A 131,056-nucleotide genomic window follows, 5' to 3' on the forward strand; every position below is an offset into this window, starting at 1 on the left:
GAGATGTTAATGCAGCATCGTCAGCAAAGAGGAGTTCCCTGATGAGGACTTTCCGTACTTTGGTCTTCGCTCTAAGATGGGCAAGGTTGAACAACCTGCCACCTGATCTTGTGTGGAGGAAAATTCCTTCTTCTGAAGACTTGAACGCATGTGAGAGCAGCAGGGAGAAGAAAATGCCAAACAGTGCAGGTGCGAGTTTCACGCCACTCACGATAGGAAAGGGGTCTGATGAGGCACCGCTATGCTGAATTGTGCCTTTCATATTGTCATGGAATTAGGTGATGATACTTAGGAGCTTTGGTGGACATCCGATCTTTTCCAGTAGTCTGAAGAGACCACGTCTGCTGACGAGGTCAAACGCTTTGGTGAGATCAATGAAAGCAACGTAGAGGGGCATCTGTTGTTCGCGGCATTTCTCCTGTAGCTGACGAAGGGAGAACAGCATGTCAATGGTCGATCTCTCTGCTTGAAAGCCACACTGTGCCTCAGGGTAGACATGCTCGGCCAGCTTCTGGAGCCTGTTTAAAGCGATTCGAGCGAAGACATTCCCCACTATGCTGAGCAGGGAGATTCCACGGTAGTTGTTGCAGTCACCGCGGTCACCTTTGTTTTAATAGAGGGTGATGATATTGGCATCGCGCATGTCCTGTTGTACTGCTCCCTCGTCCCAGCACAGGCAAAGCAGTTCATAGAGTGCTGAGAGTATAGCAGGCTTGGCACTCTTGATTATTTCAGGGGTAATTCCGTCCTTCCCAGGGGCTTTTCCGCTGGCTAGAGAATCAATGGCATCACTGAGTTCTGATTTTGTTGGCTGTACGTCCAGCTCATCCATGACTGGTAGAAGCTGGGCTGCATTGAGGGCGGTCTCAGTGACGACATTTTCCCTGGAGTTCAGTTCTAGATAATGCTCAATGCAGCGGTCCATTTGCTTGCATTGGTCAACCCCTTATAACATCTCAAAAGGATGAATGATCACTGCTCAGCGCAGTTCACAAATCATCACGAGAAACGTGTCATTCTTCAAAGCACTGAAAACACCACTTGCAAGCATCGAATTCAATTCCAACATTGACACCTCTGATGAAGAATATGAGTCAAATGATACTACACCTGATGTCAGATGATATCCTACTCGTGAGAGAAAACGTTCAGCATACTTAAGCAACTATGTTACGAAATGAACTATTTATGTTTAAGTTTATTGTTTACACTTTTGGAAACAGACCATTGAAACATGTTATGCCTCTCATTTACTAAGAGGGGGAGGGATATAGTGTTTTGGGAATTGCATTGTGCCTTTTGTCTGCTTAAGGCTACCATATACACAGTTACCTGCAGAGGGAGTTGGAAAAGAAAGTATAATAAAGGAATTCATGTTTTTAACAGGATGCAGCCGTTCTGTGTTTCTTACTAGCTCTGGCTGAATCTTAGTCCCAAAAACTTCACAACGCTATCTACAGGGGATCTGAGACCAGTGTGAACAGGGCAAAACAACAGCCTGTCTCTTCAACAAATCAGATTGAGGTATGCAGAGTCTAAACCAGTAAGTGTACTTTAGAATATTTAATTCATTGTAAAATCAGTCACAGAAAGCAAAATAAAGAGAGGGAAAAAAGATGGGATTAAGAAAGAGATATAAGAAAGACAGAACAAAGAAATTTTATAAGTTTTTCTTTTAATTTTTAAAAAATCTCCAGCAAGAATTAAAATCTGAATGAATGAGACTCTACAATTGTAAAATTAAACTTTCAGTTTATTGAAATTGAAGTGACACATTACCGCGAGGTCCTTTTTATAGTAGTCTTATTTTAAATCAAATTCTGAGAGCTCAGCATCATGTGAGTCAGCTACCATTATTTATGCTGATAAATCTGCTTTCTGTCATCTGGCAGAAAACTCATGGACCTGGGTAAAATTGTTTTCATTGCAAATGATAGAATTCAAGTCAGTACTAGCTTCTATATTTAACATTATAAGATTTGTCATCACTTCCTGTTTGGCACATGTCTTACACTTTAGGCATTGTACATTGACCAATGCAACGTTCTCTCTCAACACTTTTCAAATGTCTGCATTCATCTAAATTTTAACATATCGATAAACTTTCTATGCACAAAAAGTTACCAGAACCAAACTGGCTGAAGGCTATTTCAACCAACAAAGCAAGGGTTGTAATCTCTCGCCTCACTGTCAACAAACTATTCAATAAACTCCCCCGGTGGTGACATATTATATCAGTTGAACTTTGTAGCCATAAAAGGGCACACAGCTAATCTGTAGCAGCAGCGTAATGCATGATGTTTCACATGCTAAATGATCTCCTATTCTCATGAAACAATGCATTGTTTCCCTTAACATGAGCAGCAGCCTGGGAAATTCACAAGTATTTTTTGCAACAGCTGGGCAACAGGCTGGATGGTTGTGAGAATTTGTTACTGATCTGAAAACTGCATAGAACAATCCATATAGCACCAATCACAGAGCATTATAAACACACTGGTAGCCTGAAAAATGTAACTTGATACCGTTTTTTTTTCAACCTATGTACATATAGGTTGGGGTGGCACAGTGGCGCAGTGGTTAGCACCGCAGCCTCACAACTCCAGGGACCCAGGTTCTATTCTGGGTACTGCCTGTGTGGAGTTTGCAAGTTCTCCCTGTGACCGCATGGGTTTTCGCCGGGTGCTCCGGTTTCCTCCCACAGCCAAAGACTTGCAATTGTAAATTGCTCCTAGTGTAGGTAGGTGGTAGGGAATATGGGATTACTGTAGGGTTAGTATAAATGGGTGGTTGTTGGTCGGCATGGACTCGGTGGGCCGAAGGGCCTGTTTCAGTGCTGTATCTCTAAATAAAATAAATAAATATCAATTTTTCCAGTGGCTCAAGGATCCTGCACTGCAACAGAAGAGGAGGATGCTATGTGGAGACATTATTTGTTTTCTTTTCATTACCCTCTTGGCCAGTTTGTCGGGCTGGCTGTGTGTCCAAGGAACAGTTGACCATTTTTACTTCAGTAGCAGTTGGACTTCTTATCCTTTTAGCTGTCCTAATTACAATTTACCTACTCTGGACCACTGTGAGTATCTTTTATAAATGCATGTGCAATTCATTTAGAAGTATATTTCTATACATATAGTAAATTCATTCTAGTGCTTAATGTTTTGAGAGCCACAGTCACAGGTTTATAGAAGATGCACAAATATCAAATTGCTAAGTAGGAGATAACAGGACACAACTTGGATTTACAAAAATCTACTAAACTGATAAAGTGCAAAACTGATTTAAAATCTAATATACCTTTCTTACTTTCGGCTACAGGCTTCTTTTCGATACCACATTCGACGGCTCAAAGAATGGAGACGGACCAACCAGAATTTTAAATTGCTTATTCCAAAATTACAAGGGCTACTTAGCAACCAACCCAATCTTCTGGCTCGAAACTCAAGCATAATTGTTTCTAAAGAGACTATTGTCTAACTTTTTAAAGAACTGCCTTGAATGTTGAAGTGTACTATGCCTGAAAGAGGGAGCAATCTTCTGGATTGTTATAGAAAATAATATGGATGTATTTTTGTCAATGTGAAGATGGGTGAAGAATGTAGATGAAGCAGTTGTACTGTGACTTTTCAATGAACCCTGCTAGTTTTAACCAGCCTTTCCTCTGCTGTATTTGTATTGATTTGTATTGGGGATTGTTTGCTATTACCATTTAATGGTAACAAAGACAAAGATGGATGTTAGAATTGGTGGGAAACCATCAGTTCCTTTTTTCTTTAGTGCACCAGTCCATGTTTTCCACCTACCAAAAATGGAAGTGAAATTCTTCATGATTTTTTGAGAATACTTATGTTATTTGATCAAGCTTATTTCAAGAGTTCACCTACCTAGGCTCAACTATCACCAGTAACCTGTCTCTAGATGCAGAAATCAACAAGCGCATGGGTAAGGCTTCCACTGCTATGTCCAGACTGGCCAAGAGAGTGTGGGAAAATGGCGCACTGACACGGAACACAAAAGTCCGAGTGTATCAGGCCTGTGTCCTCAGTACCTTGCTCTACGGCAGCGAGGCCTGGACAACGTATGCCAGCCAAGAGCGACGTCTCAATTCATTCCATCTTCGCTGCCTTCGGAGAATACTTGGCATCAGGTGGCAGGACTATATCTCCAACACAGAAGTCCTTGAAGCGGCCAACACCCCCAGCTTATACACACTACTGAGTCAGCGGCGCTTGAGATGGCTTGGCCATGTGAGCCGCATGGAAGATGGCAGGATCCCCAAAGACACATTGTACAGCGAGCTCGCCACTGGTATCAGACCCACCGGCCGTCCATGTCTCCGTTATAAAGACGTCTGCAAACGCGACATGAAATCGTGTGACATTGATCACAAGTCGTGGGAGTCAGTTGCCAGCATTCGCCAGAGCTGGCGGGCAGCCATAAAGACAGGGCTAAATTGTGGCGAGTCGAAGAGACTTAGTAGTTGGCAGGAAAAAAGACAGAGGCGCAAGGGGAGAGCCAACTGTGCAACAGCCCCAACAAACAAATTTCTCTGCAGCACCTGTGGAAGAGCCTGTCACTCCAGAATTGGCCTTTATAGCCACTCCAGGCGCTGCTTCACAAACCACTGACCACCTCCAGGCGCGTATCCATTGTCTCTCGAGATAAGGAGGCCCAAAAGAAAGACAAAAGATTAAGGTGCGGTGAATTAGTTTTCCGAGTAAAGTAATTTTCTCATGGGGGTAGTTAAAATGACCAGGTAGGAAGTAGCTTTCCACTGGTGTTAATTTAAATATGGAGCCATTAAATTCTGACAATACATGGATTTTGCTGCAACTGGTATGTTGTCTGGCATAGGCTTAGCAATGGTGGGAGGAGCTGTCAGGGACTGCAATGCTCCATTAGACACTAACCACCCATCCACAATTACCTTTGAGGCTTTTAAACAGTTTATTGAATGCTACACACTGGCACTTTAAACAAATGAGCAAAAAGCTGTTTATAAGTCCAATGCACTTCTCAGCTGTGTATTTCCCTTCAAAATGAAAATGTCAACGTTTGCTTGTTTGGATGAATCATAAGCACAGAGGAGGCCAAGTCAAATAAGTTAAATATATAATTTTTAACGTGAACCATACAAGCAACTGATATACAATTGTTAATATTTCATTTTAATCCTGGTTTCAGTTTTCCAAGCTCAATAGTTTGGTGATAACAAAAGAAGAGCTATTTTAGTTTCAATGCCTGTCGTTCTATAAAAGATACTTTCAAAGTCTGGAAATGGTTCACGCTGCTTAATTTCCTAAATTCTTCAGCTAGATTCTAGATGATGGATTAATGACCTTGTCTGCTTTTTGTCCACTTAAGTGATTGCGAAGCCAATGAGGCAAATGAAGTCACATCAAATGAGCACACAGCACTGGACATTAAATAATTAGCATCTCTTTGCTGTTAAAATTAAATATTGAGAATGGTATCCTGGTTTAAGAATAAAAAAAGTAATGTGATATGTGGAATTTTTTTTTGTATGTTTGAATAATGTTAACTGGAATGTAAATGTACTAGCTATAAGGACAAGGAACAACCCAGAGTAAAAAATACTTAATTGGGGCAGGGCCAATTTCAGTGGAGTGAAAACAGATCTGTCCCAGGTAAATTGGTAAGATTGGCAGGCAAAACGGAACAATGGAGGAGGAGATGGTTCAGGTACAGTTGAGGTACATTCCAAGAGGGGGAAAGGTAGGGCAAACAAAGCCAGAGCTCCCTGGATAATGAAAGAGATAGAGAGTAAGATGAAGCAGAAAATGTGGGTGTATGACAGATGTTAGGTTGATAATATAAGTGAGAACCAGGCTGAATATAGAAAGTTCAGAGGGGAAGTGAAAAAGAAAATATTAGAGGCAAAGAAAGAGTACACAAGAGACTGGCACCGAACATAAAAAGGAATCCAAAGTCTTCTCTGGGCATATAAATAATAAAAAGGTAGTAAGAGGATGGGAGGGGCCAATTAGGGATCAAAAACGATCTATGCATGGAGGCAGAGGGCATGGCTGAGGTACCAGATGAATACTTTTGCATCTGTCTTTATCAACGAAGAAAATGCTGCCTAAGTCATAATGAAAGAGGAGATAGTTGAGATACTGAATGGGCGACAAATTGATAGAGAAGGTATTAGAAAGTTTGACAGTGTTTAAATTTGATAAATCACCAAGACCGGATTAGATGCATCAAGGCTACTGAGGGAAGTAAGGGTGGAATTTAAGGAGGCACTGGCTATAATCTTCCAATTCTCCTTAGTGGTGCCAGAGGACTGGAGAGTTGCAAATGTTACCATTGTTTAAAAAAGGGTGCAAGTATAAACCCAGCAACTGTAGACCAGTCAGTTTAACTTCAGTGGTGGGAAAGCTTTTAGGAACGATAATCCAGGACAAAATGAACACTCTCTTGGACAAGTATGGATTAATTAAGGAAATCCAGCACTGATTTCTTAAAGGCAAATCATGCTTAACTAACTTGATAGAGTTTTTTGATGAGGTAACAGAGAGGGTTGATGAGGGTAATGCAGTTGATAGAATGTATATGGATTTCCAAAATGTGTTTGATGAAGTGACACATAAAAGACTTGCCAGAAAACTTGAAGCCCATGGAATAAAAGGGAAAGTGGCAGCATGGATACAAAGTTGGCTGAGTCACTGGAAACAGAGAGTAATGGTGAAGATAAAAGCAAAATACTACAGATGCTGGGAATCTGAAATAAAAACAAAGTGCTGGAAATACACAGCAGGTCTGGAAGCATCTGTGGAGAGAGAGAAACGGTTACCATTTCAGGTCTGTGATCTTTCATCAAAATGGTAATAATGGTGAAGAATTGTTTTTTGAAACTGAAAGACTGAAAGTGTGTGTTCCCTAGAGGTAGGTATGAGGATCATTACTTTAAAAAAAAATAAAATAAAGGGTCCAATTCTAAAGTGGGTGCAGGAACAGAGAGCTGGGGGTATATGTATGCAAATCATTGAAGGTGGCAGGGCAGGTTGAAAAAGTGGTTAAAAAGGTTTATGGGATCCTGTGCTTTATAGATAAAGGCACAGAGTACAAAAGTAAGGAAGTTATGATGAACTTTTATAAAACTCTGGTTTGGTCTCAACTGGAATATTGTGTCCAATTCTGGGCACTGTATTTTAGGAAGAATGTGAAGGCTTTGAAAAGCTGCAGAAAGGTTTTATGAGAATGGTTCCAATGATGAGAGATTTCAGTTACGTGCATAGATTAGAGAAGTTGGTGTGATTCTCCTTACAGAAGAAAAGATTGAGTGTAAATTTGAAGTGCTCAAAATCATGAACAGTCCAGACAGTCGATAAAGAGAAACTGTTTACATTGGTGGAAGGGTCAAAAACCAGAGGACACCGTTTTCAAGCTTTTGGCAAAGAAGCTGTGGTGAAATGACAAACCTTTTTACACAGCGACTGTTTAGGATCTGGAATGCACTACATCAGAGTGTGGTGGAGGCAAATTTCAATCATGACTTTCAGAAAGGAATTGGATAAGCACCTGAAGAGAAAAAGTTTGCAAGGCTACGGGGAAAGGTGAGGGAGTGAGGCTGGCTGAGTTGCTCCTATAGAGAGCCAGGGCGGGCACAATGGGCTGAATGACCTTCTGTGCTGTAATCGTTCTATGATGCTATGTGTTTATTTTCAGTGGGCCATGAATTTAAAATTATGGAAAACTTAAAAACAGTAAATCAGATTTTATTGCAGAAGGCCAGGCTATACTTCACCTAATCTGCAGTTCATTCCAAGCAATTTCAAAGCAACCATTCAAGACACTTCTCCTCTGCATCATCTCACTATCCAAGGGGGTCGCTCCACATACATTATGTGCTTTTATATCTATGGGTTCCTGGATGACTGATTCAACAGGGCTGAAACAACTTGAAGCTAAAGCCTGCTACCCATTTATCGACTAGGCCAAATCCTTTTAAGTCAATCACAAATGGGGAAGAGAGCTTTTGGGGAACTTCAAATCTTTTGGGTAGTTGAGCACTGCTGCAAAGATGATGTAATACCGCCTTTAGGGGTGGCACAGTGGCAAATGTTAGCGCCGCAGCCTCACAGCTCCAGCGACCTGGGTTCAGTTCTGGGTACTGCCTGTGTGGACTTTGCAAGCTCTCCCTGTGAGTGTGCGGGTTTCCTCCGGGCGCTCCGGTTTCCTCCCACAAGCCAAAGACTTGCAGGTTGATAGATAAATTGGCCATTGTAAATTGCCCCTAGTGTAGGAAGGTGGTAGGAGAATTGAGGGAAGGTGGGGATGGGAGAGGGAAATGGATTAATGTAGGATTAGTATAAATGGGTGGTTGATGGTTGGCGTGGGCCAAAGGGCCTGTTTCAGTGCTGTTTGACTCTATCCTGAGGCTGATGACCATTTGGGATACATTCATCTGAAAAGGTAAATAATGACACACAAATGATCCCAAGTTTTTTTTATTGCTTAAAAGTCTTTTATCATTCATAATTGATGAGGTTGTTTACGACTAGTGGGAGTCCAGTTCTTTACAACAAACTCACAAGAGTACTCTTAAGGGTAGAAGAAAATATTATGCCAAGTTGGCATGACACAACACCCTGTAGCAAGAAACATCTGCATAAAGGTTGGAAGGTGATGTCTTGCCAAACTACTGGTGAGGTAGCAGGCATGGATGCTGCTGAAGTCAAATTCCTTAAAATCTGATGCAGCAAGATGAACAGTAATGGTCCAATGAATTATACCAGGAAACATTGAGTCACTGTACGGCTGACCTCCTGAGGCTAGAAAATAAAGTTCTGCTTGAGGCACGTACAGCCTGTGTGCTCCAAAGTACAAGAAGGGTCCTGTTACAATCCCAAAATACACCACAGAAGCTCAGAAATGAGTAGTCCACAAAGTAACTATTTGGGTTGTCATGGCAGGAATATCTGATGTTTGAGAGGCAGACAGTAACCAGAATTCAACCAATTGGATTCCATTCATATGGAATGTGTAGTGGCTTTATTTGCAGAGCACAGAATGACTCTTGGGAAACCCACTTAAAATCCTTTCTTTCATTTTCCCAAGACTTTCAACTCAGCCCTGGAATCTATGTGAGTACACAGGGAGATCTTTGGTTTATCTGAACACCAAGGCCTGTGTAAAGGTGGATGGGAGGCTCACTAAACTTAGCTTTCCTGAAAAAGGGGAGAGGTAAGTTGTTCAATGTTGCCCAACCTATTCAATAAATTCACCAACAATGTATCAGATGGTATCATCCAGGAACAGCTTACAGTGTCTCCTCCAGACATTTCTGAAAGTTATGTAAGCACTTTTGCTCATTGCTGAAAATGTTATGGACCCACCTGGGGCTCCTGTACACTCTACCTGCCATCTTGAACAGGTTAACTAGTAGGATATGGTGGTAGGCATTCCACTTGTGGTGAGTACCTCAAAGGGTTTTCTTTAAAGGATACAGGGTTCTTTCATTTCAGCACACAGGTCCAGGCGGATGCCAACTTCAGCCAGGAATTGCACTAAATTTTTTAAAATTCATTCATGGGATGTGGGCGTCACTGGCTCGGACAGCATTTATTTCCCATCCCTAATTGCCCTTGAGAAGCTGGTGGTGAGCTGCCTTCTTGAACCACTGCAGTCCATGTGTGGCAGGTACACCCACAGTGCTGTTAGGAAGGGAGTTTCACGATTTTGACCCAGTGACAGTGAAGGAATGGTGATATAGTTCCAAGTCAGGATGGTGTGCGGCTTGGAGGGGAACTTGCAGGTGGTGGTGTTCCCATGCATCTGCTGCCCTTGTCCTTCTAAGTGGTAGTGGTTGCGGGTTTGGAAGGTGCTGTCTAGGGAGCCTTGGTGCGTTGCTGCAGTGGATCATGTTGATGGTGTACACTGCTGCCACGATGCATCGGTGGTGGAAGGGGTGAAGGTTTGTGGAAGGGGTGCCAATCAAGTGAGTTGCTTTGTCCTGGATGGTGTCAAGCTTCTTGAGTGTTGTTGGAGCTGCACCCATCCAGTCAAGTGCACAGTATTCCATCATACTCCTGACTTGTGCCTTGTAGATGGTGGACAGGCATTGGGGAGTCAGGTGGTGAGTTACTCGCCACCTAGCTTCTGACCTGCTCTTGTAGCCACAGTATTTTTATATGGCTACTCCAGTTCAGTTTCTGGTCAATGGTTAACCACACCCCAGGATGTTGATAGTGGGGGATTCAGCAATCATAATGCCATTGAATGTCAAGGGGTGATGGTTAGCTTCTCCCATTATAAGCATGCAATTAAAGACCTTCCTGAGGTCTATTGGCCAGAATTCTACACCCACCCGCAGGACCGGGCTGGTGGGGGGTATTGTAAAATTGAGTTGAGGGGGCAGCCGACAGCTGGCAGAGGTATCCCAGGAGGCCACCAGGTAAAACCTGCCGGCTTCCTTGTGGGCTGGGGGGAGGGGGGGGGGTGGTGCGGGCCCGCCTGATTAGGCACCCTGTGCCCCCACAGAGGGCTTTCCCCCTCAACAGATGAACTGCCCCCATTACACAACACGCCTCCCACCCTCCTTTGCCTTGCCCGTCCAGCCCTGGCTGATTGTCACCAGCGAGGCCACCAAAACCATTCCCTCAGCCCGGGGCCAGTGCCCCTCTTGCTGCTGAGGCTGGGTGCAGTCACAGAAATGGCCACCGTCCCCAGAGACGCTGCTGGGACTGAGAGCAGCTCTTGGAGGCAGGACTTTTTGCCTCAGAGGGTGGAAGCCCCATCCAAGGCCAATTAAGAGCCTGGGAGGCATAAAATCCTGGTGTGCCTCCTGGGACCAGCAGAGGTGGGCTTGCCCTTGACTTTTTTGGCCAGTGGAATGGGCCTCCCACCCAATGTAAAATTTGGGCTACAGTGATTCAGACCAGGAAAAACACATAGAAAATAGGAGCAGGAGTAGGCCATTTGGTCCTTCGAGCCTGCTCCGCCATTCATTATGATCATGGCTGATCATCCAACTCAGTAGCCTGTTCCTGCTTTCGCCCCATACCCTTTAGACCCAAGAGCTATATCTAACTCCTTCTTGAAAACATACAATGTTTTGGCCTCAACTGCTTTCTGTGGTAGTGAATTCCACAGGCTCACCACTCACTGGATGAAGAAATTTCTCCTCATCTCAGTCTCAGAATATGGGGTAGACCTTTCAGGACTATGACCACTGGTTCTGGACTGCCCCACCATCGGGAACATCCTTCCTGCATCTACCCTGTCAAGTCCTGTTAGAATTTTATAGGTTTCTATGAGATCCTCCCTCACTCTTCTGAACTCCAGCGAATATAATCCGAACCGACTCAATCTCTCCTTATATGTCAGTCCCACCATCCCATGAATTCGCTGCACTCCCTCTATAGCAAGAACATCTTTCCTCAGATAAGGAAACCAAGACCCTGTATAATTGCAGCAAGGCATCCCTACTCCTGCACTTGAATCCTCTTGCTATGAAGGCCAACATACCATTTGCCTTTTTTACCACCTGTTGCACCTGCATGCGTACCTTCAGCGACTGGTGTACGAGAACACCCAGGTCTCGTTGCATATTCCCCTCTCTCAGTTTACAGCCGTTCAGATAATAATCTGCTTTCCTGTTTTTGCTACCACAGTGGATAACCTCACATTTATCCACATTATGCTGCATCTGCCATGCATTAACCCACTCACTCAACTTGTCCAAATCACCCTGAAGCCTCTCTGCATCCTCCTCACAACTCACCCTCCCACCCAGTTTTTTGTCATCTGCAAATTTGGAGATATTACATTTAGTTCCCTCATCTAAATCACTAATATATATTGTGAATAGCTGGAGTCCTGGCACCAATCCCTGCAGTAACCCACTAATCACTGCCTGCCATTCGGACAAAGACCCATTTATCCCTACTCTGTTTCCTGTCTGGAAGGGAGAACTCTGACTGACACTAACCAGTCATGAACACCCTGAAGGTAAAGTCACTCACATGCACAGCACAACTCTGCCAAAAGTCTTGCATTAACCAAGTTGATGATGAGTGAATGTAGTACAGTGCTGAACTTGGATATCCCTGAAAAGGGTTTTGGTGAAGAGGTATTCCAGCCATGACCCTGTAATGTTCATTCACATGCTGAAGGTAGATGTGATGAAACAGAGGTTGGTAGCTGCTGCTGCTGAAGCCTTGCACCTCCAATTGTAGTATGGTGTGTGTCTGTGCTGCAGTCAGCAGGATAGTGACAGTACATTTCCGTTTGATACTGAACATTCTGCTTTGTTGCTTCCGAGGTGCTGCTGGTATTGGTATTCATTAGCAAGGAATAAAACCTGCACTTGTCAGTTTAACAACCAACTGGTGACTATCCTCCTTGTGGGGTAGCAAAGCACTAGAGCATGGCAACCCGACGGGACCAGACGTATCGAGTTTGGGTCGCTCTTCTGGGTCTGGCTTTCAGGCTCGGGTCGGGCCGGGTCTGACACATTATCACCTCTCAGACACGTGGCTCCAATCTTAATGTACTTTTTAAACAACATTTCAAGTCTAGTTACAGTTTTTGTTGCTTATCTGCACAAGCTTAAAAAGTGAAAAATAGAAGCTAGATTAACTGAACATTCTGGTGGTCGGGTCGGGTCAGGCGTTGGAAAAAATGGCAGGACTCGGGCTCAGGTTGGATGTGGTTCTGTTGGGCTCAGGTCATGTTTCATTTGCAGACCCGAGCCAGCCTTTACTCAGTAGTCTCTTTAGGGTCAAATTAGATCCAGAATGACACACTTGGAAATGGGTGTTCAAAATTAAAACTTGAAAAAGGAGACGATACACAAACTGTGCCAATATAAACAAGTAAATTGAGCAAACTGTGAATCTAACCTGAAACCTACGAATAAGAACTGGTTTAATTAGACAGAACATGAACCTTGGAGTAAGGAACGTAGTCCAATTGCTGTGGGGGAAAAAAAATTGAACTGGTGCTATTGTGTAGGTCACAGGAATAAAGAACCACACCACCAGTCTGCCCTCGCCCTGCTTTCTACACATTAAAATCACAATATTTCCAAGAATTCTTTGCCGTTAAAGTGCTAACCTACAATCTTCAATTTACAGGGGCATCACAAAATATTCAGCCAGTTCTACACACTTTGCTGCCTCTTTAGAATTGCAGTCATTCTTACCATGTGTAATACTGCTGAGTTATGAATTATATGGGGCGTTACAGTGGCTAGCACCGCAGCCTCACAGCTCCAGCGACCCGGGTTTCAGTTCTGGGTACTGCCTGTGCAGAGTTTGCAAGTTCTCCCTGTGACTGCGTGGGTTTCCGCGCCGGGTGCTCCGGTTTCCTCCCACAGCCAAAGACTTGCAGGTTGATAGGTAAATTGGCCATTGTAAATTGCCCCTAGTGTGGGTAGATAGTAGGAGAACAGTGGGGATGTGGTAGGGAATATGGGATTGATGTAGGATTAGTATAAATGGGTGGTTGTTGGTCAGCACAGACTCGGTGGGCCGAAGGGCCTGTTTCAGTGCTGTATCTCTAAATAAATAAAATGTGTTCACATTGATGTTTGGCACTGTTATTTAAATTATATCCGATACAACCAGTATAGAACAATGAAAACTTGACAGGTAGCCAGTAGATAAATCCTGGGTCTCATAGGACATGTAACTGTAACCCAGGGTTGTCCAACATCCGACTCGCCAAAGGTTTCCATCCAATCCGTGGCTGCAAACTGGACACGGGGCTGTTCCTCATCCTCACCAGGGGTCGGTGACTGGAGATGAGAAATTCTGCATCGTTAGAGCGGCTTTTAAAGAAGATCGCAAATCAATTTCACAGCTGACAGATCCTGACATCAGGAACAGCAGTTTCTGAACTTCAGACAGATTTGGAGTTTTTCTTAAAAGACTGCTAGAAAACCCCAAATCTGTCCAATGTTCAGACACTGCTGTTCCTGATGTCAGAATCTGGCAGGTCGAAACTGACTTGCGATTTACAAAAACTGATCAAGCACCAGCTGAGCATTCCTGCTATCTGCAACTGTCTGAGACAGAGGGAGAGAAATTGGGATAGAGAGAGACAATAAAAGGGGGATAGAGAGAGAGAGAGAGGGAAAGGGGGACAGAGAGAGAAAGGGGGACAGAGAGAGGGGGAAAGAGGGAGAAAGAGAGGGGCGGAGAAAGAGGAAAGAGGGTAAAGAGAAAGAGAGAGGTGGAAGAGAGATAGAGTGTTGGGGGGAGGGGGGGGGTGGGGAAGACAGAGAAAGAGAAGGGCAGAGAAAGCCTGGCAGAGAGAGACATCTATCCAGAATACTCCACATTGCTACATGTGTACAGGCAAACACTGATTACTTGTGCAAGCAAAAAAATGCCAGTTATCTAAATCAGTGTCCAATAGAGTGACCAGAAAGTCAATAAATTGGTCTTCTCATTTAAAGCTTCTTCACAAAAATGCACCTTCGTTGTTGTTTTGATGAATCGGAAGATAAATGTTTAATGCCTTTATCTTTCTGAAATTTTCTCACCGGCCCCCAAAGTAAAACAAAAATTGTAATGTGGCCCCCCTTGCGCAAAAGGTTGGATAACCCTGCTGTAACCCCTACGTAAGGGAATGATGTGGATTTGAATCTCTAGATTAGTTTGAGCTTGGTATGCAAACTTAAGGGTCGATTTTGTGTTAAACTCATTTTTGTCAAGACCTTGCATGAAAAAAACTTGTCCCCTCAGACGAGCATAGAATGGGGGGCAGGTAAGAACCCACCAAATCTTGTGATCGACACTACTGCTGGAGATTGGACTCTCCAATGACAACCTGCTCGCTGGGATGTAGAACTATATTGGTGTGAGGATATTCAGTGACATAGCAAAACCAATACATAATTTTCACCAAGTTTAAGCTCCATATAAAAATAAGGAAAACAGAGGTAAAATGAAATAGCACAGTATAAAAGATATTTATTAATGTAGTAAATTTGAAACTTCAAGTTAATATTTCATAATTTGAATACATTGTAAAATCCTCAATTACATAACAATTTATTCATAGGTACAAAGAATATAGAAATAAGACACCCTAATCTTAAATCAATGACAACATATAAGCTGCACTACAAGTGGATTTGTGCATCCAAGGCTGATTTTTCATTTGTAATTCTTTTTCCTGGAAGATGAGGGTGGGAAGGCAAGGGACAAGCAAGGACAGAAGGGGGGATAAAAAAAGTAAAGTTGAGATTTTAGTAGGTAACACACAGGCGGCGCAGTGGTTCGCACCGCAGCCTCACAGCTCCAGGAACCCGGGTTCAATTCTGGGTACTGCCTGTGTGGAGTTTGCAAGTTCTCCCTGTGTCTGTGTGGGTTTTCTCCGGGTGCTCCAAAAAAGGCTTGCAGGTTGGTAGGTAAATTGGCCATTATAAGTTGCCCCTAGTATAGGTAGGTGGTAGGGAAATGTGGGGATGTGGTAGGAATGTAGGATTAGTATAAATGGGTGGTTGATGGTCGGCACAGACTCGGTGGGCCGAAGGGCCTGTTTCAGTGCTGTATCTCTAAATTAAACTAAACAAGAAAACAAATTTAAGAGCTGGCTGAAATTGAAATATCTGATTTCCAGCAAATGTTCACGAAGCAGCAATTTTTCATTAAGAACTCATTGATTATTATTGCACTTGAAGTTTACTAAAATTTGTCAGGAATTAAAGAACAAAGAATTGTGTCGCTCACATCCAAACACAACTTCTAAAAGGTGACAGCTGATAGATGGAAATTGAATGTATGTGTTGGGGAGGTGGCGGCACTAATCAAACAAAACTGACCCAAATGAAAATAAAATTACTGAGCTGAATCACTCTTAAAGGCCACTTCAGTTATATAATCAGAGTCTTCATATAATTTCTCCAGAGTTTATCACATTTGTTGGAGCAAGTAATTTTTTTTATACGTGCATCATTTTCATTTATACAGATGTCATGAATGAATAGCTAAAGCAAAAAAAAAAATAATTTTACAACTTAGCAGTATTTTGACAAAAATGTATGACGTGACACGACTTAATGGGACTCCATTAATGAGAACATCTATCTGAAGGAAAATTTACTTGGAAGGATTCATTTCTCTCGCATCTAAAATGGAAAGATTGACAGTTTCTATTAAGCAGAAACAATTTAGATTGGAGTTGCTAGCGTCGGCTCCATTTCAAGCCTGCACTGTAATTGATTCAATGTTGGATTACATTATGTGCTAAATAAAATAGTCAAAGTTTCAACTCGAGGTATCCAAAGGACTGTGCGGTTTTAGATTTACATTTTTAGATAACACTGCTTTTTCACATAGTAAACAACTACATTGATACAAATTTTTCTTGCACTTACAGAATGCTTCAGATCACCTTAAGAATGAATCTTTTTAAACATTACAGTACTCGGATATTAGAAACCTTTTGATGCCAAGATTACTTCATTTAATGAGGTGTTCCAGCAGTCACTCATTTTTTAAAAATCAAACATTTCTTCTGAAACCGACACAATTCTATGTTCCAAGTAATCATTCAAAAAAACTAAATCAGAAATACATTCATCTGCTGAAGGATTCGGCCCTGACAATCTGTGGCTTTAGCTGTTACATTATAGTACAGCTTGGGGCTTCATTCTCAGCATGACTCTGGAAACCAAATAGACAGCATTCAATCTATTGTATGCATTGAATTAAATAAAGGTTAAGATCTCTTCTAATAGTTCAGTTGGCAATGACAGCATGTGGCAGGATATTGATCATGAAACAAGAGGTTCAATTTCAGGGTTACATTGAATTAGATGATCTCAGCAGAAGTAGAATTAACAACTCAATTAGTTTCAGTAGCTTTTGATCAGTAGGGGGGGGGGGGGGGGGGAGGGGAGAAATCAGCTAAAGTTTCAGCATTTTGTGATCTCTGCTGGAAAGTGTGCAACCTACTTATACCTCCATACTTACACCCAAATTGATAAAGCAATGCAGAAAACAGAGAATGAGGATCACATCTAGTAGGAATAAATAAACAGAATGAAATAACTATGACATCAGAAAAATATGCAATCCTACAGAAACTTATACATGAACAGAATTACCAAATATAAATACAGTTCTAGGAATCAGCCCTCCCCCCTCCAAACCCCAATGTTTTAATAAAAATTTAAAAAGGGATCATTGCAATCCCGAAAAAAGATCCAAGTAGTCTCTGGACATACAATGAGACAACTGAATTTTGCCTTTTTTCACAAAGGACATTTTACCATTTTAAAAACTCTGGTACTTTTACAAGCGGTCTTAAAAATGCAATGTTTTTGGTGATCCAACATAGAAAATCAGGAAGCTTCCAGATTTTAAAATCAGGGAACATGAAAATCACCATAAAAAGCATGGTGAACAGAATTCATCAGATAGTTTCAAGCCAATAATTGATCCCTTCCAGTGACTTCTGACCATAATTTAATTTACTGCAGGCTGTGATCTCATCAAATCAAAATTATTGCTTTATAATTCACTCAGGCATTTTTATGCAGCTAGAATGTTCTAATATGAAACAAAAGTACCATATGTGCTGGACCATAAGACACACTTTTTTCTGGAAAAAGATTCACCTAAAATTGTCTTATGCTGTATTGTCCAAAGGTTACATCCAAATATTTCCTTTTAAAATCCTGGTGCATCTTATGGTCCGGCAAATATGGCTGTATCAAAATACATTTAATGCATGTAGTTGTCATACATGATGTTAAAGGCGGCGCAGTGGTCAGCACCGCAGCCTCACAGCTCCAGCGACCCAGGTTCAATTCTGGGTCCTGCTTGTGTGGAGTTTGCAAGTTCTCCCTGTGTATGCGTGGATTTTCTCCAGGTACTCTGGTTTCCTCCCACATGCCAAAGACTTGCAGGTTGATAGGTAAATTGGCCATTATAAATTGCCCCTAGTATAGGTAGGTGGTAGGGAAATATCAGGACAGGTGGGGATGTGGTAGGAATGTGGAATTAGTGTTCTTTTGGGCCTCCTTATCTCGAGAGACAATGGATACGCGCCTGGAGGTGGTCAGTGGTTTGTGAAGCAGCGCCTGGAGTGGCTATAAAGGCCAATTCTGGAGTGACAGGCTCTTCCACAGGTGCTGCAGAGAAATTTGTTTGTTGGGGCTGTTGCACAGTTGGCTCTCCCCTTGCGCCTCTGTCTTTTTTCCTGCCAACTACTAAGTCTCTTCGACTCGCCACAATTTAGCCCTGTCTTTATGGCTGCCCGCCAGCTCTGGCGAATGCTGGCAACTGACTCCCACGACTTGTGATCAATGTCACACGATTTCATGTCACGTTTGCAGACGTCTTTATAACGGAGACATGGACGGCCGGTGGGTCTGATACCAGTGGCGAGCTCGCTGTACAATGTGTCTTTGGGGATCCTGCCATCTTCCATGCGGCTCACATGGCCAAGCCATCTCAAGCGCCGCTGACTCAGTAGTGTGTATAAGCTGGGGGTGCTGGCCGCTTCAAGGACTTCTGTGTTGGAGATATGTAGGATTAGTATAAATGGGTGGTTGATGGTCGGCACAGACGTGGTGGGCCGAAGGGCCTGTTTCAGTGCTGTATCTCAAAACTAAACTAAAATAACTTGTGACCTTACTCTTCTAAGGTAGCCATATAAATTCAAAAACACAAACTATTAAACATTCACCATTTTACTAAAATCACAAATGAACAAAAAGTACACATTGTCCAGGTAAACTCAGAGGAGGAGACTGGGAATTAATAAATGGGAAACAAGGGAATGGCAGAGACTTTGAACAAGTATTTTGAATCCGTTTTCACAGAAGACACAACAAATCCCAAGAATAGTAGAAAATCAAGGGGCAAAACGGAGGGAAGAACTTAAAATAATCACTATCACTAGAGAAAAAGTACAAGGAAAACAAATGGGACTAAAGGCTGAAAAGTTCCCTGGACCTGATGTGCTGCATCCTAGGGTCTCAAACAAAGTGGCTACAGAGATAGTGGATGCATGGGTTGTAATCTTCCAAAACTCCCTAGATTCTGGAAAGATCCCAGCAGATTGGAAAACTGCAAATGTAACACTTCTGAGAGAGGAGGGAGACAGAAAGCAGGAAACTATAGGCCGGTTAGCCTAACATCTGTCATCGGGAATTGCTGGAATCTCTTAAGGCAATAGTAGCAGGGCATTTACAAAATCATAATACAATCAAGTAGAGTGAACATCGTTTTGTGGAAGGAAAATCATGTTTGACAGAGTCTTTGAGGATGTAACAAGCAGTGCAGATAAAGGGGAACCAGTAGATGTAATGTAGTTAGATTTCCAAAAGGCATTCAATAAAGGTGCCACATAAAAGGTTACTGCATAAGGGCTCAAGGTGTTGAGCATAATATATTAGAATGGATTGAGGATTGGCTAAAAGGAAACAGAGTTGGGTAAACAGGTCATTTTCAAGTTGGCAAACTAACTAGTGGGGTGCCACAGGGATCAGTGATGGGGCCTCAACTATTTACAATCTATATTAATGACTTGGACAAAGGGACCAAGTGCATTATAGCCAAATTTGCTGATGCTACGATGGTAGGTACGAAAGCAAGTTGTGAGGAGGACACAGAGTCTGCAAACGGATATAGATAGGTTAAGTAAGCGGGCATAAGTTTGGCAGATGGAGTATAAAGTGGGAAAAAGTAAGGTTGTCTGCTTTGGTGGAAAGAACAGAAAAGCAGATTATTTAAATGGAGAGAGACTGCAGAATTGCAGAATGCTGCAGTACAGAGGGATCTGGGTGTCCTCGTACGTAAATCATGAAAAGCTAGCATGCAGGTACAGCAATTAATTATGCAAACTGAATGTTGCCCTTTATTGCAAGGGGGATGGAGAATAAATATAAAGCAGTCTTGCTACAAATGTACAGGGCGTTGGTGAGATCACACCTAGAGTGCTGCATACAGTTTTGGTCTGCTTATTTAAGGAGGAATATACTTGCATTGGAGGCAGTCCAGAGAAGGTTCACAAGGTTGATACCTGGGATGAAGGGATTGTCTTCTGAGGAAACGTGGAGCAGGTTGGGCCTATACTTACTGGAGTTTAGAAGAATGAGAGGTGATCTTATGGAAATGTAAAAGAATCTGAGGGGGATTGACAGGGTAGATACTGAGAGGATGTTTCTCTTCATGGGGGAATCTAGAACTAGGGGTCACAGTTTCAAACAAGGGGTCTCCCATTTATGATGGAGATGAGGAGGAATTTCTTCTCTCAGAGGACTGTTAATCTTTGGAATTCTCTACCCCAGAGAACAGTGGAGGCTGGGTCATTGAATATATTCAAGGCTAAGCTGGTCAAATTCTTGATCTACAAGCGAGTCGAGGGTAATGAGGGGCAAGCAGGAAAGTGGGTGAAGGCAAACAATTAGATCAGCCATGATCTGACTGAATGGTACAGCAGGCTCGACGGGCCAAATGGCCTACGCTTGCTCCTATTTATTATGTTCTTATGAGGACACCCTCAGCTATTTGTGCTAAACTATAGTGCTAACTCAAGAAACTGAACAATTTTTCATCTTGCCAGCCATATTAGGAAAATAACAGGAGACAATAAGACTTCAAGATCAATGAGTTGGATCAGCTTTCCAAACAGGTTTATATTGGATCAGCTCAACTTCCTTTGCGCAGCAGATTTCTTCCCCATTTGTTCCCAACCCAAGCCCCCATGAGCTGAATCGCAGCCTCAAGAGGACAGGTACTTTGCCAGGCTCTGGAGAAAGAGTGGGGTAGTGAGATTAACTGCATAGCCCTTTCAAGCATCTTGCACATGCATGAGGGCCAAATGACTGCCTTCTGTGCTGCAGGATTCTACAATTCTAGAGCCACCTTCTTTCTGATTTCTACCATTCTAATTTTTTTTTCAATAAATGTGAAAGAGCAATCATGGTGACTCATTCTGGCCTTTCTCCCTTGAGGAGAAAATGCCTCCCCCTCCAAGTACCAACAATCTTCAGTCATGCAGCCAAGACTGTTAACTCACGTTCACAACTATAAATCTCATACAAGTCCCATTATTCTGTGGTGTAGCTTGGAGCACAGATACATGGCACCACTATCACCCTTAATTTAAATACGAACTATTAGCTGAAGGGTTTTGCATAAAATGGTTAACATTTTTTCAAACTTAATTTGATGATAAATACAGAGAGCACAAACAACTAATAAGAGTGCTTTACTGAGAATGAGTTAATTGGTTTACTGTATAATCCTTGTATTCAAAATAATGACTTCAAACATTTACTAGCTGTCTTGGGACTGAATGACCCAGACTGGCCAAGAGGATGTGGGAAAATGGCGCACTGAAACGGAACACAAAAGTCTGACTGTTTCAAGCCTGTGTACTCAGTACCTTGCTCTAAAGCAGCGAGGTCTGGACAATGTGTGTCAGCCAAGAGTGACGTCTCAACGCATTCCATCTTCGCTGTCTCCAGAGAATCCTTTGCATCAGGTGGCAGGACCGTATCTCCAACGCAGAAGTCCTTGAGGCGGCCAACATCCCCAGCATATACGCTCTACTGAGCCAGCGGCACTTGAGATGGCTTGGCCATGTGAGCCGCATGGAAGATGGCAGGATCCCCAAGGATGCATTGTCCAGAGAGCTCGCCACTGGTATCAGACCCACTGGCCGTCCATGTCGATGCTTTAAGATGTCTACAAAAGCGACATGAAGTCCTGCGACATTGACCACAAGTCGTGGGAGTCAGTTGCCAGCGATTGCCAGAGCTGGCGGACAGCTATAAAGGCGGGGCTAAAGAGAGGAGAGTCGAAGAGACTTAGCAGTTGGCAGGAAAAGAGACAGAAATGTAAGGAGAGAGCAAACTGTGTAACAGCCCCGACAACCAATTTTATCTGCAGCGCCAGTGGAAGAGTCTGACACTCTAGAATTGGCCTTTATAGCCACTCCAGGCGCTGCTCCACAAACCACTGACCACCTCTAGGCGCTTACCCATTGTCTCTCAAGACAAGGAGGTCAAAGAAAGGATAATCCTTGTCTTCAAAATAATGACTTCTTCAAAATAATGGCTGTCTTGGGACTGAATCAACAAATATAATCTTTTTATGTAGATCAGAATGAAACAAATTCATGGATATGTGGAAAGAGAAAGTGGAATATCAAATATGTTGTTTGATAGAATGACAGAAGGGTGGGAAAGGCTCATTCAAAAATATTGACTTAACAAAATTGTTACAAAGGAAGACAATTGATCAAGTTGTTACATGACTGTAACAAATCTATTAACACCCCATTTTATTCCTTCCCACCTCAATGCAATTGTGCACACTAATTAAAGCATAACCTAAGTCTTCTATCTCCCAATTCCAAAAATACACCTGCATTGTTTGCACACCTGACAGTGGAGGTTTTTTTTTAAAAAATGAAGATCCCTAGTTGCAAAAACAATACCAAGAACAAAGAGAAAAAAAAATTTTAACCCACATTTATGTGGCACATTTCAGATCTTCACGATGTTCCAAAGTGCTTTACATCCAATATCTTAAATACTTTTATAACGTGTAATGCAGGTAACTGTGGTACCCAATTTGTGCATAAAGGTTTCACAAAGAGCGATGACAAATGATCAGGTAATTGTTACAGTGATATTTGCTGATGGAGGAAAGTTGGTCAGGACACCAGGAAATCTCCCATCTCTTTTTCAAAGAATGTCAATAGATGTTTTACAGTCACTAAGCAGGTGGACAGGATCTCTGTTTAATGTCTCATCTGAAAGACAGCAACTCAGGCTGGCTTTAACCCAAAACCTTCTGGCCTAGAGGCAAGAATGCAACCACTGAACCAAGGCTAAGTGGGAATAAGCTTAGACTGTAAAGATCTATGGAAGGGGGAGGGGGGGGCGGTGAAGTAAGGAATACAAATGTTATTATTCATTCATGGGATATGGGCATCATGGACAAGGCCAGCATTTATTACCCATCCCTAATTGCCCTTGAGAAGGTGGTGGTGAGATGCCTTCTTGCAAGTATGCCCACAGTACTGTCAGGGAGGGAGTTCCAGGATTTTGACCCAGCGACAGTGAAGGAACAGCGATATAGTTCCACGACAGGATGGTGTGTGGCTTGGAGGGGAACTTGCAGGTGATGCAAGTTGCTGCGCTTGTCTTTTTAGGTGGTAGAGGTTGCGGGTTTGGAAGGTGCTGTCAAAGGATAGGTGAGATGCTGCAGTGCATCTTGTATATGGCATACACTGCTGCCACTGTGCGTCGGTGGTAAAGGGAGTGACTGTTTAAAGCGGTGAATGGGGTGCCAATAAAGCAGGTTGCTTTGTCCTGGGTGGTGTTGAGCCTCGAGTGTTTCTGGAGCTGCACTCATCCAGGCAAGTGTATTCCATCACACTCCTTATTCGTACCTTGCAGATGGTGGACAGGCATTGGGGAGACAGGAGGTGAATTAGTCGCTGCAGAATTCCCAGCCTCTGACTTGCTCCTGTGGTCACAGTATTTATGTGGCTTGTCCAGTTAACGTTCTGGTCAATGGTAACCCCCAGGTTATTGATGATGGGGGACTCAGTGATGGTAATGCCGTTGAATGTCAAGGGGAGGTGGTTAGGTTCTCCTGTTAGAGATGGTTATTGCCTGGTAGTTGTGTGGCACAAATGCTCCTTGTCACTTATCAGCCCAAGCCTGAATATTCTCCAGGTCTTACTGAAGCTCTGGAAAGAATGAGTTATAGTAACAATGCAGTGAATCTCTATTTCAACAGGATACCAACAGTCACAATTCCACTCCATGTGTCAGCTCATCATTTACAAGAAAAACAACTTATTTTCCCCTAAAGGAACTGGGCATCCTCAATATCACTTTATATCACAATATCAATATCCTCAATGACACTTAGATAATTTGAAAGACACAATTGGAACTTGCTGGAGCCCATATCCTCGAAGATCCAGCAAACATACGGAGAGTGAATAAAACTGGATGTCAGAATGGTAGATTGTTCTGTGCCAAAATCATCAGAATTAGGAAGAGAAAGGAGTCAAAAACATCATTTTTGTTTTTAGCAGGGAGAAGAAGTGAACTACGTTATATAAACTATATCACAATTGGATTTCTGAATACACGCCTCCATCTAAATAACAGTCTAAACACAAAACATGGCAAGATCTGAATAGGATATTTATACAACTAGTGAACAGGACATCATACAACACGAATCAGTCATTTGTTATTAGTTAACCTTACTCATTATGTAACCATGTCTCCTCTATATCACTCATGACATTTCCAACAGTAATAGCGTCTACGGCAGTATTGCCAGAAAAATTGCCAGAATGTTTGCATATATATCAGCTTCCTTATTCAATCACAGCTGGCATGATCCAACATTCACTGACTTTCTGACTTAAAAGGAGAGAGTGTCACTTCTAAGCCAAGGCTGATTAGCAATAAGCACACCAGGGATTGAAGCAGACTTTTCCCCCTCTTTCTTCCCCTTTCCAGAACTGTTGTTTTTACAAACATATCTAATGTTTTATTAATTTCAATTTAAACTGGACACAGCATGCACTAAACTCAACTGTTATGATCCAAAGCCATCAATGGAGTTGTTAAAATGCAGCCTATTAGTTATCTCACAAGCAGCTAAATGGTGAATTCATGCATGTAACTGAGCCACAACACACCAGAAGATTCAATTCCTGGTGTTTGAGTTTGCTCTTCTGAACTGGGTTGGCAGTAAGGACATGTGAAATTGGTCCCAGTACTCCTGGGAATAGCATTCTGCTCGAGGTTGTGCAAATCAGTATTCAGCAATCCCTGCTACCCAGTGCACGTGGATGCTGTCAGTTGAGGATAGGTTCAATTGTGATGTTCACCATGTGCAAATAATCACCACTGTTGGGATTCACACAAAGGATGCTCTGTTGAGTAAGATACAGGTGGTGAATAGACCATAGTTCAACACGAGTGAGTGCCAGAAAATTACGGTCTGGGTTTTCAATTGGGGTTAGGAACTGGAAATGGGGGCTGGTTCCGGGCCCTGATCCTGCATGGTGTACTTTAGGCACACGCAGAGGGATTTTCAAATCCTCAGCCAATTAATCGTCAGGGAGTGGACTCACTGTCCCTGAATGGGCTCCCAATGCTGGACGGACAATGGGAGGCCCTCCAGCATTCAGTGATTGGCAGCCGCACCGACTGAGGTGGGATCTGAAGACGGAGGAGGCCAGGTAAGTTTATTTGATTTTTAAAACTGCCACAGCGGTCTGGTCATAATCTTGAAGGGTCAAACCCTCCAGGGGATGCCCAGTGGCTGCAGCTGTGGCCTGGCAGCTGTAATGGGTCAGGTGGCGTGGGAATGGGGCTCTTTAATGTTAATCGGCCTCAATTGGCTGCCTGCTGGGAAGCTGCCTGATCTGATCCTGAGCCACTCTCATTCAAAATGGCTCCGGGTCAGGATCGTGGCAGCAAACTGGCATGGAGGCAGACAGCGCCAAAATGTGCATTTGCCCAACTCAGATCCCGACCCCAAATGCATTTAAAAATCCAGCCGTACAAGTTCACAATCATGAATTAAATTGGACTTCTCAATATTGATTTGAACCGCATTGGTAGCAGTTACATTAGAGCTTTTGCGGGGCTTCCACTCAATAGCCTTGCTTCTGATTGCTATCCAAAGACATAACTAGAAATAACATGGTTATGCAGCAAGGTACAGATCATGCTCAGCTCCCAACTTTGTCTCCAGAACAAAATACCAAGGACAAGAAGAAACCTAGTGTCAACAATTCAGGGAATGCTTTTCTTATAACCTTGGAATAAATAGATCAAATAACAGAAAGGAGGAGAGTAACCGAAGTCACAGCATTCAACTGATTTTTCTGGAATGACTCGAGGTCTTTTTGAGAATCACAGAATCTCGCAGAGCAGAAGTTGCCCATTTGACCAAATATATATCCAATTCCACTTTGAAAGTCACTGCTGAATCTGCTTCCATTACCTTTTTAAGCAGTGCCTTACAGATCATCACAACTCACTGCATAAAAAAAATTCTCTTCTCATTTCTGGCTCTTTTGCCAATGTCCTCTGGTTACTGACCTTTTGCCAATGGAAATTGTTTCTCTTTATTTACTCTATCAATAACCTTCATGATTTTGAACACCTCCAATCTCCCCTCAACTGTCTCTGCTTCAAGGAGAACAATCCTATCTTCTCTGGTCTCTTCACATAACTAAAGTCCCTCATCCCTGGTATTATTTTAGTAAATCTCTGCTGCACCCTCTCTAAGGCTTCACCATCCTTCCTAAAGATGTTTGCCTTGGACATCATGTCCAAAAGCTAATTTTATGCCTAGAAGACTATAAGAACAGCTTCTGGATGTGAGTCCTATTTCTGGCCCAATTTTATTGTCTAATTAGAAATACTATTTCAAATTGATCTCGTGTGTTATTTATGATCTTAGACATCATTGTGATAGGTTATTAATATGGGGGCCAATAGATCTATTCCATTTAGCCACATGTGCTAGCTTGCTCGTATTACCAAATTTGCTTTCTATTACAAACGCAAGATCATCAGCACCCTTTCGAGCTGCATTTTGTGCATCTGAAGATAAGCAGCATTCTCTTGAGTAATCATACCATTGGAGTATATTGAATCCGCCGCCGAATGGGCTCACTGGGATAGTCACCATCCTCGTCTCCAGATGGACTTCCTGGTATTTGCACAAGAGTCTGTGCAGTCATCTCCTGTGAAATCAACATTGTTAGTTGTAGTAGTGTTTTTTGGCCAAAAGGTCATGCATTCCACAGAACTATGAAAAGGCTGAAGAGGGTCCCTTAAGATGCTATTATACAGGATTATAACATCTTGTTAAATTATCCTGAAGGAATTCTTGTCTGTTTTATATTTAAAAGGGACTCTAGGCTTACCAAGCCCATAAATGGATTCCAATCCTACAATGATTCCAGTCACTGTAGATTTCCAATATAATTTTGTTTTTTTCATTTAACGTTGGCCTTGAGCAATTAATTCTCATTGCACCATTTCTCCCCCAGACATCAAATTATGTGAAACGATTACTTATTAGAGGCATCAGTTTCAAACATTTGCTTTTTATATTAGAAAGTTGCAAAACTTTACAAAGAAGTTTAAAATGGTAAATTAAACAGGCTTCTTGTACAACTCACTCAACAATTCCACATTCATCTCAAATGAATCATTTCTGCCTTAAAACCTTTTAATCAAACTTTTGGTTATCTGCCCTAATATCTCCTTATGTGGCTGAATGTAAAATTTTGTTTGATAATGCCCCTGTGAAGTGCCTAGTGACATTATACAGTGTTAAAGTCGCTATATAAAATACAAATTGTTCTAGGAGAATCAGAAAAGTTGTTCACTAATTGAAACAAACCAGGAAATTATTGGAGAAATCAAAATTCAAGTCAATAGCTGACCTCACATGCTTAACAAGTGACATAATGGAAATATTTCCATTTCAGGAGAAACATTACTGATTTACAGATTGTATTAAGCTCCCAGGATTTACATTAAATTAAAACAGTCATAGTAATGGAATATTTGCATAGGAATGTTTTGAAAATAGAACAAAATTCAGCTTTAAAAAAATGCATGCATTACTCAGTTATACCTGTGTAAATTCAGAGTTAATAACTTTCCAATTCTTTTCAAAAAAGGTTATGTAGTTTTTTTTCACACCATCTCACCACCAGCTAAGAAAACATTACAAAAATACTTTTTTTTTTGATTCAAGGCACCAAGAATCTACATTGTTACCAATTCAGCAAAGCATTCATACATTACACTTCTACTACTAGATGCATTGTGTAGAAGTTTTATTGTTCGCATACTGCCAAAACAATTTTTTCCAAAAGGTTACTAAAACTTTTGGTGGCTGAGGTGGCAAATCAGAATGGTATGAAATGAGCACTGAGCCATCTTAAATCCGCAGATTAGTAAAGTGGACATTTAAAATGGAGTGATACAACTTTTCGTATTTGAGATTGTGTTACCGCTCATATACAGTGCATTTATATCAATATATTTTGCACGTACATCTCTCTGCTGCCATTACACTTATATAACACTTATTGCACACACCTTTCCACGAGCATCGAGGAGAGCCACCTGCACATCTCCTGTTCCCCAAGATTTTAAGTTCTTCGACACCAAGTTAGCTGGAGGACTTTGGGCATCACTGCTATTCGCAGCCCAGATCTAATACAAGGAGAGAATAGTTCAATTAATGTTACTTCAAGATTCACACAAAAAAATTTTACATTAATCAGAATTATGCATTTCAGCAAACGTAAAATTAATTGTAGCAAAATCCATTGTATTCTCCCTCCCCAGCCCCGCCCCACCACAACAATTCAAGAACGTCACAAGACAAGTGAAGACGGTCAGCACTCAGACTACGCATTTCGATATTTTCTTACATAAGTTTAAAAGTATCCATTTATAGGAGATGGATGAAAAGTAGATTAACTTAAATATGCACCAGCATAGTGCATTCAGATGGGTTCTCTGGGTCAAAACAACCATTAAAGCATTAATGGAAACTGAATGTTATGTTAAACTCATTAATCTCATTTGCAAATTCCTGAAGTTAGTTATTTTTTCCATTTATCAAATTCTTTGTGGCACTTGTTCTATTCATCATCAACTTTCCTCTCCCCCCCGCCCCGCCCAACGTTCCCCATGACTGTCACAATGCAGTCCCTCTCTCTCTTCTGACTCTTTCCCTCACACTTAGATTGAAAGCAAAACATTATAAATATACAAAAGAGGGAACAGCAAGCCCAAATAACTACAGACCAGTGAGTTTAGTGGGAGAATTGGTAGAATCCATTATACCAGCAGAGTAAGTGAGCACTTGAAAAAGTATAAGCTCAGAGAGCGTGGGCATGGTTTTGGAAAGATAGCTGATGTCTAACTAACCCAATAGTCTTTATGGAGCTCAGAGTAGGATGGATTGTTGGTAGATGCAACAATTTTCAGATGATATTTGACAAGGCTGCATGTAGCAATAAATAGCTGAAATTGCAGCACGTGAAATCATGTGGTGTGGTATATAATATCTTTTGTATACTACCTCTCTGTTGGGAGGTGTAAATAAAAAATTTTTCCAACATGGTTGCTCTCAGTAAAGACCTCATGTTAGTTTTATTCTGAATACACAACAGAAACATGAGAAAAGGATGGCACTAGTTTTTTTTTGCATCTCATTCGAGTGATTACAGTTTGAAGAACATTCTGACACACTTTTTGGAATTCCCAAAGTCGATTTTCAGGAAGGACGAGCAATTTGAAAGATTGCTTAGTGTGTCTGCAATTCATGTTCAGCTACAACTCAGTGAGTACATAATTTTAAAAAGTATGGCACTGAGGACATATTTTGGGACAATGGGGCATTTCAACCCTAACAAAAAAAGGACTGGTGTAATTATGAATGAAGGTTACACATTTGGCTGCAAGCTAATAAAATCCTAAATGATGATAAACAGTATGTTTTCCTGACCATGATAAGGACAAATGCTTTTGAGGTGGTGTTTAATCAATGTTGCCCACGAGACTCCAGTACTTTGGACTCTTCTGAAATAAATGAGATTCTGGACTCATTATAGTTTGACTGTTAAGATCTGGTGAAAAAAGGAGTCCAGGTATCCCTCTCAGCCTTCACCTGGTCTTACCATAACGGGGTTTAATTTTAAACACACTGTGTTTTTAGCTCCCCTTGGTGAATCTATGTTCACCGTTTTCCAATCATAAGGCAAAGAAACCAGCACAAGCAGGCTTTCTTAGGTTGAAAGAAGAAAGGTTGAAAGAAGAAAGGTTGAAATGTATTCAACTTAAACTCTAATTCGGTTAGCGCCTATGGATATACGATGTGCTCATGCTAACGTGTACGCGATACACACATGCAAATAGAAACAGAACAGAGCAGAAGAAATAAAGTGCAACAGTTGGAGGCAATCTCTGAAGAGAGTTTTGTTACATTTCTTCGAGCTCACTGTAGAGTCCTTGATTGTAGGTAGATCTTGCTTTTCATTGGGGCCCAGCATTCTTCTTAAACCTTGTTCGCTGTAGGAGATTTTACTCTCTTGGGGTTCATGTGTCTTCAGTGGATTCAGAGGCTTGTGAGAAAAAGATGGGAGCAGACAGGAGAGATCTTCGCAATCCAGGAGCAAGCAGTCTTTCTGAGTTCAAACAGTTTGTACCATTCAGAAAACCCTAGGTTGCCAAGCAGGTTAGTCATGTGACTAAGTGGTCTGACCATTTCTTAGTTCTATGGATTGTATCATCTTAGCAGGGCCTGGAACGTGCTTCCCTGCCTTCAATGTCTAGTGCTCAAAGTCCATTGTGGGTTAAATGGATAAGGGAAGTAACCTCTCTTGCCCCTATTGGTATGTAAAATTCTTGCAATCAAGTGGTGACAGCCCTTGGAACAGGCCTTCTCTTGTTCCCAGCAACAATTTGAAATTTAATGTTCATATGGTGAATTTAATATGCCTCATTCTTGGCAGGTGGGGGTCTAGAATGATACGACTAGGAAAAAAATTGCGCTTCGAGATACATTTCGTGGAAGGATACAGTTGCCAAGTGAGTCTAATTTAAGAATATAATCTGCAATAAAGAAAATGTCTAGTCACTGTGGTTATTGTGCCAACTGAAAAGTCAACCTTAGAAACATGTTTGTTGGAACTCTAAACAGTAAAATCCAGGCCAAGCTTTTGTGTAAAGGCAATAAGCTGATGTGGAAGGAGGCCTGTGATGAGGCTACAGCCATGGAAATGGCAAGAGATAGCTTCAGATTGCAAGAAAGTTATTTTCCTGACCCAGATGGGAAGGTCCACTGGATTTCAGCAGGAACCAGGCAGCCAAGTTCACAGACTCAGTCAGAAATATAGAAGCTATCGTTGCCATGGTAGCCACCAACCAACTAAATGGTCCCATTTCTAGTCAAAGTGCTTTGGCTGTGGGAAATATCCAGACAGCATGCAGTAGAGGAAGTGGTAATGCTCCAGGTCACAGCAATGCATCAGGTCAAAGTCATGGTAGCCCGAAAGTTAGATCAGGCTCCTGGAAGTCCACAAATGTGCAAATGATAGATATGGAAACAGAAGTTGATGTTATCGAGCAGGAAGATCAAGAGTTGTACTCAGTCAGAGAGCAAGGAAAACAGAATATGGATGTTGAGAGAAAAAGGGCTGAAGACAGAATTCCAGCATCCACAGTAAAAATGAAAATCAGAGATTCACAACTTATGTTAGTCATCGATACTGCTGCAGCTGCGTCTGTTACCTTCGAAGAGTACAAGAAACCCCAAAGTCACATTTCCTTATGAAAAATTGGTGTGAAACTGACTAGTTATTCCCATAACAGTATTCCACTATTAAATGAAGTGAGTGCAAAGGTGGAATACAATGATGCATCCTATTACTTGCCATTGATAGTATTAGGATGGAACAAAGTCTCCCCGATGGGAAGCAATTGGCTTAAGAATATACGCTTAAACCAGGCAGAGTTATTTACAGTAAGGACAGTACTAAGTGGGATGAAAGGAGTGTGCTGTTTCTTGAATGATATTTTTGTAAGTACTAAGACAGAGAAAGAACACATTGTAAGGTTGAATAAAATCCTGGATGAACTTCGAGAGTATGGCATCAAAGCTAAAAAGCACAAGTGTTGCTTCATGGTGTCAAGTGTAACATACCTGTGTCACCAAATAGAGGGTGAAGGTATCCACCCAACGCAGGAGAAGGTTGAGGGGTTTTTAAAAGCAAAGAGACCACAGAACAAGGAAGAACTTAGAACATTCACAGGAATTGTTGTGTATTATTCTAATTTCATCCCCGATTTAGCGAATACGTTCAGTCCATTTTATCAACTGCTCAAATTGTAAGAAAGTTAGATTGGGAGTGGTCTGTGGAATGTCAGAATGCATTTGAAGAACTGAGGAAAGTACTGACTAGTGATGCTGTTTTGATCCACAATGATTCCAAGAAACTATTGGTTTTAGTGCACAATGTCTCACCACAGTGGTTAGGTGTGATGTTCACATAATGGAAAACAGTGCGGAAAAGCCGGTCACATAGGCTTCACGTATTTTAACAATGTCAGAGCAAAATTACTCAAGTTGAGAAAGAGGCATTAGTGATCATATATGGTGTTACAAAGTTCCAAAAATACCTGTACTTTGTTAACTGACCTTTTTGCTTCAAAAGAAGTAAGTATCATTGTTTGCACCAGCACGGCTTCAGAGATGGGCATTTATTTTGATGGCCCATCAATACGATATTAAATATCATAGGTCAGCAGATCATGCAAATTTGGATGTTCTTGTGAATTCCTGTGAAGACTGATTCATTTTTAGCCCATGAGTTACCTAGAAATTACTTTACATATGCTAACGACATGCCAGTGTCTGCCAGAGAAATTTCTGAAGAAACTTACAAGGATGTGGTGCTCAATAAAATACTCAATTACATCACGAATGGCTGGTCTAAAGAGTGTGATGATGAGAAATTGCAAGAGTATTTCACAAGCAGAAATGAGCTAAGTGTAGATCAACGCCATCTCCTATGTAGTTTAAGAGTCGTGAATCCGCCAAGGGAGAGAGATTGTTACAGGAACTTCATCAAGTGCATACAGAGATAGTCTGTATGAAAGCAGTAGCAAGAAGCTATTTTTGGTATCCAAAGGTAGATAGAGATATTGAAGAGTTGGTGAAAAGTTGTGAAGTGTGTCTCAGAATGAGAAATGAAGCACAATTCCATTTATTCCATGGCCACACACAAGAAAACCGTGGGAACGAGTACATGTTGATTTCTTTGAAGCTCAAGGTAAAGAGTATTTTGTTTTGGTCAATAGCGATAGCAAGTGAATAAATGTTGAGTTTAGGAACAATACCACAAGTGCCATAACTATTGAGGTTTTGGGAAGTTGGTTTGCAATTAATGAGTTGTCAGAAGTGTTGGTGTCAGATAATGATCCACAGTTTACATCAGAAGAGTTTGAAATATTTCTGAGCAAGAATGGAGTCAAACACACTCGAATACTATCGTATCACCCAGCATCGAATGGTGCTGCAGAAAGAAGTGCACAAATTGTGAGGAGGTCTTTGCAGAAGTATTTGCTGAATGACAAGCTTGGCAGTAATGCCCGTGTTTCTCTTTGACACAGGCTAGACAATTTTCTGTTCTGTTACAGAATAGCCCCACACAAAAGACAGGTGTTCCAAAAAAAACTGACAGCTTCACAGACTGACAAAAATTCTGATGATAGCCTTCCTTCAAATATAACTGACGAAGAGGACAATCTCCACCATAGCCTCCGAATACTATGAGGTGAGGGGTCCCTGCCTTTTTAAAAAAAACTGTAACCTTTATTGCAACATTAAAGTATCCCATACAAGGATCAGGAGTAAGGTAGAAGGACCTCTAGTTACAACCAGAACATGTATCTTCTAACCTCTGTTATACTAATGAACCTGACTTCCCTGTATATGCAGTCCCGTATGCATTGTCTACATAGCTTTGTAGCATAGTAACAATTTAGACTTTCATCACAACATTCACATGCTTCATTTCACCCTCACACACTTACCGCTGCCGCAAGCCTTACATCCACATGTCACAGCTTGAACACACTGCCAGCTATTCAACCATGACAGCCACATCAACAGATGGCACAACATTCACTGACACACTTCCCTCTATCGTGCAGGACTTGCTGGCGCACAACCTGATGTAGCAGCAGCTAACTGGAGGGGGGACAGGCGTGCCTGTATGTCCTAACCCCCACTGAGGAGGCGATGCTGGCCATTATTGAGAGACTCATTTCTGAGGCTATGGCTAGCTGAGGGGCTGAAACCAAAGATGACGGTATCCTTACCTAATTCTCCTTCTCACATCCCAATTCCCCCTTAACCCACAATCTCTGATTTGCAAGCTGCAGATGATGTAAGCATGCACCTGTTACGTCCCCTCCTGCACCACAATCTTACCCTTGTGCCTTTTTCCTTCCATAGCCCAAGTGCAACCAGGCCAGGCAGCAGAGGAACAGCAAGAGGACAGTGTTACAGACTCAGAGCTATCACTTGATTTCACACTGTCAGTCACCAAATACCGAATCTTAGAGGATAGAGCCGTGACCTGCACATGGTGAGATACTGGCATGTGTGCACTGCTGGCTGGTCAGGGACAAAGACAGCTGTAAAAGGCCATTTGGCCCTTCAAACCTGCTCTGCCATTCAACACACAGATGACTGATCATCGACTTTAACTAGGGATGAAGAACTTCAGTTATGAAGACAGACTGGAGAAGTTGGGACTGTTTTCCTTGAAGAAGAGAAGGTTAAGAGGAGATTTGATAGAGTCATAGAGAGATACAGCACTGAAACAGGCCCTTCAGCCCACCGAGTCTGTGCCGACCATCAGCCACCCATTTATACTAATCCTACATGAATCCCATATTTCCTACCACATCCCCAACTTCCCTCAATTCTCCTACCACCTACCTACACTAGGGTCAATTTACCTATCAACCTGCAAGTCTTTGGCTGTGGGAGGAAACGGGTGCACCCGGCGGAAACCCACACTATCACAGGGAAAACTTGCAAACTCCACACAGGCAGGACCCAGAACCGAACCCGGGTCGCTGGAGCTGTGAGGCTGCAGTGCGAACCACTGCGCCACGAGAGGTATTCAAAATCATGAGGGGTCTGGACAGAGTAGATAGGGAAAAACTGTCCCCATTGGTGGAAGGATCGCAAACAAAAAGGCACAGATTTAAGGTAACTGGCAAAAGAAGCAATAGTGACATGAAAGAAAAAAATTTTCATGCAGCGAGTGGCTAGAATTTGGAATGCACTCCTTGAGAGTGTGGTGGAGGCAGGTTTAATTGAGGCATTCAAGAGGGAATAGGATTGTTATCTGAAAAGGAAGAATGTGCAGGGCTCTGGGGAGAAGGCAGGGGAGTGGCATTGGGTAAATTGATCTTTCAGAGAGCCAGCACAGACATGATGGACCAAATGGACTCCTCCTGTGCTGTATCCCTTTATTCCTAAAACTCTATCGAATATACTCAATGATTGAGTGTCCACAGCTCTCTGGAGTACAGAATTACAAAGATTCACAATCCCTTGAGTGAAGAAATTTCTCCTCACCTCAGTCCTAAATACCCGACCCCTTATTCTGAGACGGTGACCCCTCACTCTAGATTCCCCAGCCAGAGGAAACATCTTCTCAGCATTTGCCCTGTCAAGCCCCTTAAGAGTTTAGTATGCTTCAATTAAATTACCTCTCTTCCTTCTTAACTCCAGGGAATATAGGCACATTTTGCACACTCCCTCTTCATAGGGCAATTCCCTCATCCCAGGAACCAGTCTGGTGAACCTTAGTTGCACTCTCTTTAGGTAAGGAGACTTTGTGGCCTCACCAATGCCCTATACAACTGTAATGACATTTCTTTACTCTTCTGTTGCAGCTTCCAATGTTTCAGTGCTGCAGTGGAAGCTCAGACTGAAGTCATGCAAGGTCAGCTTGCTGCCATCATGGCTGTAGATTACACTGTGCAAAGGGGCTTGCAGGACGTCACTGCAGGCCAGCACTCCATCCTCCAACAGATTACTAGGATTGCTGAGGCACTGCCCAGTAGCTCCATGCAGCATGAACCTGCTGCCCAATCTCAGGAAGACAGTGCTCAACCTCCCACCCCACCTGGCTGCTGCCCGTCAGCCATCCCAGACTGCTATCGCCCATACCGAGATGGTGCCATCCTTCCGGGCTCAGAGCTGCTCGGAGATGTCCATCTGAACACTCCCTCACTGAAAGTCAGCAGCATTCCACCTGCCATGCCGCAGCCACTGCGGTAGTATTGCAAAGGAGCATTAGGATAAGCAGAGGCACATGCAAGACAGGATCTAAGGGAATCCACAAGGGTGATCAATTGACTTTTCTATGCATTATTATGGCATGATTTCATTTATAAATTTGGTTTGGGATGTTTATTTTGTGGTGACTTTTATTCTGCATTGTGGCCAAGTAACAGAGGGAATGCAAGATGTGGGACTTTTGGTGAATAGAGATTGTAGTTATTGGTATCGCACTCAGGTGAGTTCTTCACGGACATCCCAGGCAGAAAGGCACTGTCTAGGTTCCCTGCTCCCTTTTCCACTAGTTTGTTGTACTCGGCATGCCCTCTGCTCATACTGGTGCACTAGCCTAGTAGTGCACCCATGTTTGGAAGCAAGTGGCTTGTGCAGAAGCTTTTAAGTCAGCAAACATTCCTTCAACATGTCACACCACTCACTGTAGATTCTTACAACTTGAAACTGCTACAGAAAGCACCAAACACTTGTAGAAATGTAGCAACAACCAGAAGAAAATCAACTACTGACCAATTTGTAAGTAGTTGATGATCCCTTTAAATAGCAATGGTGGAGTCCCACGCTGCTGCTGAAGGTGCATTGAACTGTGCGAGGTTATTAGAGGGTGTTGACTGCGGCTCCAAAATGGCACCACTGATGTTAAATTAGTGTTTGATCAAATGTCCATTCAACAAAAAGGAATCAGCATGATTCACACGCTATGTCCTTCCATGTCCCATGAACACGTTTTTCATGACAGATCTGCCTCTTGCATACACCTGGCAGACACTCACTGCACATACGCTAATGCCTAAATCAAATGTGTGCACCTGCCAGGATGCCCTTTTGGAGCACTAAGGGCACTCAGTATCCCAAAATGGGTACCAAAGAGTCCAATTTCTTGCCTTTTTTTGTAAAAGATAATGGCTTCTGATGAAATGCCAACATTCTACAACCTTTTTCCAAGCCCTATGAACATTTTTTTTTCCATGTCAGATACTTATTGAAAAAAAAGCTAGGAAATAGCTGCATGGAAATGATTACAAGATTAATTCATCTAAGTTCAGATGATGGTTGGAAACTCAGACAAATTCATTAGTTATCCTGATACCTACATTATTCACAGCACTGAGTGCAGATCTTCGATGCAGAAATGTCTCTTTCCATGTCAGACACAAGTGATTGCTTATATGTTTCTGTAAAGTACTTTGTGTAATGCTAAAGAAAAACTTATTATTCAGGAATTTAACAATATGCAACTGAAAAGGGGAAATGTGAACTTCTCAGCACAATTTTAATATGTACAAAATAATAAATCACACTCATTTTGTAGAAGAAAGCAGTATGGGTTGCTTCTGCATGGATATTATAGATGCAAAGTTCTACAGCTCTAGGTTAATACTTACAGTTACTTCTTGCTTAGCTTTAAGTGTATAACGTGTAGGAAACTTGTATCTAATCTCGGACGAATCCCCAAATCGTCTTCTTATAGTGCATCCACCTACTGGCTGATCCTACAAGGATATTAATAAAGTATTGTACTTTGAAATTCCTTGGAAAGTATTAAAAAGTAACCATTTGTATCCAATACTGATTTTTCTCACTATTTAAAAATACCTTTTATTAAAAAGTAATTTGATCTAGGTTTTTTAAAAATATATTTCAAACCTAACCATGGCTTAACTTAACTCACACCCAAAAATATTCAAACATTACGTTTCAACAAGCTGTAACAGAAAATACTGTAAATTCAGAAAGTAGCTTACAATTCTGTGTATTGTATTGGACAGCAGTGCCAAGGCACAACCTAGAGGTCACATTTAGTCTGTAAGCTTCTCGCCAAAATCCCAGTTTTGTTTCTTAACCTGTTTTAAATTTTCTGGGCCCCAAGGATTAAAAAACATACACTTGATCGATGCAGCGGTAGCTTTTTGCTGCGATCAGCAATACAGGTTATGAATTGTAAATACTTAGTCCTAGTGCTGTACCAGAAATCCTTTTTTTTTAAGAATTCTCTTTTGCTATTATCAGGAGTAAAGAAACAATAAAGCAAGCCATTCACCTACATGAGTCAGCACCTTCAGACGACGGCAGAAAACAATTTAATTTGGTGGGAAGGTAAGATGGTATGTACCAATTAGTAAATCAACAGTTGCTGCATGCAACTGCATTTTTGGTGCAGTTAAAAAAAAGGCAACAAACCCTAGATGGATCTTTACCTTATCGGAAATGTTCTTTACTTTGACAAATCTCCCTTCATTGTCAACTTCTCCAAAAATAATTTTTCCTGTAGAAAACACCCGTTCAGTTGTTTCACAATTGCAGCTGGCATGCTCAGCTGCAAACGATTTCCGTTTTCTTCCTCGAAGTGAAGTGACGAGACTTGAAGTGCGTCCCCCACTACGTGAAGATGGTCTGGGAGTCAAATCAAGTCTGTAATAATGTTGAAAATGTTAATATTTTAATCTACATGCAGGCTGAGCAATTTCACTTTCTACACAGTTTAATATTTCCACGGTGCATTGACAGGCCAAAGCTCACTAAGAAATAAACCACATTACAGCGTGAATAATCTTCCTTGCACTTGGCACACAGTAAGAATTTGTACACTCATTATTGAATACCAGAGCAATTATTACACTTTTCAGTTCTTGTTCGAACAAAAATTTTGGTACAGGCTCGGGCTATTTTACCATGCTAACTCTCCCACTGGAGTTACGTACTCACTTCCCACAGATCCTTTAATATTTTCAACTTTTTTCTTATTCCCTTTTGAATATTCTCATTGACTCAGCTTCAAAAGCCACTTGTGGTAAATCATTCTATATCTTGATTGTCATTCTTTGACGACAGCAGGCTTCCTTAACTGTAGGAATCTGGCCATCCTTGCGTAATCTGAAGAAAGATCTTCTATGCCTCTGTAATAATGCAAAGATTACCCCTTCAACTGACATTCCCTCTCGCTTCTGTTATCCTCAAAGGCTCGGGATTGTCTAACAACTCAGTTCTTCTTCATTGAAATAGCAGTATGAGTGAAGGGATAGCTGAGAGGAATCATGGTGAAGGAGGTCATTACTTGAAGATGGAAGATCCTATAAAAAAGGTATGTAATCCCCCTTTCATTGTCATTATAAATGCAGGTCTTTCATTCTTATAGGAATCCCTCACATTTATAGGAACCACACCAAAATACCAGATTTGTAGTAGTATGGGATGAGCAGAAATTTCCTTCAACTAAATATTGGGAAGACAGATGCCATTGTCTTCAGTCCCCATCACAATCTCCATTCTAATCCCTGGCAACTATATGAGGCTGAACTAAAGTATGCATAACTTTGGTGTTATATCTAAACCAGAGATAAGCTTCCTACCACATCCACACCATCACGAAGACCATCAAATTCCACCACCATAACGTTGCCCAACTCTGACCTTGCCTCAGCTTAGCTGCTGCTGAAAACTTTAACCATGCCTTTGGCACCTCTAGACTCGATTTTTCCAATACACGCCTGGCCTGAGTCCCTACTTCTACCCTCCACAAACTTGAGTCACACAAATGCTGCAGTTCAAGTCTTAACCCACACCAAGTCCCGCTCATCCATCTCCCCTGTGCTCGATGACCTACATTGGCTCCTGATTAAGCAAAGCCTTGATTTTAAAATTCTCATCCTTGTCTTCAAATCCCTCCATGGCCTTATCCCCATCTCTGATCTCCCTCAGACTTATAGCCACCACATGACCCCACAACACCCTCCAGGATCACTGCGCTCTGCCAATTCTGGCCTCTTGAGCAGTCCTGATTTTAATCACTCCATTATTGGTGGCCTCAGCAGCCAAGGTCCTAAGCTCAGGAATTCCTTCCCTGAATCTCTCGACTTCTCTTTTCCTCTTTAAGTCACCCCTTGAAACCTACCTCTTTGACCAAGCTTTTGGACATCTGGCCTAATATCTCCTTATGTGGTTCAGTGTCTAATTTTGTTTGATAATGCTTGTAAAGCACCTCGGGATGTTTTATTATGTTAAAAGCACTATATCAATACAGCTCTAGTTAGGATGCTCCAATCCCAGTTGCCAAAACAGATCCGCAAAAAACACTGTCCTGAGTATTAGCTAAATTTGGAGAAACTACGGTAGTACACTGTGCAATTGCTTTATAAGACACAGTCAATGGAAAGTGGATTTGAGAGAAGCCAGAAAAAATACCTGTGGAATGGCAAGAATAGTTTTAAACTGGGTCTCTGGGATATTTACCAGTGAAATGTTACAATGCAATATTTATCCCATGAGCTATTTCATCATCAAGTCATTCGAGGTCATCTTACCATATGAAGTAATTAACCAATGAGACTACCTATAATCTTGGGCTTATAAAAATCAAAGCTACCTTCTAGGTAAGAAACTTCAAATTACATTTGCAAGCAGTTTTAAAACACTTATAAAAGGGACTACATTCAGTTATCAATCAGGAGTTAAAGGAGTTCTATTGAATGCAACTTTCATATAGCCCACATAAAGCCAAACCACAAAAGGAGGAGAACCTCCTGGACCTGATGCCAATGGTTCCGGAAAGGCAGTCTTGTCAGCCAAATGCATAAGAATGAACTGGGTTCTCAATGCAGCTCAAAAAATCACTGCCAATATTCTGGAATATGATGTCCACAGCAGGGAGAATAAACTCGTCAAACATCATTGAGCAAACGTCTGACACTTAACATAATAAATTCAGACAGCTGAAGTTTTCCTGGAATGGAACAGGATTTCAAGCATTGACTAGGGAAGATGTTACTGGACTAGAAATCCAGAGGCTCCGACTAATATTCTAGGGACACGAATTCAAATCCCACCATGGCAGCTGCTGGAATTTAAAATCAATTAATTAATAAATCTGGAACTAAAAGCTAGTCACTGTAATGGTGACCAAAAATGACCAGATTGTTGTAAAAACCCACCTGCTTCACTCATGTCCTTTAGGGAAAGGAATCTGTCATCCTTATCCTGTCTGACCTACCTGTGACTCTTGAAATGCCCTCTGAAATGGTATACCAAACCATTCAGTTGTACAAAACTTTTATAGAAAAATCAACAAAGAACAAAACCAGATGGAACACTCAGCATTAAGATAGGAACCAGAAAACACAGCAGCTCACCCTGCTCAGTCAACTATGCAAAGTTCTGGAGATTTGTGCCAAAATTGGGAGAGCTAGCTCACAGACTAGGCAAGCAACTGCCTGACATAGTCATACTCACCAAATCATACCTTACAGCCAATGTCCCAGACACCTCCTTCACCAACCCAGGGTATATCCTGTCCCACCAGCAGGTCAGATCCACCAGAGGTGGTGGCACCATGGTGTGCAATCGGGAGGGAGTTGCCCTGGGAGTCCTCAATATTGTCTCCAGACTCCATGAAGTCTCATGGCATCAGGCCAAACACAGGCAAGGAAGCCTACTGCTGAAAACCACCTACCACCCTCCCCTCGGCTGAGGAATCAGTGCTTCTCCATGTTGACCACCACTTGGGTACCATTTTGGGTAACAAGGACACAGAATGTACTCTGGGTGGGGGACTTCAATGCAGCCGTTCAAGAAGGGAGCTCATCACCACTTTCTCAAGGGCAATTTGGGATGGGCAATAAATGCTGGCTTTGTCAGCAACACCCACACCCCATGAAAAGGATTTTTTTAAAAAATCTAGAATTTGACCCTAAAATATCACTGAACAAAATAATTTTAGCTCTGCATGCAGAATCTACACCCTTTACCCCCCATAGTAACAGCTGATGACACTGCTCTATTCAATATTTTATAACGGTTGTGTATCTGTGGCTATATTTGCTTTGTACAAAGAATCAAATGAACCTGACAAAGAAAAATCTGAAGTGCAAGTGTTTATCAGCATAGCACTTTAAATTACCAATCAGCTCTTCATTGGATTTAAATCATTTATTGTGAGGCTACCGTGTTTCAAGTTAAAAAATACTAATATTTCTAGAGAATTTGGGATAGTGGTTAAGATAAATTGATGGAAGCCGGCTGCTGGCCAAATGATCCTGGAATCTGATACTCCACATCAGGACTCAGACAGGATAGGGAATGGAGTGACTAGGAAAAACAGCATCACAGAATTACCACTATATATCCAAGACTATTTTTACAGACTGCTGATATTTTTGGGTGGGGTGGGGCAAGGGTGAGAAAGGGAGTAGGAAATAAATGGTCACGGAAGACGGAGTAGTGATGCACGAGGACTAGCGCAAATTTATTTTAAAAATTAATTCTCGGACATGGGCATCAGTGGCGAGGCTGCCAGAGATTGCCCATCTCTAGTTGCCACCAGCTAGATGGCGATGGACTACCTTCTTCAACCAATGCCATCCATGTGGTGAAGTTACTCCTGCAATACAGCTATCCAGGAAGTTCCATGAGTTTGACCAAATCAGGATGGTGTGTAACTTGGTGGGGAAACCTGAAGGTGATAGTGATCTCATGCACCTGCTGCCCTTGTGCTTCTAGGCAGTGGAGGTCACTGATTTGTGAGGCCTTGTTGAGGAAGCCATGGCGTGTTGAAGTGCGTCAGTAGACAGCACAGGACACACTGCAGCCATGGTACACCAATGGTGGAAGGCGTGATGGTTAAACCAGTGAATGGGGCAACAAGCAAGTGGGCTGCTTTGTTCTGGATCGAATGTCAAGCTTCTTGAATGTTGTTGGAACTGTAACTGCCCAGGCAAGTGGAGAGGGTTCCATCACACTCCTGACTTGTAGGTAGTAGAGGGCTTGGGGAGTCAGGAGTGGAGCAACTTGTTACAGAGTTCCTTTAGATAGAAATACAGATCAGGACAGAGGAAGTGCATAAATTAAAATAAGAAGACAGTGTGCTTTGTAGAGAATTATAGAATGTAGTCTCATGCTGTGACTGTAGCAGGAGCAATGCTCAACAGTAACATGGAAATATGTATTTCCTTCAATTAGTTTGAACTGATTAATTTTGTTTCGGATAGATCATTAAGCAATGAAACTTTGCCAAAATCAAATAAACAAGGAACTCACCTTTGTTCCTCTCCATCCAGCATTTTGCTGTAAGCGTTTATCTCCATGTCCAATGCCAGTTTCACCTCAAGTAGTTCATTATACTCATCCTGCTTTACCAACATTTGCTGGTGAATTTCAGCAATTTCTTGCTCCTTGTCTGCCATCTGCTTTTGGCTAGCTGTCTTCTCACGATCTAATATCCTGTTCAAATCCTGAACTTCAGTTTGCAGAGCAGAAATCTGAGAAAATTAGAATAATAAAAGGGAATTATAAGAGAAAGACAATAAAAAAAAAAAATCAGTTTGCTTCAATGAGAAACCTCCTCCCAAAACAAAGCTTCCATCCTGCTGGGATATTTAGATAGTAAGTGGGAAGATCCAAGTGCAAGAAGCAATGGGCAGAAAGGCTCATGACTTGACAGGGGACAATAGCAAGATCTTATGCTATTGTCACCGACATCTCAACGACAAACAAATTATGATTCCATGTTTACTTGTGGGAAGGGGGCAAGGTTCATTTCTCTGGACTTAAACAGTATTTGATAGGTGTAAAATTTCTACTTAGTCACATGTCCACTTATATTCTATGGGCCCTACATCACTTTTAAGGGTACAAATGTGGAAATCATCAGATAATTGATCATTCTGGAGGAAATTCCCTTTGGTAATTATTTACCACAACATGCTCATTAACTTTACCTGAAGAGATATCAGCATTTCTGATGAAAGGTCACAGACCTGAAACGTTAACTCTGCTTCTCTCTCCACAGATGCTGTCTGACCTGCTGAGTATTTCCAGCACTTTCTGTTTTTATTTCAGATTTACAGCATCTGCAGTATTTTGCTTTTATCTTAGGTCTTAAAAAAGCCTTCCTTACTGTGCAACATTGTACACACTTTTGTTACAGAATTAAGAGATGTTTCTCTTTACAGATACTCAGTTTGGTGGATTTCAGTGTACTGCTGTTTAGAGCCTGATTAACCTAAAGGTACCAGGCAATTCGGGAAATAATCTTGAGATAATGCATCAGTGTTGGGGTAATGAACAAATTCTATCAGTGTGAAAGAATTCCACAATGCTTGTGATATTTGGAGTTACATTTTTGAATGAGAAAAACTGCCTCTATTATATACATACAGTCGTTAAGTTTAATTATAATATAGATGATTTAAAACCAATCATATATTAACCCAACCCCTTTAAATCGATTACTGGAAATTAGACGCAGTTTGAGTGTTCCACCAACACCAATTTAGAGAAAAATTAACACAGGATATGACCTGAACCAGGCCTTAAATCCCAGCATCATTAGAAAGAGTGGGTGTAAAGAGGAGGTTGTCCTTTGGCGATTCTATTGTTACTGTTGGTTATTTATTATTCACTGGCTGCTGCTCTTTACCGAATGAATTGAGGAAATCCACAATCTTTTTAATGCTGCTGGTGATAACCTCAATGTCCACCCTGTTGGCCCAGTCCCTGCACAGGATCATTCTGCCCCACCATGTCTTAAGCATGACGATAACCCGACCCAAGCAGTAATCTTGCATTACCTGTCCAAAGTACCAATAAATTGAACAACAAGATTGGCTAGATCGAAGTCACAATTGTGAGTTACACAAAGATTAGTGGCCAGGCAGCACATTGAGACAATGGATGAAACAAGCATTTCCACTTGTTAGTTCTAGTGGCCTCCTTGAAACCTTCTCATGAACCCCGAGGTAGCTACGGCCCCCGGTTGAGAACCCCTGTACTGGATTATCCAACTTCTTATGATACATTTTTAAAAAAAGAACTCTAATATAGTAATATGTGGCAGGCAATGCTAATTAATATCCAAAGAGAATTAGAACTTCTGCTCATAGTAATCAGAAGGATTGGTAACTAGATGACACAGCTTTATGACAACTGGCAAAAGGATCAACGGCAAGTGAGGAAATAAAATTTATGCAGTGAATTATGATCTAGAACGCAGTGCCTGAAAGGGTGGCGGAAGTAGACTCACTATCAAAAAGGAATTGAACAGATACTTGGGAAACAGAAGAGAAATTTTTATGGGGAAGGAGCAGGGGTGTGAGACTAGCTCTGCGAAGAGTCAGCATAGACACAATGGATCGAATGGCCTTCTTTTCTGATGTATGATTCTACAGTTACCATTTTCATGTAAAACATTTTTCCCAAGTTGATAACTTTGAATACATTCTAGAGAATAAATTGAGGTTTTACCTGATTACGGCATTGCTGAAGTTGAGATGTTAGAGTGTCGATCTTCATTTTTGCTGTCTCCACTTCTTCCTTTGCAGCACTAGCCAAATCGCTGCTCTTTGCAGCAGCCAGCTGGGCACTTTCAAGCTGTAGTACGTGGAGAAAGAGAAGTGACCAGCACATTCTAAACAGGTCAAGGCCCTCAAGGTAGATGAGCTCATGATTTTTTTTTTTTGCTGAAGTAAACTACTAATTTTCAAATTCAAAACACTTTCCAGCAGTTCTGTTCCTGGATTTATGTAGACTCCTACAAAGACCATGGAATAAAAGATTTATTTTTTCAGGGAATGAAAGTGAATTGCTGGTTGTGAATTGTGTACAATTATAAAAGTTGCCAATTTTAAAAGTGACACAGGTCTGACAACATACAATAGTGACAACACTTCAAAAGTACATTATTGGCTGGTGAGTTCTTAGGGGCATCCTGAGGTCACGAAAGGCAAGTTTTTCTTACCTAGTGGAACCACTGCTTTAGCTGTATAAGCTGTGGCTCAGTTGGTAGCAAACTAAAACAAATTATCTGATCATTCTCTCATTGATATTTGTGGGACCTTATGTGCAAATTAGCTGCTACAATTTCTACATTACAACTGTGATTATACTACAAAGTCCTGTCATCAACCATAAAGCACAATTTGTGAAAGGTGCCAGATAGATGCAAATTCTTTCTACCTTGTCCAATGCCAATTTTAGCAGAAAGAAAGAAAGACTTGCATTTATAGAGCACTTTTCACAACCACTGGATGTCTCAAAGCACTTTATAGTCAATTGAAAATTTTTTGACGTGTAGTCACCAATGAAATATAGGAAATTTGACGGCAGCCAAATTGCACACAGCAAACTTCCACAAACAGAAATGACTAGATAATCTATGCTCGTGTTATTGATTGCAGGATAATATTGGACAGGACACAGGGGAAAACCCCCTGCTCCTTGAAATAGTGCCATGGGATCTTTTAGGTCCACTGAGGGCAGACATTGCCTTGGTTTAATGGCTCATCTGAAAAATGGCACCTCTGACAGTGCAGCACTCCCTCAGTACTGCACCGGAGTGTCAGCCTTGATTTTTGTGCTCAAGTCCTGGAGCGGGACTTCAACCCAGAACATTGTGATGCAGAGGCAAGAATGCTACCAACCTCCGTTTGCTCCATATCCTTTCCCAACAAAAAACTATTTACCTCAGCTTTGAATTTTTCAAATGATCTAGATTCAGCTTTTTGTGGGAGTGTTCGATTTCCATTACCCTTTGTGTTAAGAAGTGCTTCCTTGTATCATCCCTGAATAGGCCATCTCTAAATATTAGGGTATGCTCCCTTGTTCGCAATCTCCCCACTAAGGAAAATAGTTTCTATTTACCCTACCAAATCTTTTAATCATCTTAAAGACCTCAATGTTCTATACATAAGAGACTACAAGCCACCTTCCCTCATATATCTAATCCTTAGAGTCCAGGTATCATTCTGGTGAATTTGCACTGCATCCTCTTCAAGGCCAATACAACCTTCCTGCAGTGTGGTGCCCAGAACTGATCACTGTACTCCAGATGTGGTCTAAGCAGAGTTTTACACAATAATAGCATAACCTCCACCCCTTTGTATATCAGCCCCCTTGAGATAACAAACACACCCTTAGCGTTTTGATTATTTCTCAGTATACTATATACGGAGCACTGGTTCCACATTCATATGGTCTAAACTGTAAGCACGCTGTTTGCTGTTACTTGAGTCTCCACTGTATTATTCATTTTCTTTTCCTATAGCTATCACAAAAACTGATCAGTCAGTTGTGTGTACATATGTAGAGTTTCAAATACAAACATACGAATTAGGAGTAGGAGTAGGCCACCTGGCCTTTTGAGCCTGCTCTGCCATTCAATAAGTTCATGGCTGAACTGATTGATCCACATTTCCACTACCCCCGATAACCTTCCACCCCCTTGTCAAGAATCTATCTACCTCTGCCTTAAAAATATTCAAAGACTCTGCTTCCACCACCTTATGAGGAAGAGAATTCTAAAGACTCATGACCGTCTGAGAGAAATAAATTCTCCTCATCTCTGTCTTAAATGGGCGACCCCTTTTTTTTTTAAAACAGTGACCCCTCGTCTGAGATTCTCCCACAAGGGGAAACATCCTTTCCACATCCATCCTGTCAAGGCCTCTCAGGATCTTAAATGTTTCAAACAAGTTGCCTCTTACTCTTCTAAATTCCAGTGAATACAAGCCTAGCCTGTCCAATTTTTCCTCATAAGACAACTCGCCAATTCCAGGTATTAGTCCAGTAAATCTTCTCTGTACTGCCTCCAATGCAGTTACATCCTTCCTTAAATAAGGAGACCAGTACTGTTCACAGTATTCCAGATGTGGTCTCACCAATGACCTGTCAACTCCTCACTCGCTCCCTTTCCCATTTCTCCTCTGCTGTCTCTGGGTTCCTGCTTTTTCCATACTCTTCCATGCTCTTGTGCTGTGCTCCCACAGTGCTTTTTGCTCTCCCCTGTTCTCCGAGCTCCTGTTAAGGATAGACAGGCTCTGCAGTGAGAAGCAGGCACACCTATCTAACTGGTATCTGTCAGTAAATACTTGTTTTCATTAAAAGCATTATTAAAACACAATTCAAATGCAGCTCTTTCATATTATGATTATTTTAATTTAGATGAGGGTGTTCATGATTACGAATGCATTTGAAAGTTTCCTTTAGCCAAAAATGTTTGAGAACCACTGATCAAAATATTGGGCAGCAAAATCAACTCCTGATGCTGAGGGAATTGGTGCACTTACAGGAGTGACAGATGACGCAGGACCTGGGAGAATATCCAAGACGGATTCCAAATGTGTAGCATGTACTGATATTGATTGCTTGCAGTCAGTTCCCACCCAGCCAAGGGAAAATGGCATGTGTCATTAAACACTGATCTATTCTTTTTCCTTTACAAAAAAAGCAATAGATGCTAAGTCCACCCATGTGATTGAAATAACATTGATCGCCAAGCAGCCAACTGCTACATTTATAATCTAAGGGCTTTGTAATTATCTTATCGGGCCTCATGTGAGCACGATTGATGAAGTTCTGCTTTGTCCTGACTTTTGGAATTGTTTGTGATGATTGAGAGGTTGTTCCAAGTCCTTTTTACAATCTCTTTGATTCATTGACCTGGAATTCAGTGCAATGACAATATTGTTGACGCGTGCCATACATTAGACCATGGAGCTCACCAATCCTCCAGTAGTAAATTACACCAAAATTTGATGACGTACTCATTTGAACGTGCCGTAGTGAGGACCGTGGCAAGTTGGAAGTGGCAAAGCCGATGTCCTATACAGATCCAAGTCAGATCCTGCTCCATAATAATAGCACACACTGTCGATGCACCATTACTGTGGTGCAATTTTGAATCAAATTCACCAACATAGTGATACTCTTCTGCAGTGTGGGAGACAAACCAGCGATTCAATAAAATAAATTCCTTAACTTAGCTCATTTACAGTGGGTTCATAATTCATGCCACACCTAAATGTTTATGTTGGCCAGTTTCCTTGGGATTAAAGGTATGTGCCTGGAATTCCCTGAAGGATTCTTCTGAATGATCACTCTCATTTTGATGGAAACACCATGAAAATGGGATTTCTCCTGATCTTGTCACAAAGTTGATCAGGAGAATCTGCTGAGGAAATTGCCTGCAGTGAATGCTACCATAACTTTCCACATATAATATAAATGTTTCCCTAAAACATTTAGCTAGAAGTTGGGTTACACATTATACTTGGTAACAAATCAAAATGGGTTTTCCTTTTTGCAGCCGGTCAAAAGCATCCTTTCCAGACGCGTTGACTTATTACACATACCTACTAGAAATGTTGCAATTCCATGGTATTTCTTCTAAATTCTTCTTGTTTCTAAGGCACAAATGAGAATTGTCTCTTGCTTTTATTAATTTTTGGCATTTATAAACTTAATTTTCAAGAAGCTAAGTCTTGAGATTTTTTAAAAATTCATTTACGTGTACAGGAGCTGTGTCTGAATCACTCTCCTCAAGTAGTTTACACAGCTCCTCTACAGCTATAGCTCTGTTTACCATGGTTTTCAGCAACTTCTGTCACCTTAAGTTTGAAAGCTGTCATGTAACTTGTTCTTTTCTCTGCCATGTTAACGGAGTTAAATTTTTTTAACCGACCATTAGTACAAAGAATTCCGCCTTGCTGCCCTGAGAAATTTGTCTGCGTGTCATGTGCGACGCTCGATAGATGGATAAACACTGTTAGCTCATTTGGGCTACTTGAGTATGACGTATTTTAAGTGAGGGTGGGAGCCGGCCATTCAGCAAACTAGCATGGGAACAGACTCTTTAGTTTAGTCAGGTTTGCTCACTACGTTTTTCAATAAAGGGACAAGGTATTGCAAAAATCTATTATTCGTGGTGATAAGACAAATTTGAGTCTTCGATCATGAAAATCGGAGTGCATATTTGGGTGCATATTATACTTGGAAAATTACGCTAATACACTATTTCAATTTGTTATTTTCTTTTTAATATTAATTATTGGGATAAAGGCATCGCCAGCAAAGTCCGTGTTTATTGCCCATCCCTAGTTGCCCTTTTGAAGATGGCGGTAAGCCCCTGCCTTTATGAATTTCTGCAGTCTGTATGTAGGTTCTCCCACGATGCTGTTACAGGCAGAGTTCCAGGATTCTGACCGAGTGACGATGAGGGAACAGTGATTTTTTCCTGAGTTGGGATCATGTTGAATTGGAGGGAAATCTCAGGTGATAGTGTTCTCATGCAACTGTTGCCCTTGTCCTTTTTATTATAAGACAATCATTCCAGGCCTTGTGCTACTGCTAGTTCAAAAATATACTTGCTTCAATTGTATTTATTACTTCCAAGTGGAAAATCTAGACCCTCTATAATTCCCTAGTCTGAATCTGCCTTGCCTGACTACGGAATGTAATGTCCTTGGCTGTAATCATTTACTCAGACTTTTAATGCATAATATACTTGCATGTTACAATAATCACTAATTCCTACATTACACCAGTAACTACATTTCATTGGCTGTAAAGCGCTTTGGGACATCTGGTGGTTGTGAAAAGCACTATATAAATGCAAGTCTGCCTTTTTTATTCAACCCAGTCAAACAAACAGTGAATGTATAAATGGCTTTTTAAATAAAAGTAATGTTTACAGCTATTCTTAGTTATTAAAATATGATTCAACTGAAACCAGATTACATTTATTTGTAGGAAGTGTATTGCTTAAACATGGCAACACGGGAATTGTTAGACCAAAGAAATCAAGGTCTGTTCTATAATCCTTTATAGTCAGAAGATAGAATGACAATGGAGTTGTTGTCTAATTATGGAGTCTTCTGGGAGGAGCCAACTGACAGGCTGTCTCAGTTTTCACCATCCAATTAAGGAAGGTGGGCGGGATCCCAAGCCAGGATGCCCACTTGAATGGTCCGCAACACTGGACCAATCGCAAGCCGACTGGCGGAGGTGGGCACTGCTGAAGAAGGTAGGGGAGCCCTTGGAAGCCTTATTAATATACTAAAATGTGAAAGGCCCACAGGTTGCAGGGCCATGATTGTGGAGAGGAAACTCCTCCACATGAAGGGTTCTGGCCAATGCTGCAGCCTTCATACTTCTGTGGCCACTTCCTGGAGCCAGTGGGATAACGCCTCGATGCTCCTACTACAGTTTACCATGAGGAGGCTGCCTCCAAGCTGCCATTGGCATCTTGACTAAGCAGTGGGGGGGTGAAGTTAGTCTGTGCCGGGAGCTTCCCAGTGGTGTCCTCAACCTGCTCCCAAGTGGGCCATTAAGTGGGCTAATTGCCTGGCTGCCGCTACCGAATGGGTGGTCCTCCTCCCCAAGAAGCTGCCTCCGGAAAAATCGCGCGGAGGCGGCAAGTGAATTTACCAGCTCTTCCAACTTCTAACCTACCACCGCTTCAGTGGCAAAATCCAACCCTGTGTTTCCACTATAACCATCAGGAGTCAGTTCTATAGATTTAATACTAACTGAAATAATGTTTCTGCAAATTAGTGTTTAATTTACCCTCCTTCAAAGACAGGCCATGTCCTCTGGTTCTACTGTTCTGAACATTCTCAAGAAGTAATGTAATCTTTGTTTCTACTTTATTTCCGTTAGATTGGAAAATAGCGAATGTAACTCCTTTATTTAAAATGGGAGGGAGACAGAAAGCAGGAAACTACCGGCCAGTTAGCTTAACATCTGTCATAGGGAAAATGTTAGATGCTTGTTATTAAAGACATTCTAGCAGGGCATTTAGAAAAATTGAAGGTAATCTGGCAGAGTCAACATGGTTTTGTGAAAGGAAAATCATGTTTAACATTTATTGGAGTGCTTTTGAGGGAGTTGCATGTGCTGTGGATAAAGGGGAACCGGTGGATGTAATGTACTTAGATTTCCAGAAGGCATTTGATAAGATGCCACATCAATAAGAGCTCATGGTGCAGGGGGTAACATATTGATATGGATAAAAGATTGCCTAGCGAACAGGAAACAGAGGGTAGGCATAAATGGGTCATTTTCTGGTTGGCAAGATATAACGAGTGGTGAGCCACAGGGATCTATGCTGGGCCTCAACTTGTTACAATTTATTTTGTTACGACGGACCACTCCTGTCAAATGCCCCAATCAAAATATACGATCCTGATTGTGGTGGGACCAACGCACTGTTAATTCAATCCTGTCATTCCACAGATCGGCTAACATATCATTTAAAAAGTTTCCAAATTAAAGAAAGACCCACCAAATTGGACCATCTATTAACCCCCGAATGAGGCTACCCAAACCAGGTGTCTTTAAATCGACAAATTAACTCTTTAATTAAAAGAACTAATTTCTTGAACACTATGAACATTTAAAAATAGAACAATTAGAGTCCTTGCAAGTTTACAGTCCAATGTTGTTCGAAGTCCAGCAATTTCAACAATTAACGACTTGCAAACACTTTCAACAGAATCAATCTGACTTGAGAGTTTTTGAGGGATAAAAGATTGTCACAGTTGACAACCACTGATCTAGGTGCACAAAAACATGACCCAGGAGTGTGACGATATGCTGCAGCACTGGTGACCATATTCTCTGCTCATACCATTGTGCACTTCTCCAATCTTCAGGAAGGAAAACTGATTCACAGATTAGTAAATATATGAATTTTTAAGTTTCTTTATTTACAGACAATAAGTGCATGCACAGCGTAACATTTATAGCAATTCTCACCTTATTTCAAACTATCCCAGTTCCTCCTCCCACCCAAAAGAAAACAAAATATCTCCCAGCTTGCAGTCTATGTAACACTTTTCTTTGGCCAACTGCATCACTGAATCAGACCAAGATTTGGCCTCTCTTCTTAAAGAGGCTGGTCAAAGCCTACCTGATTCTCAGCAGATCTCAACAATTCACCCGAACATGTGGCTCTTTTAAGTGACCTCTCCCGACATGACATTTGCAGTTGGACCCAACTCAATCGTTACAGTGCAGAAGGAGGCCATTTGGCTCATCGTGTCTGCACTGGTTCTCTGAAAGAACAATTCTCTCAGTTCCATTCCCCTACCTTCTCCCCGTAACCCTGCGCATTCTTCCTTTTCATATAACTGTCTAATTCCCTTTTGAATGCTTCAATTGAATCTGCCTCCAACACGGGAAAGCCTTTCTCGTTCAGACCTTGGGCACTAGAACCACTAATTAAATTGGCTCCAAGCCCTTCCAGAGTTGAGGCTTCTTCAAACTAGCTCCTGCAGGAACTCCAGAGGGTAAAATATACCAATCCTTAATGAGTGAAAATTTACCAGAAGCTTTTGAATATGCAAATGGCTTATCCTTTAGTTTCCAGCAGATGAAGATAGCAATTTCAATGTTTGGTTCATTAGCTCTTGTGTAAACCCATTAACACACTTCACTTTGTCCCCAGCCCAGCTACCTCTATCATAGTGGGAGAAAGGGATCTGAATCTTGGTGAATTAACATTTAAAGCATAAACATGAAGTAACTCCTCTAAAAAGAAAACTCCCCTACATTATATTTATACATTATATAAGTTTACTTGATATGTTTTGCCTAATTATTTACATGCTAACTAGTTCCATGGTAACATAGTGGTTATGTTTCTGGACTAGTAATCCTGAGGTCTGGACTAATGATCTGGAGACTTGAATTCAAATCCCACTATGGCAGCTGGGAAATTTAAATTCAGTTAATTAATTAAATCAGTAATGGTGGCCATGAAACTACTAGATTGCTATAAAAACCCAACTTGTTCACTAATGCCCTTTCGGGATGGAAATCTGCTGTGCTTACCCAGTGTGGCCTATATGTGACTCCAGACCCACAGCAATGCAGTTGATTCTTAACTGGCACCTGAAATGGCCAGGCAAGTCACTCAGTTGCCAGCACCAGCTTCTCAAGGGCAATTAGGAATGGGCAATAAATGCTGGCCTTGCCAGCGATGCCCACATTCCATGAATGAATAAAAAGTTAAGACATCTTCCATTACAGGACCGTCATTTTCTCCGCATTTTATCATGGTCCTGTAGTTTTTTTTCCCCCGGGAATATGTGGTTTGCCTTTAAGACTTGCAAAGGATCAGTATTGCTTTAAGTTATAGGAAGGTGCATTTTGTTGCCTTAGAAAAGCCATTTGGAGACTGCAATTCAAAGGGTGCATTCTCGTTACCATAGATACAGCCAATGGGAGTGAGTATCAAGCGATACATTTGTTACAATTCAACTTTGAACTGGCTTTTTAGTTGAAGACAGTTCGTTCGAACAGAACACAGACACAGAGGACACAGCTGTGGTGTTTCGCACCTGAAAAAAAAAGCTCTCAACCATTTAAACTGAAGAAATAGGATTTTTGTCTGTTAATTATTATCTCTCAAAATTCTAAAAAAGTCAAGCCAAAACAGAGATCTCTGGTAATTTAAACTGAAGGAGGGAAGCTAGACTGTGACAATCTTTTATCCCTCAAAAACTCTAAAGACAGATTGATTCGATTGAAAGTGTTTGCAAGTCGTTAATTGTTGAAATTCGCTGGAGAAGGAAAGCATCACGTACTGCTGGAGTTGGACTACGGACTATTCTCCTGTGGAAGAACCTTTTTTTCCCCCCACATTGGACAGCTGTGAGGATTTCAAGCAACACTGGACTGTAAATTTGCAAGGACTCTAATTTTTTCTATTTTAAATGTTGTTTATATCTTGTGTTTAAGAATTTAGTTCTTCTAATTAAAGAGTTAATTTATTGATTTAAAGACACCTGGTTTGGTTAGCCTCATTCGGGGGTTAATAGATGGTACAATTTGGCTGGGTCTTTCTTTAATTTGGAAAGTTGTAAATGATATGCTAAACAATCTGTGGAGTGACAGGATTGAATTAACAGTGCGTTTTTCCCACCACAATCAGAATCATATATTTTGATTGGGGGCTTTGACTGGAGCGGTCGGTCGTAACAATTTCTCTAAGCAATAATTCCATATGGCCAGAACATGATGAGTATTTTGAGTGTTAGAACATTCTACAGAACTTTTGAGACCGTACAAGTTACCTTGGCATGACAGCTTCTTTCCAAGTTCTCCTTGTATTCTTCGATTTCTTCATACTGATCTCCCCTTAGCTGCTGAAGTAGCTCAGCTAGTTTGCTCTCATATTCCTGTTGACTACCAGACTCGATTTCCCGTAGTCTATTTTCATACTTCTTCTTAATTTCCATCATTTCCTGCATGAACAAACATTAACGCAAAGTTAGAGAATATTCAAACAGTTCGGTGGATTCATCATAAATATTCCAAATGTACACTTTTAATACAGGATATTAAATATAAAAATGCACTATAAAGAACCTTCAGACCTCTAAAATGTTGACCATTTTTAATTAATTGCTCGAATTTTCTACAATGAAAAAACATTTTCAGCATGATGACACTGGGTATTAAATCACCAATACCAGGCACTATGGAATGGGAGATGCAGATTAGGTTATCCACTGTACTTAATTGCCATATTGAGAAAGAAAGGAAAATTGGCAGCAGACTCAATGGATTATTGTGCTGATCTAGGAGCAGGTCACTCATCCATCATTCTGGTGTCATAACAACTTCTATGCAGGGAGTGGAGGGTCAAGTGGGGCAGAGAGAGATGGATGTTAAAAAATATAATTATATTAAAAAGTGACTTTTTTTAATCCAAAATTGAACAAAATACAATTTGTTTAAAAATGCTCGACAGATAGCTTCCTCAAAATTCAGATCTTATTCTTCCAACACACAACTCTGCTGGTTCAAATAGGAAAAAATACAATTTATCAGTAAACAAAACAAGTCCTTTTACCAACACAGTAAGCTAGGTTTGATGAAAAGAATCCAAGTCTACATCTTCTGGTCTGGGACCTTGTTGGTGTATGCTAGCAATGAGCACTTTCACCCCAGAGGTCACAGGAGCAAGAGTAGGCTCAAGGCACTGAATGGCCTGTTCTGCCATTTAATTAAACCATGCATGATCTGCACCTCAACTCCATTTACTGCCTTTACTCCATTTCCCTGGATACCCTTACTGAATAAAGATCTATTAATCACAGTCTTGAAAATTGCAATTAACCACTAGTAGCCACAGCCTTCTGGGGAACAGTTCTAGATTTACACTACCCCGTGTATAAAAGGGCTTTCTGATTTCACTCCAAAGCTCTAATTTTAAAAGAATATGACCCCTTGTTATGGATTCCCTCATCAGAAACCAGTTTATCTATCTACTGTATCAAATTACTATTTTAAAGATCTCAATTAGATCACCCCTCAGTCGTTTAAATTCAAGGAAATATAAACCAAGTTTATGTAACTGGTTCTCATATTTAATGCTTGAAGCACTACTTTCATTCTGGTGAAAATGCACTGTACTCCCTCCAAAGCCAATATATCCTTTCTGAGGGGTGATGCCCAAAATTGAATGCAGGACTCCAGATGGGGTCTGACCAAACCTCTGCAGTAGCTTTTAGGAATTTGTGTACATGGACATCCAAATCCTTTTGCTCTTTAAGTTTATCACCATTAAGAACTAAAGTGGATGACCTCATAAATCCCCACACTGAATTTTGACTTCCACAAGTTTTTCCACACTTATTTAAATTGCTCTTTGTCCCTTTGTAACCTCCTGCTCCCATCTGCACAATGTATTGTGCCTCCTAACTTAGTCACCTGTAAACCTGGATATACAACTCTTTACTTGTTCAGCCAAGTCATTAATATATGCTGAAAGCTGAGGCCCCAGCACAAAACTTCAGAAACTCCACTTGTCAGATCCTGCCAATCAGAGAATGTTCTCTGTCGTCTACCTCTCAACCAATTACAAATCCATGGCACAGGAATTTCTTGAATTCAGTGTATTTTCAATTTTTCGAACAATCTCTTGTATTTGAACCTTATATGGACTTCCAGGAGGCATTTTATAGACAACATAAAACACCAAAATAGGAGCAGAAGTAGGCCTTATGGCCCCTCGAGCCTGTTTCACCATTCAATAAGATCTTGGCCAATTCCCTACCTCAACTCCACTTTGCTGCTCTATCCCTATATCCCTCTATTCCCTTAGTGTCCAAAACTCTATCTCAGTCTTGAATATACTCAACAAATGAGCATCCACAACCCTCAGTCCTAAATGGCCGACCCTTTTTCCTGAGACGATGACCCCTCGCTCTAAACTCTCCAGACAGGGAGAAAAAACCTCTCAGCATCTATCTTGTCAAGCCCACTCAATCTTAGATGTTTCAATGAGATCAGCACTCATTCTTATAAACTCCAGAGAGTGCAGGTCCATTCTACTCAAAATCCATTGATACTTCCTTGTCCAATATGTTAGTGACCTCCTCAGAAAATGCAACTAGTCAGACATGACCTTCCTTTCCCCACAATTTGTGGTTAACTGATAAGTCTGTCATTTCCTGGTTTCCGCCTCCATCCCTTTTAAACGCAATGATATTTTCCAGCCCAAAAAGGTACAATCCCCAAATCTAACTAACATATTTGCAGTGTCCTTACCCATTTCTTTTAAGCTTTTAAGATGAAAACCATCAAGTCCTAGAGACTTGTCTACCTTAAGTCCTAATATTTTCTCCATTACCATTTTCTTAGTCCAGTAACTTCCCTCCTTGGCCTTATATTTTGGTTCCTTTGTACCAAAGGTATTTTATCCTCTTCTTCCACTGTGAGCAGGGATGTAAACTGCTCATTCAATATGTCTGGTATTTGTTTGTTGTCTATTATAGTCTCACCGCCACCTACCTTTAAACAGGTTTCCACTAGGTTTCATTGATTTTAGGTGATTGCCCAAAACCTGATAAATTTCTGTAATCCTTTGTGCTGGTTAAGTGCAAAATACATTCAGTGCAATCTAAGTTTCCACGATCTTCTGTGCTAGTTTAAAAAACATCGTGCTAGAAGCCAGCCCCGCTCACAAAACTGAGCATGAACCCTCCCCACCCGCCAAACTCAGAAGAATTAATCATCATTGTGACTTTCCTCTAATTGCGCCCATTTACAGGCCTTCGAGGCTCTAAAAATTAAATTGGTTTATTGGAGGAAAGGGCACCAATTGGCACAATTTAAAAGTTTTTGAATGTAACTTAATTAACCAATTACTGTGCCCCAACATAACGAACAAATAGTTCTGTATATTTTTCTTTAAAAAAAAATACACTCAGTAATTTAAAAGAGAGTTTCTCACGTGGTAGTGTCAATCCTGATTAAAAATGCTTAACTCTTTTGTGATAGGCCCATTTTCAGCTGTATTAGTTAACAGGATTTTATTTTGGTATTAAAATTTAGGATTTCAATGTTTTTTGAAAAAAACTGGAAAAGGGATTTCAGTGGACATTGAAACACCTGCAAATAGTTGAACTTGATGGATATTTTGAAAGGAAGTTCAACAAAAGCTGAACTGGTAAACAAGGACTGCAATGCAGGTAATTTCAAGGAAACTAGCAGGAGATTGATCTCAGAGCTACCCTCTGTTATGACAGGAGAGAATTTATAACTGGGCATATGACCTGCTTGCAAAAGGTTTTGGTTTCAGTTTGGAACTTTTAAAAGCCAGAACGTTTGGACAAAAAACAGGCATTTGAAATTTGATTTTGACCTGCCTGAAGATCAGAAAACGATGCAGAAATAGTACTACCTCTCTGTAAAGGAACCCTGCATCTCGAGAAGAAATGCTGAATTTCAAATGTGGCAGATTTCTATTGCCTCCTGTCTCTAAAGAATCCCTGCATCAAGTGTGGTTCCTGTTGCCTCCCGAGTTAAGAAATTCTGAATATTGGAAGAAACCTTTTACGGCTGTACTGCTGCTGCAAGACCTAAAAGGATCCTAATTGCTGCACACTTGGTGGAAGACCTTATGTGAAGCCATTTACCGCTGAAGCTCTTTGAACGCCTACCCATCACAGACATCAACCTTGCCTGGAAAGACATCATCTGGCATCCAACTACTCGACTTTGGGACACCTCACCAAACCAAAGAACCTCCTTCCAGATCATGACAGTCGAAGTTTCTTTGATTCCTTTCATTGCTATGGAACAGCTGTAAACCAAAATCCTTTTTTCCCAGTTAGCTGGTTTTTGGATGTATGTGCATGAGGGCTAGGAAAAAATAAGGGGGCTTTAATGTCTCAATTTGAATATAGATTTACTTCATTATTGGTTAAGACTAGGTTTTATAATAAACAGTTAATTTTGTTGGAGATTTAAGAAACCTGGTTGGTGTGCTTTATTCAGAGACACAGAGTATCTCATTGGCTGTTTCGGTAAGTGGGGAAAATTTATTGATATGCCATGACCTGTGGAGAAGTGGGACTGAATTAACAGTGCACTCCTCCTACCTTGGTCATAACATAGTCAAACTGCACCATGTTACCACTGAAATATATCAAGGCTGTTTTTTTTTTTTTTAAAAAGAACTTATGTTAAACAAAAAATAGTGTTTTAAAACCCTGCCCGATTACACTGGTTCATACCAGATTGTGAGTTCAAGGATATAAAAATGAGTTTGAGCAGATACTCGAGGAAAAGAATTTCTCAAAACCAGTGCAATTTTGGGCGCAATATATGCCTGAATCGCCAGCTGCACCCAAAGCAGAAATTCTACCCCACAGTACTTCAATCCTCCTGTAGCAACCTGCGTCTACCCTGGCTACATTCTAACAGCCACTCCATACAGTTGACAAATCACATTTGCACAAACGCGCCTCCTATGCCTTACTGTCACTGTATTTATAAAATTAAAACAAAAAATGTTGAAAATACTCAGGTCAGACAGCATCTGTGGAGACAAACAGTTAATGTTTCAAGTCGATGACTCTTCATCAGAACAGTATTATAAAAAATGTTCCTGTTAATTTTAATATCCCTTAAATTTGCATATCCCTTTTTATAGCTCATTTCTTTCTATCCCTTTGTTTTTTTTTGGAACTTGACCAGTTTGCTGGATTTCCACTTTTCCTTGTATTTGCGTGAGCCTTTTCTTTTAGCTTATTATCTCTTAGCTTATTTATTGTCCATGGTTGCTTAACTACACAAGTGGAGCTTTTGCCTTTTGGAAGTTATGTACTGGTCTTGTACAGTGAAACCTGTAAATTTGGGATACCCAAGGAGCTTATTGTCAGGTGTCTTATTTAAAGGTACCCTTATTTTCAAAAGGCTGAATTTGCTGCAAATGCAAACACTAGGTGGCGCAGTACTAGGACATGTGCAAATGCAGCCTCTTCCACTGTAACGTCATTGTCTGCAACATTCAGGCAGTTGCCAGGATTAAAGATGGCACCGCTCAATTTATCACAGAAAAAGAAATGAAACCTGAATATCCACTCAATGGCTGCCATCGCCACCTCCATCCCACCCCCAAAAGTCCCTGGCTCCCCCTGCCATTGAGCTTCTCTCTATCAGTCCCTCCTGCGCCCATCTTCTCACCACTGGCTACCCATTACCTTCCCTTAAGCACTCGCTACAGCATCACCGGTTCCCCCCTCTGTCAGCCGGTCGGTGCACACCTCGCCACTACTCCCCCCGACCTCCGCACCCCCCACCACCCCGCTCTCTGGCCACTCATTCCTCATCACCCCCCCCAGAAGCTAGCTCCAGGCCGTATCACTTCGCTCCTCTCGGCTACTCGCTACCACGTTCAATCGTTCTCTGTGCGCCACCCAAAGAAGCAGGTCGGGCCGTGTGGGGTGACAGGGCAACCAAAGGAGCGAGCAGCCGAGAGGAGGGAAGTGGTGGGGCCTATAGCTAGCAGCTGGAGTGGGGGTTGGAGAAAAAAAAAAGAGGGGAGGGAGCAGCCAGAGAGCGGGAGCGCGCGTAGTGAGGAGCGGAGAACAATTGACCGAGGGGAGTGGGGGAGCAGTGGCGAGGTCTGGAGTCTGCGGTTTGGGGGGGGGGGGTAGAAAGCGTGGAGCTCTGGGACGAGTGGCCGAGGGGTGGGGGGTTGGAAAGGAGGAGAGTGGCCAGAGGGGCGAGTAGCTGAGTTGGGGGGAGTGAGTGGCGGGGATCGAGCTCCAGCCTCAAGGTCCCCCATTCAGCCAGAAAAAACGATTGCGATCGCAACGCAACCTCTCCTCTTTCCACTTTCAGAAACCCGCACCGAAGATTGATGCATCTGTGAAGATCAAAGCAGCCAAGTTGGGGGCGGGGGTTGTTGCTGGATACCCGATGAAGTTGCAATACATGATGACACTTTACCCTGCATGCCTGAAGACCAGGCACATGCACGAAGAATGACCAGGTGTGCCTCCTTGACGAAGTTTACCCACGCAGGCGCCAACTAGTCCTGGCAAGACCTAGGCTGCGCATGCACAGCATCTCACTGACAGCAGCAGATAATTTACACATGTGTGCAGCTTGGAGCACTCTAATGACGCTGGCGGAAGTCACTGTTTTCAAAATTGTTGAATGTACAGTAAACCAGATGAGTCAAATATCCCAAGATTGGCTGTACCTCCTGCAATGTTCCTATCTTTTTGCACCCTCACTTGGATCGTGCCCATTCTGAAGCCCTGCCAGCAGGAGGTAATTTAATTTTCTGGTCATTAGGTTTCCAAGTTCAGTGCCATCCCAGGGTCCTTTTCCATTTAAGAAGGAATGTCCATCTCTCCCATCCTACCGCAATCCTCATTCCCGTCTCCATTTCTCCCAGCCCCATTCCCCTCTCCCCGTCTCATCCCCACATTTCTCAGTCTGCTCCCGAAGCCCCCATCTACCCCACCCTATTCCCTTTACCTCCCTCTCCTCAAACCCTCCCACTCACAGGATTTCAGGCCATCCCCCCACTCCAGATGATTTTAGGGCGCTGAATTCACAGTGTGCAGCCAGTTGCGACTCTCTGCAGTGACGGCTCTGAGCACCAGTTGCTGATGAACTCAGTGGAAAAGGCGAGAAATGATTCTGTTTAAAGGAAAACACTTCAACCTTGTGGCTGACTCACGATGTCATACTGACTATCATTATTTATGGTACCTCATAAATTTCTCATGTGGGCGCACTACCATGGGAAATTTATCTGCCAGGCTTTTGGAGGCAGCGTTCGGGATAGGAACCCGATTCCAGGAAACTGCGGAGTGATGTGATGTTCCTCATTGCACTTTCCAGCTTCTATGGAATGGGGAGTTCTTCACCCAGCATCCACAGCAGGGAAACTGCTCTAAACCTGGGATAGCGCCTACTAGCATTCAGTTTTAGAGATGGAGTACTTTCTCTGCTGCTATGGGTGTTGCATAAAAAGATCTCCATTTTACAAAAGCTGCTTCTGTCATCCTCTGACACCTTGCATTGACAAGTGTGTCCCATGTTTCAACTTGTAAACAGACTTGATGTATTGATGGCTGTCCATAGTTCGTAATTTGCAAGAGTCCGCAGTTTTAAGGTGCAACTTGTGTCTATTACAATGTAAATTACTTGCGATGGTCAGTAAGTGCCAATTTTTTGCCGGTGTCACTGTATGGTACCAAATATATCTTTGAAAACTTCCCACTATTTGTTGGCATATCAATTAACATTTCACCCCAGTTTATTGTGGTCGGTCTGTTTCTCAACCGATTGAAATTTGCTTTACTCAAAGTTAAAACTTTTCTTTCTGTCTTTCCCTTCTCTCTCTCCAACCCAATATTAAATTCAATCACATTATGATCACTCTTTACAAGATGTTCCTCTACAATCTGATGGTTAACTAATTCTGTTTTATGCCTCATTGGTAAATCTAGTACGACCTGTTCCATCACCTGTTCTGAAAAACACTGCTGTAGAAAACTGTCCGAAATAATGTTCTAGAAATTTGTTAACTTTATTACTTGAGCTGTTCTGCTTCTCCCAATCTATATAAAAATTAAAAGCACCCATCATAACCAAATTGCTTCTGCACCCTAATCTTCATATTTATATGCCCCCCAGTATATCACTAGGTTAGCAAGAAGATCCTAGCAGTCATGCATTTGTTGCTGTTCCTTATTTATGCTCATACTGTTTATATTGCTTCTTCACCCTTACTGAAATCCTCTCTTTCTACTGCTGTAATTGGGTCTTTTATCAATATTATTCCCCCTCCTACTTTCCAAAGATCTTATAGCTTGTAATATTTATTCTCAGATGCCAAAGCTGTTGGCCAAGTGTCTACAACGTCCAGAACATCATGCCCTTTAAACAGATTATGCTTCTAACTCATTTGTTTTATTTCTTACCCTATGTGCTGGCATATAACAAAGTATTTGTAGCTAAGAAACAAGCCATTCAGCCCAATGTTTATACTCCACTCAAGCCTCCTGCTGCCCCTCTTCATCTGACCTTACTGAGATCCTTCTATTCCTTTCTTTCTCATGTTAATACAGTTTCCCCTGGAATGCAACTATGCTATTTGTCTCAACTACTCCCTGGGGTAGCGAGTTCCATGTTCTAACCACTCTCTGTGTAAAGAAGTTTCTCCTGAATTCCCCATTGGATTTTTTAGTGACTATCTTAGAGTTATTGATTCTAGTTCTGATCTCGCCTGCAGGTGGAAATATCTTCTCTATGGCGACCCGGTCAAACCCTTTCATAATCCTGAAGGCCTCTATCAGGTCACCTCTCAGCCTTCTCAGAGAACAGAGCCTGTTCAACCTTTTCTGATAGCTCTAACCTCTGTGCAGAGCTCTACTTTGTAACAGTTCCTACTCCGCCCATGTGCCCAGATGTTCCCCCTGCCCCAACACTTCGATGAGGATGCTCTGAATATTGCTACGCAGGGAATTAAATATGTTATTTTTATTTTACCACTGCAGTTTATTTTTAAACAGGTATATTGTTATTGCTTTCAATAACATCTGTTCCAGAAATATATAGGTGTTATCACTTTTGAAACTTCAATCTTTGCTCTCTCTCATTTTTACCTTAAGATATCTGAACTATCCCTCCCCACGACTATGCCCCTTTCCTGGTTTAAATTATTTTACATGGCCTTATTATTTCTGTTCTCTTATGGAATATAAAGTTCTTTAGACACAATATTGCTCTTTCAGTCATATTTGAAATTAATACCCTTTTTAACATATAAGGTTGCACAGGAGATGAAGAATAAGGTAAATGAGCCAGGAACTTTGCCATCAGATGCATTACAGCCCTCCTCAGGAAGGTATTTCATGAGGTAGTTCGAACAGCTGGTTACCGATCACAAAGGGAAACAGATGGTGACAAAGAAAAATCATACTTGTATCAGGTCCCCCATCTCACATCTGGACACAAGTTTCCCAGACATTCACCAATGTTGCCCTGCACACGTACCCATAGGAAACATCCCATCTGATTAACAAAATTCTGTTTGCGACTTTGTATTGGTTGTGCATGCTTGAATGCCTAATATAAAAAGGACAGCAAGGAAATCTGGCTATAGCACTTCTGTAACGTAAAGGAGGTGGGCGATTGCAGCCAACTGAGCCGCTCTGGAATTTAGCACAACTTCATGATCTTTAAACACAGCCAGTGCCACTGATCAATGAGAGTTGATCCTATCAAGGGATCTCGCACAAAAACAGTTGTAACTGCTTTAAACATCAGATGCATACCTTCGCATGGAGGTTTTTCTGAAAATCTAACTCTTCCTGCAATGTTTGTAGTCTGTTTGTCAAGTCGCATCTTTGTAACCTTTCATCTTGTAGTTGTGTTTTGGCCTCATTCCCAATTGAATTAACCTAAAGTAAAATGAAACAGATAACATAAGTATCAACGTCTTTTTTGAGGAGGGGAGGGAGCAAGGTTGCTGGTACACCATGCTTACTTTTGCAATTTGAACTTGGGCTTCAGACAGCTCTTTCTCCAAGCTCCTCTTCTCACTCAGATATGTTGCCACATGAGCCTCTTTGGAATTCAGTAAAGTTTCCAGGTCTCTTACCCGGGCCAAAGAAGATTTCAACTCAGATTCCTTTTTTGTATTTCTGGAAGAATAGAACATTACATAGGATTTTCATTCCAATTATTTCTACTTGGACTGGAGTTAATTTATTTTACTAGTTCCAAAATTTGATATATTAAAATCAAAGGACATCTGCTGCTTGTGTATCGAAGCAAAGGACTTGCAAAACAAAACACACTTCCTCACATTTTTAAAAGATCTTTCTTACAATTACTTTAAAAAGCACCAGCCAGTAGATCAGTGCTGCAGTAGAATTTGCCCCTGTAAAGAACTACAGGCCCAACTAATTTGCCTTGCATAATACAATGATAGCAGAGTTGCTGACTAGTTATTGTAATTAATCTCTCTCAATTAGTTTACAACACACATGACCTGGGAAAATGCAAGTGGTGGAGAGCTTTGACAACCACAGGTTCAAAGTCACCAGCTGCTTCCAAGCATGAAATAACTCAGATATTGGGCTGGATTTTACAGCAACCCCTGCGTGCCCCCCCGACCCCCCGAGACATTGGTGGTTGTGCCGGGGCAGAGGCAGAAAATGCCTTCAGGAGAGGCCCACCACGAGCCTCGACACTGAGAGACCCCCGGCCCGATATTGCCAGTGGCGGTGAGGCCTCGTGGTGGACACCCGCCGCTTGAAGACGGGAGCAAAATCTGCATATTTTTTAAAAATGCAAATGAATGAATTACTTACTTACCTGCTCCCGTGTCTGTCCCGCTCTGATATTGGTGCCAGTGGCTGGCACTCCCACACCTCTGTCCGGAGATCCAAGGTGGAGCACTGGTGGGGGTGGGGGGGGCGGGGGGGTGGGGGTGGGGGAAAGAGAGCAGGTAAGTTTCTCTATGCAGGGTGGGGGAGCGACATCACAGTAATTTAACTAGTCTCGGGAATGGTGGGAAGAGATAAAGCTTAAGGTGTGTGAACTTGGCGGGGGTTGGGGAGAGGGGAAATCACGTGCACCAGATCAGTGTTTGTCGGGGGGGGGGAAATAAGAGGGCAGGTACTTAATTTATTGTATTGGGGGGGGGGGGCGGGAAGGGAGGGGAGGGTCAGGATCAAACATTTAACTTTTTTTTAAAATTGCAATGTAGGGTTCAAAGCCCTTTAAAAATGGTGTCGGTGTCTGCACAGTGATGCCTGACTCCGTTGCCGGGACGGACTGCCCATCCCCTCAACATCGGGGAGGGTGGTGGGCGCTCCGCCCCGGCCATTTAAATAAGTCGCTGTGTTTAATATTGCAGCAGCTCTGTGAAGTACCGCCCGTGTGTGCAGGCCCCCATTATTTATGGCCACTGCCGATTTCAGCGGCGGCAATGTAAAATCCAGCCCATTGTATCCCAAACTGTTGTTTTCTGAAAGAAACTTGTTCGATCTGCATTTGAATTAATCGGTATTAATGGCTTCCACCATCTCCCTATGGAGTTTATTGCACTGATTATTTCAGTAAGTGTGTTGTCATTGTTTTCAGAATGTTCTCAGGTTCTACTGTTCTGGGCAAGACAGAATTTCTTATCAAGGTCTTGATTATCTCGTCCCTTTCGGATCCTACCAACAGCAATCATATCAGCTCGAAACCTTCTATTTTCCAGTCAGAACATGTCCAATAACAATCAGATTTTTAAATCCTCTTTCATCATTCCGTTTCCTCTATTCTGTATCCTTTCAATTGTTGCAATATCTCTTTTTGCATTGTGACAACCAAAACTGTATTCTAAGTGCAGTCATGCCAATGATTTATAAATAGGCAGGATTACCTCAATTTCAGCTCAATATTGAACTTTTAATCCATCCCATCTGATTTGCTTTACTCACTGCTGCTTAGCATTGTTGCAATTGCATCAGTATGCTGAATGGTTTGAAGCTAACATGCTCGAGGAAAAAACAACAAAAGTAAATATAAAGTTTTGCTAAATACATATGTGATATGTAAACTAAAAAAACCTTTAAAGGAATCATATTGATATACCATTTGTACATATTTTATCTGCAAACAGGTTTCAAACAGCAGCTGGACCAGGGGATCATATAAATGTTCTACAAAAATATTTTGACTGCCTTCCCAGCAAAATGCCTGAAAAGCATCAATTCTGATGAGATAATGAGTGCCAATGGATGTTGTTATGAGTCAAACCAACTAGAGGCAGGAGGGCAAAATGCATTGCTTGGGAAGCAATTCCATACACATATCACAAGCTACTTATGTAAATATGGGTTTATAATTATAGTTATAGTTAGCATGAAACTGCAACTCATATGGATGACAAAATCCCATCAACAACAGGAATGGATGGGCTGGCTAACCTCGGACATGCTGAGATTTGTAAGCCCATGAACTCAGACACATCTATGAATAGATCAGTATGTCTACATGCATTTCCTGTCATTATTCCCCAAACCCCCCACCCATCACTATAAATTCCTCTTTCCATATTTATACTGGAAGCTGCCTATTGGAGACTTGCCACTAGTGGCATATTGCCTCTAATGTGATGCTGCAGCACCATCACAGAGAGAATGATGTAAATATAAATGTGACATGTATAATTTATGCCAAGAAATGGGGATACAAAAATTCACCTGGGGATTGCACTTGGGCTTAATTGTGTGTGTGTAAAGTCACATAACATTGACTAGCAAATGAAATCAAACCACAAAATTTAAATATGGAAATGACAGGGTGACCAGAGAATATGAAATAAGACTGGTTATATCAAAAGCTTAATAAATAGAATAGCCCATCAACTCTACGCTGCATCTTGGTAATGGGAAAACAGTAGATTAGTGTACATTTCATCATTTCAGAACCCTGGTTCTCCAAACTCTGGAAACAACTAAACAGAAAAATTTACTAAAGACTTTTGCTGTACTACAAACACCTTTGACAAATGTGTTAAAGTCATTTGCTGTTTTTAGTATGGTACAGTTGTGTTTTGAAAATGAAAATCATGGACCCATTTACATTCCACCGTCTCATTAGCAACCACTTCAGCCAACAGAATTTGCAGTTAGAATGATGAAATGAAACAGTGTCCAAATTAATCATTTCAACTGAATTGTGGTATATATGTTTTATCAGGCCATTGGGCATTTTGATTACATTTTACCAGCTGAAGAGGGTTGATAAGCTTTCTTTGGAACAGTTGTACTTCCACTAAGAGCAATGCAAGCTTAAGATTGGAACAATTACTTTGTTTTAAGTCCACGGAGTTTAGTCGGGTGTGCAACTGATGATCTAAAATTGTTCACGGCTCTAGAGACAAACCTGCAACCATCAAATGTTGAATTCAGCAATAATCCAATCGAATTTGGAAGACAAAAGCTATTGTTGCACTCCCTCGTGTTCATAAGCAGCTGTATGAAAATGTCATGAGCTAACACAGTACTTTAATGGAAAGTCAAGTGACATTAATGGAACCAATCCCTTTTAAAAAAACAATCAATGCCAGCTGTGGCTCAGTGGTGGTATTCTCACCTCTGAATCAGAAGATTGTAGTCTCACTCCAGAGACGTGAGCACATGGGATGCCCTGAAGTCATGAAATGTGCTTATATAAATGGAAGCATGTAGGATGCCAACTTTAACTCTCTGAGACAATCAATTTAGTTAGATTAGAACATCTACATTCTACACATTTGCATGGAATATTCCAACTCTGGCCTAACTAATACCTTGTTCAAATTCAATATTGTTTCCTTGTTTTTTTATATTCAAGGTTCCTTTGCCTTTTACTGTTTAGTTGGCCTCTTTCTGTGCCTTAAACTTTCTATGATTCTATGAATGTCTGCAATTCCACTCTTTATACATCTAGCAAAATAATGTACGTCACACTACTCTAAATTCAACTGAACCTGTTGCTAATCTGCCCATTCTGGAAACGTGCCTGCATCCTTCTTCATGGCAGGCCATGCCTCAAATTTAGAATCAGAAAACTTCAACACTATTCTTCCTGAACCAGCGTCCAAATTGTTTTTATAACTGGAATACAGTTATCAACTGTAATAAAAAAAAGTGGGTGATTAAACTACAGATTTCTTGACTGCACATGAAACTGATTCTTGGTGTAATTTGACCGGGTGTGGCATGAAGGAGCCCTAGCAAAAAACTGTGTCAATGGGAAATGGGGGAAAACTCTCCACTTGTTGGAGTCATACCTACAACAACAAAAGATGGTTGTGGTTGTTGGAGGCCAATCATGTTAGCCCCAGGATATTGATCCAAGAGTTCCTCAGGGTAGTGTCCTAGGTCCAACCATCCTCAGTTGCTTCATCAATGACCTTCCCTCCATCGTAAGGTCAGAATTGGGGATCTTTGTTGATGGTTGCATAGCGTTCAGTACCATTCACAACTCCTCAGATACTGAATCAGTCTGTGTCCGCAAGCAGCAAGACCCGGACAACATTCAGGTTTAGGCGGATAAGTGGCAACTAACAGTTGCACTACACAAGTGCAAAGCAATGACCGTCTCCAACAAGAGAGAATCTAGCCATCTCCCCTTGACATTCAATGATATTACCATCACTGAATCCACCACCATCTACATCCTGGGCTTACCACTGACCAGAAACTTAACCAAACTACCCATATAAGTTATGTGGCTACTAATAATTATTCTGCAGCAAGTAACTCACCTCCCAACTCCCCAGAGCCTGTCCACCGTGTACAAGGCACAAGTCAGGAGTGTGAAGGAATGCTCTTTCACTTGTCTGGATGAGTGCAACTTCAACACCACTCAATAAGCTCAACACCATCCAGGACAAAGCATTCCACTTGATCAGTACCCCATTCAACATCACAACTTGCCAAGGCTCCTTCATTAGTACTTTCCAAACTCCTGACCCCTACCACCTAGAAGAACAAGGGCAGCAGGCGCTGTGGAACACCACCACCCCCTGCAAGTTCGCTTCCAAATTATACACGGTCACTGTTGCTACGTCAAAATCCTAGAACCCCCCACCCCTCCCCAACAGCACTGGGGGTGTACCTACACCACGTGGACTGCAGAAGTTTAAGGCTGCAGCTCACCACCACCTCCTCAAGGTGGGCAATTAGGGATGGAAAATAAAGGCTGCCCTTGCCAGCAACGCTCACATCCCAAGAAAGAATAAAAAATTAATTCAGATTTTAAACTCCCCTGGTTTTTAATTGTGCTATAATCTTCATTGACAACTTGTAAATAATATACTCAGTAACCTCATATGAACAACCCTGTTGCAATATCTATGTACATTATATACTAGATATAACCATTACTCAGTACCATTTTCTAAAATTCATACCTTTGGGCTTTCAATAATTCTTACAGGTTTCTTTTGAAAAAAAACTCCTAGTCTTTGTTTCACCATCAACTTAGTTTTCAAAATAAGAGTAGTTTGCTACTCAAATGACGATGTTTCTCTAAAATACCTTCAGAGTATTTTAAATTATTCACAAAAGGTCTATAATTCTAGCCAGATGGTTCCTGTAGAAAGAATATTGTAAAATAGATTGCCTTCTCACTTGTTAAAGCACATCATGCTGTCCTCAGACAGATAAATGAGGAAATGACCACCACCCACGTTGTAGAAGTGAGCAGAAAGGCAAGGCACTATGCTTAATGGGAAATTTAGCCAAGTTAGGAATAATAGGAGCAGTTTGCTGAGCTTTGCTAGTATGACTTAATTGTTAAGAAACAGCCATAGCAGAATGCAGCTTATCTAACCAGAAACATCAGTCACAAGGTATCAGCAGAACCAAGACAGATGTAGGGAGTGAGACCAGAATGTTCGTTACTGACTTTTCTGCTTTTGCTAATTTATCTTGCTTGTCTGCTTTCTTTTATCTTGCTTGTGCAAAGCAATATAACAAGTATGTATTGAGAATGGAGTGTATTGTTAATCTCAGTAACAGATGTACTGCATGTCACGACGTGGGTGAAGTGGAATTGTACCGCAATGATTGGTTAAACAAGGAGGTGTAGTATGAATCTTAATGTATAAACAGTAGTATGTGTATCCCAAACGGTCACTTACTCTGGTGGACCCAACAGACTCCGGTGAAGTCAGTGCTGCTGTGTCAGAATAAGTCCGCCGGCTAATGCGCAAATAAAGTAATTGATTTTATCTACACATCCGACTCGGTATATTTACTGAACCAGACTGAGGGCAAAAAGAACTCAGATTTACAACGTGAATTATGACACCAGGCAGGCTACTGAAGTTTAATCAAGGGGTACAGTGACTGGGCGGGAAAGTGAAGCTGAATCCCAAGATCAGACATAATCATTTTGAATGGCAGAGCAGGTTTAATGGGCCATATGGTCTACTCCTGCTCCTATTTCTTGTGTTCATGCATGGGGCCAATCCCCAATAACACACAGCTTGTAGTGTCTCACACAAAGACATGTAGACCACAAGGACACCCAGCACTCAATTTTTACCTTTGCAAAATGCAGACATCTACATTCACAATACAATCACTTACAAACCTGCATATCCCACACCTATTCGATGAAATTACCATATCTGAATCCATCTCCCAAGTCTTGGCTTTGGTAATGTGATGGTTTCATAGCAACATCTAGCAACAGCTGTTGTCCTGCTTCGAAAGGCCACTTAAAAAGTGACAATTCCTCTTAAATACAAAACTCTCAACTTTACTTTCTGCAATTTTGAGAATTAGAATGTACATCAGCAAGTGCGTCTCTCAAATTAATTTTAAATGGTGGAGAATTAACTTTATTAAAAACTTAGTTATAAAAGAGATCAAGTGGAAGAATTTGGGACTTAATCATTTTGTACATTTAAAATAAAATATCAATATTCAAAGAAAGTTGAACATGGAAAACGTTGGGAAAAAAGGAACACTTGTCACACAGCCAGTTCATGGCCCATTGCTCAGACCCATTAATACATCATTCAAAGGTAGAGTCAAATCTAGTTTTCCACTCTACCATAACCAGCCAATAACTGCATTACCAATTATTGTCCTGAACCAGCCAATGATAGATTAAGCTCTAGGCAAGGGTAGAATCGATACATTTTACAAAATCATCACAAAGGAGTTCCTAGGAGTACTAAAAATGGCCATTTGCTCAAAAAGATATTAATCTGCCAACTGGGTGAACCTTTAGACATGCCCATGGTTCATGGAACAATTAACACTTAACCCTTTCACATCTTCAGCAAGTGCTATAGAGACAATGATTACAGATATCACCCCATAAAAGGGTACAAGGAATGTAGTAGATATCTTGAAGGGAGTAAGATGGAGGCTGGCTTTAAAAGAATTTTTTATACTAGTTCTAATGAATTTGATCGGCCTATGCAAATATATCATGATGTCATTATTTGTATGAGAATCTCCTAAAAATTATCAGTTAAAAAGTATTTCAGATCTCAATTACTATTACTAGTTTTCAGCGATAACTAATATTGCATTAAAGGTTCAGTTCTGAAGAAGGGTCACTGACCTGAAACTTTAACTCTACTTCTCTCTCCACAGATGCTGCCAGACCTGCTGATTATTTCCAGCATTTCTTGTTTTTATTTCTAAAGATATTTGTTAGTTTCTCTTTAAAATTAGTTAATAAAACCAACAAATAATTTCAGAGCATGTTGGGCCCCCCATTTTACTTTTATTTTTAGTTTTTTTTTTCTTTTTTGTCTTTATTTTATTTTAGTTTGTTCAGTTTGTTTCTACTGTACCTACCCACTGTGTTTTTTTTTCATGTTTGTGCTTGTGGCTGTTCAGTTTTCAGTCCATTAACACCCTATCTGCACTAATGCTTTGTCTTTCAGCACACATTTAAAATATTGTTTGCAATTGCTCCATGACCTTCTGGTCAGCTATTGTGACCTTGTCCTATCAATACCTTCTCGTTTGTTATCTCTTGCCCCACCCCTGCTTTACTTGCTTAAAATCCTTTACATTTCTTATATCTGCCAGTTCTGATGAATGGTCACGGACCTAAAACGTTAACTCTGATTAGATTAGAGATACAGCACTGAAACAGGCCCTTCGGCCCACCAAGTCTGTGCCGACCATCAACCACCCATTTATACTAATCCTATATTCCTACCACATCCCCACCTGTCCCTATATTTCCCTACCACCTACCTATACTAGTGACAATTTATAATGGCCAATTTACCTACTAACCTGCAAGTCTTTTGGCTTGTGGGAGGAAACCCACGCAGACACAGGGAGAACTTGCAAACTCCACACAGGCAGTACTCTGCTTCTCTCTCCATAGATGCTGCCAGACCTGTTGAGTATTTCCAGTGTTTCTTGTTTTTATGGCAAATAATTCTGCTGTGACTCTTTCTTCATCTGCTACTCTGGGGGAAAATACATATTCTCTACTTTCATTTGCAAGTTGGTAGTTTCGTGCTTTTTTTAGTTCACATAAACATCCAAGTTAAATAACCTGCCTATGTCCACTTTTGCAATGGTTCTCATCATCTTATGGAACCAAATTATATCCCCACTCAAAAACCCTCAGTGTCTATGTCTCTATAACTTTAAAGTCCCAATCTATCTATAGTGCAGGCCTCCCAAAATTTGCAAATGTGGAATGAACGGGTTGTGACCATTATTGAATACCCTTGAATGCTATTCCGTTGACATTTAGAATCTCTGAATTAAAGAATCAACTGGCTGGTGACCACTTGACAATTCTTTTGATTTTTTTAAAAAAGTCTGCTTGCATTTAAATCCTTTTGTGTTTCCTTTAGACTTTAACAGTTCCAACAAGCAAACTTTTGAGAGGTTAAGGATGAAGGCCTTTTCCCAGTGGATTAGGAATGTCGAGGTCTGACTGTTGGAGATCCCATGTCTACCGGTTGGGTGACAAGAGCAACAACTACTAACTTGGTTCTCCACATAATTTGTCAATTTATATCACTTCCTACCATTTATAATCAGAATGCAGAAAATAAATGCTAACTTCTTGTCTGAAGGAATCCACCAGCTGGGAAGCACTGATGGGTTTCAATTGGGTTGAGGTGCCTGTATTGTTCTCACCTCTCCTGTAAGTTGCGGTGCTCCTCATTGACTGAGTTCAGCTCGATCCGCAGCCGATCCCGCTCGTTGGCCGCCCTGTCCAGCGCCTTCCTGGTGTCGGCCAGCTTGGTCTCATAGCGGGAGCGGGTGATGCGGAATTCGGCGCTGTCCTCTTGCGAGTCGGCCAGTTGCTGCAGCAGCGTTTGCTTCTCGTTCTCCAGCGAGAGGTTCCGCTCGATGCAGGCGGCGAGCCGGTCATTGAGCTGCTGCAGATCCTCCTTCTCCTGGAGCCGGCTTATGCTGCCCGGGCTCTGCATCGCCCCGGAGCCCGGCCGGCGGTGCGGAGTAGAGGATCTCAGAAACATTTCCTTCACAGTTTGAGATCAGTTCTGCCACCCAACCTATAGTCCAACTGCATTAAATAGCTCAATAAAACACCGCTGTTCGTCACGGTATCGAAGAATAAAATCAGAAGTTGCACTTCGACCTAAGGCCATGTTTGTTTGTGGGAGGAAGGATAGGTTTATATTGTGTCACATAATTTTACTAAAGGATCTTCGATTCACCATTAGAATGTTTCCATAGCTGCACCGTTTTAAAGTGTTATTTCTAACATGTTAAATGTGTTTGAAACATAGTCAAGGATAATCCACGTGGTTTAAAGCCATCATTATTTAAAACAGCCAACATTGGACAGATTTTGAGTGTGCCTATTTTTGACGGACGAGTAATGGGGAGTGTCATAAACAGGGAAGCTCCACAATGCCTTGCCATCTGAGGAGGGAGCCCAGCTTCTGCATGTCTTTTCTTCTAAAACACTTTGGGTTGCCACAGTGTCATCTAACAAAGGCTCCCCCTGCTAGCGGGGTGCAGGGCTTCGGGTTTAACATCTCATTTGAAAGACTGCATCTTTGACACTGCAGCACTTCCTCAGTACTGCACTGGAGTATGAGCCTTGATTTTTGTGCCACAACCTTCTGACTCAACAGTAAGTGTGCTACCAACTGAGACACAGCTGACATTCTAAGGTTCCAAATGACTGATTTTCTTCAGTTCTTAATTGTGTCTTATGCACTTGCACTCCACAAATGGAAAGCTGAAACTGTTTCATACCAGTGCTAAACGTGAAACACAAATCAAGTGTGAAAGCTTAAACTTCCTGAAGTGAAGCAGAGAATTCCCTCTCTCAGGGAGTCTCACTCTGCTTCATTTCAGTGTTAGTCAGGCTCTGACACCAGTTTCTGGCTACATTTATAACTGCAATGTTGGTACAAAATGGAATCGCTTTAAACTGTTGTCGAAATGCATCCTTAGTCTCAGCTCCCGGTAACTGTGGGAATCTCTCACTGATCAGAAATCATAGCTTTTGAAGTTTCCCCATAGTTCACCATTCCTGTCTTAATGATTAAAAAATGTGATCTTCTGCTCAAGTATTTTTAATTGTTATGAATTCCACTAGCACAGTGTTTTGTGCATGCATTTGAATACGTGTGTATGAAACTCTGGCACCTTCTACTTCACATCAATTGAGTTGATGGGCTGAATGGCTTTTCCCAATCCATGTTCATTTACTTTTTTTTATTCGTTCATGGGATGTGGGCATTTATTGCCCATCCCTAATGGTCCTTGAGAAGGTGGTGGTGAGCCGCCTTCTTGAACCACTGCAGTCCTTGGGCTGTAGGTACACCCACAGTGTTGTTTGGAAGGGAGTTCCAGGATTTTGACCCAGCAACAGTGAGGGAATGGTGATATAATTCCAAGTCAGGATGGTGTGTGGCTTGGGGGAGAACTTGCAGGTGGTGGTGTTCCCATGCATCTGCTGCCCTTGTCCTTCTAGGTGGTAGAGGTCGCAGGTTTGGAAGGTGCTGTCGAAGGAGACTTGGTGAGATGCTGCAGTGCACCTTGTAGATGGTATACACTGCTGCCACTGTGCGTCAGTGGTGAAGGGAGTGAATGGTGAAGGTGGTGCATGGGCCTGCTTTATCCTGGATGATGTTGAGCTTCTTGAGTGCTGTTGGAGCTGCACCCATCCAAGCAAGTGGAGAGTATATCATCACACTTGTGCCTTGTAGATGGTGGACAGGCACTGGGGAGTCAGGAGGTGAGTTACTTGCCATAGAATTCCCAGCCTCTGACCTGCTCTTGTAGCCACAGTATTTATGTGGCTGGTCCAGTTTAGTTTCAGGTCAATGGTAACCCCAGGATGTTGATAGTGGGGGATTCAGTGATGGTAATGCCATGGAACATCAAGGGGAGATGGTTAAATTCTCTCTTATTTGAGATGGTCATTGCCTGGCACATTTGTGGCATGAATGTTAATTGCCACTTATCAGCCCAAGCCTGGATGTTGTCCAGGTCTTGTTGCATCTGGACACAGGCAGCTTCAGTATCTGAGGCTTCGTGAATGGTACTGAACATTGTGCAGTCATCGGTGAACATCCCCACTTCTGACCTTATGATGGGGGGAAGGTCATTGATGAAGCAGCTGAAGACGGTTGGGCCTAGGACACTACCTGCAGAACTCCTGCATTGATATCCTGGCACTAAGATGATTTTTAAGATGTCACATGAGTTATACTTTAAAAGCAATATAGAAATATATAGAGATAAAACTGATAATGATGCAGTATGTGAAGGTAGTTGGTATGATTTGACAGATACTATGGAGTTTAGTTTTGATTCTTTCTGTGGTACATTCCGTGTCTAGTCCTATTATACATCACTTGTTTTGCAATTTCATAGCACATAATGGAAGTCTATTGGGAATTTGAAATGGCAGTTCTTTCACCAGACATTTCCGTGCAGTGCTAATGTTTGTCAGCTGTGAAATTACTAAAATTCTCTATATTGTGAAGCACAGCAGTCTGTAATCTGTTATATATATATATATATATATATATATATATATATATATAAGTTATAATATGGAACGTGCACATTACAAAGTAATCTGTCAAGGGGCTGATCACAAACCTGGAGAGCAAAGTTTGTGTAGTCTATATTGTGACAAAAATGAAGCAATTTTGTATTAGACTTAGAATGTTGTTGGTTTCTTTAATTCCGTCAAGTTGTGTAAGGAAAAAAACAACTTCACTCACAACAAAGATGCTTTGGTTTAGTTTGGTTACAATAGTTGCAGTAATTCATCATTTTATTTTATCCAAATGTCTCAGGGAGGGACCAAGCCATTTTCTCCAAAGATGTACATATTGTGAGATTGGTGCAAATTATGCTTCATTGCTTTAACAGTCACTTAAAGTTGTTTGATCCTGGTACTCTTCTGGAAAATATTACTCAGCCTGACTGGATCAAATCAAGACATCTGCCTTTGGAGAATGGTATCAGGCCAGATAGCTTCTGTAGATGAGGATAAAATAAAAAGAACTGGCACATAAAAATACCTCGTTTAGCACAGCAGTTACAACTTTCAGCTATTTTCTAGTTACTCAAAGAGTTAAGTTTAATAACAATGGTAAGACTTTAGTGTGTACTCATTCTTTTTCTGTTTGATAAATTTGTTTGAAGTTTAAAGCTCATATTACAATCTGTAAGGCACCAAATATTTGAGGAGAGATTTTTTGAAGCAAATCCCTCCCCCAGAACACCAGTTGACCCACACCGTCTACCCACCTTTTGAATGTCTTCTAACAATGAGAAGGTGGGGGGACATCTGGAACCCTCTTCCACCAAAAGCTGTTGATGCTAGGTCAATTGAAAATTTCAAAGCAGAGATTGATTGATTTTTGTGATACAAGGGTATTAAGGGATATGGAGACAAGGTATGTAAATGGAGTTCCGATACAGATCAGTGATGATCTAATCAAATGATGGATCTGGCTCAAGGGGCTGAATGGCATACTCCTACTCCTATATTCCTTCCTATGTACCTAACACTACGACCTCGCTTGTCTTCCTCCTACATAACTATGAATATGAAGATGAACAGCAAGCCAAGCAAATGAAAACTCTACTTTATATCATGCACATTGTCTATTTTACAACTTTTTCTCCTCTTCATCCATGTGCAATCACTTTCTGCCTGGTAATGAGGGCCATTGACCTATTGTAGACCTCGTACAAAGTTTTCGCCCTGTTGAAAGAGTGTGGGAGCTGTGAGTGTTATATCCTGGTGTTGGCTGGGGTAGCACCTGTTTGGGACCAATAAAGGCACTGGGTCAGAAGCTGGCAGGGGAGCAGGTGTTCTGTCATCCAGAGAAAGGACAGCATGAGTCTCTGCCACAGATCCAATGCCACTGTCATGGGGCTGCATTTCTACATTGCATCTGCTTTTTGTGAGAATAGAGCAAATGAGTGTTGTGATGCTCTATCTATGCTCTCCTTGGATTGACAGATGGGGAGATGCTGGATCCCAGAGCCACGATGGCAGCCATGCAAGCACCTGATGAAGCTGTCAGAGTTGTGACCCGATACTCGTTTGTTGTGGGCCCCACTGCAGTACTCAGAGTGAACTACTCATTCCATGATTGACTGGATAGTGTCCATGTGGTGCTGTGTAATCACACACAAGCTCGAGCTGGATTCCTCCGTGCTCTGTGCCATTGCACGCAAGATTTCTGGCAGGCTGCCTATTGCAGTTAGAAGGTGCTGGTGTATAGGGATCATTATATTGAAGTGATTTATGACTTTAACCCCTTATATGGGCTAAACCAAATCAAGACTACATCCCTATGTATCTCCTTTCATTAAGTTCAAGCCAGACAAACTCTTATAGACACTTATTTGGGGTTCATAGAATTGAACAAGCTTTCCCTCAAAGAATGAAAACTAAGAGAGAATATTACCATCTTTCAGATAGCCTATTTTTAATAATTGTGGCTAAGTCATAAATATCCCAGATATTAAAAGGTCTGGGAATCTCTCTTCAATACATATCTCTCCACTTAAAGAGACATAGAGAGGGGTTCTTGTAGTTATATACAGAATGCTACATGAGATGATTTATTAACTTTTATGTAGTTATTAAAGAATTTAATATGCAATACACTTCTAAGTGGATAAATATATCACAATATCAGATATTATTAAATGATGTAACACATAATCTTATTTCTAAAATAGAATCCAAAAGTTTAACCCTGCTAATGTTACAGCAAAATATCTTAAAATATCCATCAAAATTTAAAGTAAACTTTTGCCTTAAATCCCCCGAGTAAACAATGGGGTGAGTAGATATGGGCGGCACAGTGGCGCAGTGGTTAGCACCACAGCCTCACAGCTCCAGCGACCCGGGTTCAATTCTGGGTACTGCCTGTGTGGAGTTTGCAAGTTCTCCCTGTGTCTGCGTGGGTTTTCGCTGGGTGCTCCAGTTTCCTCCCACCACCAAAAGACTTACAGTTGATAGGTAAATTGGCCATTATAAATTGCCCCGAGTAGAGGTAGGTGGGAGGGAAATATAGGGACAGGTGGGGATGTTGTAGGAATATGGGATTATGGGATTAGTGTAGGATTAGTATAAATGGGTGGTTGATGGTCGGCACAGACTCGGTGGGCCGAAGGGCCTGTTTCAGTGCTGCATCTCTAAATAAATAAAATAAAATAAAAGTATTGTTTGAGGAATTCAACACTTCTATTTTTTTTGTTTCAGAACCTCTCATGTTTATACTGTTTCTAAGGTATCATATGATCTCTTAGCATATAGGTGTTACCTTTTTGTGTGTGTTTATCTTGCTTTCAAGATCCATATTGTAGTATCATTAACTGACTCTCCACTTAATGTTTTACTGGAAATCCCCTGTCTGGTCAAAATGTTTGTAATTGTAATTGAGATTGTTATGACCGACTGCTCCTGTCAAAGCCCCAATCAAAATATACGATTCTGATTGTGGTAGGACCAACGCAATGTTAATTCAATCCCATTGGTCCACGGATCGGCTATCATATCATTTAAAAACTTTCCAAATTGAAGAAAGACCCACCAAATTGTGTCATCTATTAACCCCCGAAATCAACAAATTAATTCTTTAATTAGAAGAACTAAACACTATGAAGATATATACAACATTTACAATATGGAAAAAATAGAGTCCTTGCAAATTAAAAATCCAATGTTGCTCGACGTCCCCACAGGATGTTGCTCCAAGTCCTTGCGGCCGTCCGACGGGGAAAAAGTTCTTCCACGGAGAACAGTCCGTAGGCTAACTTCAGCAGCAGGTGATGCTTCCTTCTTCGGCAATGAATTTCAACATTTCACAACTTGCGAACACTTTCGATAGAATTAATCTGACTTTAGAGTTTTTGAGGGATAAAAGATTGTCACAGTCTAACTGCCCTTTCTTCAATTTAAATTACCAGAGATCTCTGTTTTAGAATTTTGAGAGATAATAATTAGACAGACTAAATACCTATTACTTCAGTTTAAATGGTAGAGAGCTCTTTTTCAGCTGTGCTCATCACAGCTGTCTGTGTCTTTTGTCTGTGTGTTCAAACTGTCTTACCAACTGCCAGTTCAAACTGAATTGTAACAAATGTATTGCATCAGGTTCACTCCCAGTGGCTATCTCTATGGTAACTAGAATGCACCCTTTGAATCGCAGTCTCCAAATGGCTGTTTCTAAGGCAACGAAAATGCACCTTCCTATAACCCCTAAGGCTTGCCGGCTCTTAAAGCAATTACTGATCCTTTGCAAGCCTTAAAGGCAAACCGCATATTCCAAAAAAAAGTACAGGATCATGACAAGATACAGTCATCTTTTTGAACATTTCGCGTCCTCAGATCACGGACGCTTCGCATAGTTTTAGTCTGAACTTTGTGATAGAATTAAAAGATATATTTTGGAGAATTTAGATGATCCATGTAAAACTGCGAACTATGATTGTTGTCAATGTAGTCTTTTGTATTATTGGACTGTTTTACATAATGGGTAATGACACTTTATTGAATGTTTATATTTTATTCATTATTTAAACATGCTATTTTAGTTGTTTGCCTTTTTACGTGTCAAGATGGGCGGTATGATGGAATATAGGTATAATAGGCTTAATTAGGTAGACTTTAGATAAAGTTAATATATTATACCTTTTAGAATTAAAGATTGAATAAATGGTCAGTTTTCAAGACACACTGACATTCCCCTTTAAAAGCGGGAAATCTGATCAGGATCACATGGCAATAGCTTGAAACTAATGAAAGGAAAGCTCTGCAGGTTCTGTAATAGTCACACGATTCTCCCCACCAGGTTTTTCACTCTACGCTGGTATAGGCAGTAAGGATGAAAATGTACTCTGAAGACAACAGTAAACATTGTCAGCTGCATTGATCAACGATTGACTTAAATATTGAAATTTCTGTAAAGCCTTTTCTTCAGTCCAATATTGGGTTAGTCACGGTGGGTGGGGCAAGACTGGTAAATTGGTCAGGTGCCCTCTTTATAATTATACGGCGTGCCAGTGTTAGTCCCGCTGTTCATTGGCAACTTGCCTAATCGGAGCCTTCAGTTTATGGCATTCCTGCCACTATTTAAAAGCAGCCTGCCCCTCTTAAAGCTGAGGTACACTTGGGCTTAAGTAGTAGTGTGTGTCAGCTCCAGAAGTATCACCCCACAGACCTGGCTCTAATGTAGGATGATTTTTAATAACCTGAGCAGGGTTAATAAGGTAACTCCTAACTCCAATCTCATATCACTCTGTGCTTAAATCCTGTAATATCTGAAGTTCTTGCACTCACCACTCTTCCCTCATCCAAGTACCAGCATTCACTGCCATTCACTGAATCACTCTTCACTATCTCTGTCTACTCCTAATGTCACACTCTGCTCCTTTTACTCTCTTGACTATTACTGCCCATCGCACCACAGCCACCCGACTGGTTTTCCAGACTACACTCAGACAATGTTGTTCTAACTATCTCTTTTCCAATTTCCACAACATAGGGTAAAATATCATAGTATTTTATGTAATCTTTTCCCTTTATCACCCCTATATTTTCTACTTCATATAATTGCATCCCTAACTTATCTCTCGGAATTACAGGTATTCCCAATACTACTCCAATACTCATAGATCTTGTACTTGCACACTCTTGACCTTTCCATACCTTAACAAGTGTTCTGAGTTGGCACCTGGTAATTTTATCATTTGTCTGACTAGTTAAGTCCTCCAACTTATTGATCCAAACTGGTACCTGTCCCACATCAATTTGCCTCAAATTTTCCTTTGTTTGTTCTAACATTCATGAACCAAATGTACTACAAACACTTTCATTATTTGAAATGTCATGGACTTCCTTTACCTTTTCTATTATATCATTAATAGTATGAGCATGACCTTCCAGCAATCTCACCAGTCCTGTCACTGTTTTCATCAGATCCTGTCCTACTTTAGCTACACCACTCTGTGCCTTTTGTTCCTTTTCCAAAATATCCTTTACTATCTGGCTGAGAGTTCTAACCTTCTGGTCCACGCTTTCCAAATCTATAGTATTGACAATTGAAGTTCCCGTATTAAAGACCATAGCTGCGTCATTCACTAAACTACGTTTATGACTCTTTCCCTTTATTATTCCCTCATCACTGAATTATTGTCTCAGCAATTGTTGCAGTAGTAATACCTTGTACAACTCTCAGGTCTTCTCAGGGCACCAGTCAGGTAGCTGGATATCTGAGATATTCAATATTATCAGTACCAACTCATGCTGTATATTATCATATACAATTTTATTAGTTTTTATTATCACAAGTCCATTTTCTGGTCCTGCAGTCAAGGCAGGGCAAGGTAGACCAGTCACTTGTGGCTGCTGGGTCGTAACCCTACTCGCTAGTAATTTGGATGTGGGGTTAACCGTGGTGGTTGGAGCTTGTAGCCCATTTATGCTCACGACGTGGAGTAGGAACTGTCCGTTTTTATTTTTTCCAACACATTGGAGCCAATAGACCCTATCACTGTGTGGCTTCACACACAGTGATTGGTTCTTACAGTGTTTATCATCACACTGCCATACAGGGAACTCGGGGGTGGGGGGGGGAGGGGTCTGGTGGGTTCCTATTGGGCATTCGACACATACCCACTGTCCAATAGTAACGTTTACAAGAAAGACCCACCACAATTTGTCCCTGAGTCTGGGACTTCCATTCTCCTGTACATGTAATCCACACCCTGTCTGCCTAATCCCGTCCTCCACTGCAGAGGAACGATCAACAAAATATTTTGATTGCTGGTTTGATTGCTGGCTCCTTCCCTTGTACACCCCGCAATGATTTTGACACAAAAGCTCCCTGGAGGGCCTTTGCTTTCAAAACCTGACACTCATGGGGTTCGCCCTGGTAGATTAAATTGTCCGCCAGGGACATAGCAGTTCTTATTTAAGAGATCATATAAAGGGACTGGCTTTAAGGTGAATCCATCAGTAAGGTTCCTGCGATACCCAACAAGGCCCAAAAATGATCTTAGAGCCTTACTATCTTGTGGTAGGGGGAGTTTGAGGATTGTCTGTACTCACATCTGTTCTATCTCATGCTTTCCCTGTGTTATTACTATTCCCAAATAGGAAACCTTTTCCTTCATTATCTGTGCCTTTTTCAGCTTAACTTTCACTCTGACCTTCTGCAGGAAGGTGGAATATCGATGGACTATTATGAAATCCCTGGGAGAGAAACGTCCAGATGTACTGTTGTCCCCGGAACATAAACGCAAATTTATATTGACACTCTTGTGCCAGCGGTATGGACCAGAACCCATTGCTAATGTCCAACACAGTAAACCACTTAGACTGTTTCATTTTTTACTTTCTAAAACTTTGATTGTCCTCTTAAATATCAGATAAATTTCCCTTTGAGTGCTTTAAATAACCACTCATATCAATAAACAAAATTTAATTGATTCTAATTTCTTATGCCCAGACTTGGTAGTATTATTTTTTACGTTAAAGACAGAAGTGCTTGCAACTATCTCTCCTTCTCAAGCACTTTGTCCCCTTGATAAAAATGTTGTGACATTTGATGTCTGCAATTAAGTTCTTAAATTTTTAAAGCTGCTGGATCTCTTGCTGTGGCATCAGTTCTCATGTGGCCTTGGAACCTGCCCTCACCTGCTTCAAAAGAACACAAAGAATCCATTGTAGCTCTGCCCCTGAGCCCAGTGGGTTAATTTGTCCAATTATATCTGTCAATTTAGAAATTTAAGATTTAATAATGTCCAATATATATAAATTTTACTCTCAGCGATGCAAAAATTGTGTGGTGGATTAAATGGAAAAACAATAGCTGCAGCGGGGTTAATTTCGTTGTCTCCAAGGGGGCGGAGCAAAACATTCTCAGCTGTGTCGCTTTATGTAACTTTTTTTCTGATTGAAAAGAACTACACTCCATTTTAAACTTTTTTAAAAATCCTTTTGGTATCCTTAGGGTTTGAAAACAACAAAATCATTAGTAACATTATCAATGTCAAAGGAAAGCATCTCCATCAGGACAGACAGCATTTTAGATTAAACTCCAATTGTTTCCAAACTTTTAGCATCTTTTGTAAGATATTTCTAATCCAAGGATTTTTTTTAATATAACAAGGATGATTTCAAATTCCAATTTACTGCAATAAATATTTAAAAATCAAAACTGCCAATGTCATATGAATGAATCTTATGTCCGGAACTGAAGTCTCCTCCAAACCTTGACATAATAGACTTGAAAGTTCATTTTGGCCACAAATGAAATTTCCAGTTTTCCAACTTAACAGGTCAGTTAACCTTAATAGTATAAACTTAACTCAGACTTATTCACTTATAATACTTATTAACTACACACAGCAGAGAATAGCACGTGCTTTTTTTTTAATAGATCGTAAATTACATCAATTTTCTTGTTCTTTCTTCAGGCGCCTTTTCAAATGACTGTAATAAAACCAAAAACTAAAGAAAAAGTTATTTAACATTCTTAAAACAAAAGATTTAACACCAGCTTCTTAAACAAACTTTAAACAGACAGAATCATTCCTATATCTCCTTTGTTTATCCTTCTCTCCCTTAAACCAATATCCAATTCCTGTCATTTGCTACTTAAAACAGATCATAAACTGGAACTCCAATTAAAGCAGTGTTGTAAACTTCAAATTGGATTTCTGCCAAACATCTTCAGACCTTCAAGGTTGAAGCTTATCTGTAACAAAATTGTTCCTTGTCTTTTCACAGTTGCAAAACCAACTTTAAAATAAAAATAAAACTTCAACATAAATATAATTCAATTTTATATTGCGTTACTGGGTGCACAATCTTAAATTGAAATGAATACACTCAACAATCACTTTTCACTTTCATTCAATTCCAAACAACTTAGAAAATTGATTCCTGTAATGGGCTAGGAATTCAAAATACCAAAATCTCTGTCAAATTCCCTGTCACAATGTCAAGGAACACACAGGTTCAACGAATTCACAACCAAAACATGATTCAAGATTGCCACAAAATATATACTTGTAAAAATAGAAAAAGTAACTCATTCTTTCAACATCAAGGCCAGACGACAAAGAGTTAACGACTGACAGTTCTACAGAACAGAGGCTGCAAATTGCAAGGACGTTCATTTCATACATGGAAGCACCCAACATTCACACATTTGAATCAAAAGACACAGTAACTTGTTTTTACTCACTTGAAATTTCATTAAAACTAGTCTTTTTATGTCACTCTGCCATAAACTTTGTCATGGAGCCCTCTGCCTTATCTGCTAAGTTGGCCGATTAAAATCGTCATTGTCATCATCCTCCCTATCTGCAAAAGTGAATATTATGCCCCTCTGTGCTGAGAGTTGAGACTGTAGTTTACTTGTCCCCTCCTGACATTTGGTACGATCTGCTGACTGGTACACCCGCTCCTTCTGTAAGCGGTGCAGAACCGTCATTGCGGTCTGTAAGTCAGACCATTTCTGTTCCGCTCCTGTGAGCTGTTCCTCTGCCTTGTCCACATCCCTCTCAGCCTGACCGCGACTGTACTCAGCCTTTTCGGCCTGAGACTGGAATTGGATTAAATGCACTACCTGTGCTGAACTGACTGACTCTGCCTTCAGGGCCCGATCATGCCACTCAGCAGTGCCTTTCACTAACTTAGGTGCCCTTTTGGCTTGGTGGGTACGCGCATCCTCCCAATGCTGTACCCCAATGGATCCCTGGCCTGTGTACTGTTTAACTGCAAACTCTATCCACGAGGGCCACTTGCCCTTCAAATATTTCTGGAGTTCCAACTCCCACTCTGGCCTGGCCAGGGCCACAATTACTCAAAGGTTCACCAATCCGATCCGTCAGAATCGTAACTTTGTTTATAATTTAGTTCAAACTCAGCGAGGCTATTCAAAATAACTTGAAATAGCACTACAACCGAGTCCCTGTTCGGGGGACAATTATGTTGTGCCTAACAGGCGCTTACTCTTAAAGAATCCACGGAATCTGATTGGTGAAAGGTATATCAACATTTTATTCACACACTAAATCATCAAGCACAAGCTGTCACTACTTGTACAGTCTACTGCCCGTCAAGACACGAGGTGATCAGTCTCAGACTTGCGGCTGCTCCTCTGTTCTCTGAGCCCCTGGCTCAAGGTATCTTCTCAAGTGTTCTTCCCCAGGGTACTTGTGCCTTCCCTAGTATCAGTCAGGGGGTAAATCTTGTTTCTAAGACCCACCCCTCTTACTTACTCATAATGGACTGGTATAATGACATAATGATAATTCCTTATTTTGGCTCAGTGAGAACCGGTTCAAAACTTCGCAGTTTCCCATTGTCTATTATGAGTTTAATCATATCTCGTGTCCATGACGACTCCTAGTTTCTGGGATCCTCCTCAATAACTTTTCTATAATCATATCGACAACTCCTTGGCCATCTGCGTGCTGTGGCCACTTTTACCCATCCTCCCTTCAACACATTGTTCATTGTTGTGTTACTGGCCACTTTGTTTTAATTAAGTTCTTACGTGTTTTTGCTATATGTGTTTTTACTGGGTCTACAGTTGGGATTTTCTTCTCCCTGCTGCTTTCACATGCGTTCAAATCCTCTGAAGAAGGAATTTTCCTCCACACAAGATCAGGGGGCAGGTTGTTCAAGCTTGCCCATCTAAGAGCGAAGTCCAAAGTACGGAAAGTCCTCATCAGAGAACTCCTCTTTGCTGACGATGCTGCTTTAACATCTCACACTGAACAGTGCCTGCAGAGTCTCATCGACAGGTTTGCGTCTGCCTGCAATGAATTTGGCCTAACCATCAGCCTCAAGAAAACGAACATCATGGGACAGGACGTCAGAAATGCTCCATCCATCAATATTGGCGACCACGCTCTGGAAGTGGTTCAAGAGTTCACCTACCGAGGCTCAACTATCACCAGTAACCTGTCTCTAGATGCAGAAATCAACAAGCGCATGGGTAAGGCTTCCACTGCTATGTCCAGACTGGCCAAGAGAGTGTGGGAAAATGGCGCACTGACACGGAACACAAAAGTCCGAGTGTATCAGGCCTGTGTCCTCAGTACCTTGCTCTACGGCAGCGAGGCCTGGACAACGTATGTCAACCAAGAGCGACGTCTCAATTCATTCCATCTTCGCTGCCTTCGGAGAAAACTTGGCATCAGGTGGCAGGACTATATCTCCAACACAGAAGTCCTTGAAGCGACCAACACCCCCAGCTTATACACACTACTGAGTCAGCGGCGCTTGAGATGGCTTGGCCATGTGAGCCGCATGGAAGATGGCAGGATCCCCAAAGACACATTGTACAGCGAGCTCGCCACTGGTATCAGACCCACCGGCCGTCCATGTCTCCGCTATAAAGACGTCTGCAAACGCGACATGAAATCGTGTGACATTGATCACAAGTCGTGGGAGTCAGTTGCCAGCATTCGCCAGAGCTGGCGGGCAGCCATAAAGACAGGGCTAAATTGTGGCGAGTCGAAGAGACTTAGTAGTTGGCAGGAACAAAGACAGAGGCGCAAGGGGAGAGCCAACTGTGCAACAGCCCCGACAAACAAATTTCTCTGCAGCACCTGTGGAAGAGCCTGTCACTCCAGAATTGGCCTTTATAGCCACTCCAGGCGCTGCTTCACAAACCACTGACCACCTCCAGGCGCGTATCCATTGTCTCTCGAGATAAGGAGGCCCAAAAGAAAAAAAGAGACAGTTGAAATGCATACATCACTTACTCATGATTCTTTTATTGCCTCTATACGTTTAGACTGCTTGACCTGACAAAAATAATTAGATTTGAAACAAGAAATAACAGATCAAATTCATGAAATTGATCAGAGGATCAGAGAGAAGAATAGACAAAAACAGGTAACTAACAAAGCTTGGCAACCTGTAACCAGGAAGTGGGTTCAGGAGAGAAAGTTTGAAACCTGGTTTGAGACCTAAGTGGAAGAAATCTGTTCAAATACATTCTGCTATTAATGAAAGAACTGTCAAAATATTCACTAACCAGCAGAATGGCAAGCAATCTTTTAAAATTGTCTCTGTAGACAACCTGAAGAGGTGTCCTGAAGGGTACAGGAATGGAGGAACATTCAAGGTGCAGTCATACACTATCTTTCAGGACCCAGCCTGGAGGATGGCATCGGGAACGGCACGAATCAAACTGCAACCAACTGCATCAATAACTGTTCCTCCCCCACGCAGGAACTCGCAGTGCCTCAAAGGTTGGTTTCACAGGGAACCACACTCGGCACAACAAGTGATAGTCAAGTCACAGTGACAGAAGAAGAAAACACTGTGGGAAAGTAATGAAGCACTGCAGGCTGTCAGTGGTGGGACTTGCTCTCACATAAAGCAAGGATTAAGGTACTGGAAGATTCTTTGTTCCAGGTCTTCTGGCTTCAGACAGTGCACGTGACATGCCAGAGAAGTCTTACTGCTTGAACACCTCATACTATGCGATTTCTTGCAGAGAAGCAGAAATAAAACATTTTACTGCATTTACCCTGAGTGATATTTGGGGGGGAGGTAATGCAAGTGATGTTCTTATTCATCAGAACAGTGTGATAGTACTAAGGAAAACATGGCGGAATGGCTTTTCTTTGTATTGCTATGTTAGCTTCTGATGGAAAGTACATCGGTTATACCTGTGTTTACTTTACCTCTTGTTCCTGTAAGTCTGTTCCATTTATTGTTTTATTATCTATAATTGTGTTTTATGGTAGTGTTGAGAGTGAACTTTGCATTAGTTTCGCGTATCTCGACATAAAGATTATTTATTTTACCTCGTCAGCCTTGCAATACATGATTAATGTAGTTTAGACTGTTGTAGTGGGGTGACAGGTTTAAAAAAAGGTGATAATTGAATGAGGAAACATTTGGTCACGTAAGAGGGAGTCGGGTACGTTGCAGACAGAGGAGACAAGTCGAGACAAGTCACGTAGGCAAGGGTATAAATGTTGGACTCTCAGGACGATTGCGAGCGAGAACCCCAGGGACCAACACTTGAACAAGGAACTCTGAGTCAGGGACTCAGTGACAGGTTAAATAAATGGTCAGTTTTCAAGACTCACTGACATTCCCCGTAAAGAAGGTAGAGTTAAAAATGTTAAGGTCCCTGTTGGAATAGAATTTCTGTCACTTGGGAATTGAAAGATAGACTCACACATTGAAATGTCCTATGTAACATCTGTAAAAGGTAGCAATAAACCTAATTAGTTTGTGGGGTTGTTGATGCAGACAGATCAGTTCTAAAGGTTGCCTTAAGGTACCATAAAAAAGGCAATTGTAGATAATAAAACAATAAATGGAATGGACTTACAGGAACAAGAGTTCAAATAAACACAATTACAAACATTTTGATCTGATAATTACTGACAACTTCAAGAACTGGGGATTTCCAGTAAAACATTAAGTGGAGAGCAAAATATTCAGTCTGCATGACACCCGCTCGAGAGGGGCCTGCCATAGTTAATGTAATCACTAGGGCAGAACGGGCAGCTGATCAGGATGAGGAACTGATTTAGTTATTAGACCTGATGAAAGAGAATCCAAAAGAGTATCCATCTATTCGGAGACCCCAACTGGTATTGTACCGGTTAAGTTGTCCAAGGGTGTCCAGGAGGTACCCCCAAGTCACAAACGAGAACAGCTTGTAATAGAAGCTCACCAGGGTATAGATCAGTCACATAGTGGTGCCCGATCAAATTCTGCAAATTGACTCCTTTATATTGGTGTTCAGGCATGCTTAAAGCCTGTAAAACATATATGGCAAATTGTGAGCCATGTAATTTGATCAACAAATCATCACTTATTAAACCACCACCGATGGCTCCTGTGAAGCCTAATGAATCAATGGAGAAATTTTTTGTTGCTTTTATTGGACCACTAACCCCATCAATGGGGGATGAACATGTTCTCGTTTGTGTTGATGGCTGCACTTCTTTCTGCTGGCTGGTCCCCACAAAACCTGTTTCGGAAACTGTACTTGTCAATGCTATAACTGACATAATTACTGTAGCTTGTGCACCCAAAATCCTACACTCTGATCAAGGCAGAGCCTTTGTTTCCAAAGTTTTCAAAGACTATTGTGTGCAAATGAGTACTGGGTTAGAGCACAGCACAGCACGTCATCCGAAGGCAGCGGGACTGGTGGAATGTAAAAACCAGGAAGTAAAAAAGCTATTGACTAAATTGTTGAGAATCAGAAGGAATAAGTGGGCCGCCATCATTCTGGAAATACAGTTATCACGAAATAATGTGCCCATCTGTGCAAGAGGGACAGAGTTCCCTGGAACACCGTATTATTTACTGTATGGTGTTGAAATGCATACGCCACTTACTCACAGTTCTTTTATTGCCTCTACGCTTTCTGACTCCTTGACTCGACAACAACAATTAGATTTGAAACAAGAAATAACAGATCTAATTCATGAACTTGATCAGAAAGAAGAATAGACAAAAACAGGTAACTAACAAAGCTTGGCAACCTGTAACTGGGGAGTGGGTTCAGGAGAGAAAGTTTGAACAGAAACCTGGTTTGAGACCTAAGTGGAAGAAACCTGTTCACATACATTCTACTATTAATGAAAAAACTGTCAAAATATTCGCTAACCAGCTGAATGGCAAGCATTCTTTTAAAATTGTCTCTGTAGACAACCTGAAGAGGTGTCCTGAAGAGTATAGGAATGGAGGAACATTCAAGGTGCAGTTGTACACTATCTTTCAGGACCCAGCCTGGAGGATGGCATCGGGAACGGTGCTAATCAAACTGCAACCAACTGTATCAATAACTGTTCCTCCCCCACGCAGGACCTCGCAGTGCCTCAAACGTTGGTTTCACAGGGAACCACACTTGGCACAACAAGTGATAGTCAATTCACAGTGACAGAAGAAGAAAACACTGTGGGAAAGGAATGAAGCACTGCAGGCTGTCAGTGATGGGACTTGCTCTCACATAAAGCAAAGATTAAGGTTCTGGAAGATTCTTTGTTCCAGGTCTTCCGGCTGCAGACAGTGCACGTGATATGCCAGAGAAGTCTTACTGCTTGAACACCTCACACTATGCGATTACTGCATTTGCCCTGAGTGACGTTTGGAGGGGAGGTAATGCAAGTGATGTTCTTATTCATCGGAACATTGGAAGAGTGTGAGTGGTACTAAGAAAAACATGGTGGAATGGCTTTGCTTTGTATCGCTAAGTTAGCTTCTGATGGAATGTACATCGGTTATACCTGTGTTTACTTGACCTCTTGTTCCTGTAAGTCCTTTCCATTTATTGTTTTATTATCTATAATTGTGTTTTACGGTAGTGTTGAGAGTGAACTTAGCATTAGTTTCGCGAATCTGGACATAAAGCTTATTTATTTTACCTAGCCAGCTTTGCAACACATGATTAACGTAGTTTAGACTGTTCTAGTGTGTTAAAGGTTTAAAGAAAGGTGACAATTCAATGAGGAGACATTTGGTCACGTAAGAGGGAGTTGGGGTCATTTCAGACAGAGGAGACAAGTCGAGACAAGTCACGTAGACAAGGGTATCAATGTTGGACTCTCGGGACGATCGCGAGCGAGGACCCCAGGGACCAACACTTGAACGAGTTACTCTGGAAAGCAAACACACACATGGAGGAAGCTCTTGTTGTGGTTTCAGACTGGTTGAACGTTGATGGAATGGAAGCCCTTCCTGTTGGTGAATGTCACTGACTGGTCATTGGGTGCCCTGATGGCCATATGGGTGCAGTCGATTATGCTCTGCACCTGGGGAATCCAGCGATGCAGGCAAAACCTGCGAGGTCCCATCTGTCCTGAATTAAATGTACTGTCCAGCTCTCACAAATAGTGACCAGCGAGATGCAGTGGTGTACAACTGTTTGTGAGTTGCCACCAATGTCCACAGCTGATCCGTGGCAGGAGCCAGTGGTGAGGTAGTTCAAGGCTACAAGTGGCTTTGACAGCTACTGGCAGGGCATAGCAAGTGGCACTGTGAGGTGTGAGGTCTTCCGCCACGAGGGCACAAATCTCTGTGACTATCTGCCTGGAGAGTCACAGTCACCTTTGGCACTGGTTATTGGTCATCTCAAGGTAGCTCCTTCTTTGCTGGTAGATCCTATGCTGGGGTATGGCCTTCATGACCATCTTGCCCCTCGTCCCTCTCAGCTGCCCTCCTGATGCCTGGGGCTCTGTCCTTCCTGCGCAGGATGCTGCTTATCGCCATTGGACCCGAAATCTGAGAGTCGTACTCTCATTGCCAGCTGCTGCCTTCCTTACACTCAGATGGACTCCCAATTGTGACTGGAAGACCCTCCTCTTATCCCCTCGTGATGCCAGAAGGGTGATGACCTCCTGCACTGCCCGAGCATGTAGTCAAGACTTTCCCCGCAGCTTATGCACACCCGATGGCATCTGTGTGCCTATGGCTGAGTGCCCCTCTCAGCTGTTCTCCCTTTCATGGGGTGCACCTAATCTCTTTAGGTGGTTATGACTGGCTCCCCGTTGTGATGCCACTTCCATGCACCTGGTCTGCCCCTGACCCAGCGTGCAGCCCATGTGCTGTAGTGAATTATAATCCTAACCCCTTTATGGAGCTATCCCTGATCAGGCATTCTTCTCAGATGATCACTCTCACTTAAGGTTCAGAAAGACAGTTCCCAAAGACACTTGAATGGGTCTGAAGGACTGATCTAACTCTCCTTAAAGGAAAGAAGCCATCTGAGAATATTACTGTTCTCCAGATAGCCTTTATAACACCTCTCAGCCAGATAATAATAACCCAGATATTATGAAGGGTCTGGGAATCTCTGTTCAGTAATGTACCTCCCGACCAAACAGCGTATGGAGAATGTGTTCATGAGTTAGCAATACAGAATACTATGTAAGACAATATAAATTCTAATTTACAGAAAAGTTTATCAAAGATCCAAACGTGTAATTCACAATTGGTGAAACTGTCAATTGCAACGTTAATAGTTCTAGGAAAAGATAGAAATTACAATCTTGTTTTTAGTAGAGAATCCAATTTTTAAATCTAAATATTGTTGCAGTAAAATATTTAACTAGGATATCCATCAATTATTAAAGTAATATTTAACTTAAATCCCTCAGTAGAAGACTACAGAGTTAGTGAAATACCTTTGTCCCAGTTAAGGGGAGAATTTTCATTGCCTCACTCCAATAGTCATACCATTACCATGAGAGACATTGGAGGGTGTCCAACGAATCTAAAAATCCAATGTATGCTTCCAATATTTATACTGTTTTGAAGTTACATAAAAAATACTTGCGTATGCAGTCGTTACCTCAACTGTAAGTAAGTTTTTGTCCCCTTTATTTCCCCAATAAGGCTGTATGACTGCTAATTTCTAGGTAAGATCCATCCTCTTAGATTCCTAGAAAAGGTTGCGTAACTATTAATTTCTAGGTAAAGTCCAGGCCTCTTTGAATTAGAGAACAGGCCATCCTAGACTGGGTATTGTGTAATGAGAGAGGAATAATTGACAATCTAGTTGTGTGAGACCCCTTGGGGATCAGCGACCATAATATGATAGAATCCTTCATCAAGATGGAGAGTGACGTAGTTGATTCTGAGACAAGGGTCCTGAATCTTCATAAAGGAAACTACGAAGGTATGAGGCGCGACTTGGCTATGTTGGATTGGGAAACATTACTTAAAGGGATGACAGTGGATAGGCAATGGCAAACATTCAAAGAGCACATGGATAAACTGCAACAATTGTTTGTTCCTGTCTGGCGCAAAAATAAAACGGGAAAGGTAGCCAAACCATGGCTTACAAGGGAAATTAGAGATAGCATTAGATCCAAGGAAGAGGCATACAAATTTGCCAGAAAAAACAACAGACCTGAGGATTGGGAGCAGTTTAGAATTCAGCAAAGGAGGACCAAGGGATTGGTTAAGAAGGGGAAAATAGAGTATGAGAGTAAGCTTGCAGGGAAGATAAAAACTGATTGTAACAGTTTCTATAGGTATGTGAAGAGAAAAAGATTGGTGAAGACAAATGTAGGTCCCTTACAGTCAGAAACAGGGGAATTTATTATGGGGAACAAAGAAATAGCTGACCAACTAAATGCATACTTGTCTTCACAAAAGAGGACACAAATATCGTACCAGAAATGTTGGGGAGCACAGGGTTTAGTGAGAGGGAGAAACTGAAAGAAATCAGTATTAGTAGAGAAATGGTGTTGGGGAAATTGATGGGATTGAAGGCCGATAAAACCCCAGGGCCTGATAATCTACATCCCAGAATACTTAAGAAAGTGGCCCTCGAAATAGTGGTTGCATTGGTGGTCATCTTCCAAGATTTGATAGACTCTGGAACAGTTCCTATACATTGGAGGGTAGCTAATGTAACCCCACTATTTAAAAAGGGAGGTAGAGAGAAAGCAGGGAATTATAGACCAGTCAACCTGACGTCGGTAGTGGGAAAAATTCTAGAGTCCATTATCAAAGCAGAGCACTTGGAGAACAGTGGTAGAATCGGACAGAGTCAGCATGAATTTACAAAAGGGAAATCATGCTTGACAAATCTACTGGAATTCTTTAAGGATGTAACTAGTAGAGTTGATGAGGGGGAGCCAGTGGATGCTGTTTATTTGGACTTTCAGAAGGCTTTCGACTAAGTCCCACATAAGAGATTAGCGTGTAAAATTAAAGCACATGGGATTGGGGGAAGTGTATTGCGATGGATAGAAAATTGGTTGGCAGACAGGAAACAAAGAGTAGGAATAAACGGGTCATTTTCCGAATGGCAGGTATTGACTAGTGGGGTACTGCAGGGATCGGTGCTAGGACCCCAGCTATTCACAATATATATTAATGATTTAGATGAGAGAACTAAATGTAATATCTCCAAATTTTCAGATGACACAAAACTGGGTGGGAGGGTGAGTTGTGAGGAGGATGCAGAGAGGCTTCAGGGTGATTTGGACAAGTTGAGTGAGTGGGCTAATGCATGGCAGATGCAGTATAATGTGGATAAATGTGAGGTTATCCACTTTGGTAGCAAAAACAGGAAGGCAGATTATTATCTGAACAGCTATAAACTGAGAGGGGAATATGCAACAAGACCTGGGCGTTCTTGTACACAAGTCGCTGAAGGTAAGCATCCAGGTTCAACAGGCGATAAAAAAGGCAAATGGTATGTTGGCCTTCATAGCGAGAGGATTCGAGTACAGGAGCAGGGATGTCTTGCTGCAATTATACAGGGCCTTGGTGAGGCCACAACTGGAATATTGTGTGCAGTTTTAGTCTCCTTATCTGAGGAAGAATGTTTTTGCTATAGAGGGAGTGCAACAAAGGTTTACCAGACTGATTCCTGGGATGGCGGAACTGACCTCGGAGGATAGATTGAGTTTGTTAAGATTATATTTGCTGGATTTCAGAAGAGTGAGGGGGGATCTCATAGAAACCTATCAAATTCTAACAGGACTTGACAGAGTAGATGTAAGAAGGATGTTCCCGATGGTGGGGGAGTTCATAACCAGGGGTCACAGTCTAAGGATACGGGGTAAACCTTTCAGGACTGAGATGAGGAGGGATTATTTTATTTATTTATTTAGAGATACAGCACTGAAACAGGCCCTTTGGCCCACCGAGTCTGTGCCGACCAACAACCACCCATTTATACTAATCCTACATTAACCCCATATTCCCTACCACATCCACACTTTTCTCCTACCACATACCTACACTAGGGGCAATTTCCAATGGCCAATTTACCTATCAACCTGCAAGTCTTTGGCTGTGGGAGGAAACCGGAGCACCCGGCGGAAACCCACGCAGTCACAGGGAGAACTTGCAAACTCCGTACAGGCAGTACCCAGAACTGAACCCGGGTCGCTGGAGCTATGAGGCTGCGGTGCTAACCACTGCGCCACTGTGCCGCCCAGAGAGTGGTGAGCCTGTGGAATTCACTACCACAGAAAGCAATTGAGGCCAAAACATTGTATGTTTTCAAGAAAGAGTTAGATATAGCTCTTGGGGCGAAAGGGATCAAAGGATATGGGGGGAAAGCGGGAACAGGTTACTGAGTTGGATGATCAGCTATGATCATAATGAATGGCGGAGCAGGCTCGAATGGCCTACTCCTGCTCCTATTTTCTATGTTTCTATGAAGCCATCCTGCGAGTGTTGTGATGGTCAATTTGTCATTCGTCATCTAACTGAGTTTCAAGATTATAATTCTGTCATCCATTTTCTCCTCTGCTTCTCTCTCCTACATTTTCCGTTGATCTTTCCTTCCAATAATTGTCTCTCTCTACCTTGTATCTTTCTTTCTTTGATGGTATGCACTAATTTCCTCTTTTCTCCAGCCATTTCCAGCACTTCCTCATCAGTCTTTCTGTCTGTGTAAGATATGCGGAACATCCTCCGATATGTCCATATTTCGAATGCATTCAGCTTATCAATATACTCTTTATTTGTTGTCCATGTCTCCGAGGCATATAACATAGATGACAAAATGTAACACATCAGCATTCTTTTCTTAAGATTCAGGGTAATTTTCTTTGATGTTAACAAGTCTTTCATTCTGACAAAGCTGGTCTTGGCTATATCAATTCTTCTTTGGATCTCACAGTGAGATCTCCCATCATCTGTGATAATCTGCCCAAGGTATGTAAACCTTTTCACTTGTTCCAGGACTTGTTCGTTTACTTCAATTTTCACTTCCAGGTTTAGGTCCCTGCTTATCACCATTGTCTTGGTTTTCTGCACATTCATTCATAATCCATATTCTCCACTCCTTGCATTCACTTTGATCACAATTTCCTGTGGGGCCTCTTCTGACTCTGCAATCCATGCAGTGTCATCTGCGTATCTCAAGTTGTTAATGTTCAACACACCAATATTGCAACTTGGTAGATTTTCTATGTCTCTGTAGATAGTTTCAGTGTACAGGTTTCTTGGGGACATAACACAACCCTGACACACTCCTCTGTTGATTGGGTAACTGTCTGTCAAGCCACGATCTAGTCTCACCACCACTGATTGCTTCCAATATGGATTCTGAATTATCCTTTTCTCATTTCTGTCAATTTCTCATTTGTTTAAGCACTCCATTATTTTCTGATGGTAGACTCTATCAAATGCCTTCTCATTGTCTATAAAGCATAGATACACAGGTTTTTGTACTTCCAGATATCTTGCGATCACTACTCTCAAGTTAAAGATGTCCTCTCTTGTTCCTCCCTTTGGTCTGAATCCTGACTGATGATCATCTATCTCTGCTTCTATAGATTGGTCATTTCTTTCCAAAATGATTATTGTCCTGTGCTCTGAACACTCTAGTGCTTTTGATTTCTTTGGGAGGTTAATGAACACTGACTGCATAAGATACACAGGTAGGGATCCTGTTCTGTAAATTTTGTTACAGAGGTCTGTCAGTTTCCCAATGCTAACACCATTCAGGGCTTTCAGGCATTCTGTTGGTACCTCATCGATTCCAGGTGCTTTCTTTGCTTTCATCTTTTTGATTGCTGCACTGACTTTTGCCTCTATTATCTCTGGTCCTTCTCGTCCCTCCGCTGATAACAATTCATCTCTGTCTTCATCGCCGTGCAGCTCACTAATGTACTTCCTCCAATGTTTCTCTCCCCTTTCTTGAAGAGAAGTTTACCTTCCTTGCTCCTACACAGCTACTATTTGTGGCTATTTTCTTCTGTTCTGCAAGTGCTTTAACTTTCTCATGCGATGCTCCCATATTATGCCTTTTCTCCAGTTCTTCTATTTCCTTGCAGTGGTCTTCATACCACCATTCCTTGGCTGGCCTACATGCTTTTCTTATTTGCCTTTCTATTTTGTCATATTTTTCTTTATTGTTCTTATTCTGTCTCCTTTTCTCTATCCTGTCTAGTATTTCATCAGTCCATCCACTCTTGATGTTTCCTGCTCTCTTTCTTTGGGACTGTCTCAGTAACTGCATATTTCATGCTCTGTTTCAACCTTTCCCAATGCCTTTCTGTTGTTTCCTCCTCACTAAGATCTTGCACTGTTCCTTCCTGAAGTAAAACTTCATACTTGATAGTAACCACCGCAGCATACTTCTTCATCACATCTTCCCCTCTCAGTCTGTCTACGTTGGCTTGATCTTTCATGGGATTCCTTTTTGGGATTTTCAGCCTGATCTTCATTTTCATCACAAGCAGGCAGTGATCTGAATTGATGGCTGCATCAAATAAGTGAAGGCATTCTTGATGCTGTTCTTGTATCTTTCATTGATAATCAGAAAACCTGTTTGATTGCTGTGAACATCTCCTGGACTCTTCCAGATGTACAGTCTTCTTGGGTGTTGTTTGAAGAATGTATTCAAGATGACCAAGTAGTTTTCCTCACAGAACTGTATCAGGCATTCACCTCTACTGTTCTTCGTTCCTAGTCCATAAGCATCTACCACATTTCCATGTCTCTCTCCGCCAACGTTTCCATTCAAATCACCCATGACTATCAAGATGTCTCCACTCTTCAGATGCTTCAATGTTTTTTGCACCTCCTCATAGAATACTTCCCCTTCTTCATCACTGTGATCCTGTGTGGGCCTGTACCATTGTAAGCACACAATGTTCATTGGTTTCCCTTTAAATTTTGCCATGATCACTCTCTCTGATATTGGCCAATACCCCTGCAACATTCTTGCTACCTTGTTTATCATCATTATTCCAAAGCCATTCTTACCTTCTCTACCACCTGAGAAGATCATCACCTGCTTACGTTTATTTTCCCAGATTCCGTCCATCTAACGTCTGCTAATCCTAAAATGTTGATGTTGAGTCTTAACATCTCTTTCATGCAGTTGTCTATTTTACCACTCTGGTACAGTGTCCTCACATTCCATGTTCCAATTTTCAAGAGTTCTTGTTTGGGTTTGAGAGTAGCATCATCAGATGGTGGCCTTTCTTCTGAGTTTGGGCTGTCCTCGTCATTCATTTGACTATTCCTACTTCCTGGCAAGTCCTCTTCTTCCCTGTTCCTATGTAAGTTAGACATTTCTGCAGGGGCCCAGGTCTGTCTACATCACTAGCACTTTTTAAACTATATTCCATGTCTAACTATGGGTGAATACTTAGTGAGTACTCTGACTCTTCTAAGGTGACTGGCCATTTGTCCTTAAGTGTCATGACTCTGCCCTAGATGTATCTCACATTTTGCAGTTGCACTCTCTGAGCCATTGAATCTGAATAGCGAGTTCTTCTGCCTCAGCTGCCAGTCCAGGCTTCGTGCACTTGAAAAGGGTGACGCCCCTTGAAGGAATCTTGTGAAGTTGCTGCTCCCCTTCATGCCAGCTGAGGCGAGGTCCTTGGGTGTGCCCGCTGGTATGCAGTACCAGCTCCTTGGAGGCATAAGGAAGAGTTGCATAGCAGTGGGAGATCAGTGCTCCTTGTCCACACCCATGCTGTCTTGGATGTGCAGCTGACAAGGGTAGAAAGGGACTACTCCCCACATACTACACCATAGTTTTGTCAAAAATTCAGTTGACTGTGGTTTAGGGTTGTCAGCATAAAACCATTTTATCAACTATTACACTGTGGTAGCTTTCATGACAGTTTGAAAAACTATGTTGTCAATGTTTTACCGTGTAGTGACGTTTTGACATGAGCGGATCCCTCTTATCAGAAGCTGCCTTTATGTTCTAAGACGAGGCAAGCTTTTTCACTGAGGCTTCTAGTATTATAGAAATGAACATTTTTAATCTTTCAGGAAGATGAATCTCTTTTTAAAAATTTTTTAATGCCTCATTCATTGGAAAATAATTATTTTAACCAGTCTGACACTTCATGGCAGTACTGACACAGTGCTGCACTGCTGCTGTTGCCATCTTTCAAATGCTTTCTCAGCTGGATGCAAAAGATCTCATGGCATTATTTGAAGAAAAGCATGGGTGTTCTCCAACATCGATTGCTCAACCAATAATACTATAACAGATTTATCTCGGCATCTTCCTCATTGTTGTTGGTGGGAGCTTGCTGTGCACAAATTGTTTGCCATGTTGACCTATGCTGCAACAGTGACTATGCTGCAAAAGTGCTTCATTGGTTGTAAAGCATTTTGGGACATCCTAAGGAAGTAAAAGATATTATACACAGACATGTTCTTTCTGTCATTATATCCTGAATTAAGCAAAGTTAAGAAAAAAGGAATATGTGCAAGACTTGTACAGCAAAATTTGGAGACATACAGAAGAGGGAGTAGACAAAGGGAAGCTTACAGAGAAAATGAGAAAGAAAAAGTGAAGAAAAAATAAAAACAGACACAGATGCAGAAAATACTGTGATCTGTACAAAGACACCGATAAAAATGATTCAATGAAAATGTAAATCGGGAAATATACTTATCAGGTGGTTGAGCTGATATTGTGTGTTTTATACTATTATCGAAAGTCAAAATCATCCCCATTGTGAGGGCCGCAGAGGAAAAAAAGGAGAGCCTGGGAAAGAAACAGAGGAGCAGTTGCAGGAAGAGAGACATTTTTTGTGCCTGACCAATGCAACAGGCACACCACTCCTGTAACAAGAGTATATTGTGACAGAAACCACACCTGCCAAATGGAAACATATTAATTTAGTCATATGGAACACCACTTGAACTTTTTACTGGACATTGAACATGACTTGTTTAAGAGGACCACAGAACTGAACAGCTAAAACATGGCTGCACCTTGTGCATTCTGACAGACAGTTGCATAGAGAGACAATGGGAGTGCTCACTGATTCAATTAGCGAGATGGGTTTTGTCAGTAGTGGTGATCAAAAGACATTGAGAGCCACTGACTTTGTAAGAGACAAACCTCCACTCCCCCACCCCCCCAACTGTGTGTGACCAGAGAACTTTTGAAATCAACAATCCTGTTTCAAACAAAGAGCTGGTCATATGACTAACCTGCTGGCCAACCTGGGGACTTTTTGAATTGTGCCACACAGAAAGGGCAGACTGCAATTTGAAGACAAAGGAGAAGGAAGCTATCTCCCCCTCTCTTTCTCTCTCAAGCCAAGCCCCAGGGACCCACTGAAGCAACCTAAGCCTCAAGACAGAGGACCGCTTCAGCCTTCTGGTACCAGGGAAGCAAGTTTGAAAGTGTGCATTAGGCCCCAGTGAGAACTACAGCACCGCAATTCCAACCAAAGACTTTACAGAGAAACAGAAGACAGTAACTGAATTCCATCTACTACTCCAAACCCTCCCCCCTTAATTATTTCTCCTCCTCTGTATCTATTTGTGTGTGTGTGTTTATCTCGTATGCATGCTAGCATTGTTGCATCATGTATTTTTAGTAATTTTAACTGAGTTAGTGTTAAGGCTAATAAACTTACATCTTTCTTGTTTAAACTTAAGAAAACCTGTCTGGTTCATTTACAATTACAATTAGAGAGCAGTGAGTAAGACTCACTGAGGTGAAGCTAAAACACCGTGTTTTTAAAAGTTAAATCCTGTTACGACCAAACCAGGAAAGGGGCCAGAGGGGAGCTTGAGACCCCTTTCTCAACTGGTCGTAACAGTATTCACTGACCCACCATGAGCAACACCATGGGAGATTTGCCAGTGTAATATTTACCAACTGGATATATTCCAGTCCTTGAGATTACTTCAATTTCTACTCCAGTTTATTTTCAGTTCTTGGATTACTTTCCATTATGCTGTTCAATTAGATTTTGTTTTGTTCTTCCTTCAGTACCTGATGCTTGATCCCTACACTAACTATTCTCTCACTCACTATTATGCCAAACACTATATGTTTTCTTTCCATATTAGCTACAAATAACAGATTTCTCAGCTTGCTTTCAGTTAAACTCTAAATCCTAGTCATCCCCTCATTACTGCAACTTATTATAACAGTTGATATCCACCAACATCAGGGAATGCAGCCATTGAATTTCCTACTAATTATCCTTTCAGCTGGTAAAAGCTATTTCCCATTGATGGGCAGGAACCTGCAAGTAGAGAAACTTTAATCATTCCTCCACTGCCTTATTTATAGTGAACCATGTTGCCGGAATCCAGTTTAGTAATTAACTCTTCAAATTCCAATTGAGAGGAGCTGCCCCATTTATGCATTCAGCTCTGAGTAGACATCAAGAACATATCCTTTTCAGGATGTATACATCATGATCCAGCTCTTAGTGTACATTAACTGTACAAATATATGCCCATTACTTTTCTGCTTATGTTGTACAGCAGGCAGGGACGATGTGGCTGCAGTTGCTTTATATTGGATCCTGGTATAAAACTGAACAAAGGCTAGTTATGCTCTATGCTAAGATCAATTGGAATAATAGAGCCACAATCCCAGCTTATTTACTCCCTCTAGATAACTGAAACTTCTCTTTCCCCCTGTCATTCTAGCAAATCTCCTCTGCACCCTCTCCAAGGCCTTTCTAAAGTCTGGTGCCCAGAATTGGACATTGAACTCTAGTTGAGGTCTAACCAGTAGTTTATAAAGGTTTAGCATAACGTCTTGCTTTTATACTCTATGCCTCTATTTATAAAGCCATTGATCCTGTAAGCTTTTCAACAGCTTTATCAACTTGTTTTGTCACCCTCAAAGATTTGTTTATGTTAACTCCAGGCTTTAAGCTCCTGCATCCCCTTTAAAATTGTAGCATTTAGTTTATATTACCTCTCTCCATTTTCCCTTCCAAAATGTATCACTTCACACTTCCCTGCATTAAATTTCACGTGCTGCATGTGCCTGCCTATTTCACCAGTCCGTCTACATCCTCCTGAAGTCTGCTACTATCCTCCTTACTGTTTACTACATGTTTGTAATCAACATGTTGAAATCTAGAGGAATTTGGTAGTGATTTTTCATCCGGAGTGAAGATCACCTTGTATAAAAGGTAAGCACTGTCTCGCATTGATCAGAGCCAAAGTGGTCTCCTGAACCAGTTTTGAATGCTTAAAGGGATTGGAAAGGAATTTTCCTGATTTTCCTCCCTAATTTTCTTGTTTATCAAAATCTTTTCCAGGGAGGTTACACAGCTTTCAGGGATGGGGGTGTATATATTGTAATGCACAAGGCATTGCTGTTCTCAGGGACAGGTTGGATGGATCAGTGGGCCATTTCCTGTCTGTCATTTTTTTGTATGAATTCCTAATTAGAATATAAGTTTAATTGAAAGCTGATCAAACATCTTTAGCGATGCAACAGAGATGGTTGATGAAGATAATGTGGTAGATGTTGCATATGTGGACTTTCAAAAGGCAATTGATAAATACCACATGACAGACCTATTTGGAAAATAGAACCACATTGGATTAAATGTATGGTAACTGGATACATAATTGGAACTTCCAATAGGCAATTCGACATGTACATGAAAAGGACTAATTGCAGTGTTATGGGGAGAAAACTGGGGAATGGGACTAAATTGGATAGCTGTTTCAAAGCACTGGCACAGGCACAATGGATTGAATGGCCTTCTTCTGTGCTGTGGGGTTATATTATTGGGGAGGAACAGGCAACATGAGTTTAAACCACATAAGAGTAGGAATAGACTGGATTTTGGGTGATTTCTTCTTTCCCACAGGGAATTTGTTCGTCAGGTAGCATGATGAGTGATGACTATCAAGGTAGGAGATGGACTGGTTCCTGACTAGGGAATACATTGCATCATATAGAGGTTAAGTATCTTTATAGGTAACAATTGATCAATATGATCTCCTGGAATGCGTTTGATTGCCAAAGGTGACCAGAGAATAATATTAGAGTATATTTCCCCCTAATTGGCCCTGGGTTTTTCTGGGGGGAGGGGGGTTTTGCCTCTGTTATGACACGACCGCTCAAGACAAAGCCCCCAATCAAAATATACGATTCTGATTGTGGTGGGAGCAACACACTGTCAATTCAGCCCTGTCACTCCACAGATCGCATAGCATATCACTTTAAACTTTCCAAATTAAAGAAAGCCACAGCCGAATTGAACAATCTATTAATCCCCCTGAAAGAGGCGAACCGAACCAGGTATCTTTAGATCAACAAATTAACTGTTTATTCGAAAAACTAAAATCTTAAACACTACTAAGATAAAAACATATTTTTAAAAAAAGAAAAAAATAGAGTCCTTGCAGGTTTATACTTCCCGATGATCAGTCCTCTGATTCAAAGTCCACTCACAATCTTTTGGGGTCAGCTGAGGAAAAGAAAACATACCAACATCTGAAGCTTCAAACTCTTCTTTCTTCCAGCGATCAACAACTCACAACCACTTTCAAAAGAATCAATCTGGCTTTAGGATTTTGAGGGAGAAACAATAGTCACAGTTTAAATCCTTCCTTTCATTTAAATTAACAGAGATCTCTGTTCAGTTCATGCTGGCCCAGCTGTCTGTCTGCTAAAACAGTCTGTCTCTGCAAAAAGCCAGTTTAAAAGTCAATTGCAACATTGTATATCGATCCTCAGTCTCTGAATGGCTGTATCCAAGGCAACCAGGATGCACCTTCTGAAGCTGGTTGGTTATCCCTCTCCGTATGTTTGTATCCAGGGGCAACCAAGATGCACCTTCTGAAGCTTGCTTGTTCTTAAAGCAGTACTGATCCTTTGCTGTCTTAAAGATACACCACATATTTCCCAGAAAAAAAAGTATCATAACACCTCTCTCAGGAGATTTTATGACTGCATGGGTGGGTTGAGGGCCAGAGGGAGGAAGGAAGGAAGGAGTGTTCGGCGATTATGGGTGAGCCATAAGGATGGGACCAGCGGGTCTTTTCCAGCACATGATTTTCACATGCTCGTATGATTCTATGAACTGGCGATCTCCCTGTCTTTTTTCCTACTTTCTATGTAAAAAAGAAAACATTACACCAATATCTAGAATTGCTTTAACACATTGACCCTGAATTTACTCGATATTTTTGGTGAGTTTATACCTTACAAAGAAAGACTTGCATTTATATAGCACCTTTCATGACCTCAGAACACCAAAGTGCTTTACAGGCAATGAAGTACTTTTGAAGTGTTGTAATTTAGGAAACGCAGCAGCCAATTTGTCCCACAAGCAGCAATGTGTCATTGACCAGATAACCTTTTTTATATTGATTGAGGGATAAGTATTGTCCAGGACACCAGGGAGAACTCCCCTGCTCTACTTTGAATTGGTGCCATGCGGTCTTTTTAACATCCTTCTTGAGAGCATAGAGTGGGACCTTGGTTTAAGTTTTCATCTGAGAGACAACACCTCTGACAGTGAAGCACTCCCTCAGCGCTGTACTGGAGTGTCAGCCTAGATGAATGTACCTGCACATTTAGTGATGAATTCTGGGGTAAGACCCACTTTTGATGGATTTCCGCCCTGTAATAGGAACATTGTAGTTTCCGTAGCAATTTGGAGCCTCCCAGGTGTATGCAGCTGATGCTTCTGGGAGCTAATTATAATTTATTAAAATGAGGTTGGAAAACCATTGCAGGACTGGAGAAGTGGGATTTCAGCCTTTGGAATATTTAAAGCAGAGGTGGTGATCGGCAGTAATCTGAGAAGGGTGGTGCAGGAAAGCATGATGGAGTACCACGAAGGGAAGGAGTCTGGGAGTACTCATGGAGCTGTGATTTGACACCTGGGAGCACGCAGAATGCTTTGTGGGGTATTGGTGATCTGGAAGTATTGGAGCTGAATGAGACCTGTGAACACTAAATTGTTGGGGGGAGGGGATGTTAGTTAGTTAGTTAGAGATACAGCACTGAAACAGGCGCTTTGGCCCACCGAGTCTGTGCCGACCATCAACCACCCATTTATACTAATCCTACACTCATTCCATATTCCTACCACATCCCCACCTGTCCCTATATTTCCCTACCACCTACCTATACTAGGGGCAATTTACAATGGCCAATTTACCTGTCAACCTGCAAGTCTTTTGGCATGTGGGAGGAAACCGGAGCACCCGGAGGAAACCCACGCAGACACAGGGAGAACTTGCAAACTCCACACAGGAGGTACCCAGAATTGAACCCGGGTCGCTGGAGCTGTGAGGCTGCGGTGCTAACCACTGTGCCACTGTGCCGCCCTAAATGATGTTGGGTGCAAGGTTAGAACCAATAAGCATTTGAGAGGGAACCGGTGTCAGTGAGCACTGAATAAGCATTTGAGAGGGAGCCGGTGTCAGTGAGCACTGAAGCAGTGAGGAGCAAGGATGCAATTAATCATGGTGGAATTGGAGTCTGTGATCTGTCTTAGGGAAAACAGTGAGTGATTCGGGTAAAGGGAAGTGGGGGCACTGAGTCCTCAAAGGAAATGAGTGCACTGAGCATTCACGGAAAGGGGGTCACTACTAATTTGGTGAAGTAAAGGGCAGTAAGCTCTCAAAGGGCCATTGTGTGCTGGTGGCAATGAACATTTAGGGGGTGCTGAGCACTTGGGGGATGGGAGTAGAGAAGAACCACCAAACTCAGGAGCAGGCATGTTAATCTGTTAATTCTATGTCAATGGTTTGATTATATGCAGGTAAAGGGTGTTAATTGGGGTCTGAGTTGAGCACTTCTAAGAAGACACTCACTGATACTGGTGGAGGGTTTGAGTGAGGAGCTACATGTTTGTAATTCTTTTATTCTGCACAACATTATGAAACTGAACAAATACAGGCTCCAGCATTATCCTTCCATAACAAGCTTTCTGTAATTTAACATGGTAATAGAGGATGGTTGCCTAAAGCTGAAGGTTGCAAAATAGGAAAAATATTTTTGGATAGAAAACTAAAATGTCAAGGGCTATTGTGGAAAATATATGGCAGAAAGCAAGTGAAAATTGTCAGGGTATGTTTACCCTCTGGTGTTCTGGGAGTCTGAACCGTATGACCAGTGGAAGAATGAAGTGGATATGTGGACACAGATTACATTTCTACCAAAGCGGAAACAAGGTATGGCCTTGGCGTTATCACTTCCTACCAAAAGTAAAATCAGAAGTAAAGTGTTTTCTGAACTGGATGCTCGTCAGTTGAATACTGATGAAGAGTTGGATCTTCTGTTAGAATTCTTGGATGAAATTTACAAGAAAGATGACCTATTGAATGTGTAGGAAGAGTGGTCAGACTTTGATAGATTTCAGAAAACAGATGGTTATTCAATGGAGGAATATATCATGGACTTCAATAGACTGTATAAAAGATTGAGGAAATTCAATTTGGAGATTCCCGGTTCAGTGCGAGTTTTTAAATTGCTAGATTGTGCTAGGGTGTCACATATGAACAGGCTTCATGCTTCATATCAAGTTTCATCTGTGCCTTTTTCATTGAAGGCTTGCTCAACAGTAAAGGTATCTCACTGGAGGCTACATCAGTACTGATAAAGTGGCTTACCCCAGCTAGTTTCCAAGAATTCCTACTCTCTTCAGTGACTTCAATGCGTTGTCATCACCAAACCTCAAGCTGGTAGTATGTTTATAATCCTTAACTTTGCATCGTTCATCAGGACTGAGTGGTTACAGTGTTATCTGGATTCAATCAGTTCCGCATACTGTCGACTTACAAGTACTATCCAGTATAGCACAGTTGAGCTACATGTTTGTAATCCTTTTACTCTGCACAACAAATATGAAACTGAAGAAATACAGGTTCCAGCATTATCCTTCCATAACACGTCTTGGACAAAGATTCACTGTTGGACGAAATGTTTCCAGCCTTAAACAAATTCCTGGGGAAACAACCATTTCCTGCAGTCCTGGTAGAACAAGCCGGGCACTCTGCGGTGATACAAAGAATGGAAGACTCAATGTTTACCAGATTTAGAAATAATCCTAATACTGGAAGCAGGCCTAAGTATAATGGAAGAGTTAAAGACAGGAGGAGTGAGGATGAAAGCATCTTTAGCATGTCTGAATATTACAGTGGAAGACAGAATAGGAACAACAATCATAGACGAATGAATCGCAGGAATGCCCAAGGAACAGTTAATAGGTGCTTCAGATGTGACTCAAAGTATCATCATGCAATGAACTGCCCTAAGCTGAGGGGCAGAATCTTCGAAGTAACACACAACACAGGAAATTCTGAGGTAGTAGAAGAAGATACTGATGGATCTGAATGAATTTTACTAGTTACAAGGAGTTTTAGTCCTGTGATGTATGTGTTGGTTGCAGTTTTGTTCAACTGTGCTATACTGGATAGTACGTGTAAGTCGACAGTATGCGGAACTGATTGAATCCAGATAACACTGTGACCACTCAGTCATGATGAATGATGCAAAGTTAAGGATTATAAGCATACTACCAGCTTAAGGTTTGGTGATGACAACACATTGAAGTCACTGAAGAGAGTAGGAATTCCATGGAAAATAGCTGGGGTGAGCCACTTTATCAGTACTGATGTTGTCTCCAGTGAGATACCTTTACTGTTGAGCAAGCCTTCAATGAAAAAGGCACAGATGAAACTTGATATGAAGCATGATAAGGCAATTGTTTTTGGGAAGTCAGTGCATTTTCAGTTTACCCAGTCAGGGTATTATTGGATCCCCTTAACAAAACCTAATATTTCTAGTCTAGAGTTTTTTTTTATTCATTCATGGGATATGTGCATCGCTGGCTAGGCCAGCATTTATTGCCCATCCTGAATTGCCCTTGAGAAGGTGGTGATGAGCTGCCTTCTTGAACCGCTGCAGTCCATGTGAGGTAAGTATACCCACAGTGTTGTTAGGAAGGAAGTTCCAGGATTTTGACCCAGCGACAGTGAAGGAACGGTGATATAGTTCCAAGTCAGGATTGTGTGTGACTTGGAGGGGAACTTGGTGCTGTTCCCATGCATTTGCTGCCCTTGTCCTTCTAGTTGGTAGAGGTCGCGGGTTTGGAAGGTGCTGTCTAAGGAGCCTTGTTGCATTGCTGCAGTGCATCTTGTAGATGGTACACACTGCTGCCACTGTTTGTCGGTGTCAGAGAATTATTGATGGCATCAGGTGTTACGAATCAGAGAGGTAAAAGGCAAATTATCTGAAAGTTACACAGACAATTTGCTCACCCTTCCTGTCCGAGATTAAAAACCCGACTAAAAGATGCAGGTGTGATTGAAGAAGAGTATACGAGGATACTAGAAGAGATTAGTGAAAAGTGTGACATTTGTAAAAAGTATTGCAGGACAGTATCACGTCTTATTGTTAGCCTTCCTCTGGCATGTGACTTTAATGAGGTAGTTGCCCTGGATTTAAAGGTATGGGACAAAGACAAGAATATTTTCATTCTACATTTTATAGGCCTAGCAACTAGATTTAGTCTTTCTACAATAATAAATAGTAAAGATAAAAGTGTGATTATAGACAAAATAATGGAGAAATGGATATGGACTGGGCCTGGGGCACCAGCTAAGATTCTGACTGATAATGGAGGCAAATTTGCCAATGACGAGTTCAGAGATATGTGTGAAAACATAAACATTATGGTTATGAATACTACAGCTTAAAGTCCTTTCCACAGTGGGCTTTGTGAAAGGAATCGCACAGTGGTTGATGAAATGTTATATAAAATCTTAGCTGACCAGCCAAACTGCAAGTTGACAACTGCCCTGACATGGGTGGTTCATGCGAAGAATTCACTTCAGATGGTTGGAGGATATTGTCCCTATCAATTGGTCTCTGGGTGGAATCCCAAATTGCCTTCTGTACTGTGCGACAGTCCTCCTGCTCTAGAAGGTACTACAATTAGTTCCATTTTTTTCTACACACTTGAATGCTTTACACACAGGGAGATGGGCTTCCATCAAGGCTGAGGTCTCTGAGAAAATTTGCAGAGCTCTGAGGGATCGTATAAGGCCAGCTGAGGCAGAATTTAGTTCAGGAGATTTGCTCTATTATAAAGAGAATATAAAGGAATAGAAGGGCCCTGGTAAGGTAATTGGTCGTGATAGTAAAACTGTAGTTATCAAGCATGGAAATCAAACTGTTAAGGTTCATTCCTCACGATTAATGGGGTTGATAACAAAATCTCAGAATCTGAGCAGCTGATAAAGGGAAAAGAGGTTACTTGTACCTCAAATACTCATGTGTTTTATGATGAAGGTCCTGAGGCACAGAATATGCGGATCAAGATTTGGATAGTAATGTAACTGATCACGATGCTCAGGAAAGAGCTATCACATCCAAAGGCCAATTGCCTCAAGTGATATATCTTCCAGAGGGGTCTGATAAATGGAGGAATGCAACAATTGCGGGACGTGCAGGAAAATCTACAGGCAAGTTTAAATATTGGTTAAATGTTCAAGATGATGGCCAAGAAACCAGAGCCATGGACTGACAGAATGGGGTGAAAGAGTGGAGGGTAAGAAAGTGCAGTGCAAGTTTTGATAGTGGGTCAGGAAGTGATTCTTGCGTAAGCAAGTGATGTCGTACGGAGAAACAGCCTCCTATAAAGTACGAGGGAGATCTTCTAGCAGTAATTCTGAAAGACATCAAAGTGCTAATAGTGGCCATAGTTTGAACAAATTCCACAATGAAACGAAAGCTAGAGGGCAGTCTCAGAATAGAACTAGAAGCAGAAGTCCTTATGATCGTGAAGTTTTAGTGGCTGCCAATAAACTTGAGGATCAACTAATGAGAGAAGCAAAACATAAGGAATTAGAGAGTTGGAGAGAGTTTGGAGTCTGTTCTGAGGTACCAGACAGGGGAAAGCCAGCCTTGTCACATAGATGGATTTGTACTGAAAAAGTCCTTCCCAATGGAACTTATTAGGCTAAAGCGAGGTTAGTAGCAAGGGGTTTGCAGAGCAATTGGGGGATACCGATGTTTGAGTGAACTTTCCCACAGCTGAAAAAGTAATCTTGAAAATTCTTTTGGCCCCATATTCATGGGAATACAGATCCATTGACATAAAAGCTGCATTTCTGCAAGGTGATACTTTTCAGAGAGAAGTGTATCTGAAACCACCTAAAGAGGCAGCAGATACAGAAGGAAAATTATGGAAACTGAACAAATGCATCTATAGCCTTAATGATACTTCCAAGGTGTGGTATTTCTCGCTGAGATTTGTTTAGTTGAAAATTGGTTGTGTTCAACTAAAAGCAGATCCTGCGATGTTTTATTGTTATCATAAAAAGAAACTTTCAGGCATCTTCATGATGCATGTTGATGATTTCTTATGGGATGGTACTGAAGATTTAGAGAAATATTTTAATAAGATTAGAGCAGAATTTAAGATTGGGAGTCAGGCCTGTTGGGGCCTTTAAATATATCGGTTTAGATATTAAACAGACTAAGTCTGGAATAAGTTTAAATCAGCAATCCAATTTAGAATGTTACTCCCATCCCGGTTAATCATGCTAGGTCATCGCAGAAAGATGATGATCTATCTAAAGGCAAGTCTAAGCAATTATGAAGCTTGGTTGGTCAGTTAAACTGGCTGTGCTGTCAGACTAGGCCTGATGCTAGTTTTGATGTGTTGGAGTTAAGCACGATGATGAAACATCCAAAAGTTGAGAATGTTTTAAGGGCAAATAATACATTATAAAAACTAAATCTGGAGAAATGTGCGCTGAAGTTCCCATCCTTCGGTGACCCAAAGAACATGAAGCTAATAATTTTTAGCGATGCTTCACATGCTAATCTTGCTGATGGGTATTCGAGTGCAGCCGGCTTCATAATATTTCTGAAGGGTGAAAATGGGAAATGCTGTCCTTTAGCTTGGGAATCTAAGAAAATAAAATGGGTTGTTAAAAGCAAGTTAGCTGTGGAAACATTGGCTCTTGTGGAGGCAGTGGATATGGGGATCTATTTATCAAATATTTTGGGTGAAATTTTGAACAAGGGACTTCCTGAAGATAGGATACCCATTGAATGTTATGTGGATAATCGTTCTTTGTGGGACAATGTACACTCTACAAAAAGTGTGAGTGAGAAAAGACTAAATATTGACCTTGCTGGATTGAAACAAATGTTGGAGAGAAAGGAAATCTCCCAGCTTAAATGGGTAGATGCAAGTCATCAACTATCCGATCGTTACTCAAAAAAAATGCGAGTACAAAGTAAAGGCCTGCTCAGGTTGGGAAAAAGAATCTGACCCGAACCCGACCGATCCACAGCGGACCCGAGCCTGACCAGAGTCCCTCCAATTTTGCCCCGAGCCTGACCTGAGCCTGAACCCGATTCAACCCAACCCGAACCCGACCCGACCATCCCTTTACTTACCATCCGAATGGGAAGCTCCATGAAGCTGCAGCGCATGCGTGATGTCATAGTGACATCACTCGCTCACTGTGCAGTCTTAGTTTTGTCCTGGACTCCCAGCTCAGGTAAGTTTTTTATTTTTAATACCATGTGTGTCCGGCCCAACCTGGACACGGCCCGACCCCAACACATGTTGTCGGGTTCGAGTCGGGTAGCAGGCCTTTAGTACAAAGAAATTGTTGGAAGTGCTTGAGGAGGGGTGTCACACAATGTAATACCTTGTACCCCAATATGGAATTAATTTTGATTTATTTTGAAATGTTCTTTGAGCATTTTACTACTTAGTGCATAATATGGAATTTATTTTGAAATGTTGTTTGAGCACGTTAATCCAAGTTGTCTTGTAAAAGAAAGAAGGGAATCTGTTAATGGTGAGTCAATGGTTTGATTATATGCAGGTGAAGGGTATTAATTGGGGTCTTAGTTGAGCACTTATAAGCAGACACTCACTGAGACTGGTGGACGATTTGCGTGAGGAGGTAAATGTTTGTAATCCTTTTACTCCACACAATAAAGGTGAAACTGAGTAAATATAGGCTCCAGCATTATCCTTCCAAAACAGGCTTTCTGGAATTTAACAGACATAGGGCCCAGACAGTGTAGCATTACAGAAGGAAAGGAATGGCCACAGGGTGGGAACAGCAGCATTGACAGCAGGAAAAGGAGAGACAGCTGTGACTGATAGATGGAAGTGGTAGCCAAATTTGGACAATTGCTAGCAGCAGTTAAAGCACAATTTGGAGAAGATGTCAGGAGCAACAAAATGTATCCCAAATCTTAAAAAGAAAAGGCATGAAAACTACATCACTTGGCAAGGGAATAAGAGTTAGAACATACAAACATACGAATTAGGAGCAGAAGTAGGTCTTTCGGCCCCTTGAGCCTGCTCCGCCATTCAATAAGATCATGACTGATCTGTTTGTGTCTCAAATTCTACACTCCCATCTACCCCCAATAACCCTCGATTCTCTTGCTTAACAAGAATTTATCTACCTCCGTCTTAAAAATATTCAATGACCCCGCCTCCACCACCTTCTGAGGCAGAGAGTTCCAAAGTCGCACAACCCTGAGAGAAAAAATTTCTCCTCATTTCTGTCCTAAAAAGCAAACCCCTAATTTTAAAACAGTGCCCCTTAGTTCTGGACTCACCCACAAGAGGAAACATCCTTTTCATATCCACCTTGTCAAGACTGTTCAGAATCTTATAAACTTCAATCAAGTCTCCCCTCACTCTTCTAAACTCCAGTAAAAACAAGTCCAGTCTGCCCAATCTTTGCTCATAAGACAGCCCACTTATTCCAGGTGTCAATCTAGTAAATAAAAGCAAAATACTGCAGATGCTGGAAATCCAAAATAAAAACAAGAAATGCGGGAAATACTCAGCAGGTCTTTCAGCATCTGTTGAGAGAGAAACAGAGTTAACGTTTCAGGTCAGTGACCTTTCATCAGAACTGGCAAAGGTTAGAAATGTAATAGGATTTAAGCAAATAAAGCGGGGGTGGGGTAAGAGATAACAAAAGGGAAGGTGTTGATAGGACAGGGTCACAGAGAATAACTGACAAGAAGGTCATGGAGCAAAGGCAAATGGTATGTTATTGGTGAGCTGACAGACAAAGGGCTGGGTTTTACGTCGGGCGGATGGGAGCTGGCCACCGACGTAAAAGTCAGTGGTGAACCTACTTCTGCCTGGCCCAGGGATCTATCCCGCATTTTACAGCTCCCCGGGCTTTAATTGTTCCGAGGTGGAACTTCCACCCACTTGAGGGAGGCAGTCTGCCTCATTGAGATACCAGCCAATCATCGGGCTGGCAGCTCTTAGTCCCAGCAGTGCCACCAGGAGCAGTAGCCACTGCTGGGACCGCAGCCCTGCCGAGAACATGGAGCCAGGGCTACAGGTAAGTTAGGGTTGCCTCGCCGGGGTGATCGGTTGCATCCCAGCAAGGCAAGGGTGGTCGTGTGGCAGGAATAGGGGGAGGGGCGGCACCTCAAGTCCTGGGGGTGGTTGGGGAAGCGGGGGCAGCCCTCAATTCGGCACACTGTGCCGGTTTGTCATAGGGCGGCCTTTCACCTCACCTAAACGCCCACTTGCCACGGGTAAAATCCCCGTGGAAGCGGGCGAAGGCCCTTAAAAGGGGCCGTTAAGTGGCCACTTAAGGGTTTTGATTGGCCTGGAGTGGGCGGCCCATTTCATGCCCTCCCCCCCCCACCGGCCCAAGTAAAGTGGGGTGGAGGTGGGAGTGGGTCAGGAAGGCCTCCCGGAGCCTCCTGCTCAATTTTACGCCACCACCCCCATCACCATCCAGCTTGTTGGGGTGGTGTAAAATTCAGGCTGAAGCGCTATTGCTGAGAGGGCGTTAATTGACAGAAAAATGAACGGCCCTGGCCCAAAGCACAAACATGAAAAAAAACAGTGGGCAGTCACATGGTAAAAAAGTAGAATGATGAAACAAACTAAAATAAAATAAAAAGAATAAAGAATAAAGGATTAAAAATAAAAAGGGGGGCCCATCATGCTCTGAAAAATCTAATAAACCTAGAGTGAGGAAAATCTCAGGGTATCAGGATCTGAGGCATCAAAAGATTGGTATTTCATTTCTTCTCAGTGTTAATACATCACCTGAACTTGGTCCCTGTGGGAGGCCTGCTGAAGATCTGTGAACTGGTGTATGCATGCAAGCTTGAAAGCTATCTGAATGTAAGACTTAATGGAAGAAAGCAAGCTCCAGGAAATTAAACTCGGGTCAGCCTTTGCTGTAAAATTATTGGACAGATTTCCAACAGGACTTGTGCCATTATTTGGATAAGCTTAATGATCTGTTTTGTTGGTTTAATGTATGATTCTGACTCATGACTGTTAGGTTTCCCTACATATATTCTCTATATCTTTGAATAAATCACCATGGTCTACTGAACAGGTGGTGGTTATTTGAGCCCATTAGATAAGCGTGATAACATTTGTGATGTTTTGTAGCTGTAACACTTTGAAGTGCGATTTACACAATGCATGTGTAATAATAACCACAACTTGCAATTATGCAGCGCCTTTAATGTAAACAAACACGCCCAAGGTGCTTCTCACCTTGTATTATAAAGCAAAATTTGACATTGAACCCATAAGGAGATATTAGGGCAGATGACCAATTGCTTGGTCAAAGAGGTAGGTTTTAAGAAGTGTCTTAAAGGAGGAAAAAGGCAGAGAGGTTTAGGGTGAGGAATTCCAGAGCTTAGGACCTAGGCAGCTGAAGGTACGGCCACCAATGGTGGAGCGATTCAAATCAGGGATGCTCAAGAGGCCAGAATTAGAGGGGCACAGATATGAGGGTTGTATGGCTGGAGGAAATTACAAAAATAAGGAAGTCTGAGGTCATGGAGGGATTTGAAAACAAGGATTAAAATTTTAAAATCGAGGTATTGCTTAACCGGGTGCAATGTAGGCCAGCGAGCACAGGAGTGATGGGTGACCGGGACTTGGTACTAGTAAGGACATGGAGAGCAGAGTTTTGGATGACCTAAGGTTTATGGAGGGTAGAATGTGGGAGGTTTATTCTCCTGCTAAGTAATGCCAAGTTATTCTTCCTTTTTCTTTTAGTTTTGCCACTTTAAGGGCCTTCTCCTGCCACTGCTGGTATATTACCAGCGGCATCCAGGCACTTTGTCAGCTGAGGGAGCCACCCAGTAAAACCTGGCAGCCTCCTTGCAGGCCCGGAGTGGTGGGGGGACCTCTTGATCGGACACCATGTGCCCCGCAGAGGGCCCTCCACTGCAGCACAAGCCACACCCACTGGAGCACTTCCCCCCGCCCTCTTGATTGGCCCCCACCTCCCACCCCCCCCCCCCTCTCCGGGGTCCAGCTGATTGTCCCCAGCAAGGCTTGAAACCCCACTTCCCTTTCTCGGGTCCAGCATCCCTCTTGCTCCTCAGGCTGGGTGCAGTCCCAGCAGTGGCCATCGCTCCCACTGGCGCTGCTGGGACTGAGGAGCTGCCAGCCCGCTGATTGGCCAGCAGCTCTTGGAGGCAGGACTTCTTGCCTCAGAGGGACGGAAGTCCCCCCCCCCCCCCCCCCCCCCAAGGCCAATTAAAGGCATGGGCCACGTAAAATCGCTGTGTGGCTTCCAGGCCTGGCGGAGGCGGGCTCACCAACTTTGAAGCCGCTGGGCAGGGCCTCTGCCATCACATAAAATTCCAGCCAATATTTCAAGTATATGACCATTCATCAGAATGATGGGTTATTGAGGGGAAACATTAACTCTATTTCCCTCTCCTCAGACACTGCCATACCTGCCGAGTATATCAGTATCTGCAATACTTTGCACTTGTGCTCGTGTTTAATTCACTGCCCCTTCTCTTCCAGGAGTGCCTCTTTTAAAGACGTTCAACTCTTATCTCCAGTGGTTCTGACGAAAGGTTATTGACCTGAAATGTTAACTCTGTTATTCCCTCCACTGATGCTGCCTGACCTACATTTTCTCTTTTCATTTCAACGATTGGTCATCGTTTGTGTGAAGAAATGTTTCCTGATGTCTGTCCTCATTTTTATAAATATTTGTTCTTGGGATGTGGGTAATGCTGATAAGGCACCATTTGTTGTCCATCCCTAGTTGCTGAAGGCCATTCAGAGTCTATCACATAGCCCAGGATTGGAGTCACATATTGGCCAGACCAGATAGGGGTAACATGTTCTCTTTCCTGATGGACATTAGTAAACCAGTTGGGTATTTACAACAATCCAGCAGTTTTTACAATCACTTCTTCTAATTCTAGCTCATAATTTACCAAATTTATGACTAGTCACAGTGAGATTTGAACTCATGATTTCTGGGTTGCTTGCCCAGTACCATAAAGTGACCATACCCTATTCTTCATCACCCTAAAACTACAAATGTGTCTTGCCTACAGATGAACATAATGAACATTTGTGTTTATCAATAAAACTTGTATTATTTCAGAATGAATACATAAACAGCTTTAATTACATTGTGGAGTATTGTGAAGGATGATGTAGCAAGGAAGGTAAAACTATTGAAAATACCAACTTAATCCAAATTATATTACATATGCAAAACAGGCAAAGACTGCAGGAATGCATTTAAGGAGAAAGAAAGAGTTGTATATATATATATAGTGCCTTTCATGACCTCAGGATGTCTCAAAGTGCTTTACAGTCAATGGATTACTTTTGAAGTGTCACAGTTGTAATGTAGGAAATGTGGCAGCCAATTTGCTTAGAAATGGTCCCACAAACAGCAATGCAATAGTGATCAGATAATCTGTTTTAGTGCTGTTGGTTGAGGGAAACATTTTAGCCAGGACAGCAGGGAGAATTCCCCTGCTCTTTGAAATGGTACCATGGGATCTTTTATGTCCACCTGAGAATGCAAACAGGGCTTTGGTTTAACATCTCATCTGAAAGATGGACCCTCTGACAGTGAAGTCCTCCCTCAGTACTGAACTGCAGTGTCGTCTAGATTTTATGCTGAAATGTCTGGAGTGGGACTTGAATCCATAACCTTCTGTCACACAGGGAGAATGATACTCACTGATCCATTGGCAGCCCTGCCTTCCCCTGCCTAGATCCCAAGCTCTGGAATTCTCTCCCTAAAATCTGTCTGCCTCTCCCTTGCTCTCCTCCTTTTAAGATGCTTCTTTCAACCTACTGCTTTGACCAAGCTTTTAATCACCTGTCTTAGTATCCCCACCTTTGGCTCTGTGTCAATTTCTCTCTGATAATGCGCTCTGATAGTGCCTTAGGATGTTTTCCTATATTAAAGGCACTATGTAAATGCAGATTATGCTTGTTGAATATGTTTTTCTCATCCCTACAAAAAATACTGTTTAGAAGGAAGGGGAGCAGAGGCTGTGCAAATGTGCAGTCCTTGCTAAGGTTAGCTCTTCACAATGGTTTCTATAATGGTATTGCAAAAGCTGAGTTTGCCTTCTGATATTGTGTGCAAATGTACATGCCTGCCACTATGATCAGCAATGTGCCACCATGGGTATAGTAGTTCCCTTCCTGTTTTCAGTCTACTTATGCACAACAAATGAAATAGCTTAGGGAAAACATGCATGAGTCAATACAATAAGAATGTCTGAGCTTAATAAAGTATTTCTCCAGCCAAACTTGGCAAATTGAATATCAGCAATGCTGGGACTTATATATTTAGGTAGCTGCTGTTATAAGGACCTATGTACACTGTATCTATAAATGTTCATTTATTTCAGATTTAGGCAAAGTACAGCAGTGATGATTTGTACTGGTACAGTAGTGTTGCATACAGGGTAGTGTCATACTTATGGTACCATAGCAGCATAGAAAGGAAGTTCAAATCCCACCATGGCATCTTGTTTAATTAATTTCAATAAATTTGTGAGCTAGCACAAGATTATTATAAATCCCAGCTGACCCACAAATCTGCCACCCCTATCCAGTCTAATCTACACATGACACACTACGTGGCTGTCTCTTAATGCTCTCTGAGATGGCTTGGAAGATACTCAATTTTGAAACACTCCCTCAGGAAGAAGCCTCAACCTCTCCATTTCAGACCCATTAGGGTGGGCAATAAATAATGCCTTTCCCACATCCAGAGAACAAATTGAAAATGATAGGCCAGATTTTTCTGTCAAAATAATGGTGAGGCTCGTGGCACTCAGTGTTATTTACATGTAAATGGTACACCAACTTCAGGCCAGGGGCAGATGCACAATTGAATGTGAATCGCCAAATATTGTTGTCCGAGTTGCTCTGCTCTACAGTTATCTTCACGAAAACAGCATTTTGCTGTCTGTCTCATCATTAACATACATTGCACATTGTGAGGTTGCTGAATCTGCACAGGAGATACAAACTAAACTCACCACAGACATTTAAGGCTACTAACGACAAGAGTAAGTACCCTTTTAATGGTGTGGTCAATGTTATTGACTGCCAATCAATGCCTTTGGCACTGAAAATGAACTGTTACAAGTGTGGAGTCTCATTTATTTAGGTTATGAGTTGTTTTAGAAGATTATAAAAAAATTAAAATTTACATTTTTCCTGTCTCTTTTTCCCCTTTCTCTCTTAATCCAATCTTTCTTTCCCTCTCTTTATTTCTCTTTCTATACTTGATTCACTCCTCTAATTCTCACAGCTTCTCAGTTCTGCTGTTTATTTCACAATCCCACAATCTGGTTGGTTAAGGAAATGCCCTTGCTGGTTTCTCTGTTCACTCAGGTATCAGATGCCCCAGATCCCTCACAGCACTATTATCAGCTCACACTTTTAGCAACATAGTGTGCAAAACAATTTGTGATGAAGGATGCAGGAGCAAGTCTTACTCACAATAGATGCCATTGATGCCTTGCCACAGCAAGTCTGACCTGATGTATCTTGCATGTCATTGTTTCTTTTTACATAATTGCATAAATCGTCAATGTTATTTGTCAGCAGTAACAGATTGCCCACTAATTTTTTCCCATGTTCCTAAAATTCCTCAATGGAGTAATGCAGTTTAATGCATGTTAGCACACAGATCCAGCATGAACATTTAGTTTTGTCTTGATAAGATTTTGTTAATCAACAATTGAAGGCAAATGTGCAAATTTGCTTCCGCTTGTCTTTAATCCCACATAACTTCAACAACATTCATTATGAAGATTGTGCTAAGATAATGCTGAATGTCACCAGATATTTAATAGAAACAGTGTGAAAGAGGTTATAAAAGTAGCATGAGTAACTCAGCAAGTCGCACTTTCTGAACACTTATAAGGAAGAGGAGGAGGAAGAACAGAAGACCAAGGAAATCCAGGCCATAGAAGGAGAAATACCAGAACTCCCTGTTCTATATGCCTCTCATCTGTTGTAGGTCAAAGTGCTGGACCAACCATGCTGAGAAATACTATATGAGCAGGATGGACCTCAAGAAGGAAGCTATAGATGAATTATGCCATCTCCTGCAACCAGCCTTGCAGCCAAGTAGTAAAACATCACTGCACAGCTAGTAACAGTAAAATTCACAATGATAAGCAATGGTTTTGACATCAGATCCTTCGAGGCCATGGCAGGAGACTTGCCAACGATCGGCCAGTTTATGGTTCACATCTGTATAATTGAAGTCACTGATGCTACATTTCAATGTACTGACATCAATATGCAGGCAGAGCAGCAGCGAGACACAGTTTATTTTTCCAACTATATGGCATTCCTATGTGAGAAACTGGTATTTATTACATCCATGTTGTCATTTGATCACCAGTGCAATGTTGCATTGTGTTCATCAGCAGAAAAATATACAACTTTGTGAAGCACCAAATAATGTGCAACCATTTCCCAAGAATTATGCATGCAGAGCAAGGTCCTACTAACAGTATAAGAGATATACAACTAGTTAATCTGTTTTGGTGGTATTAGCTGAAGAAGGAATATTGGCCAGGACATCAGGCCCTGCTCTTCTTTCAAATGTGTTATAGGATCGATTACACCCACCTGGACAGGCAGAGGGAGTCTCAGTCTAACATCTAATCTGAAAAATGGGACTTTGGACCATGCAGTGCTCCTTCAGTGTTGCATTGAAAATGAGTCCATATTAAATGTTCAAGTCTTGAAATAGGTAGGGTTACCAAACCTTCCAGGATTGTCACGGAATGTTCTGGATTTAAAGTCCAGGCAGAATCAACATGGTTTCGTGAAAGGGAAATCATGTTTAACCAATGTATTGGAGTTCTTTGAAGAAGTAACGTGCTGTGGATCAAGGAGAACTAGTGGATGTACTGTACTTAGATTTCCAGAAGGCATTTGATAAGGTGCCACATCAAAGATTATTGCAGAAAATAAAAGCTCATGGTGTAGGTGGTAAAATATTGGCATGGATAGAAGATTGGCTAGCTAACAGGAAACAGAGAGGTGGGATAAATGGGTTATTTTCTCGTTGGCAAGATCTAACGAGTGGTGTGCCACAGGGATCTGTGCTGGGGCCTTAACTTTTTACTATTTATATAAATGACTTGGATGAAGAGACTGAAGGTATAGTTGCTAAATTTGCTGATGACACAAAGATAGGTAGGAAAGTAACTTGTGAAGAGCTTATTATCTGAATGGTGAGGGATTGCAGAGCTCTGAGAGGCAGAGGGATTTGGGTGTCCTAATTCATGAATCACAAAAGGTTAGTATTAATTAGGAAAGCTAATAGAATATTATCGTTTATTGCGAGGGGAATTGAATACAAAGGTTATGCTTCAGTCATATAGGGCATTGGTGAGACCACATCTGGTGTACTGTGTGCACTATTGGTCTCCTTATTTAAGGAAGGATGTAAATACATTGGAAGCATATCAGAGAAGGTTTAGTAGAGTAATACCTGGAATGGGCAGGTTGTCTTATGAGGAAAGGTTGAATAGGCTCGGTTTGTATCCGCTGGAGTTTAGAAGAGTGAGAGATGACTTGATCGAAACATATAAGATCCTGAGGGGTCTTGACAGGATGTGGAAAGGATGTTTCCACTTGTGGGAGAATCTAGAACTGTTTAAAAATAAGGGGTCGCCCATTTAAGACAGATATTAGGAGAATTTTTTTCTGAGGTTCATGAGTCTTTGGAACTCTCGTTCTCAAAAGGCGGTGGAGGTAGAGTCTTTGAATCTTTTTAAGGCAGAGGAAGATAGATTCTTAATAAGCAAGGGGGTGAAAGGTTATTGGGGTAGGCTGGAATGTGGAGTTGAGGTTACAATCAGATCAGCCAGGATCTAGTTGAATGGTAGAGCAGGCTCAAGGGGCCGAGTGGCCTACTCCTGTTCCTAATTTGTTTGTTCATATGTAAAGAAGCTGGCTGAGCGTGTCTACCCTGAGGCACAGTGTGGCTTTCGAGCTGAGAGATCCACCATTGACATGCTGTTATCCCTTCGCCAGCTACAGGAAAAATGCTGCGAACAACGGATGCCCCTCTATGTTGCTTTCATTGATCTCACCAAAGCCTTTGACCTCATCAGCAGACATGGTCTCTTCAGACTACTAGCAAAGATCGGATGTCCACCAAAGCTACTAAGTATCACCACCTCAATCCATGACAATATGAAAGGCACAATTCAGCATAGCGGCGCTTCATCAGACCCCTTTCCTCTCCTGAGTTGTGTGAAACAGGGCTGTGTTCTCACACCCACACTGTTTGGGATCTTCTTCCTGCTGTTACATGCGTTCAAGTCTTCAGAAGAAGGAATTTTCCTCCACAAAAGATCAGGGAGCAGGTTGTTCAACCTTGTCCGTCTAAGAGCGAAGACCAAAGTACGAAAGGTCCTCATCAGGGAATTCCTCTTTGCTGACGATGCTGCATTAACATCCCACACAGAAGAGCGTCTGCAGAGACTCATCGACAGGATTGCGGCTGCCTGCAACGAATTTGGCCTAACCATCAGCCTAAATAAAACAAACCTCATGGGACAGGACGTCAGAAATACTCCATCCATCAATATCGGCGACCACGCTCTGGAAGTGGTTCAAGAGTTCACCTACCTAGGCTCAACTATCACCAGCAACCTGTCTCTCGATGCAGAAATCAAGAAGCACATGGGAAAGGCGTCCGCTGCTATGTCCAGACTAGCCAAGAGAGTGTGGGAAAATGGCGCACTGACACGGAACACAAAAGTCCAAGTGTATCAAGCCTGTGTCCTCAGTACCTTGCTGTATGGCAGCGAGGCCTGGACAACGTATGTCAGCCAAGAGCGATGTCTCAATTCATTCCATCTTCGCTGCCTCCGGAGAATCCTTGGCATGAGGTGGCAGGACCGTATCTCCAACACAGAAGTCCTCGAGGCGGCCAACATCCCCAGCATATACACCCTACTAAGCCAGCGGCGCTTGAGTTGGCTTGGCCATGTGAGCCGCATGGAAGATGGCAGGATCCCCAAGGACACATTGTACAGCGAGCTCGTCACTGGTATCAGACCCAGCGGCCGTCCATGTCTCCGCTTTAAAGACGTCTGCAAACGCGTCATGAAGTCCTGTGACATTGATCACAAGTCGTGGGAGTCAGTTGCCAGCGATCGCCAGAGCTGGCGGGCAACCATAAAGGCGGGGCTAAAGCGTGGCGAGTCGAAGAGACTTAGCAGTTGGCAGGAAAAAAGACAGAAGCGCAAGGAGAGAACCAACTGTGTAACAGCCCCGGCAACCAATTTTATCTGCAGTACCCGTGAAAGAGTCTGTCACTCTAGAATTGGCCTTTATAGCCACTCCAGGCGCTGCTTCACAAACCACTGACCACCTCCAGGCGCTTACCCATTGTCTCTCGAGACAAGGAGGCCAAAGAAGAAGATGTAAAGATTAATTTCCTGAGAATGGCCCAGGACAAAAATCATAGGGGCATTAAAGAAAATGTTTTTAAATTTAATTTGAATACTTCCATTTATGAGTTATATCAATATAGGTGATTAATTGGCTGTTTGATTGCTAGGGCAGCTGTTGGCAGGAGGTCATGAAACTTCCAGGAATATGTCCAACCAGAGTTAGCAACCCTTGAAGCTGGGCTTGAAGCCATAACGTTTGACTGGTAGCACTTTAAACCAAGCTTCTTGTGAAGGAAAGCTATAGACTGTAATCTTCTCTAACTTTCTACAACCCTCTCAGATATCTGCGCTCCTCCAATTCTGGCCTCCTGCACTTTCCCTATTCTTATCACGCCACCTTTGGCGACCATGCTTTCAGCTACCTGGAACCCTAAATTCTGGAATTCCTCCCTAAATTTCTTCACCTCTTTCTCCTTCTTTAAGACATTCCTTAGAACCTAAATCTTTCCCCAAGCTTTTGGTGATCTGTCCTAACATCATCTTCCATTGATTTCAGATATTTTGCAGCCTAATGATATATTGTACTTAAGGAAGTATATTCATGAAAATGAACCCTCCCCCCTGCCAGTGACCTTTGTTGACCTGTTACTGAAGTTCGACATACACCTGAAAATATCACAGAGGCGGGTGACTGGCCCGGGAGCTCAGGTGGTTGAAGACTTGTGCACCGAGGGCTCATGGACCTCAGGCTATCACCTGCTAGGTAAGTGCCAAATTCTATAAAACAACGTGTAAACTTATTAAATAGAAAGATAGTTCCTAATGTATCTGCAGTACAGCTCTGCACTTTTCTAATAACATCCCTGTGAGGGTTGGATAGAATTTGCTTTGTTTCTCCTGCAGTATGTGGAGGCTTTCATCGGCAGAGGGCGCTCACAGGATAGGCAGCAACTTCTGAATGGGAGGAAATAAAAACTAATGGATTAAAAAGAAAACCCAAAGCTGAATATTGTCGACATTCATGATCCCCTGTTAAGGTTAACGTGCCTTTAATGCATGCCAATGACTTGTAATTAAAAGGTGTGACAGCCTGCTGGAGCGGTACTTGATTGATCGCTGCTCAGTAAACTCGTGCAAAAACAGAATTAAACACCTCACTCATTCTCAAACATTTTTCCCTCTGCTGTTTTATGTAGAATTTGTTGAGAATGGGGAGCCTTGAAATGAAAATCTTTTAAAAACAAAGTTGCAGGGTGTTTTTTCTATTTTAAGTAGCTCATTAATCATTGACCTCTGTCAAACACCTTTCAGATTTCCCTTCCTACTTTTGCCTTTTGTAAAGTTTTCTATTCTTCGAAATCACCTGGTAAGGTTCTTTACCAGTTCAGGCTTCTGTATTGGTAAAGCAATTTGCACGGTTCAGTAATTACTGCCCGTTATAGTTTCTATTATAGCAGAGGATACATTTATAACTGTAATTACAGGGGAATTACACCAGTCTTTATTGTAAGATTTGTATTCAGATGTTTGCGGCCACATTTCCCTTCGCGTGACAGGGTGGATAAAAACGATCTGTTAAAGTTTATTAACCCTTTTAGGTATTGAATTGGGCGTCCATAACTCGGTATTGTAGTCACCATTAACTTTTATTTAATACCTCGATCGACAAGTTTCAATGTTGTCACATGGTATTCGCAATTTCAAGTTTTCTAACAGGTTCACAGCTGATCATTGAGTTCTCAAAGGTTTGATTGGGCACCATTGTCAAACCAGAATTATGTTAGTAAACAATCGACACAGTAGCATAGTTTGCCTCATTGTGTTGTTTTAGTGTCCTATTGTATCCAAAATAATATATGGATCTTCACCCTCTCCATTTAGCTTTTATTTGTTGATTAAACCCCTCTAAGGCATCTTAAATCAAATTATTTCATCAATGTAATCTGATAAACAGATTAGATTATGGAACTGATTTCATCCTTATCTGCTTTGGTATAATTTTATATAATAATTGTATGTTTATATATGTGATGCATACATTTTTAGTTGACATACAATTTGCGATTCATTGGTTATGGAAGATTGGGAATTGGATTACTGGACAAAGAACATACCAGTTATTAATGCCCTATGTCTGGGAGTATCGGGTGTTTTGTCTTTGTGAGCTGTTTACATGAATACAATGTTTAAATACATTGTTCTCATTAATTAATATATCAAGTTGTAAAAACCCACAGATCAGAGAAACAGAGAATCTTACAGCTCAGGAGGCCATTGTGGCTGTCGTGCCTGTTGTGGCTCTTTAATAGAGTTGTCCAATTTAATCACGTACCCCAGCATTTTCCCCATAACCCTGAAAATTAGTTTTCTTCAAGTAAATTTTCAATTGCTTTTAAAAGTTCCTGAGGAATCTGATCCCACCGACCTTTAAAGTAGTGCATTCCAGGTTTTAACAACTCTGAATAAATTTCTCCTCATTTCCCTTCCAGTTGTTCGCCAATTTAAAAAAATTTATGACCTCTGGTTACCAACCCACTTGCCAGAAGAAATAGTTTCTCCCTACTTGCTCTAGCAAAACCCTTCATAATTTTGAATACCTCTATTAGGTCTCCCTTAACCTTCTCTGCTCCAAAGAGAACAATCTAAGCTTCTCCAATCTCTCCATGTAACTGAACTCCCCCATCCCTGGTATCATCCTAGTAAATCTCCTCTGTACCCTCTCTAGGTCCTGACATTCTTCCTAAATTGTGGTGCCCAGAATTGTACACAATACTCCAGCTGAGGCCTAACCAAAGATTTGTAAAGGTTTAACATAATTTCCTTGCTTTTGTGTTCAGTGTTCCTATTTACAAAGCCAAATATCCCATAAGCGTTCCTAACCACCTTATCAACTTGTCCTGCCACCTTGAAATATTTGTGACTATACACCTCCAGGTCCTTCTGTTCTTGAACCCACTGAAAATAGATTATGATGGTGTTCTAATGTAGGATTTAACCATCAGTGAAGCAACAAAGCTAAGAACATCACTTTGTAAATCTTCAGACCCAGAAAATGCAAACAGAACAAATCAGTAAACAAGAAGGATTAATTCATTGATTGCATATAGAACTTGCCTATTTTTTGTGCATATTAAGAGGTTGTGTGAAGAACGATTAATGGGTTAAATTGTTTTCATTGAAAACCTGGAAAACATTAGTAACAGGTGGAGGAAGTCTGGAAAACATTTCGGTAAAGTAATGAACCAAAAGATGTGCAAACAGTAAATGAAAAGAACTGCAAGTGCTGAAAATATGAAATAAAAACAGAAAAATAGTTGGTCCAAGCAACAGGTCATCACATCCTCCCCCCCGCCCCCACCACAAAAGAATAAACTGCTTAACATTGTGGACCACTAGCCAGAAATGTAATCTGACACAAGTTTACACCTATTTTCTCCTGCCCAGATGATAATGGATACACTGTTCATTCCCAGCATCCCATGCTATTCAGAAAATAGGAATGATAGTTAAAAGCTGAAATTATTTATATTGAACATTGATTTTTTTTTAGCAATTTGTTTTCGGACATTAATATTTTTGTAAAACATGTTTTGTCCAATGGTTTTTGGCTTTGTGCATGGGATTGAAAAGTGTGTGATGGTGGTGTAATTCATTGCTATTCTGCTAGCAACAATGTGATCTCTATCAATCACCCAAAGCATTTCGTAAATAATAGGAGCAGTGTATGGTTTGCCTTTCAGTGACAAAATGTAACTTTCCCAAGTAGAAAGACCAAGATTATCTTGCTTGGCCTCTGCAAAAGATTTCGCTAATCTTAACAGCTATTATGAACTTTTTTATTTTGGCATTATTTTCAAATTAAAAGTTTTGCTCGTCTCTTGTAACTGAACTTTAGACTAACAACTCCATTTTAAATAAAAACAGAAAATGCTGGAAATATTCAGCAGGTCTGGCAGCATCTGTGGAGAGAGATCCAGGGTTAACATTTCAGGTTGATGACTGATGAAAGGTCATTGACGTGAAACATTAACTCTGTGTCTCGCTTCACAGATACTGCTGGATCTGCTGAGCATTTCCAGCATTTTCTGATTTTATTTCAGATTTCCAGCAGCTGCATTATTTTGCTTTTGTAATTCCATTTTAAAATAAGTTCATCAAATAAATATACAGTTTTTCATTAAAAGCACATACTTATGTGATTTTTTTTTTTGTTGCTCTTTCAGATTGTGATAATGAGGCTGGAGAAACCAGGCCAAGAAAATTATTTGAAGGACTGAACTGCCAATAGTTTGTACTATGAATGCATAAATGTTATTAATTTTTTAGGCAAATCAAGTTATTGCTAGCGTAATAAAAACAAGAGATTCTGATGAAGGGTCACTGACCTGAAACGTTAACTCTGCTTCTCTCTCCACGGATGCTGCCCGATCTGCTGAGTATTTCCAGCATTTCTTGTTTTTATTTCAGATTTCCAGCATCTGCAGTATTTTGTTTTTATACAAGTTATTGCTAAGGAATGGAATACTTTCGACTTGGTGCAACCATTGTCAACTTCAAGGATGCCATGGTCAGCTGCAGAGTAAAGCTTGTTTTACTCAGCCCAACCCATATGTTTCAGCGACATCTTCATTGGGACCCTGCCATCATATCAGTTTTCACGGCAGCTGCCTATGAGCTTTCTGGGTGAACTTACCAAATCAGTACTGAATTAGGGGCACTTTGGGACCATGCCTACTTGGAACTGACTGTCCTAAGTATTGTAACCTATTAAAATTCAAAAAATGTTGTAATATTTTCCATAAGTGTCCTAGAATTTTGATAGGGGGTGAATCATGAGGTTGACCTTGGTTACAGAAATATGTTAGTTGTAACTTTAAAACAAAATTTTGTAAAGATTTAAATTTGACCAGAACTACACTCACCTTTCCTCCCTGATACCATTGTAAAATTATGGGACAATTTCACACAAAAAAAGAATTGAGTCACCCCAGTCCTGATGTGGTTGAGGAAGTCGGTGTGTAACTTAGAACATAGAACATAGAACATTACAGCGCAGTACAGGCCCTTCGGCCCTCGATGTTGCGCCGACCTGTGAAACCATCTGACCTAAACTATTCCATTTTCATCCATATGTCTATCCAATGACCACTTAAATGCCCTTAAAGTTGGCGAGTCTACTACTGTTGCAGGCAGGGCGTTCCACGCCCCGACTACTCTCTGTGTAAAGAAACTACCTCTGACATCTGTCCGATATCTATCACCCCTCAACTTAAAGCTATGTCCCCTCGTGTTTGCCATCACCATCCAAGGAAAAAGACTCTCACTATCCACCCTATCTAACCCTCTGATTATCTTATATGTCTCTATTAAGTCACCTCTCCTCCTCCTTCTCTCTAACGAAAACAACCTCAAGTCCCTCAGCCTTTCCTCGTAAGACCTTCCCTCCATACCAGGCAACATCCTAGTAAATCTCCTCTGCACCCTTTCCAAAGCTTCCATATCCTTCCAATAATGCAGTGACCAGAATTGCACGCAATACTCCAGGTGCGGCCGCACCAGAGTTTTGTACAGCTGCAGCTCCGAAACTCGATCCCCCTACTAATAAAAGCTAACACACCATGTGCCTTCTTAACAGCCCTATTATCCTGGGTGGCAACTTTCAGGGATTTATGTACCTGGGCACCAAGATCTCTCTGCTCATCTACACTACCAAGAATCTTCCCATTAGCCCAGTACTCTGCATTCCTGTTACTCCTTCCAAAGTGAATCACCTCACACTTTTCCACATTAAACCCCATTTGCCATCTCTCAGCCCAGCTCTGCAGCCTATCTATGTCCCTCTGTAACCTACAACATCCTTCGGCACTATCCACAACTCCACCGACCTTCATGTCATCCGCAAATTTACTAACCTACCCTTCTACACCCTCATCCAGGTCATTTATAAAAATGACAAACAGCAGTGGCCCCAAAACAGATCCTTGCGGTACACCACTAGTAACTAAACTCCAGGATGAACATTTGCCATCAAAAACCACCCTCTGTCTTCTTTCAGCTAGCCAATTTCTGATCCAAAGCACTAAATCACCTTCAATCCCATACTTCCGTATTTTCTGCAATAGCCTACCATGGGGAACCTTATCAAACGCCTTACTGAAATCCATATACACCACATCCACGGCTTTACCCTCATCCACCTGTTTGGTCACCTTCTCAAAAAACTCAATAAGGTTTGTGAGGCACGACCTACCCTTCACAAAACCGTGCTGACTATCGCTAATGAACTTATTCTTTTCAAGATGATTATAAATCCTATCTCTTATAACCTTTTCCAACATTTTACCCACAACCGAAGTAAGGCTCACAGGTCTATAATTACCAGGGCTGTCTCTACTCCCCTTCTTGAACAAGGGGACAACATTTGCTATCCTCCAGTCTTCCAGCACTATTCCTGTCGACAATGACGACATAAAGATCAAGGACAAAGGTTCTGCAATCTCCTCCCTGGCTTCCCAGAGAATCCTAGGATAAATCCCATCTGGCCCAGGGGACTTATCTATTTTCACACTTTCCAAAATTGCTAACACCTCTTCCTTGTGAACCTCAATCCCATCTAGCCTAGTAGTCTGTATCTCAGTATTCTCCTCGACAACATTTTCTTTCTCTGCTGTAAATACTGATGAAAAATATTTATTTAACGCTTCCCCTATCTCCTCTGATTCCACACACAACTTCCCACTACTATCCTTGATTGGCCCTAATCTAACTCTAGTCATTCTTTTATTCCTGATATACCTATAGAAAGCCTTAGGGTTTTCCCTGATCCTATCCGCCAATGACTTCTCGTGTCCTCTCCTCGCTTTTCTAAGCTCTCCCTTTAGATCCTTCCTGGCTAGCTTGTAACTCTCAAGCGCCCTAACTGAGCCTTCACGTCTCATCCTAACATAAGCCTTCTTCTTCCTCTTGACAAGCGCTTCAACTTCTTTAGTAAACCACGGCTCCCTCGCTCGACAACTTCCTCCCTGCCTGACAGGTACATACTTATCAAGGACACGCAGTAGCTGCTCCTTGAATAAGCTCCACATTTCGATTGTGCCCATCCCCTGCAGTTTCCTTCCCCATCCTACGCATCCTAAATCTTGCCTAATCGCATCACAATTTCCTTTCCCCCAGCTATAATTCCTGCCCTGCGGTATATACCTGTCCCTGCCCATCGCTAAGGTAAACCTAACCGAATTGTGATCACTATCGCCAAAGTGCTCACCTACATCTAAATCTAACACCTGGCCGGGTTCATTACCCAGTACCAAATCCAATGTGGCATCGCCCCTGGTTGGCCTGTCTACATACTGTGTCAGAAAACCCTCCTGCACACACTGGACAAAAACTGACCCATCTAAAGTACTCGAACTATAGTATTTCCAGTCAATATTTGGAAAGTTAAAGTCCCCCATAACAACTACCCTGTTACTCTCGCTCCTGTCGAGAATCATCTTCGCTATCCTTTCCTCTACATCTCTGGAACTATTCGGAGGTCTTTAGAAAACTCCCAACAGGGTGACCTCTCCTCTCCTGTTTCTAACCTCGGCCCATACTACCTCAGTAGACGAGTCCTCAAATGCAGACCTGGAATAACTCGGGCAGTCTGTGCTGTTGGTTGAGCTCAGAGAAGTAGCAACAAGGGCTG

General features: G+C 41.6%; 1 protein-coding gene across 1 annotated transcript; it reads right to left on the reverse strand.

The window, feature by feature from the left end:
* Positions 1-15,014: 15,014 nt before the first annotated feature.
* On the reverse strand, positions 15,015-73,971 carry LOC137352309 (lamin-B3-like). The gene is made up of 12 exons (XM_068017595.1): positions 73,607-73,971; positions 64,471-64,627; positions 64,259-64,384; positions 54,740-54,910; positions 45,132-45,257; positions 42,927-43,147; positions 38,096-38,309; positions 37,283-37,390; positions 28,106-28,222; positions 26,626-26,733; positions 16,953-16,999; positions 15,015-16,643 (listed from the first exon to the last, which is right to left on the reverse strand). The coding sequence occupies exons 1-11, from the start codon at positions 73,948-73,950 to the stop codon at positions 16,994-16,996; spliced, it is 1,698 nt and encodes a 565-aa protein (XP_067873696.1). The 5' UTR covers positions 73,951-73,971; the 3' UTR covers positions 15,015-16,643; positions 16,953-16,993.
* Between the last annotated feature and the right edge of the window lie 57,085 nt (positions 73,972-131,056).

The sequence above is a fragment of the Heterodontus francisci genome, chromosome 38 (assembly GCF_036365525.1).
Source record: "Heterodontus francisci isolate sHetFra1 chromosome 38, sHetFra1.hap1, whole genome shotgun sequence".
Taxonomy (NCBI): domain Eukaryota; kingdom Metazoa; phylum Chordata; class Chondrichthyes; order Heterodontiformes; family Heterodontidae; genus Heterodontus; species Heterodontus francisci.

Coding starts and splice junctions, on each gene's coding strand:
- LOC137352309 (XM_068017595.1), bottom strand. CDS start 73,950: ATGTTTCTGAGATCCTCTACTCCGCACCGCCGGCCGGGCTCCGGGGCG. Junction 38,310..42,926: donor CTGGATGGAGAGGAACAAAG/GTGAGTTCCTTG, acceptor ACATTATTACAG/ACTTGATTTGACTCCCAGAC. Junction 28,223..37,282: donor AAGCTAAGCAAGAAGTAACT/GTAAGTATTAAC, acceptor TCCTTGTATTAG/ATCTGGGCTGCGAATAGCAG.